The sequence below is a fragment of the Pezoporus flaviventris genome, unplaced genomic scaffold (genome assembly GCF_033815535.1).
Source record: "Pezoporus flaviventris isolate CSIRO_AGI_PZ_B2104156 unplaced genomic scaffold, CSIRO_AGI_Pfla_v1 ptg000055l, whole genome shotgun sequence".
Lineage (NCBI taxonomy): Eukaryota > Metazoa > Chordata > Aves > Psittaciformes > Psittacidae > Pezoporus > Pezoporus flaviventris.
Window position 1 is genome coordinate 2,401,391 of NW_026892603.1, and position 144,179 is coordinate 2,545,569.

General features: G+C 38.0%; 1 protein-coding gene across 10 annotated transcripts; it reads left to right on the forward strand.

Moving 5' to 3' along the window:
- The first annotated feature begins 1,826 nt into the window (after positions 1–1,826).
- Positions 1,827–68,160, forward strand: SNX13 (sorting nexin 13). 10 transcript variants are annotated; one of them, XR_009746196.1, is made up of 26 exons: positions 1,827–2,077; positions 23,029–23,141; positions 27,966–28,068; positions 31,679–31,768; positions 32,150–32,271; positions 34,576–34,697; positions 34,845–34,946; positions 35,650–35,738; positions 36,121–36,204; positions 38,622–38,760; positions 39,171–39,259; positions 40,454–40,553; positions 42,201–42,394; positions 43,886–43,990; positions 44,539–44,671; positions 45,391–45,428; positions 48,537–48,606; positions 51,128–51,300; positions 55,531–55,638; positions 56,482–56,592; positions 57,862–58,023; positions 59,219–59,290; positions 60,822–60,967; positions 62,709–62,777; positions 64,003–64,132; positions 64,616–64,743. XR_009746196.1 is itself a non-coding variant. In XM_061469210.1 (26 exons), the coding sequence occupies exons 1-26, from the start codon at positions 2,066–2,068 to the stop codon at positions 64,861–64,863; spliced, it is 2,907 nt and encodes a 968-aa protein (XP_061325194.1). In that variant the 5' UTR covers positions 1,828–2,065; the 3' UTR covers positions 64,864–68,160. The 10 variants fall into 10 exon arrangements, 6 of the variants coding, with proteins under 6 accessions (XP_061325197.1, XP_061325194.1, XP_061325196.1 ...); XM_061469210.1 differs by having other exon boundaries at positions 1,828–2,077; positions 64,020–64,132; positions 64,616–68,160; XM_061469212.1 differs by having other exon boundaries at positions 1,828–2,077; positions 51,161–51,300; positions 64,020–64,132; positions 64,616–68,160.
- The last annotated feature ends 76,019 nt before the right edge of the window (positions 68,161–144,179 follow it).

Here is a 144,179-nt window from a genome sequence, read left to right on the forward strand (position 1 = left end):
TGTTTACCCTTTACATTTTATAGACTGGGAGATTTTCTTCCAGCTCACGATACTGTGTCTGCCCCAGAGAATGGATTTATGACTAAGTGATATGGCAAACAGTTGGTGTTTTAAGTACTTTGATTCTATTTCCTACCTAGCTTCCGTTGATGACTAGATTTCTTACTTAGTAGGCGTAGATGTTTTTGCATAGTTACACAATGGGTGATTTGCTGATCATTCTGCTATAGTATACATCCCTTCAGGGTTTCCTTCCACAGACCTGAGCACAGGGCATTATTTGGCTGAATTGAAGTCTGATGAAAGCCATGAACCACAGCTGTGCAGATTACATATATATATATGTGACTGCCTTCCAAATAAGCATCTACAGCATGTTGTAAATAAATGTTAGGGGACCAAAGCAATACAATGGATTTGGTATTTCACACTCCCATTGCTCAATGTTTTTGAACAATTTCTAATTTATCAAGATGGTGAAAATCCATGTGCAAGACCACTGCATGGTTCTGTTATTGTTAAACCTATTGTCTGAAACAGAGTTTTTGTGTGTGCTGTGAGATTTGGATTTTTTCTGAGGGATCAGCTTGAAGGGAAGATTAATGTTACCATGAAACATTCAAAAACACAGACTCAGAAGTACCAAGCTTAAAAAAAAGTATTTTGGATTATTTAGAGACAGCAAATAAATGATTACGAATACTGAGGGTCTGCTTTTTTCGATTCATATGACTAACAGCTGGGTTTCCAACAGGGGAATAACAGTTGTATGAGTAAAACTGAAACTCACAGATAAAAGTAAGAAGTGAGCAACCTTGAAGTGCTAAGTATTTAACCAGCCCTGGGAAAATGAGGGAACTTCTGCAAAACTCACCAGCCTTAAGAGCTGCCTAACGCCCTTTGCACCTCTGCAAGGAAAGGGACTTTGCTTTTATTAGGGGAGAAAACCCCCTGTAACTGAAGAGCATTGGTTTTCATCACATCATAATAGTAATGCTGCTTTTCCTCCATCTTCACTGCTAATTATAATGACTGGTGTGCATCTTGTGTGAAAAAAAATCCCACCTTGCTTCTACTCTCCTAATGCACCCAAGGTTAACTTCGTAGCTTTGAAGTCTAGCGAAGAAGGAAGCAAGCAATCAAAACCCCACAGAAGAGTGTTTTAAAGGAAAAACAACAAGTTTCAACCAGGAAGCTTTCTGTGTATTCAAATGCAGAGCTGTGGGGTATGTCACCCCATGAGCAGGGAGTTGTTGCAGGCACAACTCTGCTTCTGAGATGTGTATCTAGAGCAGGGAAAGACATGCAGACCCGCATACACTACTGGTGGGCGAGAGGCTTGGTCAAAGATTTGACAAAGTATTTCAATTAGCGTCCTCCAAGCAGCTGCCTGGCACCGGAGAGCTCAGACAAGGCACACCACCATTTCACGGGAGCCGGGGCTAGAAAACCCAACAAACAGCAGAGCGGCTTTGACAGCAGCGTTTCAAGTTCTGCTGCCCTCAACTTCTCCCTTGCGGGCTGCGCAGACTTCAGGGCCGCTGCACCGCGGAACAGGCTCCGGCACCGACACCCCGAGCCGTACCCGAGCCTCGGATTCACCAGAAAAGAGGGTCCTCGGCGCCTTCCCGGCCCCCACACGGCCGGACCCTGTGCTGGTCATGGCTCCTCCGGCCCAGACAGAAAGGTAACACAGGCAGGAAAAGCTACGGGCACGGAAAGCTGCCGGTAGAGAGAACGGCAGCCTGAGCCGCGGCGAGGCGGGGCGTGAGGCGGTCCCGGTAGGGGCGGCTCCGCGTCCCGCAGCCCCAATGGGCGGTCGCAACGAGTGGGGAGTGCCGGTGGTGGTGCACGTAGCTCTCCCAAGATGGCGGCTTCTCCGGACCGAGCTGCGAGAGAGGCTGCGGGGCTGGGGGTGGCAGGCGGCCTCTGAGGGCGGCGGTTGGGGGCTGGCGGCGCTCGCCTCGGCTCCCCGCGGGGTGACGGGGAGCTTTCCGCGCTGCCGCAGGCTTCACCATGCTGCGGGGCTAGAGCCACCGAGGCGCCGCAGCGCAGCGTGGTAATAATGTTAGCAGAGGTAAGTGCCCTGCCGCGGCCGGCGGGGTGTGGGACGGCGGGGGAGCGGCTCTGTCCGCCCCATCGGGCAGCTGTGGGCCGCGGCCCGTGATGGGGAAGAGGCTCTGTCTTGCTCCGAGGCCTCTGACCTGCATAGGTACAGGCAGCCTCCCCTTTGGCTAGGGAGGGCGGCAGCGCCGGGGCCCTCTTATCACTTCTCCCTCCTCCCCGGACAGGCGCCGTTTCCCAGTGAGGGGCCGGCAGGGCCGGGCGGGACGGGGACGCTGCAGCGTGCGGCAGCCGGCCGGGGCGGGCTGGCGGGTCTGCCGGCGGTTGGGCTTTCCCGGCCGGTGAGGGGCCGATCCGCCGCGGTGGGCCCAGTTTTTGGGGGAGCGCACCTGGGAGGAGGGAGCCTATCTGAGCCGCAGGCCTCGCCGGAGGGATGTCCTTGCCCTGGCCCCGAGCGCCGGCTCCAGCTTCAGACCCTTTGGCCTCCTCCTCTGCGGTATGTTCTAAAAGGCCCTGTATTTCTTTTCTTCTTAAAACGAACATTTTTGTTGTTGCGGGAGTTTGTGGTTGTAGGTAATTGGTGGAAGTTAGCTGCCTGGGTTCGCCTCTCTGGCAGGGGATTTCTGTCCCAAAGTAGATGGGCAACTAAGCTGAGGCAAGCAGGTATTTGAGGATCAGCATGGGCTAGAAATGGCTGCTGTGTCTAAAGGTGCTCCCAACCTCATCAACGTCTGGTTGCTGGAAATGAGGCTTTCCTCCATACTCAGTTTTCTCTATAAAGACTGATTGATTTTCTTTTTTTAATATGTCAGTAAGATGTCTGGCACACGGATACCTCTCTAACATGACGACTGTATTACCTGTGGTTTATACTTTGTTGCTTTATCCTGCAGTGAATGTTATTTGTCCAAAACTGGATTGTCTTAAACGGTGAAGGGTGAGGGCTTAATTTCTGGCACCTGAAAAATTTAGCTTTGCTTTCCTGAGTGGTAGCTGAAAGAGTATCCTGAATCTTTCAGTTTACATCAGTTCCGAGTTTCATGGCATTATGAGCTCTGATTTCCTTGGGAGGGTAAGATTTGCTGAGTGAGTTAAACCTGTAAAAGTACATGACCTATTTTTGCATGAAGGATATTTAGTGAGTGGTCAGGATTAATAAACTTAGAAACATAGAATAGTTAGGGTTGGAAAGGACCTTAAGATCATCTAGTCCCAAACCCCCTGCCATGGGCAGGGACACCTCCCACTAAACCATGCCACCCAACTTTCATTATATGGTGTTGGTCAGTGTGATGCATAAGTATTAACCAGAGTAGTTTAGATTATTTTGAAGGTGGCATAGAATGTTCTGGGTCAGTGCCTCATACCAAACTGTTTGTTCTGTTTGATGGTGGCGGTATGTGCCTATCTGAGACACTTCATTGTCTTGGAATTGAATTATTTTAGTTTCTGGTGTAGCAGCATGGATGACATTTGCTCCATTGGGTTTTTGAGGTAAAACTTAGGCCTTATGCTTGTGATGACCACTTACGATACTTAGCCTTGGTCTCTGGAGGACTGGGTTCTGATGTCCTTTACTTGTAGTACCTGTATATAAAATATTTGTAGACAGGATGCTTCAGGGTAAAATATTGCAGGCTTGGTGTCAAGGAGGTGACTTTAAATTTCTTTTTTTGGGAGAGGCTTTGCTTGCCTGCCTGAAGAGCAGTTGTGGGGAGTTCTTCAAACAGCCAGACAACTCTTGGCTGTCAGAGGACGCACCTGACATGAACTGGAAGTCCTTTCCAGCTTGCTTTTTTGGGTGTTCCAGTGGTGACTTGGTATCTAAAACACCTTGTGAAAACTGTGCGGTCACACCCATGAACTGTTTCCACACTTTATAGGAAGATGCAGATTGCTTCAAGCCTACTGATACATGTATTCTATAAACACTTAAATGTCTACCCTCCCCTTTTTTTATTTTTATTTATATGTGAAAATTGAGATGGAGTGTGTGGCAGACATTAGAGTAGGGCAGTAGTAATAACTGTACGTATCTGTAGGTTGCCTAAATTTATCTTAATAACTTCAAGGAGGGGAACACTGGACAGCCAGCAAGTCCTCATGGTGGGTTTGTTTTTTTCTTCTCTTTCAAAGTAACTATTTTATTTAAGGACATACAGTGAAATGGGGTGAAAATTAATGGATATTTGCAGACTTGTGTAGTCTGCCACTGTTTAGAATGGCCAAAATCACTGTCATTTAGTGAGCCATTAAAAATTGTAATTTTTATATTATAAATGTAGACAATATTGTTCTTAAATCTATGTAAACGTGAAAGGCAGAATCTGGTTTGACATATATTGTTATCATGCAGTTAAAACATAACTTTCTCCTGATCGGTTTCCTGCATCCTTGATGCATCCATATATGCAGACCCCAGCAGCTTCAGTCCAGTTTTGTGTGGATGCAGTTAGGATTAGGACCTTGTTATCAGTAATTTCAGGGGAAGATTGCACTTCCTGTCAGGAAAAAAAAAAAATGGTGTTTTTTATTCGGCCTTCCCTGCAGGTCTTCCGATTTTGGTTGCATCAGAAATCATGTTGTTGGATGCCAAACACATATACTTATTTACTGAAGCAGCAACACCATTCCGCAGTTTTTATCACCTTGGCTGTTGGAACTTATTTCTGCAGTCATGTTGAACATATGCATTCTGAGTCCTGCTGCAGTGATCATTTCCCTGGGCTGTTGGGTTAGCCTTTCTATGCCTTTTCACTTGTTCCTCTTTTCTTGTTCATCAGCTGTCTCCTTTGCTTTTCAAGACCCAATGTGGCCTGTTTCCATGTGACTTACTGTTTCAGCACTTTCTCATCTCATGAGGCCGTGATGGACAGTTGCAGTGCTCTATGTTTTCAGACAACTGTCTTCACCGTTTTTTGCCTCTTCTGCAAGAGCAACTGTACTGTCCTGGCTACAGTGAGGCAGCAGATGTTTTACAACTCTGGCTCTAGCTGGTCAATATGTCTTAAGTTTTGATGGAAACAAACATTAAATAGGATTTTCATGGGACTTCATTTACAATAAATTTTAGAATGTCTTTCAAATTGATGGCCTGTGCTGTCTGCATCTGCAGCCTGTGTTGCCTTTAAAAAAGGCACTTTAGAAAAAGTGAGAACTAGATCTTTTTCCAGTTTCTTTTCCTCCAGTTGCTCATTAAACTTTTGAGATGCTTAGTGAGGATTTCACTCTGAATTTAACAGCTACGGCTATGTTTTCAACAACTTAATTCTAAGTTTAGCAAGAGTACTTTGTTGCAGCAGTAGTGATGGTTGCGAAGATTTTTAAAATTTTACAAAGTAGGAAAGATTTTTATTTTATTTTTTCCCCGTGTCCACAAATAAAAATAAGCTCACACAAAATGAGCTCTGTGTTGGTGTTTCTTGTTGCAACAAGTCAAGATAATTCCTTAACATGTAGTATTTCCTTTCTGTTAAACAATCTACTTTTGTTTTTAAAAGATTCTTAACAAACTTTTTGGATAAACTTTGATAGCCTCTAGCTGTTAGAAATAGTTTTTGAGCAAATGCAAGCAAATTAGCCTGATTTTTAAGAGTAAAGGTTGACTCAGAAGCTAGTTTTAACTTGCTTTAGAATAATAATGAATTAGCCGTACTGGAATGCCAAGTCCAGCTCTGAAAGATGCAGAATGCAGTTAACTGCTTGATAAACTACAGCATTGTTCATTTTTTCTGTTCCTTGATACATGGCTTGGGAAAGTTGCTCTGATGCTTCATGTGACTGAACTGTGTTTTGCCAGTAGAGACAGCTGCAAATGTGTAGAGAATTAGCAGGGCATGGAAAGAAATTAGTTTTCTGTCCTTTTGTGGAACTTTTATGAGAGAGCTTTGCCTGGGTGCTAGTGCTTTGCCAGGTAAGATTTAGCTGGAACTTCAGTTGCGAGCCCTCAGAGGGAAAAAGCCTCTATCTCTTCTTCAGTGTATTTTGTAAATGAAGTCTGCCTTTTTGCTGGTCTGCTTTGCGTTCCTAATTGTTGCTGTGACAGCTCTTTTAATAACTCCGTATTCTGTGGAGTTTCAGTTAAAATTACATGAGGAATGGTTGAATTAGGAAAATTAAACTTTTACAAAGAACGGATGTCATTTGTTAATAGTATTTATGTTTTTTTTATTTTGCTGGATATTAGTGAAAGATAGTGTCTGAACTCTCAGGACTATTCTTAGAGTTTACAGTTGGGCCTAAACTGCTGAGAGGTTGCAGAACTCTGCATTCAAACTCTAAAATGTCAGTGTGGACCATTCCCCAAAACAGCATCAAAGAAAAGTGTGAAGTTGCATAGTTCAGTAAAAATAGTAATAGCTTGTCTGGGTAAATAGCTGAAGGAGCTCCAAATGATCATTTCCTCTGTCTGGTTACACTCGAGGGAATTATCTCTGTTTTAAATATGTTTGTCCCTTTCTCCCCACCCTTGCAAAGATGACAAAGCATGTTTCCCTTTGAGCTAGCATTAGGAGAGTTGCTATTATTAGGAACAAGAAACCACTGGTGTCGTAAGTCATTGGCAACACTTGAAGAATTAATAATTTGAAGTCCCATTAGCACTTTTCACTGTAACTTGGCCGAGAGCAGCAAGGCTGGAACAGCAGAAAAATCAATTGTGATTGGCACTTGCAGTTACATGAGAGCGAAACTTCAAGAAGTACAAGGCATTGTGCTCTTGGGCAGAGATGCTTGTTTTCTCCCTCATACCCATAAGTAATGTCTGACTTCTGATTGGAAAAAACCAAGGCATTTTTTCGCAAGAGCACCCTAACCCTGCTTATGTAATTTCTATGGTGTTACACCTTAAAATGATGACTGTGCGATTGTGATTATAGGTATGAGGTGAAACAGGCATTTACTCTTAATGTGAGTAAGCATATATGATACGTATGTTCAGCTAGGGGACTCCTTTTATAACTACTGTTTATTTTGGAAAGTAAGTAAATTTCTACACTGTCAGAATTTGGGAATACCCGTTAAAGACTTTATTCTTTCTCCGGAGCAGAAGTAGCTGTAAAATCCTCAGAGGGGGAAGGTGAATTTTTGAAGAAATCAAATGGTGTTAACTGTTTTTCTGTTTTTTGCATGGAAGGAAATGTGATCTCTGTACTGCAGTTAAAACACCATGAGTCAAATTTATTCTTATAGTTTACTGTGGGTGTTTTACATTTAAAAAGCCCAGCAAAATTTAACTTGTTTTGTTTAAGTGAAATTATCTGAAAATCCAGGGATTTCCCATACAGCATACAGTTTGGCCATAGTGGTTAGTTCAGTAGTTTATTTTGAAGTTATTTCACCAGTGGCCCTTAAACTCATTCAGTCCTGCTGCTTTGCATATTTTCTTGGACAGTAAGCATAAGACCAGGTTGATTTGAACCTCAGCAGTTGGTCAGTCCACCAGCTGGTAGCAGGAGAAGGGGATAAACTCGTCTATGCTTGCTTGTATGTCCCTTCCTGCATCAGATGGCCTGTATGATGTCCTTTCTGTGCCTTGACTTGCTCGGAAGCAATTTTTGATAATCAGAAATATTAAATACCAAGAACTGTATGTATTTATTTATTTCCCAGGTAGAAATAGCACTGTATTTATTGAAGTGAGGGATAATATGGCCTAATTAAAACCTGTTGTCCAAAATGTCCATTAATGTCCAAAATTCTTGATTTGGTATCCCACTGCAGTTGGAGTTTCAGGTAGGAAGATGAGCTTTTTACATACTTTCTTTCCAAGGATAGTCCTAAATTTGAGGGCTTACTTTGAGGAGTATTGGCTGCTTAAATGGAGCTGTGCTCTGTTACAGGGTGGGTTTTATTTTTTATGTCTGTTCTTCTGCCTTTTTTCCCCTTAATCCCATGCTTCTGGGAGAGGAACAGAGTGATCCCAGTTCTATTTTAATCTGTTTGTGTCAGAATGCTATTATTTCGTAATTATTACTATTTTAAGATCATGTATTCCTGGTCTTCAATATATTTTTGCAATTCTAAGAAATAACTGTGCTCAATGCTTCTGCTGGTACCCTTGAGGCTACATCTTGTCATGTAAGGGAACAAACTTGAGCAGGAAGTTTGAATTGCTACATATCCTGTAGGATGCTCTGCATTTCCATGCTTCTAGTCAGTGCTGTCAGACAAGGTCAAGTAGAAAATACTCTTAAGTTCATAGCAAAATCCTTTCCACAGTTAACCAGCTGATTATGAAACACTGCCTTGGACTTAGGATCATTTCTCCTGTAGCTCTTAATTGGCCTGAAAGCACTGGGACAGATTGTGCCTGGTGTTCCCAATCATCCTCTATCCAGCATTTGGCATTCTGAACTGCAGGAATGAGTTAAAAATCTGGTGTTGTACATGCTTTAGGAAATAAGTGTCCAGCCGGTATAACTGTAGAAAGAACGACTGCTTTAAATTTTTGCTGACTATCAAAATGATCTTGGACAGTTTGACTTGGAGGCATAATGAAGTCGTCTTGGTTGCCATGCTGCTGTTCTAACAATTGCTGCTACAGGCTGAGGAGAGATGTCTGATGAGGCTTTCTTTGACGCCTGGCACTTCTTCGCTTAAACCTGTGCATTCTATATCCTTTAGGTTATTATAAAAAAATAAACTTTGTTTATTTTCTGTTTTACCAGGTATTGTACTATTTGATATAACGTTGTATAGTTTCACTTTTCTGAAGCATATGAAATGATTTCTGTGACATCTTGAAAGTAACAGCATCAGTAATAATAGGTATTCCTTATCCACTGAAGGAACTATTTGTGCTTGAAATTGCATCTTGTGTTTTGGTATGTGGTGTTTTGTTGTGCTGAATATTTGTTTGGTTTTTTTTCCCCCCCCAGTATATCATGGCCTATTTGTTACTGATAGATATAATAATTTTAAATGAAATTATGTTTGAGTAAGGTATCTACCCTCTCATAGCATACTTAGAAGATAAATTTTTTTTATGTTTTATATACCAACTTAGTATTTCTGATCACAATGCTAAAACCTTGAATTTTCATTTATTTAGTAAAGTAAAATCTCCTACTGTGGAAATCTTAAGTCTTGTGATGTTCTAATTACAGGTATAATCTATGTATACAATGAAATGGGGAATTACTTATTATAGTTCATTTACTGTTTATATATAATTTTAAAATTCTTGTGGAAAACAAATTCTTTTACGTGAATACAGAATCATAGAATAGTTAGGGTTGGAAAGGACTTTAAGATCACCTAGTTCTAACCCCCTTGCCGTGGGTAGGGACACCTCACACAGGCCATATTGCCCAAGGTTCTGTCCAACCTGGCCTTGAACACTGGCAGGGATGGAGCATTTCCCACTTCCTTGGGCAGCCTGTTCCAGTGCCTCACCACCCTCACAATAAAGAACTTCTTCCTTATATCTAACCTCAACTTCCACTGTTTAAATATAAAAATAATTTTCATTGTTTTGAGAAGAAGATACTTAATTACAATGCTAGGCTAGGAGAATAAAGTTGCATTTTAAATTCTCAATCTTACCACAGTTTTCCTTCTTACAGTCAACTTTTTTTTTTTTTGTAAATTGAGTCCTTTGTGGTAGTTGTGCTAAACATAATCTATTCTTCCTTTGTGTGCACAAGCATTTAGTACTAGCACCTTGGTTTCTAGTCTTGCAACTATATACTGCATTCTCCTTTTTGTGCTTCATGCTTGCATTAATTTGACTCACAAGTGTGACTAAAACTTAGAAATAGGTTTTATTTCTTCATGTTTGGTTTAAGCTGTGGACTTTAAGTAGTATTGGTCTTGCATCTTTCATTTGGCAGTTACCCTCCTATAGCTTCTTGAATTCTTAAGAAGCTTACAAGTTAGCAATAGTAAGACCAAAGGCAAACAATGTTTCTGTGAATGTTTTTAAGCTCTTCCATTACTTAATTGGGTATTTACTAAATGCTCCAACTAATGATGGTCTGCTGTTGCCCATTACTGTTTCTTTTAATTGTGCTTTATTTTACCAATACCCTCTTTTCTTTTGTTTTCTCTTTGAAATTAGTTTTAATAATCCTTGCGCTCTTAATTTTTCTCTGGATTTCTAGAGATTTGCCCATAACTGTTATTTCTCTTATTCTCTATTTTTTATGCATTATGCAAAACATTTTTCTGTTTTCTAATTATCAAAGTAACTACACTGCTGCTGTGTGGAATAGTATACCTTGGTTAGTCTATGAACACTTCCACCTTGCTGTCTGTATGGCTATTTGTTTATTGCTTGCTCTTGTGTGTGCCCTTTTACTTTATTTTTCTTCCATATATATTTCTCTTTTACTGCTGCTGTCACTGGGGTGGCCATATATTTTTCTTTTGATAACCTGAATGCATAAAAGAATTTAAGTCAGTAAGAGTGCCCTTTCCTGTTTGCCTTATTTGGACCTAGCTTGGGCTGTCACTGAAGAGATTTTCTTCCTTCCACCAGATAGAAGCTGGTGTGATGCTGCTGCTTGTTATCAGGCCTATCAACTGCACGAGGAATTGTTTTGTCTCGGTGAACCAGTCTTCTTGGGGAGGCATGAGGGTGGGAACTCTGGAGAAGCTGCCAAATCAACAGCTGCGTGGTCTGGTGTGAGGGAAGTGCATAGTGCTTTCCTGCATTTCCTTCTGTTTAGATCTAAAGTGAATCGATATCTAAAATAATTCCTGTCCTTTTGAAAATGGGGAATGCCATCATTCCTTCTGTGCGTTCTGAATGCATTTCTGCCTCCAGGAAAAGTTAGGAGTAAGGTTAGCTAACTCCACTTTGGTTAGGTTTACTTTTTGTTTTTGATGTTCTTGACTAGGTGGCAATGATTGAGGGTTTTAGATGTCTGCTGTAAACTTACCTAAAGAGCTGGATACTCAAATTACTTAATTAGCTTAATCTATAATTAGTTTCAGTCTGTAATCTTGAAGTATTAGTAGCAAGAGTTGATACACCATTTCTGTGACTACCTGTCGCTTGCCCCCCCCCCCAACAATTTAAATTTGTTGGAAATATTCCATGCCCTGATGTTTGGTAATGAAGTGTTCCACTGAGTTCATAGAATATTATTGGCAGATTTTTCCTCTTCAGTGTTGCAGTGGCTCCCAGTGTGTATACCTGGGAGATAACCTGGGGAGTAGTAGGCACAGTGACTTTGGGCTCAGATTTTTTGTGAGGAAGGAGAGAAAGACTACTGGAGGCTGAAAGATGCATCTGGGATACTCGACAGGCTCTTGGCTTCCATAGTGAGGCCAGATAGAGGTTATGGAGCAGAGTCTTGAAAGAAATTGTAAGAGGTTTCACTCTACTTACACTTATTTGGTTGCTTCTGAGCTAGGCACTGCAGTGCCTGTCAGCAGTGTTACGTAGCAAATCATTTGTGAAGTTTCTTAGGGGCTGCGGAGACAGCAGGCAGAATGGTTTTCTCAGTATTTGGGAAAAGGCAAAAGTGCACAGGGGACCATGAAAGAGATGCACAGAGCAGTCATGCTTTTCAGTCATCTCTTGGAAGTGTGTGGTTGAATGAGACAAGTAATAGGGACTGAAGAAAGGATTGGGAAAGGGGGTATTAAATGCTTGAAGGGAAAGATCTGAATTGTTTTCATTACATTTATCCCATTTGAAAAAAGTGTTTAAATATTGTTCCCTTTCCTCCCCCCCCTTAAGTATCTCAAAGTACCCTCAAAGTCCTCCTTTCTACCCATTCTACTGCCCATTCTGCCAAGAGTTCAGTATGAACTGCTCATTAAAGAAGTTGCACTCATTTTTGCATGTTGTGGACTACGGAATCATTTGGAGACACTAAACTAATCTCTTTCTCCATTTTATGCAACTGGATGATATTCTATCCAGAAAAACACTTGCAAGGAACTGGCAGCTTTGAGGCTTACTCTAACTTTGTAAATGTTTTCGTTGTTTTGTATAACATGTGTTTCCATAGTTATTTTGTCTTCATTCAGTAAGCATGCTTCATAGGAAACTTGGCTTTGTAGGAGTTCAGATGTACTCTGAGACTACTGGGAATCTGTAGTGAAACAGTGGTCATACCAGGTTCTGTGTTTTGTACTGGAGAAAACTTCTGGCACTTGAACTGCAGCAAGTTTAAACTTAAGAAAGATGCAGTGGACCAACTTAATCTTCAGAGGAAGGTGCTAGTAGTCTGTCAGTGGGTATAATTTTCTTGCAAATGTACTGTATTTGTAACTTGGGATCTACTTGTTATTTGGCTATTGAAAACTGCTTCTTTGTGGTGCATACTATCATCTTTGAGGTTCCTCTATTTTTTGCATCTGTTTCCTTTTGTAGTTTAATTGTGATGCTGATTAAAAAGCACCATATTTTTTTAAAGAGTGTTGGGGAAGTTTGACCTGAACATCACTCACCTCATCACAGAAAACGATTAGGTTGGTCAGACAGGATTTGCACTTGGTAAATCCATTTTGGTTGCTCGCAACACTCTTAGTGACTGAGACGAGGCTGACTAGTGTGTATTTTACTTCCTTTCTGGCCTGGACCTTTCTTCTTGCAGATTTTCTGCAGCTGCCAGTATAATCTGGGAAGTCATTTATGTTGGCTTTCTGCTGAATTTTGGCTTTCTGGATTCTATAATACTGGTGGAACTACTGTTTGTAGTCAAGATGCCATGTGACATTACAGCTGAAAAACTCAGTGTGGTTTTCCTTTCTGAGCTCTACATTATTAGGGTTTTTTTTAATCCCTTTTAATATTTTTTTTATTTTTTTCCCAGGGGTGGAGAGGGATGGGGATCTTTTAAGAACATTATTTCCACAAACGGATGTGACATGACTGACTCTAGTTAGAGACAACAACCTTGATCACTGGGGACAATGTAGAAATTAATTTTCAGTTGTGTTGAGCATGTTTGTTACTGGAGGACTTCTGCTTATGTTCTCTCATATTTGTAACCTGGCTTAATAAGGCAGTTAGAGTTTCTATATTTAGTCTAGTCTCAAAAATATTCTAAAATTATGCTGCTAACTTAATATTTTCAAACAATTTTTTCATTTAGATGAGGAGTGTTGCTTATTTGGGAACTTTCAGATTGTGGTACGTATTTCTAAAAGAATAAAAAACCCACAGTAAAATATTATACTGCATCCAAAGCGGTTTCATCTTAAAGTTGGTAGGATAATACTGTAGTTCAGAGGACTTTGAAAATTGTGTTTCAAACAGCAGAAACAATACTACTAATGGATTAAAGATTTAAACAAAACTCTTGGATGACTAATTTTGGAGCCTATGGAAGCTACGGTAGTAAATGGTCATATAGAAGGTGACGCCTCTATCTTTCTACAGTAGACTGAAGTGCTAGGGTTTTTTGTGTGTGTGTGTGTGTATATATGTGTATAAATATGAAATATATATAAGCACATAATAAGTTTAATTCTCAGTTAAAAAATCAGACATCCTGCAGCTATGCCGTTGAAACATATGCCTTATCAGTCTTTTTGGAAGAAATTACTGGTTTTAAGGAATGAGAGAATAATATTTTGTTTATAGATGCTTTCAAGCAAGTCATCAAGTGGTAGAAACAAAAAATTTATCCTTTTTCAGTGTAAAATTTTGAAGGTACTGTCTGCTGCTTCATGTGTGAGTTTTTTTGGGAAAAAGCAAAATAAAAAAAGCATAATTACTGCTGCAGTGTCTAGTTCCAAAATGTTCATAGTATTATGGAATTTATCTTATTTGGTACTTTCATGTCTTTGACAGTTCTGTATTTGCAAAAGCAGAGCACTTTCACTTCATGTCACTTTCTTTTTTGTATTATTGTTTGAAGTTTCTGAGACTTCCTAAAGTAGATACTGTATCATTGTGTACATACTTTTTTTTTCTTTTCCTTAATCTAATTCTATCAGTTTAAGATTACGGAAACTATTTTGTGCACAGCATCTGCTGTAGAGTTGTGTGGTATCTATGAGGAAGGAATAATGGTTTTGTAGTAAGAAATGTAATCACTGTTCATCAGACCTATTATGATCCATCTTTTTCCATGTTCTTAAGATCATGGAGAAGAATAGGTTGCCTTTGAACAGGAGGCTATGTCTCAAACCATTTATGCAAATAATCTTAGAATCATAGAATACTTAGGGTTGGAAAGGACCTTAAGATCATCTAGTTCTAACCCCCCTGCTATGGGCAAGGACACCTCACACTAAACCATCTCATCCAAGGCTTTGTCCAACCTGGCCTTGAACACTGGCAGGGATGGAACATTCACAGCCTCCCTGGGCAACCCGTTCCAGTGCCTCACCAGCCTAACAGGAAAGAATTTCCTCCTTATATCCAATCTAAACCTCCCCTGTTTAAGTCTGAACCCCTTACCCCTTGTCCTGTCACTGCAGTCCCTAACGAAGAGTCCCTCCCCAGCATCCTTATAGGCCCCCTTCAGATACTGGAAGGCTGCTATGAGGTCTCCGTGCAGCCTTCTCTTCCCCAGGCTGAACAGCCCCAACTTTCTCAGCCTGTCTTCATACTGGAGGTGCTCCAGTTGCCTGATTATCCTTCTCTGGACTTGTTCCAACAGTTCCGTGTCCTTTTTATGTTGAGGGCACCAGAACTGCACACAGTACTACAGGTAAGGTTTCACAAGAGCAGAGTAGAGGGGCAGGATCACCTCCTTCAACCTGCTGGTCATGCTCCTTTTGATGCAGCCCAGGATACGGTTGGCTTTCTGGGCTGCAAGCGCGCACTGGAGCCAGCTCATGTTCATTTTCTCATCAACCAACATCCCCAAGTCCTTCTCCGCAGGGCTGCTCTGAATCTCTTCTCTGCCCAACCTGTAGCTGTGCCTGGGATTGCTCTGACCCAGGTGTAGGACCTTGCACTTGGCATGGTTAAACTTTATGTGGTTGGCATCAGCCCACCTCACATGTGTGTCAGGGTCCCTCTGGATGGCATTCCTTCCCTCCAGCTTATCAACTGAGCCACACAGCTTGGTGTCATTGGTGAACTTGCTGAGAGCGCACTCAATCCCACTGTCCATGTCACTGACAAAGATGTTGAATGAGACCGGTTCCAACACTGATCCCTGAGGGACACCACTCGTTACTGGTCTCCAGCCGGACATTGAGCCATTGACCACAACTCTTTGCATGCGGCCATCCAGCCAGTTGTTTATCCACTGAGTGGTCCACCTATCAAATTGATGTCTCTCCAATTTAGAGATGAGGATGTCATGTGGGACAGTGTCAAACGCTTTGCACAAGTCCAGGTAGATGATAATTTTGATGTATGTTTTCTTAGGAAGTATGAACTGATACAGGTAATGGCACGAATTGGGCAGTATGGGGGAGATTTTGAGTTCAAGGAATAGGCAGCTGCTTATTGATTGGCAGGAAGGATGCTCGTGTGAATTTAACCACTACTATGGAACATGATCTTAAAATTGAAATTTCTCTTTTACTTTCAAAAAGCATGGCTGGTAGAGTATGAAGAAACCCGTTTAAAAATGTGTCCTGTGTGACACAGGACACAGTTGCAACTGTTTCTGCAGCAGCTCTCAGCTCTGGCCACAAGTTTTTAATTAGGTGGAACATAATGAGATGGCCTGCTAGATTTGACCCTTATGGAGATCGGCTGATTTAATTTATTTCTGTCTAGATAAATATTTGGAATCATAAGAAGCAGAAATTGTTCCAGAAAGGATGTTGATGATTGCTTAAATTTATTTAATGGGATCAGGTGACTTCATTATTTTTAGCCATTTAGGAGAACAGACTTTTTTTTTTTATCACTTGATAAAGATTTTGGGGGTTTCCCTACTCCCTTTGCCAATGTTTTGCACTAGCGAAACTTGAAATAGATGTAATCTGTTCATGTAGAGGCTGAACAGAGAACAGTCTAGATGATTTCATTGGCTTGAATTCAAACTAGAGTTAGAGGGATTATTTTTTCTCATTTTAGATCACCTTAGCTGATCCTGTCAAGGAATAAGCCTGGCTCCATTTCGATTGACTAAGGTGATGCAAAGTGCTTTCATTCTTTTTGTCTGTTACCTATCCATATAGCTAAACTAACTTAAATACAAGTTAGTATGGATTGTTACAAAGGAAAAAGTATCACTTTATTTGAATTGTATTAACAATGAATTTGAGTATCTCGCTTCTGCACTTAAGAAAGTGGGTGAAAATGGGCTTGCATCTCCTATTTCCCACTGTTATCTAAGATGCTCAAGTGTTTCTTTTAAACTTGACCCAGACTTCCTATCCTTTTAAACTAGATTATAATTCAGAGTAGGTTTTAATGCAAACACATTGTCTGAAAGCATGTGTATGTGTCTGTGAAGGTGGCCTCTTGTTTTACGTGATAAAATAAATTTTACTTTCAAAATAAGATTGTGTGAAATGAGGCTTTTTGTCCCTTGATGATAGTTCTGTATAATAAAATAGCTGTTAGCACTGAAAATAAAGGTTAGTAAAATGGAATTAGGAAGTGGACTTGTTTTTCATGTAGTGAAATCAGCAACGGTGTCAGAGCAGGTGTGAGAGAGGAGGAGGAAAAAAGAATAAATCTTCACTCTGGAATCCAGGCTGAATTTTACTTTTTTTTTTTTTTTTTTCCTTCCTCTTCTTTTTCTCCTCACCTGAAGAGAAAGCTTGTTGAAAATACCATTTCTGAAAAATTAGGAGTGTTAATCAAAAGACTGTTCTTTTTCTTCATGAGCTTTATTACACAAGCCAGTTATATCAAAATACAGAACATAAGTTGTTCATTTTTACTTTAATAGCAATATTCTGACTATAGCAAGTGGGCAGGTTTTAGTATTAGAATTTGTTGCTTTCTCAGTAAGTGCTGAAATTGAACTAATATGCACAATAGCTTTGAAACTTTTCAGTTACATGCTGTACTTTAGTCTTATGTATTTTAAGAAAATGTAGCAGACCTTTTCATTTAAAGGTTTGCACTTCTAAAAATGAGTTTGGTGAATAGTCGAAACAGTGCGGTAATTGTGATTCTAGAATTTAGATGGAAGGTTGTTCCCTGTTCGTAAGAGCTTTGTTACACCACCTTGTAAAAACTGTAGGGAAGGATAGGGGAAATAGATCCTCAAGGCTTTTCTGCCTCATACAATGTGAGGAGCAGCAGGAAAATGCAGACTAAATAGCTAGACGTGATTGCACTTGAATTAATCCAACTGCTAACCAGTTAAGGCAGTTGACATAGAAAGCGCATGTTGAGTGGAAGAGGAGGAGGTGAGGTAGAGAGGGGACAGATGTACTCTCGCATAGCATAGCAAAGGACTGTTCCCGGCCTCTGTAACCAGGAGGGATCAGCAGGAATACTGAATTTACAGCCAGAAGAAACTTAGTTGGCCTAAATTCTTAACTCTGAAATTGTGTAATGCTTTTCTTTATTTAGAAGATGATTACTGCATATATTTATACTTTAAGGTTACTTTGGGGGAAAAAAAATCAAAACTTGGAACAGTAAAACCAAGATAGACTCTGTAAAATTCCTGTTAAAAAATGCCAAGAGTTTTCATATGAGTGCTGCAGTAAATTGTTGTGTAGATTCACTACAATTGTTTTTGTGTACTGTGAAGTAGGAATGGACTTTAGGGTTTTGTTTTACCTTGCCTCTTTGGGCTAGGAAGGAAAGGGGAAAAGGATAAGGAAGAGGAGGTTAAAAAGAGACCTTTTAGTGATGTTAGGAAATGAGGATATGCAGAACTTTTCAAAAACCCCACTTGAACATGTCTTTCACTTGATTGCTGCAACTTTTGCAAATAGAATGTAACTACGAAGATGTTAATGGCTTATTTCACAATTGTTAAATATTTCTCTAGCAGTGTAATATAGCAGTTTCAATGCAAATGAAATTGGCATTCCGTTGCTACAACTTTCCAATTTTACTTGTCAGGCTAGTGAAGAGACACTAGTTTGAATCCTAAAATAATGTTTTTAATCATTTGACAAAAAGGACACTCACCTTAATTATAGAAATGTTTATATATGAACATGTTCCAGTTATACTCAAAATGGAAATCAAATTAAAAGATGTGTAGAATTAACGAAATTTAACTTGACACCTACTGTGTATGTAATCCTTGACAGTTTTTTTAAAATGTGAGCCCAGAGGTGACATTAAATACATTTGGCAAGACATCATATTAAAAGAAAAAATCCAGTTTAAACCACCCAAATGGCAAATGACGGTTTGCTTATCAATGTCTAGTTAGGGACATGTCAGCTGCTGTAGTTTTTTAATATGAATGGACAAATGAGCAAAGTAGTGTGGTTTTATTTTTCGGTTTTGCTATTCTTTCAATGTTCATATTATTCTGTTGCAGCTATTATATTTGAAAATAATCACAAACGGCAATCTCCAGAGGTGGTATGAGCCTGCTGGATGCTACTGGTGTAAGACCTATGCAGTATTCTGATAAAGCTTCAAGATTGACAAACTGATGATTCCAGAACCCAGTCACCTTGTACGGATGTTGTTTCTGCTCTTTCCCTATGTCCAAACTTTAAATCGTAACTACCCTGAACATGATAGGGAATTGGCAAGAGAGCTGAGTACCTGGAACAGGGGCTTCTGGCTGCAGTGGAAGGACCCTGGAACCCAGAGCCTCTTGAGAGGAAACGGATGTGATTGCTGTTTGAGGGCAGTGGGGAGGATAGAAAGAAGTGGAATACCTACTGGCTGGACTTCCGGAGTAGCAGTGGTTTTGCACTAAACTAGAAACATGTATCATATTATTAGCTACAAGCTGAAATTGACAGGACCAGTTTAAATCCAGACAACAAACCTATAGTTACACTGGTGAATCATTTTAGTGAAAGTGTATCAATATCAAGTGTATGGGCTTGATTTTTGCCTGTATCAAGCAAGGAGTTTGCTTTAAGATAGAGGCAAAGCTCTGAAAGCATGTCAGATGGATTAGGCAAACAAGAAACCTATTGAAGCTCCTGTGAAGTATAGTAAGACATAGTTGTTACTGGAGTAAATCGTTGTGGTTGATACATTAAATCTTTGTCATACTCCCATTGGTTTTTCTGCAAAATACTCAATTCAAAACTACTAAATTATGTATAACTGCATACTAAAATACAGTGGGATTTTTCTTTTCTTAAACTGTTGGTTGAAGACTGTATGGCCTAGGTTTCTAGGCAGTGAATTTTACAGATTTACATAAGCTCCTGTGTGAATGATCATGATAAGTCACATAGTCTTAGTTCAGCACTACCAGCATGCAACTGGAACCATCAAAAGGCTGCATTAATTAGGAAGCACAAGCCAAAGAACAGAAAATCGTGTATATAAGGAAAAGGTTGTTTTTTTTTTTGTGTAACACTTTTAGTAGTTGGCTGTATACTGTGGAAAAAATATTCTAGTCAAAAAAAACACCAGGTGTTGTTGAGAGGTGACAGTCTTGTTATCTGAAACATCTGGATTAAGCTCATGTGAATATTACCTTGGTGTGCCTTCTCTCACCCGATGAGCTCTTCAGTGTCTCTTTGGACTTACAGGCAGCCCTTTTCTTAAATGGCAGTTTATTTTGCTAACGCAATTCCATACTATGGGAAGAAAATTACTGTATGTAACTGATGCTATATTAGCTGTTTGCATATTTGACCTTACAAGTACACTGCAGAAGTCATTCTTTGTATTATCTCACATATGGAAGAGAAGAAGTGGTGATGGTGGGGCTGGTGTATGGCATCTGTTGTGATGGTAACCAAAAATGACTAAATGATGGAATGGTTGTGGATGTGGAATAAAGGTCCTTTATCTGTGTGCACATGTGTGGATGCACACAGTATATACCCATATATGCCTGCTACGGGATTAAGGCCTAAATTCTTCAATAGTTAGGTAACTATCCCTAGTTTCTTGAAGTTCAGTAAATAGTACTATGATAGTTCAGTTTGGATGTTAGCCCTCCCAGCATAGGCCATGTCAGCTTCTCTTAAAGAGTCTGCCAGCATTGTACCATCTCTTCAGAAGACTGGCTTGTTCTTTCTGTCAAGTAATATATGTTCACCCTGCACTTAAATAACTGCAGCAAGGCTAGACAGAGCTTCAGTAAATCTGTGAATCTTCTAAAGAATTGACATTATAAATGAAACTTATTTGGAGCTAAGTTATAAGTAGTGGGGTTTGAATTTAAATACCTGAGCTAGTTCCATACTGACCAGCTGCAGAGTCATACCTGTGTAATGTTTGGACTTTCTTTTGATAGTTCATTTTGATATTTTGAAGGGACTTTAAACAAAGTTTTAATATTTGACTGGGAGTTATACTGCTGAAGTCCTTTTAAGAACTGTGAAGCTAGGGGAAGTTTTGTTTATAGTCAGCCTAATGGGAACTATACTAATGATTTCTTTTTATTTTTTGAATGTCCCACAGTCTGTTAGGCTATAAACCACTTACCTAAATTATAAGAGAATTGGGACAGTATCTTTTGTACTTACTGCAGTCTACCGAGTTGTGCAAGTTTTAAGAAATCCTATTAAAATATCAAATGAGATTTGAATCTCTGTAGCCATAGGCTGAATTGCAAAGCTAGAGCATAGGACAAAAGGTCACTGTTTTATTTGTTAGACTTACAGAACTTTCTTTGTTAATTATGCATTCATCCAACTCTGAATATGTGTCCTGCTATCTAGTTTAATTAAGTTTTGTTAAGTCATTTAGAGTACTAACCCCATATTCAGAACTTTTTTGAATAATACCATTAAGCATACTGTTGTTTTTTTTTGACAAAAAAGAGCACAATTAAATGTTATCTTCTATGTGCATATCTTACTGTTGCTTGTAGTGCTCTGCAGAAGTTCTATATGTAGTTCTGAGGGCATGAATATGAGGGATCTTCTTTGTGTATTGAAATGTAGCTGTATAATGAGAGCTCATGTCTTTTTTAGTTAATTGTTGTATTTGCAATTTTTTTTAAATCAATGTCTTTCTGTTCCCCACCCTCTGTGCAGTTTATTTACTGCATTTGCTTATTATGAGCCAAATAAATCTTCTATTCAGTTGTGGCCAAAAATTGTTTTTAATTTACTATAGCACAGATATTCAGCCTTTTAGCTGTGTGGATTGTATTGTGAATATCATCTAATAATGCACTTTTTCACCTTAAAGAGAATTGAGTAACTTGCAGACCAGTTTTATAATTGCAACACTTTTAATTAAAGAGCATATAAGTATGTAGACAAGAGTAATTTTTTCCAGTCTCAAACACTAAGAGGAAAAAAAAAGTATAACTTCTGTCTCTTGCTAAGAAACCTTATGTAGAAAGAAAGCAGAATTTTTTTTAATATTGTTAAACTTATAATAAACTAGGAAGAATTAAATTGCTCCGATAATTACAATTTACATCTATGAAACCGTTTCTCCTTAGAGCTACAATTTTGCTTTTGGGCAACCCGATGTCTTGCTCTCAGGAAAGAATTGAAGATACTTTATGTAGGAGCCTTATTTTATATTCTTTTTCATTGTTTATAGGATTTTTGAAGCTTTTTTGTGAGGAAGTTAATTTTTCTGAATCCCATGCCTAAGATGGATTGATGTAATGTAAACAGTCACTTTAGAGGAATGAGAGAACTTTAGGCAAGCTTCTCTTGTCCTCTGTTTTAAAAGCTAAAACAGGGCTCTCCAAAAAATATGGTGTTCGATCTCTGCTTGTTTTCTAAATGTCAAACTGCAAGACTAGTTTATTTAAATGCATTCTTAGTGTTACTTGTTGACATAGCAGTTGTCTGAGTTCCCATCAGGGTGTCATTTGATCACTGGTAGGAAAGGCGTAAATTAGGCAACAAAAAAAGAAAAGTTGAGAACCTTAGAGCTAGAAGAGTTTTGATGGCCTATAAATACTTATCATCAGATTCATGCTTTTGGACTTGACTGTAACACGCTTTCCATATTGCACTAGAGACTAGATTGAATTAAATTCATATAATCTTTGTTGTCTGCATTGCAGCATTGTGAAGGTCCAAAACTATTGTAGCTTTGTTTTCCCTACCTTGCTTTTTAGATTTCCCTGCATATATGTGTATATATGAACATACAGACATATGTCTGTCTGTCCAGATAGATCAAGTGTGTATGTGTGTATATGTTTATGAATGCACGCATACTATAACCTACAGTGGCACAATAACCTGAATCTCACTGCTATTTCATACTCCTGGTGAATCCATCAGTGCAGGAAGTTTTGTCTGCTGTGTTATACAGGGTACCAGCCAAAGTCCCACCAGCCCCCCAGATGCATTTGTGGATGATTTTACGTGTACCAGGGGCTTCCCAAACAAGCCTTGTCCCCTGCTGCCAAAGTATCAGTCCTACCGGCTAAGCCAGGTCTCTTCTAGGAGCATGATGGTACCTGTGTGGAGAAAATGTATTTAAAAAATAAAACTTGAGCAGTAAACACCACCTGTTAGCCCTTTTGAGACTTGACTGGAGAAAGTGACGCTTTTTGGTCTTGCAACTGCTTTGATCTAGGGAAGAGGTGTAGTGTTCCTTGGTTGTGAAAAATGACATGTTTAGTTGTATAAAATGAGATTGTATTCATCTCCTCCTGTTTTGTTACAAAGCTTACATTTTTCTTGGAAATAGCGGAGAATTTCTCAGGGAGGAAGAAAAAAGGTATCTCAAGAAACAAAGTGCACAAAATAAGAATAGAGAAGAAAGAAATTGCACATTAAAGGGCAATAGGCAATAGTTGCATCTGAAGAGAAATGAGGAATAATATTTGATAGAAAAATGCTCTGATGTTGGCTTAACTAGACTACTAGCCTACAGCATAATTGGATAGCAATATGCTTTTAAAAAATAAAGGTAATTTTTATTCATCAAGCAAAATTTCTTTTGTATATAGTTAAAATGTCTCAAGCTTTTTAGACACAGCAAATACTGAAGACTTAAAGTTGCATGAATATCATATTAATTATTTCTTTTCCATGTGTTCTTGTTTACAGACCAGTCTTTCCATATGGGGATGGGGAAGTCTTGGCCTTGTGCTTTTTCTAGTAACTTTTGGACCCTTCGCTATATTTTACTTTGCATTTTATATCCTCTGCTTTGTGGGTGGGTAAGTATACTACTCAATGTTTTGTATGATTTACTATGAACATAAAATTTCAGTGTGTATATTAGAAAATAGTTTGCTCTGAAAATCTGAATTTATTTTTATGTAATTAATATTCCCGCAATTGAGTAGCTCTTTATGAGCAAAATTATTTTTATTAAAGTTTTCTATCAAAAGTAATTTTTTTTTTGCCATTGAATAGTGCTTGTACTACCTTTGTCCAGGAGAAAAAAAATCTGATTGAACAAATAAACAAAAAAGAGGATCTATTTCTACTGAGTGTTAGAGGACAAATGCTCATGTAAAATCAATGTTAACTTCAGTTCATAGTTTCTCTTGTCAGTTCTTTTCCCAGTACCTACGAAATTATGTCCCCTTTCATTGTAACAATCTCATTTTCCTACCTAAAATACTTGGTTCATGGGGAAGGTGAGTGGATATTTTCCTGGCTGTGTGGAAATGATGCTGTGTCTTGGAGCATCAGTTCAGCAGCCGTAGACATGTCATTTGACAGGGAGGGAGCAAGGGGGTGATGATATTACAGTCTTTAGCGCCATTATTACATCCTATTTCAGCCTTGTAACCATTAAAAATTTTATTTTTAATGCCAAGTCTAAATATGTTAGTGGGATATTCTTCCCTCGTCTCATTCATAAGATATATCTGCAGGATAGTAACATCTTTATGCTCTTTAAGACCTGCTTGACTTTTCATGGGATGTTCAGGGTATCTTTATTTTTTACCTTCCTTTGAAATGCTCTTTTAACCTTCTTATTGGATACAGCATAGTCCTGTATGTCTCCAAAAAAAAAATTAACAGAGTTTAGTGGCTAGAATTAGAGCTGTTATGCTTGGGTTTCAACTGTATTAAACTTGGAATTCCACCTCTGAGAAAGTAAAATAGTCTATTAAAGTGAGTTAAAGTAAAACTGACTTCTAAGTAAATGCTTTTGTCTTGTTAAGTCTTAATACATGTATGATTGAAGCATTTTGCTGACTGTTTTTCCAGACCAAAAGGCGAAGAGTTCATCCAAAGGGCAAGAGTTTGTCCATTTACGCTTGTTTCGTATTACCACTTCCTTAGTATCTGGAGTATGAAAAATCATGTGGGGTATCATAATTTCTTAAAAGCTTAGCCTTCCTTCTTGCTTAATTTCAGTTGCTTAGCTTTTCAGAGCTAACAGTCAAAGCAGTCCGTCACGGGATATGTCTGAAGTCAGCTACAGTTTGCCACCATGAGGCTGCCTGTAGTTCTTGAGCATGCACATTCTCAAGTCAGTTCTGATATCTCTTTGCGGTAATTCTTTTGCTGCCTTGATACATTTTTGTAGCCAGTGAACATTGATCTTCTTAGGGATGAGTTCCTCTTGTGGTAATGTATCCATTAAAGCAGAATTTGTATTCATCTCCCTAGTACGTGTTTACCTCTATACAGAGATACGAAGTCTCAGCCCTTCCCATAGAATGTCATTACTTCATTACTTCATACATGTCTCTTTGGCAAGGGCTGCAATCTGGCCTTTTTTTACACTGTTAATCTTTTTCAGTGACATGCCTACTTAAGTTTTAACATTCAGCATACAAATCCATGAGTGCTAACTAGGTCAGATAGTTTTATATCTAAATTATTCTTGCCTGCTTTTTTTTTTTTAAATTAATTCCCACGAAGTTATGCAAAATGGTTGGTCAAGTGTCTCGTAAAAACAAACCAAAATTCATGTTAAGAAGTAACTTGTTCTCTTATAGTTAGTAGATAACATAATTAATATAACTTTAGAAAATAAAAAATCTAATTTTGGTTCATGATTACGGCAGTGTCCTTAATATTTAGCATACCCTTATCTGAACTGTGGAGGAAAACAATAGTGATGCCATAGGTGTATCAACATATTCAATCTGTTTATACCGTTTCACTTCTGTTATGTGCTATTCAGTTATTTCTTCTTGATATACTCTGAATTGTGTGCTTGCACAGATAGCTTGTAGAAAGTGAACTATTGATTGCATGCGTGGAAGGGTACTGAAACCCTTTGTGTATATGGATAAAAGCTCTAAATTGGAAGTTCTTGTTTCATTTTGTGTTGTTTCAAGACTGATTTATAAAATGCTAGTTCTTTTGATTTTTAGGACACCTCTCTTTTATTCAGGATCTGAGGGATTTTAGGGAACTGAGTTCTTGCCACCAAAAGCAGGAGGCAAAAGACAAATGTTGTTTAACCTGTGTTGCCAAGGCTATTATAAAGTGTTAATATTCATGAAATATTTTTCACCTCTACTTCAAGTACTGGTTGAAACCCCTTATACTGAGTGTTGTGCCTGTTGTTTACCATCTGCCTTTTCTTTGTGCTGTGGATATTTCTTTATCTTCTTCCCTCTTTTCAGTCCTAAGGAAGTGAAAGAACAATGATGTGAATTGCAGCTCTGGCAACAGCTTTAGGCTTCTGGTGTGAGAAATGAAATTTCTTGGACCATCAACTGCTTTTCCATTTAAAGGAATTGGCTCTATCATCAAAAAGCATATTGATACTTAATCACATCTGTATATATGTGATTGGTTGCCTATATTGAAGTTTCTAATTGCTGACCAAATAGGTGGTGGTTCTGAGAGTGCTTTTTGCCTTTCAGAAAGCATTCAGCTGAGGCTGTTGCTTTTCAGACTTGTGGGGGGAGAAGTGGTAGATCTGTAGTATTCATTTTCCTGTCTTTCATCTTGTGATGTTAATCTGTCCCTGTGCAAAGCTGGTCATAAATTAGTATTGGGAAAAAGATAGTAATAAAAATATAAGTAAAATATAAATTTCTCCTTTTTCTGCTTTTCATTTAGAGAAAAGACTAAAATGATTTCTCATTTGCTGTGTTGAATATTCTCTTGATGAATTAGCCATTTACGGTAGAAGCTTCTGGTTAGCTAACAGAAACACTGAATGGTCAGGTTATGTATCCTTCTCTAATGCACACAAGGTTTTAATCTAGAGAATAAAATATATTACTTTCTGCGATAGAGGCAGAAGCTCCTAGCATTTCTAGTTTAGAAGTGAAAATACATAAAGGCATTGAAGAAGATGAGCATGTATTTAAACAATAGCATATTAGAATATTAGTATTTTTAAATGTCATTGGCTTTAAAAGGGTCAAAATATTCAAGAGACAACAGATGTGTTATCTATCTCTAGTTATTTCTAAGGCTTAAATCCTGTTGAATGAAAGAAGAGAAGCACCTTTCCTGTCCTTGCCTTCTCCATTACCTCCGAGTTACTGGCATGTATTTGAAGTTAAAACTATGAACTAAAAGGCTTAAAAAAAAAAATTAAAAAAATTAGGCTTAAAAATACATATATAAAAATGCATTTTGGTATACTGTTTTCTCTAAAAGAAAACTAAGGTTTCTAATAGAAAATAGATAACAAAAAGAAAACCCTAGCTTTTTAATAGTTAAAATCCCCCAACAAAACAACTCACCCCAAACCAAAACATTAGTTATCCTTTAAGCATAGTGAAAGTAATACTGAGATTTTTCTAAGCAGGTTTTTGCCCTTGAACTCAATTATGGTGCTACTAACATCATTGGTGTTAAGATTTTAAAGTTATCTATAAGTATCTGGAGCAGAAGAGCAGTTAGACCTGCTTTTATTTTTTGTTCTCATATGTAGAAAAACAGATAAAGCTGGATGTAAGGAAACCAGAGTATCAAGTGAAATTTTATTATCTATTACCAAGTTATAATTTTGTGTAGCTTTTTTTTATTGTTGTTGTTGCCTTGGAGTTGTTACCTACCTGCTTCTGAATTACTGAACCTCTGGAGTACATTGGCTGATTCCTGGCTTGGGAATCAAAACCTTCAAATCAAAACCTTCATATTTTTAGCTTGGTTGACAATTTTATTCTAATCATATAAATAAGAGTATTGTATATCAACAGCAATCTATGTTAAAAAAATGTATTACTTCCACACATTTCAAACCTGACATAACTTTGCGAGTTCTGTGGTAACAAATGTTGGTCAGCTCTCCTTTAAATTGAATGCTTTGAAATTTAGTAAAAATCTATGCATATTTAGTCTCCCAAGGCTAGTCTGAGCAGCAGTAACTTCATATTCCTTTTTGTTTTTTTTAAATGTTTGGCTTTTTAAAGGTTACATGTTTTGATTATACTATAATTGGCACAGCCTTTAGGTTTTTATCTATTTCTTAGTAAAACCAGTTCTGTGTTTATGTTTTAGTACCCTAGTATCATAACCCGTAAACAAATTACTGCTGTTGTAACAAGGTTGAACTTTTTGTAATGGTTGATTTTTCCTTTATGCTTTCATTATATCGTAAAGAAAACAATAATAAAATTAACTAATAATAAAAGTAACTAATAATGAAATTAACCTATTTAACTATAAGTCGTAATTTAAATATCAGTGTAGAATTGTGAGGGAAGAAGTCAGTGCATTTCTGATCTAACATTCTTTTAAAATAAATGGTCCAGGAGAGCATTTATTTAGATTTTTATATGCTGATTTAAAACCAAAACAAAAAAGGCACCAGAAAACTCTAGCACACCAAAAAATTCACAATCCCCCAAAAACCAGCAGCTTGGGTTTGACTTCAGTTTTCTTCTAGGTTTATACCTTGAGTGTGTTCTTCTGTTGTGATAATACAAGGCTGGGAAACTTTATACTTAATATTTTGTCAGTTGTTTTGAGCTTCATGTGACACTGTGAAGGAGCACTGTACTAGGAGAGTAAACAGTGAGAATTGTTATTTTATAACTTGTTGTGAAATATTTTCTAGAGGGGGTAAAAGTTTACTTGTTCTGCCTGGTATTTCTTTTTCATTTTAGGGGGTTTGTGGTTACTCTTTTATTTGGAAAAAGCAACTCAGAAAAATATCTTGAGCAGTGTGAACATTCATTTCTTCCTTGCACATCAGTTGGGATCCCTAAGGTAAGGAGAGCTTACTGTTTTTCAATTCTAGATCAGATTTTATAACTTTGAATATTAGAATGATGTTAGAATCAGTGTTACTCTAAGGACTGCACCCATTTTCCAGGATAAAAGAATCTGCTTTTATGTTTTGAGTCAGCTGCAGTGTGCAAGTAAAATGCAGGATTTTTCCTTTTGGAAATACAGGCTTTTTAAGCACTATGGGATGTTTGTTTCAAATATTGTTTCGGGCTTCATTGTGAGAAATGAATTAAGATGTGATTTGCTAATATTATCTAAGAGGGAATTATTAAACCATTCCTTTACAGACTCCCTGTGTGTGTTGGGTTTTTTTGGTGGGAGTGATAGCTCCTCCTTGCCTTTTCTTGTAAGATTGTCATGATTATTTAGGATTCTTCTGTCACTGGATCTGTAGTCGCTCCAGTTTTGATTCTTTCAGTTGTCTGTGTCAGAAAGTTGCTTGCCTAACTATGAAGTTTAAACTGTAATAAAGTCTAGATTTACAGTACTTCAGGGATGTAGAAGTTACCATCTTTGGCTGTCTTTAAGACAAGCAAAAGTCTTGCAAATTCATAGATAAATGTAGAGCAGCAGTGACATCCGCCTTTCAAATTTGTAATAGCCAAGAGGCAGAAACTCTAGGAATTCCTGGTTTATGAGCCAGTATATCTTGGCAACTTGGAAGTTTAGATATGTCTTGGCCTAATCCATTTGCAGTCATCAGAATAGAGAGAACACTTTAACCCAGAGTTTAAAGTGTTTATTCTCACAACTGTTTTTACTGAAATGTCCTGCCCTTTCTTAGCTGTCAGATCATTACAATTCATGTTGTCTGTAAAGGGTGTGTGTGTTTAACTTTATCTGTAGGACATAGAAATCTATTTTGTGATTCAGCAGTATGTTTTTTAATCACAGACCTTTTTTTGTCAATGGTTCATAGCTCAGTTGGTAGGTGACCTTTTCACATAAGATTCCAATCTGTTGAGATAAACCTGGAACTTACGTATAAAATAACCTATAAAGTAATATCACTGATCCAAATGAAAAATAATAGTTTGAGGCTGAAAAAGGGCAACCAGGTAACGATTCTATTCTGCTAATGAAACCTCATTTTAGGGGACTAAGGTTCTTGATGTTACATAGACATTAGTGCTTAAATGGATTGTGGAGTATTGCTTATGTCTCATGTTTTGAAAGCAGATTTACTAGGTTTTGCGTCTTTTAAATTTCGGCTACATCGCTGAAACTTTTTATTATGATATTGTTACTTTTTGAGCTTTGTATGTATGTATGCTCTGGTTAAATAAAAGAATCATATGTTGTGGTTTGGTTGTTTTTTTTAATTGTGTTTTGGTTTGTTTGTTTTGGTTTGTTTTTTTTTTTTGTTTTGGGCTTTTTATGGTTTTGTTGTTTTGTTGTTTTTTTTTTTTTTAATCCTTGCCAGTTTAGTAGTTTGACTTCTGATTTGAGTGTGGATTATTGACAAATCACTCTTCTCAAGTGACCTGTTTTGGCTAATCTCTGCATTTAAGTTCTGCGCTATGAAGGTACTTATTTTTAGTTGGCTCACCAAATAGTATTTGAAGTTGTTTTCAAAGTGAAATCTATCTTCTGCAATAGTGTTTCGTATTTCTTTTTTGCCACTGTATTAAAAGAACATTAGGTAGTGTAGCAGAGCTTTTCAGTAGCAGTGCAAGAAAAAAGCAGTCCTAGCCAAAACCAAATATATGGTTTGCTTGGAATCCCTTTTTTGCCATTTCTGTATTAAATGTCTGCTAAATTACCTTTATTGGAAAGTAATATTTTTTAATTTTTTTTTTCCATGTTTTAAAACCCTTGTGGCCCTAAGGGGTCTTGAACTGCAAATATTCTTTCAAGTGGCTAGTGTATATGTTATGCTTCTTCCATGATCCAAGTATGAACTGAATTTTCCTTACTATGAAATTATTTTGTGATACTGTTTTTTGAGAAGTAATTTGATAACGTAGGTTCTTTTTAAGAAGCTCTTTTCCCCAAAGTCAATCAGAGTTTTATTGATTGTAGAGGTTTTGGTTATTTGGGGATGAGAACCATGTTACAGATTGATACAGATGTTTTAAGTCCTCTGTGTCTTGCGCATTCAAGAAATCTGTGACTGCAAGTATGCAATTTGGGAAATAGTGTTAGAGTCCAAATGAGGCATTTTTCATATCTAAGAGTTACCAAGCATAGTTTCAAGAAAGGACTTTAAACATATCTGCTAGTGCTTTTTATTTTGCAGCTGGGTTTCCAAATGCGGCTTTATGTATGCAGTTCTCAAACTGCAAACAATATTTACAATTTAACAATTGTAAAATTTTACAATTTAGGCTCTTTTCACAATTTTTTGGCAATTTGAACTTTACTGTGCTTAGTAGAAATATTTAAACATGCCATTCTGTATTGTTTTGGTAATTTTAGCGCTGTCAAGACAAAATATTTTGCCAATTCATTAGTGTATAACTGGGAGTATTTGAATGACTCAACATTATTCATTTTAAAGTAGTGTTGAACTGTCCCCTTATCTTGAAAGTTTAAAAATATACAGATTTTTCCAACATAATACTATTTTTGCATTGGGATACAGAACTGGTTAAGTAGAAAGAAGAGGAATGTTTTCTGGCCTCAGGTATTTCACTGCCATTCACTTTTAACAGGTTTGAAGGAGAGCTACTTAGGAAAAGCCATGTAGATTAGAAATACTGGCTATATGGTTTATAATTTTTTCATTTATGGTTTTTGCCAGTTCTTCTGTGTTTCCAGTATAGTCATAACTTTCTCTCTATATCAAATAATAAAATAGCTTGATTTATTTTGAATAATAGTGCGACCTATTTAGTCATTATTTCTGTGAAAATAAAGGGATTTATTGCAGATTTCTTCTTAAGTTTATAGATTGACACTGCATTATTCCACTTAGAGAAGCACTGATAAAGGGTATTTTTCAGTGTGTCACTTGCAAAAAGTCTGCTCTGATGAAGTTGTTATTAGAGTTAACTGCTCTGAGTTGCATGTCCTGCTATAAGATATTTTACTCCACCATCAATTACATTTTAAAGACTCATCTGCCAAGTAGTGATGGTACGAAAGAGTAATTTTTCTTCTGGCATATTCAGTAAACTGAAATGGATGAAGAAATTGAGAGGCAAAAACCCCAAACAGCTGAACAATTGTATTATTTCCTTCTGATTTAGTATTTTAGCAAGCTTGCTCCTTTACAGTAAACAGGTAAGAAGTAGGTTTTCAGGTTAGTTCCTCACCATTATTTACTATATAGTGATATTGTTGCTCAGAGAGGTGGTAGATGTCCCATCCCTGGAAACATTCAAGATGGTATTGGACAGGACTCTCAGCAACCTGATCTAATTGATGATGTCCTTGCTCATTGCATTTGGTTGGACTAGATGATTTTTATCTCTTCCAACTCAAGCCATTCTATAATGCTATGATTATATCTTTATTACTCTCTACATTTCATGTTATCATAAAGTCATTACTGGAAGTGTGTACATATGTATATATCATGAACAGTAGAGCTGATTCTTAATTATAGATAAAACCTGTAGAGTTACATTTCCTAATCTCTTTCAAGTGCATAGAAGAAATGAAACGCGAAGCCAGACCAATTAAGATTGACAGAAGACTGACGGGTGCGAATATAATTGATGAGCCTTTGCAGCAGGTAAGTTTGGTTTGGTTTGTTTTTGTTTTGTTTTGTTGGGGTTTTTGTTGTTCTTTTGTTTGGTTGGGTTTTTTTTTGTTGTTTTTTTTTTTTTTATGGGGGGTGTTTGTTTTTTTGGTTTTGGTTGTGTTCCCCCCCTGCCCCCAGTAGTGACTGTGTGGTAGCCAAGTACTTGAGATACAAATACAAGTTGAGAAACTCTATTATATTTAAGAGTATTATGCAAGTTGCATTGTTTCACTCACAGTTTCGTAAGGGTAGGGGGTTGTATGGTTCACTATGTTTTAATATGGTTGCTGTTGTATTATCAGGCACAAGAAGCTATTTTTTGTTGTCGTGTGTTCATTAGTTCATCTTCATTTTTTTCCTTTCTGATTTCAGGTAATCCAGTTTTCTCTGAGAGACTATGTGCAGTATTGGTATTACACATTAAGTGATGATGAATCGTTCCTTCTGGAAATCAGGCAGGCTCTTCAGTATGCACTTGTTCAGTTTTCTGCCAGGTAAGATTATCTGTATTTATGTCAATACACTGCCTAAACAAGTGGACACATACCTCTGTGGGATGTATGGTAGTAGATAAATGATTGAGTTTATCTATTAGCTAGTTCAGAGCATTTTATAGAATATGTAAAATTTTAAGATCATAATCTAAGAACTACAGTCTTCTGCTCGTCCCTTAAAGAATGAATGGAGATGATCCTTGTAGTCATGGTCTTTTTCAAAATTTAGATGTCTGAAATTAGTGAATTTTTTTTTTTCCTGCAACTTAAGCATGGAGTTGCAGTAATCTGCACCTTTTTGTATGCAGGTTTGTTTCATAAACAGCAGGGCTATTCCAAAGGTAAATCAATAAGACAAATAAGCCTTTAATTCAAACATCTCTGTCAGCTCTGATAACTTTTTTAAAGTGGCATTACTCCTCAATATATAAGAACGATAAGTATTTTTAAAGGAATGGTAGTCTGGGGAACAAAATGATATGACATGTATGTAAATGATTTTTTTCAATCAGGGTTGATTCAGAAGAAATGGATAGTTTGTTAATTGTCCAATGTTTTTTCTGCTATTTAAGTAAGTAGTAGGAAGTCAGGAAATTCATCTGGGAAATTATTTATCATCTTTAGTATGACTTATTTCTCAGCCCAAGTACCACATGCCTTTTTATCTGTCTACACGTTTGTTAGGTTTGATTTCAGGTATTCATCCACTGTGCTGATCGTTGTCTGTTTTCTCTTCAGAAGTGTTTGTGGGTCACCTAAATGTAATAAACTTAGCAATTTTGATGAGTTGCTGTTCCTCCCTCTGTTACTTGAAAATATAAATCACTGTGCATTTCTGGCAAGGTCTGAAACAGAGAGCTAGGTTTAAGCTTGAAAAAAATTATTATAATAAAATCTTACTGATTGAGAAATAATGGAAAACCTTGGAAATAGCGAAAGCTAGGCTAAATAAAATGTACATTGCAGCAAGCAATCCAGTGCTTGCGTGAAATGGACCTGGCTTCAGTGTTTTTGTCTATTTGGCAGAGTTACTTCATTGAACAGGATCAAGCACTGGGTTTGTGTCAAAGCAGGTCAAGTTATAGCAAATTTGATTTTATTTTTTTTCCCCTACAGTACTATAGCTCTTCAAAAATAGCTACTTGTTCTGTGCAGTTGTATTGTTCTGTACAATGGGTTTCACAGGGCTGCAGCAGTTGCTGTTATTAAGAAAAAATGATGTAGTGCAATGACTGTGGTTGGATAGAGCTGTAGTAGTCTTAGTACCATCATCTGGGTATATTTCATATACCCAGTGAGCTTACGGAGAGAATGAATGCGGTGGGATATTGTGGGGGTTTTTTTTGATGTTTGTTTTCCTTGTTAGTTATGCCTTTGGGAGATTGATGTAATGCTGCCATCTAGTGCTGTTGTGTGTTTCATTGACTGTGTGGACGGTTTGGATTGACTGCCCTTTGGGACATCTCTGCTTCTTATTTCCCCATCTAGATTTTGCAGTAGGCTTCCCTCTCTTCCAGAGCTCCTTATCCTATTCTCTGTCTTTAAGGTGAGGGTGAGAACACAGAAAAGGAAGTGTTGTAGAAGGATTCTGCTATAACAAAGTGGAGAGAAGTCAGGTGGAATATTCAGTGGAATCCTTAATGCAGGGTAAAGCCATCAGTAACGTCAAGCTTTGTTAGCCTTTTCATTTTGTCTAGTAAGGCATGAACATCATCGGAATCTGTCTGTATCTTCTTCATACCACTGAGGAAATAGTTATATGAAGATGTAACTGTGACTATTCTCTGACAACTAACCTGTGTGCATTGTTGGAGATTAACAAAAATTACCCCTTACACAAGCTTGTGGAACCAGTTGTTGATAATACTAGGTCACTTGTAGTTTCAGGAGAAACATATGTTTTTTCACTCGTGTGTACTGCAAATTCAGAAGACAACTATTTTGTTTCAGTGCCTTCCAAAACAATAGGAAGTACAGTTGGAAAAGACCTGGGGAGTATTGTAGTTTTAGGTTGTAGACTGTTTACATCAAGATTTTTTGCAGATGAATCAGAACACTATTCCAGATACTAAAGTTGACCTTAAAAGTAATTCAAGCATAAATATTAATATGGTGCGAGAGTGGTATTTTACAATATTTGATTTGTTTTGAGTGGATAGGCAATTGGGAAGCAGATTTATTTATTTGCTTTTCCATGTTTACTATCTGTGTGCCTCTTGGCAGGGAGGAAGGGCAAGTAGAAATTTATTATTCTTTGTGTTCAGGATAAAGAAATTAATTTTCATGCATGTCCTTTTCCAATAGGTCAAAGGAAACAGACTGGCAGCCTTATTTCACTACACGACTTGTTGATGACTTTGGCACTCATCTTCGAGTTTTCAGAAAAGCTCAGCAAAGAATAGCAGAGAAAGGCGATCAGATGAAAGGTAACGTAATGATGTAAAGATATTTTTTATTTAAGTCTGAGTAGGCAGGTGTCTTACATATATGAAATACAGTTAGCTTTGTAATTCAGGTTTACTCTCAAGTTTCTAGTCTTTACAAAAAAGTATGTTTCTTTTTATTTTGTATAGATCAAGCTGAGGAACTTGTAGATACATTCTTTGAGGTTGAAGTGGAAATGGAAAAAGAAGTCTGTCGTGATCTAGTCTGCACTTCTCCCAAAGATGAAGAAGGTCTCTCAATATTACCTTCTGTACTTGCTTTTAGTATAGCAGACTAAATGAAAACACTTAACAGTTGTGTTCACAATATGAAATATGCTGAAATCTTAACATGTGACTTTCAAAGTGTGATTATCTACTTTACATGTATATTTTATATTTCCTAATTTATGTTTTCTAATTTGTACATATTAATGCTATAAATTATAAAGAGGTATGTATGTATGTAGCTACTCTTCATTGAGAAAATTTTAATATAGAAATATGTTAGGGATAAATATGATAGATAGAAATATGCCTGAGAGGCAGTGGATGGGTTTGTGTATTCTCACTGCCTTTTGTTAAATCGGCCTTCCTTATTGCTACTCTGTAATCTTCATTTAAAAAAATCAGTTGTCTTTATAAAGTGTGAAGGAGGGGAAGAATCATCTCCATATGTTAAATAAGAAAAATACATTGGAGTTAATTTTTGCTTTTTGGAGTTTGGTTTTCTTTTGCCTAGGTTTTGAGACTAAGACCTGTCTCAGATCAACATCAGTGCAATTTATATTCAGTCTGAAAGTTGTTAGTGTGATACTTGGACTTTAAGAATATATATGACTGTATATTTGAATTTAATATTAAGGATTTATCTGTTGGTTTTTATGATATCAGATAAGATGTGAAACAAAATAATATAACATTGTGCTGAGTGTTTCTTGTTCTCCCTCCCTAGGATTCCTAAGGGATCTGTGTGAGGTTTTACTGTATATATTGCTACCTCCTGGAGACTTCCAGAACAAGATCATGCGATACTTTGTCAGGGTAAGTGCGTTCCAATTCTTTGGTTTAGTGTCATGAAAAGAAATAAATTATATGAACTGCATTTCTTATTTTGTAAAATTGATCTAATAGGTTATTTTTAATGCAGTACAATCTTGATACACATTGAATATCAGGGAAGCGTTTGTGAAATGTTTTTGAAGTTCCTTTTACCTTTAGCAACATTAAAGAAGCTTAATAAGATGGATGTTGTTTTTCTTGAAGTATTAATGTTACCTATTATTACTTGGAACAGGGAGTGCTAGTGCCTACTGAATGTTTTAATGATTTTTTTTTGTTTAGTCTCTACACAGGCTACATTGTTGCAGTTATATTAGCTTTATGAATAAATGTATAAAATGAGTTGTTGTATTTTGTTTTTCAGGAAATCCTCTCCCGAGGAATTCTTCTTCCATTAATAAACCAGCTCAGTGATCCTGATTATATTAATCAGTATGTCATATGGATGGTAAGATTTATAATGTTTAAAATGAGAGATATTTCCAGACTATTTTCATATAGAGTTTTATTTGTGTTCCCTGTAATCATGGCAGATAGATATCTGGTAGAAAAGTTATCAGTGGATACATCAGCTGGGATGGTGAACTTAACAGCTGCTATGTTAAAATATATTTATATATTGTTATAAAAATATATATGTATGTATACACGCACATTCACACTATGTGTGTATTATCTGTATATGGTTGCGGTGGTTAGGCAGAAGTTGCCTGGCTGAGGACAGATAAATGACAGTGTAAAGCTGAGTCTCCTGTTGGGTTTACTTAGCTGTTCAGGAAGTGTGGCAGTAACTGTGGAAGTTTTTTTCCTTGACTATTTTTGCAATGTGTCCTTTAAAGCTTAAGAGGCTTCCAGGATGACAAGGAGTGAGATGGGTTTTTTTTGCTTCTGCTAAGGAATCTCAGAGTAATTGGTTTAGGGGTATTTGTGGAAAAGGTTAATAAATTAACTGAGTGGGAAGAAATTAAGTCTTTACTTTGATATCTCTCCAGTGCACCTGCAACCCCCTACTCCAACATTTAAAAGTAGTACTGTAAAGTAAAATTAACATAAATAGAATAGAACTTTTTAATTCATGTTACTGAATTTTTTGCAGAGCAAGTTAAAACTTACAGTTATATCTCCCCCACCCCCACCAGTTCTCTACTTTTATTTGTATATTTTAGTCTAATAGAGTGTGTTCAATTACTATGCTGAAAACCAAAGCATATGAAACTATGCTGAAATTTGGATTTCAGTGTAAAAGTTCTTATGCATGGAATGAACTGAGGTGTATGTGTATAATGTTCCTTTCATTCCAGCCAGTTCAATTTCAGGTAAAAGTTTGCATGCTGCTTTTCTGCAGCAACCTAGCTTTAATAAGAGCAAACACCGCTGCTCATATGGACTAAGCTTTTCAATTTTTTGTTTCCCCTTTCCTCCTACGCATGTTCTTTATTTGTAACTTAGCCTCATTCTTTATTTACTGAGCACTGCCCCCAGCTGCATCCAAAGATAGAATTCTGAGGTTTTTTTATAAAGCTTTCTGTTATGTTGGTGATGTCCCAAATACTAATTTTCATAATTGCTTTCTGAGACACAGAAGTAAATGTGCTGGGGGAAAGATAAGGAAGAATTAATGCTTTCAAAAATTTAATAGAAGTCTTACGAAGTAAAGATTGCAGCAGAAATTAAGGTCAGAAGTAGAGATGACTGAAATAAATTCTAGCTTCTTTTGGAACCTGTGACATAAAATCAGATTTGAATGAATATATTCAGTTTCTGAAAGTACGAAGTTTAATTTCATGTTTCTAGGCACACTACAGTTTGATACTAATTATCTTGCAGTAAAATTAAAAGTTAATCTAAACTTGTCTCCCTTCAGTGTGAAATTCAAGTTTCTACAAAATGTTTGAATTTCAAGTATTGCTTGTACTATTCAAAATCTAGTAAGATTTTCCATTAGATTAGATCAAAGGTATCTAGTCTTCATTCTTTGTGCTCTGTGCAACTTGTGTCAGTGCACTTCTGCAGTACAGGCCAAGAACTGCATTTTCATAGCAAAACAAGTGTTTATAAAAGATGTAGGTAATGTGACTTTTTGTGGCTTTGCATGATAAAGACAGCCCTAGAACTCAACCCTCTGCACCTGCATGCAGATACTATAAAGCTTCCAGCCTTTCCCTGATCTCTACATTGCATTCACAACACAGTTTCCAGTGACCGTGGTGGCACAGCAGGCTTTCTCAACTTGCACAAATTCCTTCTGAGTCTCTTGAGCAGGTTCCATCTATGCCAACAGTGGAAAAACAGTACATACTGAGATACCCTTTGTCAATACTATTAAGCTATCTGAATTAGGGTTTCAGAGAGGGTATTTATTAATTCAGTAATTTCCTTTTTTGTTTTCCTTTTTTTTTTCCCAGTAGGTTATGGTTACATTGTAGAATGTTTTCATTCTTTTTGTAATTCTGTATCTTAAGAAACCATTACACTGGGACATGTACACTTGCAGGGGACCTTGGCAAAGCTGGAACCTTTTTCAGTGGTCTCACCAGTTTCTGCCTGCTTAGCTAAGGAGGTGGGTAATAGCAGAAGATGTTTGATGGGGTTTTAGACAAGATCATCAAGTAGGCTGATGAATTTCCGTGTGTCTTTGTACTTCTTGAAAACAGAAAATTATGGCGTGAAATAGGTTTTGACTGCAAATGCTTCTTCTTCCTCAGTCTGTGTAAAAATTTATTACCAAAAGGAAGGTTTAGAAGTAGCAAAGTGTTTTCAAAATGATGCTTTGCAGTGCTGTATCAGAATAATTCACTTAATGAAAAATCATGTCCTGCTTTTAGTTGTATTACATTATTTATACTATAAAACTTTCTGTTTCAGATTCGTGATTCCAACTGTAATTATGAGGCCTTTATGAATATTATTAAATTAAGTGATAATATAGGAGAGTTGGAAGCAGTGAAAGATAAAGCAAGTGAAGAACTTCAGTATCTCCGATCTCTAGATACAGCAGGAGATGGTTAGTGCTATATTTTCAAAATATGAAATGGAGATGCCAACATGATTTTGTGCTTATTGGGTTGGGATTTTGGGTGTTTGTTTTTTTTTCTTTTTAATACATAGACTAACTGGTTAGGTATGTATACTTCCTATTGAATTGAAAGTTGCCTGACTGGTGGTTTTGAATTTCAGTAATACTTTAGTATTGGTAGTCAGTTAACATTTAATCCAAAAAAGGAAAAAGAAGAATATTTATTCTTGTTCACTTTTATCAGTAAGGTATTAAAACTGAAAAAAATCCTCTTCTCTTCAAAGCCAGTGTGTTTTATATGTGGTGTTTCACTTTTTGTATGGTATTTGTACAGCATTTCAGAAAAAGAGTTTATTTACTCATCTGCATTGCTTAATCCTCTTTGTTTTTGCTTTCAGATATCAACACTATAAAAAATCAAATAAACAGTTTATTATATGTTATTAAAGTATGTGATTCAAGAATTCAGAGGTTGCAGTCAGGAAAAGTAAGTGTTTATGAATTTTTTAGTTCCGAAAGAGTAAAGTTTCAAGTGACTTGCAACTTCAGTCTGGTTTTCAATTCTTGTGTTTTGAAACACAACTTGAAGCATGCAGTTATAGCCAATGTATTATAAAACTATATATATATATATATATATATATATATATATATATATACACACACACTATAGTTTGTGTGGTATTTGCAGTTTAAGTACTGAAAAAATTTCTAGAGGTTAAAAAATTCAGATGTTTTTTTGATTCTGGCTTAGGTAGTTTAAATATGTCAGTACATCTTAAACTGTTCTTACCCTCTCAATACAGGAGTTACACCAAAATGTTACGTAAGTGCAAAGCATCTTTGTATTTATACACCTAGATTCAATTCTTTTTTTGCTGCTCCAGTGCATTCCTTGTGGGCTTCAAGCTCATTACTTTTTGGCAAATCTCTCTCTTCCTCCTGATAAATGTACCTCTCACTGATTATTTCACAACAACTTGTAGGCTCAATGTATTGCCTTTAATTAGACATATTTACCTGTTTTTTTTCAATGAAAAGCCTAAGGCAGACTGGAGTTTAAGTTTGTGAACCTCATGTTATTTTGCTTTCTTATTTTATATATCGTTTCATATTTTAAGGTTGGCAAAGTCCGTATGTTTCACTTTTCTTGGTTTCTTGACTCTATTAATTGGACCTACATGTGGCTCCAAGATAATGTTAATCTGGTGTATATTGACTGTTAACATGATTAAGTTTTCTACAGCTGGACCCAGAATCATTACTGTACCATGATGTTACATTAATGGAAGAAAGTTGGACAGAGATTAAATTATGGTGACCTGTACTCCGTTAAATACCAAAATTAGTTCACCCTGTTAATTCATTTTCACACTACTGTTACTGTTGATGAAGGATTTGTAGTTAATTTGATCTATATAGTATTACATAAACAGCAGTGTTTAAAACCAGTTTCCCATTTAGCAGAAATAATCCATGTTGACAGCAAATAATTATGATAACATGACTTTACGGTCTTGATCTTCACTTACTAGTGATTGTGAAATTAACCATGGAGAGGCTGCTTTATTATCTATATTGTAAATTATTTTTTATTACCTCTGCCTTGTGGCAAGTAGAAGTTTTAAAAGCTAATTAAAAAAAAATAAAGCCTATGAACCCACTGAACTGTGTCTTACAGGAAATAGATACTGTGAAGCTGGCAGCAAACTTTGGAAAACTTTGCACAGTCCCTCTGGACCATATTCTGGTAGACAATGTTGCACTACAATTTTTTATGGGTAAGTGGTAATTTCTCAGATTTATTATATTTGTAAAGAATATGCTAACTCACAGGACTGTTCGCTCAAAGTCACTAAATACAGATGTCTGAGAGCTGAATGTGTTTAAGCCCCTTGCCAGAGAGAACTGAAACATTTTTTGCAAATCAATCTATAGTAACTGTTCAGAACACCACAAGAACTTGTATCAAACTTGTTTGAATACTGATCTCCCTGTAAGACTATTCTTGCAGTGTTTCGTGGTCTGTCACTTAAAGTTTTGTTCTGTTTAGGACAGAATCTTTGCAAGAATTGCTTATAAGTTTATAATTGAAATGACCAAAACTTACCACAGTCATTAACCTTTTGCTGGTCTCACTGAAGCTATTGGAACTAATGGTTATAGATGCTAGATTGAAGCTTAGAAGATTGTAAGGCTACTGAAGGTTGTCTATTTGAGAAGCTAAAATAGAGCATTAATTTATTTACTACTTAAGGTTTATCCTATAATCAAGAAATTGATAGATGGATTAAAGTTGTATAACTAATTTTTAATACTTTCTAATGTTTATCTTCTGTGCATTAATTGGGCTGCTAATGTCATTACCAAGAATATCTGTCAGTTTTGGTGGTGGTGATAATCCTTTTAATGCAATAGAGGAAAATAGAGCAGAGAGGAAGAAGTTCAGGAGGTTCCTGGAATGTGTGGAAGGTAACTTCTTGACACAGCTGTTGAGGGAGCCAATTAGGGAAGGGGCTCCCCACTGGACCTGTTGTTTGCAAACAGAGAAGGTCATATGATGCTTGGAAGCTGTCTTGGCCATAGCTATCATGAAATGATAGTTTTCAGTTCTTGGAGCAGTAAGGGTGGGGGAGTAGCAGAAGTACCATCTTGGCCTTCTGAAGGGCAGACTTTGGCCTGTTTAAGGGGCTGGTTGACAAGAGTCCATTGGGAGGCAGTCCTGGAGGGCAAAGAAGTCCAGGAAGGCTGGGCACTCTTCAAGGTGTCTTGAAGGCACCAGAACAGGCCGTTCGCATGTGCCAGCAGACAAGGTGGTGGGTGTTGGTCTCTTCTCTGAAGTAACAAGTAATAGAACAAGAGCAAATGGCCTCGAGTTGTGCCAAGGGAGGTTTAGATTGGATATTAGGAAAAACGTTTCACTGAAAGCATTGTCAGTTGTTGGAACAGCCCAGGGAAGTGGTTGAGTCTCCATCCCTGGAGTTATTTAAAAAAACATGTAAATGTGGCACCTAGTGACAAGTTTTAGTGGTGCAATTAGTGGTGTTGGACTCTGATTTTAAAGGTATCTTCCAGCCTAAGTGATTCTATGTTTCTGTGCGCATGACCTATTAGAATTTAAGTTTGAACTTCTTCTCATCTTCTGTCACACTGTAAAAGTCTGTTATAACCACACAGTAATGTTGGTTTTGCTTTTTACACATGCGTTTTAGGACTCTGTGCTTAATTCCTAGACTTTGCTCCCAACTTCGTTTACTGATTATCACCAGTATGTATGTAGTACATTTTATTTTTGACTCTAGATGAGAGTCAGATGTTCTGAATGCATAACCAGAACCTGAAGTTCAGTGTGTAGTTAACATCATAGAGAATTCTTATTTTAAGATGCACAAGAATAACTGTGATTGTGTGGTGGCTGTTTTTTGTAGATTACATGCAGCAGACTGGTGGCCAAGCACATCTGTTTTTCTGGATGACCGTGGAAGGATACAGGGTTACGGCCCAGCAACAGCTGGAGGTACTTCAAAGCCGGCAGAAAGATGGAAAACATCAGACTAATCAAACCAAGGGTCTATTAAGAGCAGCTGCATTTGGAGTTTATGAGCAATATTTATCAGAAAAGGTAGGAATAACTTCTGCATTGTTTGTAATTTATTCTTTATGCAGATGCTTCCTTGGTAATTAGGCTATGTTAATGTGAAATGGATGTGATGTAGCACAAGTTGCTTACAGGTTGGCATTTAAGCTATTACTTGTGTATCTTCTTCCTCCTTATGTTAAGCACATGTCCTGTTTTCCTCCCCCAGCCCCCTTTGATTTTAAAAAGGCTCAAACTAGCACTGACTGTCCTGTCAAATGCACTAAACGTGTTCCTCAGAAGCTGACTTTCTAGAGTGGAGAAAAATTAGACAAAATACAAAGACAGAATAAGAAATTCTGTCCCTCTGTGTATGCTGTCCTTTCCCTTCCTTTTGCTCTGCCCTCCACCCCTGCCTTTAAGAAGAATTGTTTTTTGAAACAACCCAACCCAGTATTTTTACAAACATGGATTAAGAATGGTTTTTCAAATAACTTCCTGTTCCTCTCTACAATTGTCTGTGTAAATTGCTCAAATACCACCACTAGGTATCTTTCAATAAGCTAAGCTTGAATGCTTCCAGTAGTCTTGTAGTAAGTGTCTACTATGAAATAAAACACTTGTCAACTTGTGCTAACAAAGCATCTTCGTTCTGAATTTGTGTGTGCATAAAAATCACCTCTCACTCAAAAGTTTCCCTCAACAACTCCCCCAAATATCTTGTAATGCATCATTTCTTTAACTTTGGTTTATCACCTCAATAGTCTTATCGACATGGTCGTCTGTGTAGAGGTTGCTGTGTTGGTTTTTTGAGCCAACTGAATGCTCACCAGTTTGAAGTCAGAAGCCACCTAACACTAGATCTATTCCAAAGCCAGTGAAGTCAGCCTCTCAGCTGTGCTGTCAAGTGAGCTGCTTTGGGTCTGATTCAGTGCTGGCTCCCTGTCTCCATTACAGAAGATGGGGAAAGTGTGTGAAATGGGGCTCATCTAAAGGAATGCTTAATGAGCAGTAATTTGAAATGTGTCACCGAGAAATGACTGGGAGTCTGATGGCTGAAACAGCATGCTGATAGCTGTAGTTGCATAAAAAGCCACCATGATTACAGCTACTGGTAAACTTTCCAGAAAGTGTCAGAGTTGACAAACCGTTAGCCTTTCCTCAGATGTTTGAGGAATTCGTACATCTGCTTTCTGGCTTGTTCTTGATTTCTGAATCTAGCTCTTTCTATTCATAAGTAAGTAAATAAATTCTGGTTTTAGGCCTGAGAAAATCTGGTTTAGACATTGCTTCAAAGTAATATGCATAAATTGGTTTTGAAGTGATTCTTAGTATTTGATCCTGAAATCTCTGAGTTTTAATACCAACTCTGAACTTAATTTTTGGTGGACAAGAGGGTTTACAGTGCTCTTGTGTGTCCTAGAGATACTAATCAAGGAATTCAGTTTACTTAGAAAATTGCAGCATTGTATGGTGTTTTATTTGTGAAAATAGAGGCTTTCTTATTTTTATGCTGCAAAAGTTGATTTTGTGCAGGCATCTCCGAGAGTTAATATTGATGACAACTTAGTAGCAAAACTGGCAGAAACACTGAACCATGAAGATCCAACACCTGAAATCTTTGATGATATTCAGAGAAAGGTATGCTTTATTTATCCTGAATTTCATAGGAACTCTTAACCCTTTTGTGGGGTAGGATTATACTGTATTGGCTGAACTGGAGATTTTCAGGAAAGTAGTATGCAGTGCCTTCCCTCTCTTCCTCTCCCTCTCCTCACCTTGTCCCTCTAAGTGTTTGCAGGTCTACATTTATAGTTTATCAACAAAGAAGGACTCGGAGAGAACCTATTCTGAAGTGGGTAAAGGCCAAATATGTTTACAGTGCAATTGGAAAGGTTAAGAAGAGAGGAAGGAAGCATTTAAAGTTCATGTACTGTTGCACTTCCTATCTGTGCATGTCTTACTAGTTAAATATTTTCAGAGACTGTTTTATACTTCTAGCACAGTTAGTTTTCATAACCTTTCGGTTACGTGTAAGCCTGAATTGAAATTTCACAGACTTGCATTAGAGTTTTAAAGGAAACCCCAGACACACAGAATGCATAGAAGTTGTTCAAGCAGAACTTAGGAAAGCTTGCCTGATAGAAATAAAAAAGCTGACCTTAGAAATACTTTTTACGTTTAATCAGGTGTATGAATTGATGCTGCGAGATGAAAGATTCTACCCTTCGTTCAAACAGAATGTGTTGTATGTGCGCATGTTAGCTGAGCTGGATATGCTGAAGGATCCTAGTTTCAGAGGGTCAGATGACGGTGAAGGAGGTAAGCTGTATATCTTTAAGAGGGATTTCATTGGACCATTTTTTTATGCTTTAAAATGAAAATCAGGAAGTTATCCACACTGCTTTTGAGAAGAAGTTCATGTAGTATCACATCTGATTTTTAAATTAATGTTTAAATTCATGTTTCCTTCTCGTGCTGCTTTTGTAAATATTTTTTTTTCTGTAGTAACTTTATTATTATCACATTATTTTTTTTTTAATCTTTGGTAGTAAGTATGGTGCTAAAGTAAATGTGCAACTCTTTTTTTTTTTTTTTTCAGAAATGTTTGAGGTTCTTTTAACATATTGGGTTGTTCTGATACATAACTATATTCATATTCTTCATCTGGAAATAGAAATTGAAAGTACTTAGGAGATGGGGCTTTTCAAAGCAATTAAAATAATTCTTCTGATTACCTGAAGTACAAATGTAATGGAAATTCTTTAAGTATTCAACTGATTCCTCAGTGAAGCAATTTCATGTGGTGCTATAAAGTTAAAAGGAATATTCTCCTTAGTATTTATTTCATATCTGTAGCTGTATAAACTTACATGCATTTCCTTTATGCGTCTTTACTGAAATCTTGACATTTTGTGCAAATTCAGTTGTCCACTATTTGCCATAATGTTTTTTGCATTTTTATTTCTTGTATGTGGCCCAACATTGGAGAAAATCTTCTAACCTCTTTTTTTTTCTTTCTACTTCCTCACTGCTCACAGAATCATTTAATGGGTCTCCTACTGGCAGCATAAATCTGGTAAGTGTTTGGATTTTTATGATTTTTTAATGATTAGCTTTTTTCACCCCCAATAGTAGGAAAATTATTATTAAAATAGCTTAAATTATGTATATTAGAGGTTTTACTTCACTGCAGCTTAATTTCTGAAAAAGTTCTTGAATTGAAACACATGTAAGGTATCAATCTGCAAGATAAAACTGTCCCTTTTGTACTTTCCTTTCTTAATGAACTTTTGTATTGTTTCTCACAGAAACAATGTGTAATAATCTATATTTAATTTATACAAAGCATATTTTCTTATTCCTGCCTTTTTTTAATAGACATAAATTTGAAGTCAGGTGAAAAAAAATTCTTTGAAATTGAGATCTTGATGGATAAAATTCAAATAAACTGTAAAATGAGGCATTTTCTAATCTGACCTTTTTGATGTTCAGTTCTTGGTTTGGTTGTTTTTTGGTTTGCTTTGTTTTTTTTTGATTTTTAGCAATTCTTGGCTGAGTCAGTTTGTCAGAATCTTTGTTACCTGAATGAACTTAAAATTTGAATATGCTTCTGCATTTACCACCGGTTGGATAAGTATAAAGAGAACTGTATAATTCTACCAGCTTTTTTCCAAATAACCTGTTCCACATAGATCTCACTAGATTCAAAATGTTTTAAACCAGAAATCAAACGACAGCTATTTAAAAAGGAAAAAAATCGTGAAAATTTTGATGTATTTCCTCCCTTTGGTTTTTCAGGTTACATGTAGCTGAGCTATAAGGTACAAAAATCTCAGCTGGGCATATGAGAGTATTTTTCCAAATCTTTCAGTTTTAGGAAGATTTGCAATCTGCATACAATTTCCTGGCTTATGTGATTCACAAGCGCTCCCAATTCATTTTTGGAAGATACTGTAGCTCTCTAGCAGTTCCAGTTGCATTGGTTAGGTCATGCTTGCATGCAGAGGAAGAGAGTTTATTTTGTAAAGGAACACATTTAACATAAATGTAAACGTGTTTCCCTGTGGGTTGTGGGGTTTGTTTATAATTTTTGTTTTTTGAAGCTGGGATTTTTTTCTGTTCTTTTCCTCTGTTTATATTTTGAAATACAAAGAAAAGGGGAGGTATTCAGCTGATACAATTTACATAAACTCCTGTTGAATACAGAATGCAGACATAATTTAGCCATATTTTTTATAAATTGGCATGCAACTCTGGTATTTCACGAGAGATTCTTTTAATTGACTTGGCTTTTAAAAAGATCTTTCAGATGTCTCAAGTACTTTTTCAAGAATGTTCTGACATGAAAGTCATGTTTTATGGATGGGGTTTGGTCATTGCAGTAGCTGCTTTAGCTGGTGGTTATCTGCCGCTGAGTTTCATATGGCCTTTCCAAACCAAGCTGTAAAGTCTTAAAACCTTTATCAAGCACTGTTGCAATGCAAATAGATAATTGCATGTTACAGTTTAAGGCCTTGATTTTCTTTTTTTTTTTTGTTTGTTTGGGGTTTTCTTTGTCATGAATGTATGTTTGCAGAATAGTACATTTATTATTTGCATTAAGAATGAAGAGCATTCTAGCAGAAATGCATAATCCTTTATTTATGCTGAAGAGCTTTTGCTTTCTGTAGGCCATATTGTCTATGGTTTTTAGTGCTTTTACAGGTGTTTGAATACGGGTAGATTAGTTTTTCCTGGCTGAATTCCATGTCAAGAACAAATTTCTATACACATAGTTTAGCTCCCTTGTGTTAGTTAGTTATATGAAGAAAAATAGACCTTGGAAAGGTGACTTCAAAGGTCAGGGAATTTCTGTACTTTTAGCTAATGACAGTGTGTTAAATAAGATGGAGTTGTGTGACAGTTTTGCTTTTTAATTAACTTGTGTTCCTGTGAGTATACCAAATGTCAAAGATATTAGGTCATATTAAATAGAAACTGTCTGTTGTGCTATCTGCTCAAGCTTCAACCATTTCATTTACCCATATTAACTGTTGCTGTATAATGCCTTGCCACGGGAGTAATGGTAGTGAGTTGTATCATGAGATACTTAGGAGACTTCTTACTGCAGAATATGTTAAAGCATAGTTAATGGTTTCAGCCCTTTTTAATGACACCATTTATTTAGTGTCTGAACTTTATAGCAGAAATATATTTTCTTTGCCTTCTATAGTGGATGTTTAGCAGAGACTGAGTGGTTGAGGCAGAGAAGAGCTGTTCCCTCCAGACAGCTTGAAAAGGAAGGAGCGGAGTATTATGTTGGGATGTCATGGGGATGATAAAGATTCAGATGAAGAATGAGCAAGAGCAGAGTCTTTATAAATAATTTGCTTTCAAGTCCAACCTATCATTTGATTGCAATTCTGTAAGATTTAAGGCAGCAGGAGTTTAGAAACTTGATTAATGCCTATTGAAGTTTTAATTTGACATAAGTTTTTCACCCAATAATCTTGCAGAGCTTTATCACGTTAAATCTTAGTAGTCAGATGTATTAGTTTGAAATAATAGCAAAGCTACTCTAAAAGACCCATTGAGCTTCTTTTGGTCCCAACAGTTACTGAACAGGGAGTCAGGGCATTAGCCAGCTGAAGATGTACCTGTTCATTTTTTATGAGGGAAAACGTTTGAGAAAAGCTGGATTTTTTTTTGCATGCAGAAGAGAAATCTGAATGGTTTTAGTGCACTGTAACTTTTGTGTAGTGCTGTCACTTAATTAAAAGAAAACAAAAGTGTATAAAGATAAACCCAAAAGATCTGTTATACAACATCTGTAACTGCAGTGGTCTGGGTTACATTGTTTGCTTTGGGGTTTTTCTCATACACGGTAAAAGACTATTTGAAGCTGTACTTCTATTAGAGTTGAGGTATCAAGTGAAAGTGGCAAATGTTAGAGTGGTCAGAAAATTGTGAAACTGGAAGGGGAAATGAAGGGCTCTACACTCTTAAGTAGAAGAAAGGCTTTAGTAACCAGGCAATACAAACACTTACATTGTTACAGTGCATTAAGCTATTCTATTAGTGTAGTGAACTGAAAACTTGAAAATTAAATGGACCTATCAAAAAGCCTCTCTCAAATGAGATGTATCTGTGATCTTACTCTGTCTTGCCTATTTCTTCCTTTTCCTCTCTGTCCCCCACCCCACAGTCCTTAGATGACCTTTCAAATGTCCCTTCTGATGAGACGGTTCAACTTCATGCATACATCTCAGATACTGGTAAGTGAATCTGTTATTCACTTATATAAAGAAACCTTACTTGGTTTCTGCCATTTGTTTTACGTTTTTTAATATTACAGGCCCTTGGAATCGTAATCCTTTAATTTTTTTAGCCTCATAAAACATTTGAATTAATATTTTCTATGAAGTCCGTGTAATAAAAATCCTTATAGAATTGGTGCTGTAGGTCATAGACTATATACCTGTACTTAAAATGTGATTAATTTTTTATGTTTATGGTAATATTATTTTTCCTATATGTGGAGAATCATTCATTAAACCTAATATTAAGTGGCATTTATTTTAACAATGATTTAAAGGATAAATTCTGAAAGCCATTTTTGTTTTTCTAGTTACACAATAATATTTCTTGACTGTTTACTTCTCTTACTAGAAGTAATCTTAATGGCAGTGTGTATTGATAACTGTTAGCTTGAATCTGTGAATCTGTAATATTCCGGTTGAACCAGGGGTATGTACAGGACATGTTCTTCCTCTTCACCTCATGTTTGAACAAGAAATATGAGTACCTGCTTTCCGAATGCTACAGGCAATAGGTGTATCTTGCACCTGTGTACAGGCTCCTTTCTTCTGCCATTCCTCTTCCCTTACTACCCTTTACTGTGCTTGTGGGGTGTATACAAAATCTTCACCATAATCTTTGAGGATTCATCTTGTGTTGCAAAATAAATGCTGATTAAGAGGTTGTGACACAAGGGGTGGTGGGGACAATTTCTTTCTCTGCCATTCTTGTCCCGAAGGTGCAACTTAGCAATGCCCCTGAGATGTGGTCTGGTGACTGCACAATAGAGCAGTCAGTGTGGGTTTTAGAGTATAGGGCTTGCTCAGCATATATGAGGCTGGGATTTTCTGGCTCCATTTCCTGGGCAGTCTTTTGGCAGCAGCCTGACTGCTTGCTCTTTTCTCTTGGGATTCAGCACTCAACCTTCTTCTAGAGGGTAGATGGCAAAGAAAAGCTGCTCCATGCCCACTGTGCACCTTGCTAGTGAGTAATTCTTGCCTTGTCAGCAGCTGCTTCTAAACTGGAGCTGCTCCTTGGCTGCCTAGACCTTGTCATTATACTTGAGAAAAGTCAAGGCTGGACGTTGGAGCTGATGATTTATCAGGAAGTGTATTTTATGGAGTGTGGGGGGCCTTGAAATATCCACAGAACTTGATTAAAATGTATTTCATCTAGCCACTGGAAAGTCATGGTTGCTGGGCATTGGCTCAGTACTTAGAGGTACAACATATTATCAATTTAAATGATGTGCAGAGTAAACAATATTGGTTCTAGGTTATTCTGTAGATTAAATGAAAGTTTTTGAAACAAATTCTATGCTGGAAGAATTCCATGATGGAGGAATGCCAATGAGAGTTTAAATATTCAATGGAGAAAAAAAGATGCTTGCTTCTCTTTAAGATAGCTGTGTTCTTTCCATTTATAAACTGACTTCTCAATAAAAATTTGTGCATGCATGTGCATGTACACACAGAGAATACATTATATATATATGTACACACACAGAGAAAGCATGCGTATGTGTGTGTATGTAGTTTCTGTTGACTTAAATGCAGGCGGAAGAGGATTTTTTTTATCTTGCAGTTGATAAACTTCTGCTGTTAATAAAGTCAGATGCTTACAGCTTGAAAGAGCTGTCTTGTATTTGTAGATTTAGTTTGGTTTTCTTTTGATGGGCAAACATTTGCAATATAATTAGAGTACTTTGCAAAGTGGAATTTCTTTTGATTTCACAGCTGTCTTTCTTCCGTATCTTGAATTCTTCAGGTTAAAATTATTTTTAAATGATATATTCACTATTCCTAAAAGTTAAAATCATAGAATCATAGAATAGTTAGGGTTGGAAAGGACCTTAAGATCATCAAGTTCAACCCCCCTGCCATGGGCAGGGACACCTCACACTAAGCCATCTCATCCAAGGCTTTGTCCAACCTAGCCTTGAACACTGCCAGGGATGGAGCATTCACGACCTCCCTGGGCAACCCATTCCAGTGCCTCACCACCCTAACAGGAAAGAATTTCCTCCTCATATCCAATCTAAACTTCCCCTGTTTAAGTTTTAACCCGTTACCCCTTGTCCTATCACTACAGTCCCTAATGAAGAGTCCCTCCCCAGCATTCCTATAGCCCCCCTTCAGATACTGGAAGGCTGCTATGAGGTCTCCACGCAGCCTTCTCTTCTCCAGGCTGAACAGCCCCAGCTTTCTCAGCCTATCTTCATATGGGAGGAGCTCCAGTCCTTTCTATTCTTTTGTTTTGCATGAGAGTGAAACTTGTATAAAGCTACTTAATCTCTCTATTTAAGTTTACATAATAAGTTTCTGGAAGGTATCTCTTATACGGTGTTTTGCATAAAGGGATGGCTTGCTCTTCTGCTTGCATGTCCATTTTTGTCTTTCAAGTCTGTCATTCCAGACATTCTTTCACTTCACATTTGTGTCCTTCCGTCTTCCTTCTTTCTGTTTGTTCCTTTTTTGTTTTTTGTTTTTAAACTACTAGTCTATGCTGACTCTGACCCATATGCTGTGGCAGGAGTGTGCAATGACCATGGCAAAACATACGCACTGTATGCTATCACAGTCCATCGGAGAAATCCAAACAGCGAAGAGACATGGAAGACATATCGACGCTACAGTGACTTCCATGACTTTCACATGAGGATCACTGAGCAGGTAGTTAATCTCATAAATTCTTTCAAGGTTTCTTTGAAAGGTACTTTTTCTGTGGGATGGCATGGCATGAGTATTGGCTTTCTCAAAGTGACTTAAGATGTGGAGTGAAAGCATTACATTTTTTTCCATTAAAGCTTACCTTTTTTACTGATTATATCATATATTATTTGTACTGAGCATTTTACAGGTGCATGTTTATATAGTTTAGTACCTGATGGCTATATAATTGCTTTAACAAAAGAAAATGGAACTTAAAATATCTTCCTTCCCTCAGCAGTTAGGTATTTCATTTGATATGTTTGTCACAGAGATTAAGAAATAAAAACTGAGCTTGGGAAATAGGTATTTAGGTTTTAAGTGAAATGCTAAGGATTGGTGGGGTCTCAAAAGGGACAGCTGTTGACAGCTCAGTGTACTGCTAGACATATCTGCCTTTTATTGCTGCAGTTGTATTCTTAGACTCTTTAACTCTCCTAAAATGAAAGAAGGAAAAAAATAGAGACTTGAAATGCACCAGCTGGTACAAAGTAAACCTGATGATATGAAAAAGTGTTAAAAAAAGCAGTGCTTTTGAAAGAGGAGGGTGAAATGCTTTTATACCCAGCCTTTGGAGAAGTCAGATTTGACTGCATAATCTTTGAACTAGTCAGAATTGTTGGATTATGTCCCTTTACTGTGTTATTCATAGAGAGGCATAGAGAACAAATTCTGTGCAGGTAAGCTAGCATTATGAAATCACAACAGAAGTAAAAATAGAAAAGACTTTATTGAAAAAAGCGTACATTCTGTTGAATATTTGTATTATAAGCGAAGTCTGCTTTGCATTTCTGATTATGTTAGTGTGCTATCACTAAATTCGAAATACCAGTTTTTGTACTCTTCATCAAATGGCCAATTATGCCTTCCTAGATCTTATAGTGAGTGAATGTTCTGCTGATGTGGGGCAGTTATTTAAAAATGGTCTACCAAGAAATTACTAGAAAATATGTCAGAAGCAAAATTTTTCAAAATATAAAAGCTCAGATTTTTTTTGTTGCTAAATCTGATTTCTTTGAATTTACAGAAAATTTAGATGCTATCCTAGAACACAAAAATTGAAAAAAGTAAAGAAATTCCTGTGCTACATTGTGACATCTTGGAAACTCCTAACAATTTTGCTCTGTTGCAAGAATAAAATAGACATTTCTGCTGAGTTTATAGGCACAGAAATGTCACTGATACACTGAACACCCTTTCTTGTGTGCGTGTCTGAGACATTATGGTGACATATTAAGGGTAAAGGTTTGGATTTTTTAATTTAAAATTAACAAGTAGGGCAGAGATTATTGTTTGTTTTTTTTTTCAGAGAAAATAGGTACTTGATCCAAAATGGAATTGAAGTTAGCTGTGTATAGTATCTGTATGAGCTTTTTGTTCCTTAAAGTACTGAAGACATTCACATCAATTTTTTTAAGTCAGTAATGTAATAAAAATCATTTGGAGTAGCAATCTCTATTTAAAAGAGATGCTTTTCTCTGCTTACATTGTTTCCGTTAAACTACAAGTATCCAAATAAAAACTAGACTGTTTTCTGTTCTGTTATTTCCCCACATGACCTATTTGTTTCTAAAGTTAGAAATTTATTCCTTGGTGCTTCCTACAGGCCATAAATGTTACAAGAGCTTTGTGAACTTCCAAAGTTTAATGCTGTTTTTGCACAAACACAGCTTGCAGGGACTGAATTAAATCGCTCCTTAAATTTGTAATTTTGTGGGCTTCCCTAGGGAGAAAAGGATAAGAACATTTTCCAGTTTTTTTTTCTTAAGGCCTGGATACTATACCTCTCTCTCTTTACCACCTTCAAATTATTATTTATTATTTACACAAAGACTTGATTCTTAATGACTTCTTTGCCTCAGTCTTCACTGTCAAATGCTGTGATCACACCACCCAAGTCTTGGAGGGCAGACACAGGGACTGTGAGAAAGACCTTAGACCCACTGTAGGAGAGGATCTGGTTTGAGACCATCTTAAAAACCTGAACTTACAGAAGTCCATGGGACCTGATGAAATCCATCCGTGGGTCCTGAAGGAGCTGGCGAATGAAGCTGCTAAGCTGCTGGCCATCATATTTGAGAAATCATGGCAGTCAGGTGAAGTTCCCGACACCTGGAAAAAGGGAAATATAACCCCCATTTTCAAGAAGGAGAAAATGGATGACCCGGGGAATTACAGAGCAGTCAGTCTCACCTCTGTGCCTGGCAAAATCTTGGAGCAGATTCTCCTGGAAGGCATGCTAAGGCACATGAAAATCAACAAGGTGCTTGGTGACAGCCAGCATGGTTTCACTAAGGGGAAACCCTACCTGACCAATTTGGTGGCCTTCTATGATGGGGCTATGGAACTGATGGACAGGGGTAGAGCAGTTGATGTCATCTACCTGGACTTGTGCAAAGCATTCGACACTGTCCCACACGTCTCTAAATTGGAGAGATATCAATTTCATAGGTGGACCACTTAGTGGATAAAGAACTGGCTGGATGGCTGCACACAAAGAGTTGTGATCAGTGGCTCAGTGTTCAGCTGGAGACCAGTAACGAGTGGTGTCCCGCAGAGATTGGTGTTGGGACCGGTCTTGTTCAACATCTTTGTCAGTGACATGGACAGTGGGATTGAGTGTGCCCTCAGCAAGTTTGCTGATGACACCAAGCTGTGTGGTTTGGTTGATACCCTTGAGGGAAGGAATGCCATCCAGAGGGACCTTGACACACTTGTGAGGTGGGCTGATGCCAACCTTATGAAGTTTAACCATGCCAAGTGCAAGGTGCTACACCTGGGTCAGGGCAATCTAGGCACAGTTACAGGTTGGGCAGAGAAGAGATTCAGAGCAGCCCTGTGGAGAGGGACTTGGGGGTGTTGGTTGATGAGAAAATGAACATGAGCCGGCTTCAGTGTGTGATTGCAGCCCAGAAAGCCAACTGTATCTTGGGCTACATTAACAGGAGCGTGACCAGCAGGTTGAAGGAGGTGATCCTGCCCCTCTACTCTGCTCTCGTGAGACCTCACTTGGAGTATTGTGTGCAGTTCTGGTGTCCTCAACATAAAAAGGACATGGAACTGTTGGAACAAGTGCAGAGGAGGGCCAGGAGGATGATCAGGGGACTGGAGCACCTCCTGTTTGAAGATAGGCTGAGAAAGTTGGGGCTGTTGAGCCTGGAGAAGAGAAGGCTGCGTGGAGACCTCATAGCAGCCTTCCAGTATCTGAAGGGGGCCTATAGGAATGCTGGGGAGGGACTCTTCATTAGGGACTGTAGTGACAGGACAAGGGGTAAGGGGTTCAAACTTAAACAGGGGAAGTTTAGATTGGATATGAGGAGGAAATTCTTTCCTGTTAGGGTGGTGAGGCACTGGAATGGGTTGCCCAGGGAGGTTGTGAATGCTCCATCCCTGGCAGTGTTCAAGACCAGGTTGGATGAGGCCTTGAGTGATATGGTTTAGTGTGAGGTGTCCCTGCCCATGGCAGGAAGGGTTGATCCTTTCCAGCCCTAACCTTTTTATGATTCTGTTTTGTGATTCTATATGTGAATAATCCTGATTCTTAAAGTTTTATTATTGTCACTTTTTTATTTTTGTGCACTGTAGCAAATACGTTCAACCTTCTTAAGTGCTAGGGCCTCTTGTTTCCTAGCTGCTTCTCTGGAACACAAATTCTATCTGTAAAACTGGAATACATTTCAACCAGTGCCAGTCACTTGTTACGCTGTCACCCGTGCCTTTTCCCCAGGTAACAAGCATGGTATGATAATGTATGCATAAACTGGGTGCTGTCATGAGTTCTAGGAATAAAAGCGTAATCATTTCCTTAGTAGGTATGATCAAGAGAGGAAGAGAAATGTTTTAGAAGGATTTACCGGTTCTCTTGATGTAGTCTCATAACCCTATTAACTTTAACAATGAATCTTGATACTAAACTTTTTGCACATTATGCTAGCCTGTATTTAAAAAATGAGTATCACATCTGTGTCCAGAAATTAAATTTTGCCCTTGACAGTCTCCTGAGAAGTTTTGTGCCTTTGTTCTTGATGGCTTGCTGCTCGTTTTGGCTTTTTCAAGGAGTCCGAATTCCGGGCTTGGTGCAGAAATTATTTGTCAGATGAGAAAAGGTCAATGTAGTGAACCCTGTAATTTCTGAGCCTATGTGGTGATATGAAACTTTTGAAAACAGAAAAAAAAAAAATCTTCTTTTTCTAGTTTGAAAACCTTGCAAATATACTGAAACTTCCCGGCAAAAAAACATTTAACAATATGGACAGAGAATTCTTGGAAAAGAGGAAAAAAGATTTAAATGCATATTTGCAGGTAAGCTATTAGGGGTCTTTGGTTTTCTTGGTTGGAATTCTTTTTTTCTGAGGTAGAAAATATGGTAGTGTGTTTTGTTTGTGTGGTGTGTTTTTGGTGATGGTGTTTTGGGTTTTTTTTGGTTTTTTTTTTTTTCTGTTTCAGGGTTTTTTTTCCTCTTTGTTATTCTCAGCCAGTTCTGTCACAACTCCTGAGCTGGTGAGATCCACCTGTGCTGGTTTTGAGGCCTATACAATTAACTTTCTTCCATTACACTTGTGTTTGTGGTTACTTTGCTTGTGCTGTTGCATAAGGATTGGTGTGGCACCCAATCCAGCAGCGTAGCAAACCACCCAGCTTCTCCATTCAGATAAGGCCTGCATTAGCAGAGCAAAAGCAATCCAGTTACCGGAAAGTCCTTATGAAGTCAGGTCATTTAGAACTAGAATATGTTGGCCAACTCGATGCACATGTTAACAGTAAATAATGAAGAAGAATAAAGCATTGTGAAATCTGATTGTTCTGTTTAGAGTGCATATATTTTTTCTTTTGAGATGTGCCCTATTTTTAATAGCAGGTTTTTTTCAAACTTTTTGTTTGCTTGTTTTAGAAGCAGTTTGAGTGGTCATAAATATGTGCATTTTTTTTTGTGAGATACTATAATTAGCATACTATCAAAATTATGGGAATTAGTAAGAAGCACTGTTTCCATCTTGATAACAGTGTGATGTTGTAATAAAATTTAGAGAATGAAAGAGAAAATGCATAGCAAGATGCAGTGTGTTTGTGCATGGTACTTTTACCAAGCTGAATGGTCTGGCCTTTTTCATTATTTATTAAAAAGCATTTTAATATTTTACTCAGCTCTTGTTAAATCCAGAAATGATGAAAGCTTCTCCAGCTTTAGCCCACTATGTGTATGACTTCCTGGAGAATAAAGCCTACAGCAAAGGGAAGGGGGATTTTGCAAGGAAGGTAAGACTAAACAGAATTTCAGAACATTCATTAGTGTGCAATGATTGATTTAAACAGAGATGAGAACTGGGATTGAACAACTGTATAGTGTTTTTCAAAACAACTTGCAAGTGAGTTGCTTTAATACCTTGAGTGGCAAAGTATCTGAGGACCTGTGGAACCAAATATTTGCCAGTTTTATAGCATGTAAATTTATTTGTATGACAAGGAAATAAATTTTTCAAATCGGACAGTGTATTGCACCAAAACTACTTTAAAAGTTACTTTGTCAGACATCTGTGTTGTGTTTTGTTTATTTTCCATAGTCTCGTTCTCTCTGATTTCTTTTTTCCAGTTCTTTACTCTGTATTTGCTGCTGTTACCATGCTCTCCACTCGTCAGCTCAAAAGATGAAATGCATTTCCCTTCAAAAGCACATTATGTATTTAGTTGTTGTAACCATTCAAAGTCATTGATTGAATTTGGAGCTCTGAGCTGTGCATCTTTTTTGTTAAGCCACTAGAACTCTCAGCAGACAAGTGATTCCTTGTTCAGTTGACCAGTTTGTGTGGGCATCTGCTTTGCAAAGATAGCTATTTCTAAACTTCTGGTGGTTTTGATACAAAAAGCATCTGCAATTCCGTTGTCACTTGAAGTTGTTCTACCTATATGCCTTAATTGCTTAAGCGTGAAACAGTTATTAAGGTTTATGTAATGACTGATTAGGATTTGATTTCCAGCGTATCAGGTTCTTCATAACTTTTTAAAGGCATCACACTAGTATTTGTGCCTCTGTTTGAACTGAATGTAGAGTATATACTGAAAAAAAAAAATTGTAACAGCTCCTATGAAACTACTTTGTTTTTAATTATACTTGCCATGATATTAAAGAATATTACTCCAGTGCTGTTTGAAAGAGGCATGTGTCAGAGATAAAGAGTTGAAAGCAGAAGTGAAACATCTGGAAGTAGGAAGCTTGGAAGGGAGAAATGGCATTGAATGGAGAAGAAAAGGAAAATAAGTTCAAGCTAAGAAGCTGAGGGATTGGAAATGGGACTCAGAGAATAGTAGTGTTGAAAGATGTAAATAGCTACAGTAGGGATATAAGGAGTGAGAAATATAAATGAAAGTGAAGCAAAAGGTTTATTCTACCTTCTGTAATGCAGTTATGCAGTTTGAGTTGTTCTTTATATTATCGTTCTCTGGAACAGTGTGATACTTCTCATAGTGTATTAATACACTGGTGTCCTCATAGATTATACAATTCTGGTTAAACATCTTCCTCTTCAGATGGACACATTTGTAAACCCACTGCGTAACTCTATGAGAAATGTATCAAATGCAGTCAAGTCTCTCCCTGACAGCCTGGCAGAGGGAATGACTAAAATGTCAGACAACATGGGTAAAATGTCAGAGAGATTGGGACAAGACATAAAGCAATCATTTTTCAAGGTAAGAAAATATTTGGTAGTTAATACATAGTAGTAAATTAATAGGAGATTAGCTACTGACTCACTGAAACTTACGTATACCATAATGAGTCAAGTCATTAGACAGAAGTTTGTTTTATACTTATACCCTTTCAATAAGGTTCAGCAGTTATACTACAAACACGGAGTTCTCATTGCTATTAAGTAACATATATTAAGATAGCATCTGCAGACTGTTAGAGCAATACTTTTTTACTTAATTCAGTGCAGCCTCTTGATGAAATTTTTTTTTTAGCAACCATTCTCATAAAGCTAGCTTGCTGCATCTGCTGCTTTCTTTAGAAAAAAAAACCCAACAACTATATTTTGAAACTTAAGGTAGCCTCTTTTCTGCTTGTTCCTTGCTGAATTCTGTTTTTTAATTAAATTTTCTTTCTGTCTTTCCTGCCATTTTTCTCTCATCTTCCTAAAATATAATACCTTACAGGTGGGGAATGGTAGCATGGCATCCTATTTATAAGTCCTATGAAAGTAATAATAATCCTAACATGTCCATCTTACCTTCCATTCCTTCACTTTCTATGTGTAGCTGTAAGGTTGGTGGTCAGGGATTGTTCTGTTTTGTGTTTCCAAAGCAGTTACATGTGGCAGATGTAGGACAGCAACCAAAATGAGAACCCTTAAACCATGAAAGGGAATAATTAATCCGTGGTGGTGTTGGGGAGGGTTTCTGGGTTTGGTTTTTTTGATTGTTTTTGTTTGGTTGGGGCAGGGGGAGAGGAGTTAGGGTTTTTCTTAATTGCTTGTACAATAAAAAATGAGTGGCTCTGGACTTTCTCTTTCCTGGTAACGTTTCTGGTGTGTGACTAACAATATATCTGCAATTATACTCACTGGGAAGTGTCTGGCTAGGCAGGACTTCAGATAAAGGGGAAATATGAGAAGAAATATCAGACACATATACGAATGTCTAGATATTTTCCAGTTGAAGCGTTAGGCATTTGAGAGAATGCAAGGGGATAGTCTTAAAGGTGTTGGTAACTTGGATAACTGTATGAGAATACCTACAGGCTTGATTTGCAGAGGATGAAAGGACTACTGTGTGGTTATCTGCAGTAGTATGCAACTGACTTTTGGCAGGTTGCAAAAAATTGGTCTGATTTATTGGTATTATGAAATATTATTTCCTTTATAAGCATTACATTTTTTCATTGTAGGTGCCTCCTTTGATCCAGAAAACCTATTCAGATCCTGACCATTGCCGTGTTGCAGCACCAATTGATGACAATGTGAGTCTGACATTCTTCCTTTCAGTTGACTCCTTTAAAACCAAAAAAATGTGTTCTTATTCTGTATTAAGCTACATATTTATTGTTTTCTGATAATATACTAGGCACTTACAAACAGTTCCAAACTGTTTAAAAAAAATGCTTCCTTCTAAAATTACCGTCTTTCTTAGTACTAAAATGGTTTGCACAGCAGTGAGAACTTAGATTGCTCATGCTACAACTTCTGTGTTTTGTGGGTGGGGTTTTGGTTTTGAATTTTTCTTTTTTCCACTCCTCTCTCCAATATCTGTATGTTCAAAGTTAGTATGGTACCAGATTTAGCATCATTTCAGTTGGTATTTTACAGATTCTGATTTCTGATGTGACCTATTACAAAGCATTTATTTAATTGATCAGGAGTAGTGTTTGATATGTTGTGGAAAACATCTTCGGAATGTTTTCCTAAATAATAAGCTTAGTATGTGGATACCTAAATTGTATAAAGTAGTAATATTAGAAACTTGAAAGTGAAGTTTAAGCTTTTGATGCTATCATAAGCTATGGTATTTTGCTATTGTTTTGATTGAAACATTGATCTTATATGTGAAAACAATTGGTAAAAACCTTTTATCTCTAAGGAGGACAGAAAGGCCCTGAGATTACCAGTGATTATATGCAATTTGCTATGGTCATAAATCTGCACCTGTTCTGCCCTTCACTTTTTGGGTTTTTGGTCACATCAAAGCATTCCAGTTTGTCTTCCTGTGCATAACTGCTATGGTGGCTTCTATAGTAAAAGCATTAATAACAACTAAGATGAAAATCTAATACTTTCATACTACAGAATTTAGTAAATTCTCCCTGAAATTTTAATATTTGAAAAAGAAAAAATATTGACAGTTTCTACAAATGTATGCCATCCATCGTTTAAAACTTCTACATAGCTACTGAATCCTCTGTTTTAGTATTTCCGTAGCTGTTTTTTGTAAGCTAATCTGTGTCACATCATCTATTAAATAGTAAAATGATGATGCTTTTCATCTAAAGCGTAAAATCACTTATATCCATGCAGAATTGAATGATATCTAAATAAAAGGCAGTTCATTGCAATGAATTGTCATTGTTCTTTGGAATTGTTCTGAATTTGGCACAGTGCATCCATAAGAAAAACATGCCAAAGAACACTCCTTCTAGACTTTCGTATTAGGCAATTAGAATAGCTAACAAAGGGAGAGTTCACGGACAAACTCTCCCTTTAGGACATGTTCACTCCTAACTCTGTTCAGCTTTGGTGAAATAACTATTTCTGTCTTACTTTAAAAAGTCAATGGCTTTAAGCCTAGTTCATCTTTAATTTTCAAGCTTTCTTTGCTGTTAGTGATGTTACAGGAGATTTAGGGAAGATTTCCTATTACAGTAAAATATAGAGCAAAGTGTTTCTGTCATTGTTCTGCTTATACTGAAGTGTTTGACCTGTGAAGTAACTACTAATACTGTAGCTGTCTTGAACTGAAATAAATGTTTACTAATTATACTTTTACTTGGTGGTTAGGTGGATGACAATATTCCACTGAGAGTGATGCTCCTCCTTATGGATGAAGTCTTCGATTTAAAGGAAAGAAATCAGTGGTTAAGAAGAAATATAAAAAACCTGCTTCAGCAACTTATTAGAGCAACATATGGTGACACAATTAATAGGTACTGCTTTTCTTATATAGAGTGATTATGTGCGTGAGACTGTGGACTGTGTCTATAAATCGTTTTTGATATTACTGAATTACTGTGGTTTAGATCTGCTTTCATTTGCCTTTGAAGAGGATCAATAAACCAAGTAGAAATGTAGTGTAAAACGGAGATAAGGTATTACTGAAAGACAGAGTGCAGTAACTGTTACATGCCAGAGAGCTTCCAAAGAGTTTTAATGTATCAGAAAGAGTGTGAATGTAACTTAATATTGATGGTGCCTGTGCTTCTTGCCTTGTGTTTTACACTATACTTTCATACTATTTATTAATTTCTGTGCTATTTCTGTTTACATCTCTTCAGTGACACAAATGATACACTGGCACTGTCAAATTATGTGAATTTTACTGAGTTGCTATGTTTTTTTCTCTCACAGTTTAAAAGATTGAGGGGAGGAAGGGAAAAGACTATTATGGGGTCTGTTCTTCCTTCCTTCTTCTCTCCCCCTGTGTTCTTTGTAATTCATATGTGCTTATTCATGCAAATGCAAAGCAAATTTGTGGTGCTAAATAAGTAATGTTTCTTACCCTCAGCTTAGAAATCTGTTTTCATGCTTTTCTTTCTAATAGGTTGCTTATGAAATGTAAAAAAAAAATATAAATAAAACCCAAATTTGTAGAAACAGAATTGTCACTAAATTGCCATTTTGGATTAGTGCCATGGATCAAAAGCTTAATTTCTGGCAGGTGGGAAGTAGTTTCTTACTGCATTTTCAGGACATTCCTCACCATACTTATTACCCCTCACAAGTATATTTGTAATGTTTTTATCACTCTTAAACATACAGACAGTTCTTCTGGTACCTGTAGTGATGCAACCATATAGTAATAGCAGCACTGGGTCTTTTTCAGGTAATTATTTTGAGACCTGTGCTTCAAAAAGTATGCTGGCTTTTTGAACAATAGTTGTTGCTGTTTTCAGGCCATAATATATAACAGGCTGCTGCTTACTCACTGCAGAAATATTCTGCTTCTACCTTTAGAGCTGTTCCAGATACTCATGACTTCTTCTGGTTCATCAGTTGTAGTCAGGTTCATCAGTCCTGTCAGGTTTTTGGGGTTTAAAAACAAATCGTGTTCTTTTTTTTTTGTTTGTTTGTTTTTCTTACTTTTTTGTATTATTGTCTTATTTCTTAGAAAACTAAATTTAAATTACGTTTAATTATTTCCCAGGAAATAATCCTAGGATAGTGGTGATAGACATGTATATAATTTTTGTAAATATCCTAGATTTGGATATTGATCTGTGTGTGTTGATGAATGAAGGTCAAAGTTTATGATCAGTCTGTATTTCCTGTTAAAGATTCTGAAGTAAGCGCATAGATAAGTATGTAATTTGAGATGAAGTTGTCTTTTTGCTTGCAAAAGCGGAACTTGAAGAGTGCTCCATGAAGAGGAGCCCTTTACAGGCAGAACAATTGTATAATGCTGATGGGAGATGCAGGATTGAATTTGCAGCCTGCTTAGTCATCATATATTTACTTAAAAAGGAAAATGTGTTAGCTTTAGGAGTGATCAGTGACCTCAGATTTTTATCTTTAGAATCAGCACTTGCCTTCCTAGTGTGTAGTTTATGAAACCTACTTAAGGAGTTGGAGAAAGCTGAAGTTGTACTTTGCCCTAGAGTGCTCTTTAAAATGCTGTACTTCTGTCCCTGTTCTAAAAATTAATGAGAGACTTGTTTGCTTTGATTTTAGAAAAATAGTTGATCATGTTGATTGGATGACATCTCCTGAGCAAGTAGCAGATGCGGTGAAACGCTTCAGGTATGTCTTTTGTCATAGCTGTTGCATATGAACTACTTGCCAGTTGGTGTCTAGTATCTCTGTATTCCTCCTGTTCTTTTTATGTGAGGAAATTGTTTGTGTACAGAATTCCAGCTGGAGCATACACTGCTTTTTACATGGATTAAGTCGGAGAAAGTAAATTTCACATGAAGAAGAATGTTTTTGAGTTCTGTCCTCTTTCTTCAGAAGTTCTTCGTTAACCAGTCGAAAAGAGCTGTATACTTACAAATTTCATCACATTACTGATCAAGTGTCTTGTTTGCCTTGGTGAAGGCAGTTGCATGACCTACCTTAAAAAGGCAAACAATTATTCCTAAGAAAATCCCCTAGCTCTAGGCCAATATGTTTCATATGTGGGCACATACTTTCAAATTCAGGCTTCAGTTCCCTTGTATCAAAGGCTTTGTTGTTCCTTTTCCTAGAAGTCTTAATGGCTTCTGCAGCACTGTTGAGCAAGAGCTGTCTCCCTTGCCTCTTCTTTTATTCGGGTTTTGGGGGGGGGGGGTGTTGGTTTTTTTTTGTTGTTTTTTTTTTTTGTTTGGTTTTTGTTTGGTTTTTTTGTTGTTTTATTTTGATGGAGTAAAGGAGATAACACAGGATAACATATTAGGTAAAATACAAATAAAGTAGGGTAACATTAGCCATTAGAATACATGCTTTATAGGTATTCTGTTATTCTTCAATAAAACCGACTAAGAATCTCTGCTTCTTATTAAGAAAGAGGATGTTATTCACTGAGGCAAATAGCTTTTCAGGCAGTCATGTCTTTTGCACTGGCCTTTAAGCTATACTGAAACATCTCAGCTTTAGCTTGTTCATAGGCTAAATACTGTCAGATCTAATGAAGCATTTAATAGGCCTACGCCTAGAGTCTGTTAGTGGTGATAGACACTGGTTGGTAGAAGCAAATCTGAAGTACGTTTTGTGTAACAACTATGTGGTATTTGAATGCTTTTTGGTGTGTAATGTTTTCTTACAATTTTCTGCATCAGATTATTGTGCTAAAAAAGTACAGGGTAGTTACTAATACACTGAGTGTATTGCACTTCTTGCCTTTGATTTCTTTTTTGCCTTTTTCCTTTTCTAATATTTGAAGTCTGTGTTAGGTGGTGTGCAAATTACTTTCTTGTATTTATTTCATGAGATAGCTTTGAGGGATTAAAAAGAGCCTTTCACTTGATAAAATTTTTATGTATTTTGACAGATTTGCTTTTGTTACAGAGATGCTTTCTGGCCCAATGGCATTTTAGCAGAGACAGTTCCGCGGAGGGACAAAGCTATTAGAATGAGAACAAGAGTGGCAGGGAAGACCAAATTACTGGAGGTAATGCCAGGTAAGTGAGTCTGGAATTGAAGGCTAATAATCTTTACCATATATTGTTGCTGGAATTAGTCAGTATTCTTACTGATAGTTAAAATGTTGACAGGAAATTTTGACATATGAACTGTATTTAAATAAAAAGGTTTTTTATTATTAAAGCACTGCATATTTTCACATGTATGATGACTTTGCAACTGTAATTCTCTTAGAACCACCTAGTATTTAGCTTCACTTAGTTTAGCAGATGAAATACCTGTGTTCCAATGCACCATGATTACATGTAAAATAACATGGTTACGCATATATAGTGTAAAAGTGAAGTAATTTTCAGAAATCCTTTCTGCTGTAAGAGAACTTTCAGTTTAGTTCTGTTGTGTATAATAGAGGCACTGTTACTACAGATTCCAGGCTACATAAGTTGAAAGACTTAGTATTCAGTTTATTAACACAGAAGCAGAATTTAGATTAAACTTGTGTGTAACCTTTGTTTTTGTAGATGAATTGAAGCATATCATCGGTGCCGAGACTACACGGAAAGGCATTCTTCGGGTCTTTGAAATGTTCCAGCACTCTCAGCTGAACAAGAGAATGGTGTACGTGTTTCTGGAGAGATTCCTAGAAACCTTATTTCCACAAAATAAGTTCCCTGAGCTCTTCAGTAAACTGCATTCACGGTCAAAGCAGATGCAGAGGTATAAGCAGAGACTACTTTCTACTCAAGCGCCTTCCTTACAGAAAAGGTGACACTTCAAACCTGCAAAGCTGGTGTATGTTTGTCCAGGATTAATTACTTGGGCAGATTCTCTGGGGCTTCAAACTCACATGCTGTTATTTCTGCACCAGTCTTCTAGTGTCACATATTAGATTATTAATGCATCTGTAAGACCTGTGGATCTTCTCATCTTCACTTGTAATTCAACCACTACCAGAAGGGTTTGTGTGTTTTAAATGATTTGGTGCGTCTTCATGCAACATTGAGAGGAATACTGGCCCAATATATAAGAACGCTGATTCCTTCCTTTCCTGAGTCGATGTTTTGCCAGCAATGAAAAGTGCCAGACTGCTCAAGTAAAGCACAACTATGGTGACACAATAGAAGGAAAGGATGTTTTGGCACTGGGAGATAGTGCAATGTGTGAGAATCGGGTGGAATTGTTCAACATAATTATGACTGTTGAGGCTCTGTAGGGCTCTCTTTTAACATTCCTGTAAAGGCTGAGCTAACAGGAAAAACAGTCTCCGGAATAGCAGGTTCGTAGGAGAGGGGAGAAATAGTTATAGCCCTATCATAAAAGTACATTTATTAAAGAAAAATAGAGGCAATGTGGCTTTTATGCCTCATTCATAACACCTTTCATGTTTTAAAGAATAACATCAGATCTAATGGGGGGTTTAGTAAAGGCAGAGGTGCAGTAGAAACAAACCTTTTGTTTTGATTATTCTGTAGCTTAAGGGCCATATTCTGCTCTTACAGCACCTGGCATAGGTATTGCATGTAACTTCAGTGGAGAAGTGGCATCATATTTATGTTTGGTTGACATATTTGAACATATGTCAAGTTAATAGTTGTAGAAGGAAGGGGGTACATGTTAAAAAGAGGATAGACATGTTAGAAGATGAGGAAATTGCACTAAGACACAGTTTACACACAACTCCCCACTAAATTCTGAAACTTTTTTTGGATGTGAAAGACTGTCCTACATAAGTGAAAGATTCCTTACCTTTTAGTGTGTAAGCCTCGAATGGAAAACGTTAAATTAGTTGGTTCCTCACAGGTAAAAGATTTCATTAGTCATATGCAAACACTTGGAAAATCCTGAATGCATCTCAGTGTATATATGAAAATAAAAATGAGATAAAACTGGAATATTTTTTTAAATATTTTTTTTATTTTTTTGATGTAAAATTTTAATAAAAATTTGACATCAAGGCCCCACATCCATCTGTTTAGTTTCAGTGAAGAATTTCTGTCCAATTAAAAATAAAGTAACAACCAAATAATCCTGTTTGGCCACAGCGTATCTCAGTTTGTGTTTTCCTTAGTCCCCTACTGTTTGAGCACGGCTATCTGGATATAAATAGGAAGTAATCCTACAGAGTCCAGTACTTTTCTGAACGCTAAGCACAGGGTAAGATACAGCAATTGATCAAGGATCCTTATAGCAATTTGTGTCGTTATGGGAACAAACGATCCTTTTACATGAGGGAGGAACATAGACCTTTTATGAAAGCGTTCTAAGAGTAGACAAGAAGGCTCTCAAAGGACCTAGTTAAATTGGCTGAAGCCTCTATATAGATCATTTTTTCTCATGGACTCTAATGCAATGTAGCCTTTTATCATACTACTTAACGATGATCATATTGTACTGTTAACATTCTCATACAGTATGCATGGACTCAAGTGCACTTCGTTGTTTTTTTTTCTTTATTGCAGAACTAAATACTGTAAATTAAATCCTTTTCTTTTATAGTCCCTAGGAAGACGAGTTGCTTAAATATGTAAGAACCCGTCCCCCTTCCTCTCTGCAGGTTCTGTAGAAGTGTGTTGAATTTAACAAGTTTATTGAGTTCTGTGTTAAGTAATCAGTGTAGCCAGCTCCTGTTGTTTACAAGCCTGTATCTTCCTCTAATGTCAGGGTGCTCAAGCATTCCTGATATCTGACTGATGAAACATCATTCAGCAATTGTTCTTGGCGATATAGCAAATACATCCTTGAGCCTACCAAATGTAATTTATGACTTTTAAATCACTGAATTTGTTATGCAGTATGAAAGCAGGAAATTCAAATACTGTTTTGTCAGATCTGTGGAACTTTTTATGTATCTGTAGGTACCATTAAAAAATTCAAGAGAATAGTGATAATGTGCGAATTTGGGATTTTTGTTTTATTATTATCTGGTACATTTCTATACAAAAATAAAATAATATCTCTAGGAATGTGAAGTGAACATAATACACCATGTTTATTAGTTTTACTTAATGAATTTATTACCTATATATACCTATACACACACTTGTATACCTATGTGTGCATATGTATATATGTATTGAAGTTTTGTCTTCTGTACTTAATTACAGAATGTGGCTTCCTAATTCAGTGGTGCCTGTTGGCTGACAAGAATAATCAGAAATGAACCTTTTTGTTAAAAAGAGTTTGTGTGTATCTCTAGTTAAATGTTTTTCCTGTTGACAGCTTGAAATACCTACCCTGTCAACCCAAGCAGCCTCTTATCCCAGAAAGTTTCCAAAACTGAATGTTAATATACAGCACCTAATTGTCTGGGTGTATCTTCTGGCCTTTGGGTGCTGTGACTGGCTGCTGAAAATTGTGCCATTGTCAACAAATGCACTTGTTTTAGCCTTAATTATTTTTAAGAGAAAACAAGCAATTGAATTTTCCATTTGGTTCATCCTCAAGCTTGTGCTGCTGGTGTTTGTTAGAACTATACAGTAAATTTTAAGTGCTACCAGAATGCGTACCAAAATAAAAATATATGAATTCTACAATCTAAATTTTAATTTTGTGCAATATTTTCATTTACTGCATGTGTATTTGAATAACTGTAAAATAAATGAATTTTTAATATTTTGAAGTCTAGGTTAAAAATATCTTCTCAGCTGAACAATTTTGCATTCTGTTGTTGCGTTAGTTTATTTAAGGACTTGTTTTAAAAGTCTTATTTGTTACTCCTTTGTTAATTTTACCCTTGTTCTCAGTGATCCTTGCTCATCTGAGCAAAGCTCATATATTACAAGGGAAAAATCTGAAGAGCACATCTCATGAATATAGCTGTTATGAATTACTTGTGCATATCATTGTACAGTAAGTGTCAGCTGTGTGCCTAATTGTTCTATTGATGCTTTTTCCCTCCCTTTCCCTTCCTCTTGTTTCTGTAACAAAGAATGAACATGAACCAGGCTGCCATGGTCACTTCTACTGAATAGCAAAAGACTCTGAATTTTTTTTTTTTTGAGTTTGCATTTATGTTCTGTCCAATAGAAAGCTAAAAAATTACACTAATAAAGTATTAACAGGATTATGACCAGTCTGTTTGTTTTTAAAATAACTTACTAACAGGTACGAATGTTCCTCAGGTCTGGAAAAAAATCACTGAAGAAGATAAAAATACTGCTTTTAAAGCAATCCGTCTGTGTTTGGAAGGTTTTGCTTTTAACCAGTTAATCTCTACATTCATCTTCAACCAGCTTTTTCAAAGAGTCCTGTATTTTAAAAGGATTTATCTAGAAGTGGTGGGATTGTTTGGTGTAGGAGGGGTTTTTTTATATTGCATTTTTTTACTCTATGGCTTTTTTCCCCCAGGTTTATTTTTGCAGCAGCTGGATCTACCATGGGAGCGCAATTGTTACCCTTGATATATTTATTTCAGCTGTTTCACATTCATCAAAAAGACGTCCTGAGCTATGGAGATGTTAGTTCTTTGACCCTGGGGTAAAGTGTGTACCACTTCCACTAACTTACTTTTGCTACAGGATATAGACCCATCTCAGAAATTTCACTAGCTGATTGCAAGGTCTTGGTGAAGCTAGGATAACTTCATGGCAAGAAATCCACACCATTATGAACTTCTTCTACAAGTCTTTATCTGCCATTTGCTTAGTGGGGGTAATATGTTTTCATGTATTGTTTAAATCTCCAGTCTATTTATCACATCCAGTTTATTTTGGTTTGCTGTCTGATGAATGTGTGAAGATTGCTGAAGTTTTTTTGTGAAGTTCATCGCAAAAAGATCAGTAGTCAGCATCACTCTGCATTGACTTATTTAACTAAAGATTTCATGATTCATCTTTTAGAAGGAAATTATATATTGAAAGCATATAATAAATTTTTATGTATTTGGAAATAAATTACCTTTGTTTTCACTGCCACTGCAGTTTCCCCCACATGCACAGAGAAATATGTTTGAATACTTTCATATTCAAATATCTGAAATAACTGTTTGCCATGCTATGTCTCTGAATTACTATGCCATGTTGGGGTTGGGATAATCTGCATGGGTCAGTTAAATTACTTGGTATCTGGTTGAGCAAAGGCCAACTAGAACTCTCAATTTGACATTTTAGAATTGAATAGTACATAAATGAATTCTGAGGTTGGGCTTTAATAAAGAATGCTGTATTGAATTTACTGGTAATCAACAGCTACTATTTTGGTGTAAGGAATGTAGCTTTTAAAAACAGACTTGCTCTTTCTTACTATAACAGCTTTAAAAGTAGTTGTTTCAGCCTTTGTGCTGAATTTTCTCATCATGAGGTAAAGAAACATGGTAATTCTGAATTGAGAGATACTGATGGAATTTTCAGTTAGCAACTTAATGGAGGTTTAGGCAAGAGATTCTCATAAAAATTTTAGAATTGGGAACACCATTCTTAATTTAGAATATGTGGGAGATGGTTTTGTGAGTTACCTGGTTATTCAATACACAGAATAGCCAGAACTTGAAAGAAACTTCTACTTGCCTATTCTTTTTCTTAAAATAGCTGGCTTGTACTATGGTACATACAAAACTTCATTTGCAGAAGACATTTCATGTGACCAAGTAACAGGTTTCTTACTTTTCATTGTGAAGGTTAAGTTAGAATTTGATCATCAAAGGCAATATTTGCCTTTTTCTTAACATTCCTTGTAGTCTGTTTAAATGGTGTCATGTTTTACCTGATCAATTTTATATTGCCTGTGTTGATTTAAATCCCTAGTTTCCCAGTAATCCCTAACATCGTTTTTGCAAACAAATGAGGCCTGCTTATACCCAGTGTAAAAACACAAAAGGTATTTCGGGGAGAAAAGAACTTTTTCCTTATATCCAATCTAAACTTCCCTTGCTTAAGTTTGAACCCATTATCCCTTGTCCTATCACTACCATCCCTAGCAAAGAGTCCCTCCCCAGCATCCTCATAGGTCCCCTTCAGATACTGGGAGGCTGCTATGAGGTCTCCACACAGCCTTCTCTTCTCCAGGCTGAACAGCCCCAACTTTCTCAGCCTATCTTCATACAGGAGGTGCTCCAGTCCCCTGATCATCCTTGTGGCCCTTTGCTGCACTTGTTCCAACAGCTCCATGTCCTTTTTATGTTGAAGACGCCAGAACTGCACATAATACTCCAAGTGAGGTCTCATGAGAGCGGAGTAGAGGGGCAGGATCACTGCAAATAAACTGCATAGTCTTTGCAAACTGCTTCTTTTTAACCACATCAGGAGTCAGTTAAATCTTCATTGCCTAGTCAGCTTAGCTAGAAAATATTTATCTTGCTGTTTAAAGGCAAAAAGGACGGAGTGTCACTACTAGGAATGGCCAGAGGTAATATATGCTTGTTCTCTGATTTTGTTTTTGGTTTTGTTTTTTTTTTTTTTACCAATTGGCAAATCCCATTTTCCTTCTTCCAAGGAAAGCTAAAACAAGGAAGTCTAAAATACACATATTCAGTATAAACATCCTTTTTTTTTTTTTTTTTTAACCATATATGCTTTTGCCTTTTACATGGTGGCAGTTCCTTAAGGTAACTGAGAAAAACACCCCATTAGGACTTCTATTTCTGGGCCTGTCTCTATGGGCTTGGAATAATTTTATTTAAATACATCTTCTCTTTACTATTAACAACAACAAATTGTATTGCTTAATAGTAATAGCTGCTGCATCTTCTGGGTCATTTCAGTTCACAAGACCCAGGAAGAAAATATTGCATGGATAACTACCTGCGATTTTCCACATATGCTTACTGTAACTTGTCAAGTTTAAAAAAAAAACAACAAAAACCTGCTTTTGTTTGGTTTTTTGTTGTTTTCCTTCTTTTTTAGTGTCTTTGAAGTAAACCAGATGTTTCTAGGCCTGTTTGTTCTTAGTGGGTTTGGATGCAGCAGCTATTGTTTACTCAGGGTTGGAGTATGTATGAGAGACTGGCTTTTGTTAAACTAACTCAACTTACAGAAAAAAAGATACTTCCAAATGCATTTAAACCAGATAAAACACTATTTAAAATGTGTTCTGTTTCAATTTTATGTCAATATTTAACCAGTTTTTATCCCTAAGACCAGTTTGCACAGCCAGGATGACATGCTTCTAAAAGCAAATTAATTTTGGAGGAATAGTGCACGTGTAGAGGGCTGAATGAGGGTAATCTTGGACTGGCATGAAGTTACTGGGAGCAGCGAGGAAGAAGTGGGGTAAAGGAGCTGAAACTCCAAATATAGCCACCCTTGAATTGTAGAGGTTAAAAAGGAGGTAAGGTGGTGAAGCAGCACTTGGATTTTCACCCATCTATCCATCCTTCCTGCTCCCTGCAGAGTGTTTTGGTTATGCTTCATGGCTTCAAGGAGCTGGTCTCTTGGCTTGATTTGCTGCTGACATTTCATAAGAACAGTTTGTTGTATGAGATGAAAACAAATACTTTGGAAATATGTACACATTTTGATCCCAAACTTCATGACAGCAAGTTCCAGACCTCTCATTTAATCTAACCCTGAAACACATTCCCAGCCTGCATTCCTCTCCCTTTACAAAGCGTTTCATGTGCTGTGTTTTTTATCAGTATGTGATGGGCCAATTGCACAAGATCTGCTTGGTATAAAGAAAGTGATTGTATATGTCAGTATGAACAGTGCATGCAGTAAGGAAGCTGCAAGGGGGAAAACTGACACACAGCAGGTGTGCAAGGAATAAGCAAAAAACATTTTACTATGATAATGATCATGAAACTGAAGGCCAGAGAATGCAAACTATTTGTAAGGCCCCTGATATTTTCATCAAGTGGTCTTACGGTACGCGCTTGCCATCATCTGTTCAGTTGTGGAGAGTTTTGAGGAAAAAATGTTAATTCAATGCTGCTGTGTTTAACAGTCCCAAAACTTCATGTCAGCACATGGAAGTCAGTGACCTTAAAAATGAGCAGAAGGTGTAGCTGGAGTATTTTCTCCCAAAGCACTTGGGATCTGCGCATTGTAGCATGTTTGGGGGGGTAGTTCATGCTTCGCAGGTTTGAGGGGGCAGGAGCAAGTGTGTTTTGGTACCCCACAGGATGGGGCTGAGTATTAGCTGCAGCCAAGCATGCTGCAGGGTGGGCATATCCATATGGAGCCATGGGTAAATACCACCAAAATCCTCTGTTCTGATGATTCTGATGCATTTGGGAAAGAGGGAGATGGCTGCTTGGAAAGTTTCTCTGTGGCCACAGACACTACATAACACCTAACAACCATTTTGTTTCAGGGGTGACACTTCTGAAATTGCCAGGGCTGGGGGTGTATGAGGAGGTTGTCCTGGATTTAGCAGGTAGACCTGGCACATATTCTACTTCATGTTACCACACTAGAAGATTCTTTTGAGTCGGGGACCTCCTTGGCATCTGAATCAGATTGAGAGAAATGACCAATGTGTTTGGAGGTCAATTTGTTGGCAATCTACAGTAGTTTCCCTGCTAGGAGAGAGGCTTGGAGTAGGACCTGGCTGTGCAGAGTGGGCACTAGTGGAAGAAGCCTTGAGAAACCTCCAGTGAGCCCTCAAGCCAAGAGTGGCTCCAAGAGGAGAGGCTGCCCAGGCAGTGGAAGAAGGGTAAATTTCCCACCATGTGGTTGTACCAGATATAGCTCCGACGGAGGAATGTTTAGGTGTAGTGGTATTGGGGTGATCTCCTGTGCCCTCACTTCTCTTTCAGGGAGCCCTGAATGGAACTAATACAAAGTCAGTCCTGCTTTCAGTGACACAGAAATATCACAAGGCTCTGTGGGGAACAACTGGGCCTGATGTGTCTCGCTTTGGTCCTCCCCAGCACTTCAAGATAGTGTCCACAGTCTTCTCTGAACAACAATTAAGACAGCCCTGATGACGCAGACAAAATGCATTAGTTTTCCACCCTGGTGTTGCTTTAATGCCCTGTGTTTAATGCTACTTGTTGGACTAATTTAAGAAAAGAAAAGTTAATCTGACTGATCACCCAACATATGTGTATTTTTGCCTGTGTATCAGTCTGGCCAACCCAGCTCCACAGTAGTTGGGACCTTTTACCCTCTTGGGAAAAACCCTCAAGCTACAGGTGTTTTTCTTTTTCCATAGAGGGGTTCTCAAAGGTCACAGAAGCATGAAATCTATCCTAACTCAGCTTAGCTGCTAATCACACCAAGAGAAAGGAAAGTGTGACTGAGCACTGGGTAAATGTCGGCTGGCACCTGTTTTCACAATCTCAATTTGTTTTTCTTCTCACACCACATTACACCTCTTAATTTAATTTGTGACCGGCCCTTTCTCCCCCAGCTGTCCAGGGCTGCAGCGCACACATTCCAGCTGCTGTAATCGGGGGCTCTGCTTGGCCCGAGGACTGAACTCAGCAAATTACCCACGTCCTGTGGCTGCTCTTGGTCTCAGCACTCTCTCGCTGCTTTAGCTCACTTACAGGCTGGTAACTTGATTCCCAGGACCTGAAACAGAGTATACATATTTCAAATACCTTTAAGAAGCCTTTCCCATCCTAACCATGTTGGTTTGGGATTAAAATGGGCTTCAGCTAACAGAGCAACCCATTCAACAGCTTTGCAGTAATTACGGTGCTAATGTTGATTTAAGTCTGTTTTTTTTTGAATGGGAAAGTTCCTAATGGTATTTGCAGAAGGGCAGGCTGGCAGATGCACTGTGAGGGTGTCACGTGTAAGGGCTGCATTCTCCTTCCCTCCTGTGTACAAGCACATAAAAAAGCAGCAAGGCTCGAGAAATCCAGCGTCCCACCCCTGTGCCCCAGAAAAGTTTAAGGCAGTCCCAAAGTGACGGTCAGAGAAGTAGCAAATTTAATTTCTTGGACCTCAGGTTATGATAGCTTAATCCTTCCTCTCTAGAACAGCTATCTTCAGAAATAAGATGCATGGCTGTCTGGCAAAATTAACTGAAAGATGATGACTTTGCAAGATACAGAAGCCAGTGTTATCTCCAGAGCTTCCCTTTGTGGAGGATCTCAGTGTTTCAGGTCAAGAAAGAAGAAAATTGCTCAGCCCTGTTCCCCCTGAACAAATGTTTCTTGTCTTCTGTCAGCTCTGTGAACTTGTAAAAATTACAGTGGTTGTATGCGGTGGTGTATATTAATAAATAGGCTATTAATTTGCTCTGCTAATCTAAGCTGCCAGCTCTGACAACCACTGAAGCCTCTCAGTTCAGGATACTTCTATCCTGATAAGCTCATTTTCTTACAAACCTCATTGTCACCATTACTATTTTGCTGCTATTGTTGCAAGAATGACTGCTGTTAGCAAGCTTTGCCATTTTAATTTGGGGAAAGCCCTGTGTAGTAGAACATTCCCTATGTTAAATGAAACTGCTGCTTTTCCTCCCTGTAAATTGTTCCAGAGAGTGACTATGTTAACAGTTGTCTTTGAATAATAAGTTAAATTGAAAACATATTTCTGAAATGGGTCCTGAGCTGAGGAGCTGCATTTTGGTTTTGGGGCTTCATGAGAAAGAACATTGAACCACACTGAATTTAGAAGCAGTTTTGGTCAGCACCATCTGTGGTTGCAGATGGTGTTGGCAGATGAGGCATCAGATACATGGTCTTCTAGTCCTGGATGGAAGCTGTGACTGCTACCACCCCTACCAGATCATAGAGACTGTGTGAAGAAGCTCTAGAAACTTACTCATATTTCCCCAAAACCCCAAATGATTACTTTGTTTATATTAAGGATTGTTTGGTATCACATTTAGCTTCAGCAGGTCATTCTCTGTTGCCTTTCTCTATCGGTTTCTTGCCTCCACGTGTCTGTAAAAGCTTCTGGTGGGCAAAGGAACTTACATCTTTTAAAATGTTACCCTCATTCTACATGGTTTCTCATGGATGTAAGATGGATATTTGAGAAGAAACCATCTTTCAGTCCCCAGGTTTTGATGTTTAGTAAGTATCTGCTTGCACAAGATGACTAAAGAGGAATTTTTAGAAAAGTCACTCTTGTCACAGCCGCTTACTGCTTGAAGCTTGAAACTTAAAATGCATGTAAAAGCTACCGTCAAATAGGTTATTGTAGCCTGCTTTTTCCCTTGGTCTTGACAAGTGCAATCTTACCTCTCCAGAGTGCTGACACAAAGACCATCCTTTTAACTTAGGCTCTTATAATTTTCTGCTGTCTATAGCTGTTTCAGAGTACATGGTCTTTCCAGTCCCAGAACCTGTAGAAGCAGTACTTGTAACAGGAAAAATTAAGCTGCAGGGAGATCTGACAACAACATCTGAAAAGCCCTCTGTCAGTTTTTGGCACATGGTATTTAAAAATACTCCACAAACTCAGGTTGATTTGCACTTGACCTTTTTTTCAAGAAACTCTCTCAGCTGTACTTCTCTATACTCCTCTTAGCCCCACTCCCTGTCCACAGCAAATGTTTCTTCAAGCAAATGTGGAGCAGAGTCTGCTGTCTCTCACTTCACTTGAAGTCCGGTGGCTGCTGCTGCAGCTGGTAGGAGACCTGGGTCTGCTCATGGCATCATCTTCCTATTCACCCTGGTGCAATGCATGAGATCCATCTACTCAGTGATGAAGGTTCATTTCACTGATATTCATTTTCCATGTCATTCCTGATGTTTGGCAAGACTATGACACCGAAACTGGACACTTCTCTGTTTTGAATTTCCACATATTCTTTTTCCTGTCTGCTAGTCTTGCAGATTTACCATAATAGAATTATCAGGTTGAGTACTTCTTGTTTGTTTGCCTATATTTCATTCTGAATGCCACTATTTTGAGTCAAAAATGTGTGGTTGGTAGCACCCTATTTTGACAGATTTCCAGCTGAACTCAAAGTGAAAGATTTATATAAAATGTTGAAAGAGATTTGACTCACTGGCAGTCTTCTCTCTCCCTTGCCCCACTTTGCCATGGGTATTTTAGCCCTTACATTGAACCCTGCCCTTTCCAAAGAGTTGTCACAGGGGTGATATGGCAAATAACTTGTGCTGATGTCAAAAATGCCAGGAAAAAAACTCCAGCATGAGCAGGTTAATCTCATGGGGACACTTCTGAATTTATTCTCCATTCTCTCTGACAAAGGATGCTAAGGTTGTCTCGCTGAGAGAGAAAACATGAAAGCGAAGCTTGGAAGGGAAGTAAAAGCTGGGGAAATACACTCTCCTAATTAGTACTGGTGAGAGCAGGCTAGAGTGAACTTCCTAAGATCCTTCTGTGTCCTGGCAAACTTTTATTTTTCTAAGTGCAGAGAAATTCCATGACTAAAAAAACAACCAAAGATGAAGGCATTTGGCTCAAAAGCAGGGCCACTTAAAAGCAAGTCTTATCCCTTTCCTGCAGTAAAAGCTGCTATCCTAAGTATTTCAGCCCCAGCACATCTTGAAAAGTCATGAGAAGTAACCTTCAAAATCTGTAAGGTGAAGTTGTGCATCCTTTTCCTGTGAGGCATGGGGAGGAAGAGAAATTTGGTGGAAGGCTTCTCTTGAGTGGAGCCATGTGTTCAAACAAGAGAAGCAAGAAGTCTTCATAGTTGGAAGTGCAGCAAGATTCTGTACAGGAGGAAACAGATTCCTTTTATCAGCTCCAAACAATTTACCCAAATCAGTAAAATGACACTTCTAAAAGAATTGCCTCTCTGTTCCAGATGGTCCCTACTGAGTAGATACTGCAATGCCCATATAATTCTTTTCTGCCTAAGATGAGCAACCCCTGCCCTGTGTTTCTCAAATTGCTCATACTCAACTTCACTGCCCACCCCAGCATGGCTGGGGAAGAACTCAGTAGCCCTTTTACTACGCAGCAAAAGAACAAAGCTGGTGCAGGGTCTAGAGCACAATCTTATGAGGAGCAGCTGAGAGAAATGGGGTTGTTTAGTATGGAGAAAAGGAGGCTGAGGGGAGACCTTATCACTCTTTAGAGCTGTTTGAAAGGAGGATGGAATGAGGTGGGGTTTAGTCTTGTCTCCCAAGTAATCAGTGATAGGACAAGAGGAAATGGCCTTAAGTTGTGCCAGGGGAAGTTTAGATTGGATATTATGAAACAATTGATTCACAGCATTGGAACAGGCTGCCCAGGGAAGTGGAGTCACAATCCCTGGGTGTATTTAAAAGACCTGTAGATGGGGCATTTAGGAACATGATTTAGTGGTGGCAGTGCTAGTTGGAATCAATGATCTTAAAGGCCTTTTCCAACCTACATGGTTCTATGTGTCTCCGAATATTATCTGAAGTCTCTGCTGCTTAAGGAGGTGGCCTGGTTCTTCCTGTCCTGCTATTTGTCTTAAAGACAATATGGAGGAATCCAGTCATGTAGTGCCTGCGCTATTTCACTATTGCCTATGCCCACTTGGCTCTTTCTGCATGGCTGGTAATTAAAATTGGTGTTTAAGGTCTTTTGCTGGCTGTACCCAATAACTGCTGTTTGTTCCAGCTAACTTTGTTAAACGTGGCCCCCCTGCCTCTTTACTGCTCAGGTTTTGTAAAGATGCATTTTTAGATTAGCCATGCTTCACTACCGAATCTACTTATTAAAGGAAACTTTGCTACCTCAAGTTTTTATTGCTGACTACCTTAACTTAAACAGAGATGCAGGTTTTGCTGAAAGAACCTCTTTTCCAGAACAATCGCGACTTTGCTTTTGGCTGCTGGCTCCTGCAACAGTATCATGACATATTACTAAGGTAAGAAATACATTACCTATCTTTTTGCTTGTCCTTGTTACTGGCAAACTCTCAGACAAATGAACTGTGCAAATAAGCATGTTTCTCCAAATATTCATTGTCAAACCAGAGTTCAAGTAACTGACAATAATTTGGCTGTCTTAAGACAGAAATCTGTTCCGTCCTTACTCAGCTTAAAGTGCTATTAATAACTGTAAGTACACTTTATTAATAAGTTAATATTTTTTGTAAAGAAGCTCTTTCGAAATTCTTGAACCAATGGATATCTAGCATTTACTGGAAGAGTTTTGAGGCTTTCCAGCTGCAGTATACCTACTCTAAGGGCACTGAAATATACTTTTCATGTTTGAAATGTGCAGATACTGAGTGTATCACAAACTGCAAGCTAGTAAATGCCTTAGTAATCATACATATCTTATTTTATGGATGAAATACTTCATTTTCCACAGATTTGCTTGGCTCTATAACTTGCTGTATTCAATCTCTTTCAAATTATAACATGCCTTTTCGTTTTGTGCCTCTCCATGCCTCAGAGTTGAGGGAACTGGGAAGAAAGTGATGGTTACACAAAATTTGGCAAGGAATGTATGCTGTCACCATGTATTCTAGATGATGCTGTTGTTCTTTCTTCTCACTTTTTCATAGGGCTCTGCTAGGGGTTGAGTGTGTTACTGGTGGTGCCCCAGCCAGTTGTGCCCTGGCAGGTCTCTGTTTCTCACATGTGCCCTAATCCCAAGGTGAGACAGAGCTGCTGGGGGTGATCCGGCTTTGGGGTGTCCCTTTGATTCCCCACATGATGGGCAGCACAGCTCAGAGCAGGGAGCACTCTGAAGCGGGAGTGGGCCAGTGGCTCGCTGAGCAAAAGTGAGGAAGAAACTGTTCTCAGGTCTCAAAATGTTTCTGTGGTCCTGAGGTTTCAAGCTCCTCTATAATTTGAGTTGTACCGTGCTCACTTCTGGAGACATAAAACACCAGCAGAAGTTTTTCTTCATCCCTTCCCTGTAGCCCACGATGCTCTTCTAACAGCGAGGAGAAAGCAAGCAAGCTTCTGTCACTGTTAGCCACATTCTCCTCTTTATATACCTCGTTGGTACTTCGTTAGTTGAATGCTTTTTAAAAAGTGCTGTTTTATTCAAGTTCTTATATGACATAATCTAAATTCAAGAGGAGAATTTTTACTGCTGTCTTTGGAAAGCTCAGCACAATGGTGGTTCCCCCCCAGCCTTTCTCCTCACAGCAGCATAGCTGAAGAGCTTTCTGGCTGTGCAGAAAGAAGCATGCTGCTACCTTTTTCTTTTCTTGTGTTTACCATGAAGGACAGGTGCTAGCAGCAACCATAACAAATTTCAGCAGAGGGCATTTCCCGGTGGGCTGATGACTGACTGGTTTAATGACCCTCAGCTTTTCTCTGAGTCATTAACTCTTCTAGGTAGTTATTAATGCCCAGGAAACATCCTGGGTCTCAATATTCAGTACTTAAAGACAAGACAGTCTCTTGCAGACATTTTTCCTACAAAACATCCAAAACACACATTCAGCTAAGTCTTTTTTTGTTTTCTTTCCAGATGTTCCAGTGTTTTTCAGTCTTCTGGAGAAATCTTATCTTCTCTTTGTGATTTATTTTGGCATCTACTTGAGTTGGGTGGTTGCTGCTGTTGCATGTCTCCAGATTGAATATATCCACACTCTTTGATCTTAGGGCCTTCGCTCTCATTTGATTACGCTAACTGCAAATGCCAGTGCACAACATAATGATTGTTGTGCTTTGGAATATATAGTTGTTGTTCTAATTCTCTCTTTCCATCCTTTAGAGTTACTGCACTTTACTGGTGCCCAGAACAACAGCTGCTTGCAGAGGATGGAGAGATCGCTGCTCTTGCAGACACTAGCACAAGCATGTCCTCTGCATATCAACAATTAATTCAGTATTTTTAGAGGCAGAAGATGAGGACTTCAGCCATTCAGCAGCCACAGCATGGCTTGAATGTAAAAAATGATGCCTCAAAGAACCAGAAATGCTTTTATTTTACTGTTGTGTGCTCTTATTTCCTTTAAAATACAACTGCTTACGGTGTTAGGGGGGATCATTGAAAGTATTTACATTATGACGAAAAAGCATCTGCCACAAGGCACAGCTGAGTATTGGAGAAAACAACCCATTTCAGCTGCCTTCAGAAGGAAATTAATGCACCAAAAGCCTTACTCAGAATGTGTCTGTGTGAATGACAGGAAATCCTGACAGCAGACACATTATGACATGCTCCTGAGAAACTTCAGCTTCTGGTGCTGTTTGTGCACAAACTCTTCCTTTAACACTAAATGTTTTGGAATATTTAAAATCAGAAATGTTTTTTTACTGCCAGATTAGACCTCTGTAGCAACTGATCTCTGGGTTTTACACACAGCTTGTGAGAAGGAGGTTTTTTCCAAGGCAGCCTCAGTCTGGAGAACATTTCTGGGGTGCAAAATACCAAATTATGTGTAGTATTGCGCATATTACAGCAATGCCTTCAGAGAGCACATGCACTGGGAGAAGCTATAACCAGGCTGTGACACCTGTAGAAGATCCCGGTAAAACTTTTTCCTGTTGCACTTTTGTTTTTGAGTTTGTCTCTGTCTGTATCCAGGACCTTGGAAAGGCAGAATGGCCAAACCATCCCAAGATGAACAGAAAAGCCATGAGAGAAGAATAGACCTGAGGAGTGAAAAATCACCCCAGACTTCTATTTCCTCCAGTTCAATGAAGATAGCAGGCTTTGCTGTGGAAAATCTCCCATTCCCTTCACTAAGGTGTTGCAGGTGGGATTAGGCTCTGTGCAAGAAGTAACCCCTTCCCCTTTATTTGTAGGAAGTTATTATCATTTCTCTGCAGACCAGGGCTCAATTGCTTTGGTTCATTTATTTCAAATACATATTTGAATAACTTTCTTGTGTGTTCAGGCACCTATTACTTTTTTATTACTTCAGGTTCTTCCAGGAAGCAAAGTTTGTGGTATTTTCCCTGTACAGAGCTCCTCTGTGCTTCTTTTGTGAGGTAAGCAAGTCACACCTTCAGTAAAGAAACAAAAGCTTTACACTGCAAGTACTTCCACTTAAAAAGTTCTCTCTATAAAAACAGGCTGATGAGCAGTTGCTCAGTCTTAAATGTAGCTATAAATAATAAAAGGACAGTAGCTGCCAAGAACAACTTTTTAAAATTATACAGTTTTCAGGCAAAATGCACAACTTTATAATATCTTTATCTCTAGAGACAAGTTGGGTCTTTCCTTTTCCTTTTCCTTTTCCTTTTCCTTTTCCTTTTCCTTTTCCTTTTCCTTTTCCTTTTCCTTTTCCTTTTCCTTTTCCTTTTCCTTTTCCTTTTCCTTTTCCTTTCCTTTCCTTTTGATTTTGTGCCCATGATAAGCCTGTAGCTGCCAGTTTAAAATCAAGTTATTTACTCTATTTTTTCCACACAGGCTGGAGTCGTGCTACCGGAGTCTGGCTGGAAATGGCACAAATATGAAGCAAGATTGCCACCTTCTGGAAAAGCTTTGGAACATGAGGTGAACCGGATGCGTTGGAATTTGGGATGTTTTTGTTTAAATGGGTTTAAGATGGTGGTAAGTATTAATGTCTACTTTTCTGGCTATGTGCTAGCTAACTGAATGTCTGGTCAAAGGCTGAGTTCCCTCATAATGAGCCTGTGATTCCCAGGGAGAAGGGTATCACACAGAGAATCTGCTGCAATGGCAGTGAGGGTGTTTAGCCAGCTTGGTGACTCCTTTAAGCCATAGAATACGGGGGGGGGAATACACACCAAACAATTTAAAGATATTAACTAATTATAGGTGTGGAAAGTGCAACCAGTTAGAGCCGTGTTTTCTGCCCTAAAAATGGATAAACAATTGAGAATTATTGTTCCTCAAATATTCCTATGGGGATAAGAAAGGGCAAATATTTTGGATCTGGTCTCTTTAAACTATCTCTTTGAAAAAACAGTGGTGTGCAATGTGCGAGTTTACCAGTAACACTTTGTTTTCAGAATTTCTTTTTAATTCCTCAATTCAAAGCCTGCAAATGAAGCTAGTGAATGTAGTTTTAAGCACTGTGATAATACCTCAGTATTCAGTGTGTGGCTGTGTGGGTAAACACTTGCAGCTCTATTCAGCTCCAAGCCAAAGGGGACATCTTTCAAAAGCAGAAAGTGCAATATCAGAACCGAATCATTTCACGGTCAGGTAAACTGACATTTTTCCAGTGGAGCAAACAATCGTAGAATCATAGAAAAAACAATGCCACATTTGTTTTCCTACTGCAGTTACTGTTTTAAAAGGCACGTATTTAACAGTTGGCATAAGTCAGTCTGACAAAAGTGAGCCTACAGACCTTTAAACACAGTATTTTATAAGCAAACTATAGCCCTAATAATTCTGAAGAGAGCATTTTTTCAGAGCTGCCTGGGACCACTATGGATGGAGAGCCTCTGCCTTGGTGGGTCCCTTTGCTTTGGCCATGGGCACTCGTGAGAGTGGCCATCCTCTCCCCAGTTGCCAAATTACATTTGTGCTGTTTCTCAGTTACTGATTCTTGCTGTGACTGATCTCTCCCCTGGGACACTAATAACAGAGATAAACAACATGTTTGACTCTTCACCGTTTGCATAAAAAGATTAATAAGCCTTCTTGACCTGTTGCCTTGAAGGCCACACTCACTGTCAGCTGTTTTCTGACATTCAAATTATACCTGAAATGGAGCTTTTGCTATACCATTCTATTACAAATTCAATTATGAAATCTGAAGCTGCTCCTCTGACCTCTTTTTCAACTGTAAGGGAAGAGCAAACAGCCTGTATGGAAGTTGTATAGACATACATCCAAACTACAGGGAAACCCACTTACTGAAAGTGTGTAAGAAGTGGCTAAATGCTGTATCGTTCAAACAAAACTAGGCAATCTCCATTTAACCTTAGCTGACCTCTGAATATGTTAGTGCCTGTGTTTTACTTTTACCTCATGCATTTATTTGGCATCAGTACAAATAAAGCTGCAGAAGAAAACCTATTCATGAAAATCTTTTTCAGCTTGTTCACGGAGTACAGAAAAGAGAGGTAGAAATAATGGTAAGGTGCTAATTATTTACTGCTTATTGATGAAACAGAGGAAAAATGAACAACCCAGCTTTTGGAAACTGACCCTTCCAGTGCTCAAAGGTGACTGGGTTTGTCTAATGCTGCTTCTGAAAGCTGAGGTAGCCTCCTGCAGTGTATGTAGTGTGGAAGGTGCGGGGTAATGGACTGTGTGAAAATACTCTGGGTGGAGGAGATCAAACATGGCACTCTGAAATGTGTTTAAGCTAGCTTATAAAATGTACAAAATAAGCAATTCTGAAATCATGCTTTGTAAAAGAATCAGGAGCTGATTTTTCACTTCAGATACTACTTTGAATTTAGAAAGAAATAAAGCATAAAAAAAATCCTCATGGTGAAGATGTATTTGGCTGAGGTGATGCAATGAGCCACTAACACAGCACAAAACAGAACAAAAAGTTGTCCAGGCTCCATGTTTCATGAACTGATGCCATGCTGGAGACTGTTAATGCTCTCAGGGGGGCTGTGTGACAGACACATCAGGCCCTGCTGTGACTGTGAGGTCACAGTTCTGGGTTGAACTTAATACTTGCTCTCAGGTATAGATGCTTGTCTGCAGCTAGAGCAGGATGAGGCTCACATAGAGTTTCCTTCCCGAGGCTGGGTCAAACAGCTGAAGGGTAGATATATCTACCATTATTTATCTGCTGGAAGTTGTGCTGAACTAACTGACTCAATTTAGCAGAGGTTATTTTGCAGCTGTTTCGTATCACTGAAAGGAAGACTTAAAACTTCCAAACATGAAGCACTTGTAAAGTAATGCATTAACTCCTATTAAACTCAGCGCTTGTTCTTCCTCTTACAGGATCTGCTTGGCGAAACAGCAAACTTGAAGTATATGCATGGAGACGGGCCTATAGCACTAAGCATTACTGCTGAAAATTTGAGGAGAGCTGCCAACTAATTAACACATCCAAGCAACTCCACATTCCTGCTGAGTTACAGCTGCAGAGGGACTATTCAGGGAGCTGGTTGTGAGCACAGTGGTTCTCTGTGCTTTTCCCCAAATTTCTGATATGTGAGCAAGTGACAAACTGGAAGAAGAAAAACATTCAAATAAATACTTTTAAAGGACCTCAGGAATTACTGAGAAGTTCCTGTTCCTGTGAACGTTAATATTTGATTAAAAGAAAAAGGCCCCGCATGGAAACACTGGAAATATGTTTCGTAGGGAAGGAATGGTTTAACATGGATTTTCATCTTTAGTATTTATGATTCTGAAACCTTCTAAGAGTCAGATTTATCCCATCTCTTATTTCATCACCTGAGGTCCAGATTTTCAGAAGCAGCCAAACTGGTAAGTGGCTTTGAAAATATAATCCTAAAGGCCTCTTGGTAATTCGGAAGCCTGGTGCATGATTTACTCTCTGAGCAAGGCTGGAGTGTGTCCTGTGGGAAGTCTGGGACACACATGTGAATGGACCTTTCTTTTCTGTGACGCACCGATTAGACGTGAATTGTGGCCTTCATACGCCCTTGCAAGAGCTTGTGTACCTCCTCCCTAAGTACTGGCTACCTGTCAGACCTGCCCTGGCACTCTGGCCTCTCCTCTTCAGGTTTCACCTGCGTTAGCCTCCAGCATTAACTCTATTTCATAGCCAGAACCCAGACCACATAAAACCTGTTCCTTGCGCATACAGGCCCTTTCTCTTGTAAAAGTGGAAAAGCGCTTTGTAACAGAACCTGTCTGTGACCTTAACAGCAAGGAGAAGACTTCCAAGTGGAGCAGGCACTATCCTTTCATGGGTAATCATCGGGTCTTCACTTGGACTGAGCAGTGCCACAGCTATTTCTTGTTTTGGCTTTCCTTTGCCTTTTCCTTCTGCATGGGGTGATGCTGAGGACTGACCATGCCAGATCCTGGCTGTACCTGACATGTCCACAGCCTGTGGACAAGCTGCAAGGTTTCCAGGAAAAGTTAATCCATTAAGGATGCTGGAGAAGCAGCACAGGCAAACAGTGACAGGGGCTGTCACTTTCCTTTGCCATCACTTCTTTCATCAGCTTCTTTCTGGCTTTCTCTTTCTACTCAGCCTTGCAAGTTGTTGGCTTACTGACCCAGCCAACATTAGAGATCATACAAGGTTTCAGAGCATTTTACTCGACCTTGCTGTATATTACTACAGCTCAAGCTCCATAATTGAACATTTAGAAATGGATAGACTTTTCTGCTGCTTCAGAATTTTATTATTTCTTTTTTTCCATTCTTCAGTAATTTCTTCACAGAAAACTTATGTAAAGCAAAACCACATTAGGTGAAGCTTCAGAAACACTTTAGTGTCTTCTCCCACAATGGGGATCTTCCATTTCATGTGGTTATATTACCATTTAGATCAACTCCTGGAGGGACGGAGAGGAGAAGGAGAAGAAGGGGGGGAGTGAGTGAATGAGCTGCCTGACCGGTTTTAAACCACGACATCAACATAAATATAAATCTATATATGAATGTGCTGCATTTGTGGCTTATATGTCTACAGTTTTTTTTGAAAAATTGCTCAAGATTACATGTCAAGTTAAAACCCAGAAGGGCTCTTAATGAAAGCTTAAAAACATAACATTGCTTTTCAGACAGATGGCTTCAACAGGACTAAACACTGATGAGCATAGGCTTGATGGACTAGTAGTGCCACCTACTGAATAAGAAGGAATTAACAAATTTATAGAACTCCCTACTAAATAAATTTACAGTTTCTACAATTATAACATAAAGTGTAAAAGAGTAGCTTTAAGAAGGAAATACATTCTTTTCCTTGGATTTCAAGCCTGAAACTGTTGGACCTCAAATAACAGACTGTATTCATGGTACTGTGATAAGGCTTGTCTAATTGCCACAAGGTGATATATATCACATCATGGAGTTTTTTGGGTTGGTTTTTTTTTTTTCAGATATGTATTTTCTAATAAAGCCAGTGTGATTTATTTTTCATGACCTCTTTGAGAAGTTTCCCATTCTGTATTAACTTGTTTTATGTTAAAGCATGCACACAGGGTAACATGCATCTAATGCTGTTCCTGAGTGACATTTTCACTGGCAGGGTTTAAGGATATGACAACAGGAAATCAAGTGCAGCTGGAGATTTTTCCTCTTTGTTTCTTTTTGTTTTGGGTTTGGTTTGTTTTGTTTTTTTTTTGTCTTGTTTGGTTTGGTTTGTTGTTGCTTTTAGTTTTTTAAGAAAAAGGAACTTTGAAATCTGATTTTGATTTGAAATACGAATTGGTATGTGATCGGGGGGGGGTGCTTTCTGTTCCTTGAGAGGCTGTGTTTAATATGATGAAATCCTGAGTGATTACATGCACTATCCTACTACTAATGACATGCTCAGCTGGTAGGGTAAACAGAAGCTAAGTTTCTCCATCATAGCCTGATAGTGCAACTTTGCAAAGAGATATGCACTGTAAAGCATCAGTTCTTATGCACATGCAGGAGCTATATACTGAGGATACTCAGTGTTTTGCCTTTCTTGTATATCACAACTTGGCTGAATGTAAACAGGTTTTTGAAAGTATTTGCTTTGAAATAAGCACACACAAAAAAAGGAGTGATTCAAGTAACATGCAGGGAAAAGCAAGAAAGAAAATATTGCCCCTCTGTATTTATCTGAAGTGGCTTTGTATGCTTTTTTCTTCTTTCTTCTATTTAAGCCATCTGAAACACACATTTGAGATCAAAATAGTTACTGGAAACAAGAACACTTACCATCAATAACCTTCTGCGTCACACTGCTTGCTCCCTGCTTTGATGTATTTGTCTTTTGCAACAAGAGAGATTCTTAAAGAAGAAATTTTTCTTTGTAGTTTTATTCCATTTTTTTTTAATTATTTAGGGGAAAGAAGTTTGTCTGTCTTGCATTTTTTGTTGATTTTCATAGTAATTGCTGTAACTCACCTTCTTATACCATTGTTCGAGCTCCTTGTCTGTAGTTGAATGCAAATAAAAGCTCCCTTGTCTGGCACATGCTGACTGGACCCCGTTGTGGGATGGCTCTGGTTTAGTTACATATTATTATTGTTCCTTTTTCTCCCCTCCCCTGCTCTGAATGGATCTCTCTGGTTAGTTTTACTGGGATGTGAAGGTCTGTGATTGCTCTGCTTGGCACGTCTTTCTCAACAAGAAATAATGGAGCAGATTCTGTCCTGAGTGACTCAAAAAGCACTTCCAGGCTGGATGAAACCCTTCTTGAATGAGGCCATGGCAAACTGTTACAGAGGGGAAATGCAATTAAGGAAACGTCAGCCAGAGTGCTTAGATGCGAGTCTTCAGGAAAACCAACCAACAACAGATGCACAGTCTATTGCTGACCTCCAAGGTCAAAAACTTGTACATTTAAGAGAAAAATGCTTTGGTGACTAATGGAGCCCTTTGAGTAACATCGTTTCCCAGCCCAGGAGAGTGGCCATTTCAGCTTCATCAGAAAACTGCCTCTGAACTGTATCGTAGCCCTGACAACTAACCCGTTCAAAGTAGAAACAAATTGTAAAGCCTTCAAAAGAGTCTCTGATCTTTTATCTTTATCCATACTGGGTTGTGAGTGGAAGAGCGTATGTACTCTGAGCATGCTAAGAATAGGGATGCAGTGTGCTCGTGATTATTTTTTTCTAAGACGCTGTTCTGTTTAATGCACTAAATCATACTCCTATAAGGTTAGATTACACATATAAATCCAAAAAGTGGGAACTTAGAGTTCGGGTGGCTTGTCATTACCTTAATAATACTCCCTTGGGAATAATGTGCATCTTCTTTGGTAGCAGGATATTTCATGACAAGATCATGTAACACTGACTAGTCTGACCTATATTTTATGGGTATGTTCATAATTTAATTTTCCCTCTTCAGTGTGTATGTGTTTAGGGTATAATGGGAAGACAGCAGGCTAGAAAGTCTTATGATTTATTCAGACTTTCAAAACAGTAGCATTTTTCTTTAATATTTTAACAATGTTTTACTAAATTCTGAGGTTCTTGTCCTCAGACAATGACAGAAAAAAGCAAAGTAGAAAATGATGAATATTCCAGGTTGGGGTAAGGTTTTGGCACCCACTGTTCGCAAGCATAGCACAGAAGAGGCAGCTCCAAGGGGGTGGAGATATATACCTTTCAAATCTGTTCTTTCTGAGACCCAGCTATGTGCAGGCTGTCTTTTTGGAAGGCAGAGGAAAAAGTCTCAATAAGCTTTCAAGGCCATTTGATTTTTGTCCTTTCCAGCTCAGATAGCTGATTTGGTTCTAAACAACTCTAGTCAGATAGCAGCTGGTGACTGTGAAAAATAAACTGAGGGTCATACATGTTCATCACTGGTTTCAGGATGCTGATAAGCAGCTTCTGTACAGTTCAGAGGGTCAAAATCAGAAGACTAAATTTCAAATACAATGCAGATGGATATAGATATCAACTATGCATAGCCACAAATACTTATGCTGATGCAACTTGCAAGGAAAATTCATCTTGCTCCCTTAACTTTGACTTGCATGCGAGCTACACCTCAGACTGTGTGCTTTTCTTGTTTGTATGCGGCCTATGTTTCTTTTCTGAGTGAAGGAACAGGATTAGGTGTTTTTCAATATTGCATTTACTGTTTGCTGTGCTGCAGATGGTATTAATGTTGGGAGCACTTATAGTTTAGACTGACTTTCCTGAGCTGCTCTTATCAAGCAGTGCTTATACTTTGGTGTCCAGTAAGTGCTTTCATAAACAGTATTCGTAATAGTTTTCAGTGACTCTTAGTAAGAGACTTTTAAGAGATGTTCCCACTGTACCAGGATTTGCAGAGAGAGGCCTAGCTGACTGGCTGATGCCATGTCCCTGCTGATTCCATGACTCTGCGTGGAATACACACCAACCTGATACTAATGATGGCTGAAAGATAACATCTTTTTCACTGCTAGATGGCATTGTGTCTTAAGGCAGGAAAAATGGGGTAACTGATCAGTTTTATAGGCACAAAATTTCATTATATTCTAGCAGCTGTTTTGTTTGTTTTTTTCTCACTGGAATTTATATTTCTTGCATTCTGATACAAAATACCTATTCAGTTAAAGGAGGTGTGTTATTATTGCATATCACAACATGGGGGAAACTCCCTCTCAGATGCCTTATTCATAATCACTGCTCTCTAAAGGTAACTTGCAGCCTTAGGCTTGAAGCTTGCCTAACTAATGATATGGGTAGAATGTACTTTTGGGAAGTTTTCATTCTGCTACAGAATGATTCAAAAAAGATGCCCGTTTGAGAAGTTTACCGAGTGGAAAAGACGGTTTGGGAACTACAACATGTACCTTCAAAGTGAAGTCACCCATTCACACATCTCATAAGCTCTTGCAGGCTAATATAAAAATGTGTCTAGTTCAAGTCTAACCTTGCTTCATTGGGGATTGGGTGTGGGGAGAGAAAGAAAAAAGTTACACAAGGAGAAAAGAAGAAAATTTATGCCTTCAGCTGACAGAAGCTTGGCACAGTAGGCTGACTTCAAAGTGTACTAATATTCTACAGAGATCAGTAAACATGATTAATATATAGTCTGAGGGATAATATTTTTTGTGTGTGTGAAGTTACATAAACTTCTAAAAACAAAACCAACTTTTATATTTAACATCTAATGCATTCCATCTGCTGAAGTGTATATCAATATGTTCCTATTAAGAGCCAGTTTGGGGACATAGCGCACAGGCTGAGTAGTAACTTAGCCTGCAAATAGTGCAATAGAGCTGTTCTAATAAGGAAATCATTAGTGTATGAGTTTAAATCTCCCCTATCAGTATGCTTAGAAAAGCAGTAACATGCTGCTCTGTGTTTTCTCTTCTGTGCCTTACTTATTTGCCTCCTTTAGCAGGGAGCCTGGGGAACCATGAAGCTCTGATACTAATTTTTGTTCTGTGGTGGGTCTGGTCTGTGTCAGACTATAAGGTCTGTCCTACTCATGCCAGTGTGGCTTTACTGGAAATTCTATCCCAGAAGCCACTCTTCCTTTGTGCATCTTAATTTAGCTTAATAGGTGATACATCTTATCAGTGGACGCTATGAGCCTAGAGCAGTGTACTGATGGGTCTTGTGTCTCATTTGGTAATCATGCTCTGATTCAGGTGTCCTGAGTAATCCTTTTGTATTCATTTGATTTCTTTAAATGTCAAAATTTCTGGGGTTTGTGCATTTGTGGTTTTTAGACTTTGAAGAGTCTCCTTTGGATATTTGTATGGCAGTTGAACTCCAGTTCTATTCCTCTCTAGCAAGTAATATAATCTGTGCTGTTCTGCTATCACTGATCTTTCAGCTAGTACAGCAACCTGGTATTTGTAAATGGCCATGTCATTTTCCTGCAGTTCTCTTATTTCCATTTATAATAGGAGAACAATATACATTTAATGTATTTTCTTCCTCCCTGCATTTCTGCCTGAAATTATCTGTACCAAAGCTATATGCTGTAAAATTGTAAAGTTTCCCTATTCCTCCTCATCTTCTCTGCAGCTGTTGAACAGTTGGCAACCAGCTGTAACTTAAAAGGGGAGGTTTGAGGGCATTTGGGATTTTCTACTGGCATCGCTGCCAGCTCTGCCTGCAGCCCCACTTAGGTTTGCCAGACTTCGTGCAAGGCGTCTGTGCTCTCTCTGTTCTCACTGCTGTCATTACCATGAGCCTGGAAGACACAGCCTTTTCCTGCTGTTGTACCAGCTACCTTGGCCAGCCTGCGTCAGCCTGTGCTTTCATCCACAGATATTACAGGGCATGGTCTGTGAGTGAATGCCAGGAAGGGTACCTTAATCTTCTTTCTTCAACTTATTACTCCTTTGGAAAGAGCTGTAATCAAATGTAAGACATAAACTTGTGAAAATCACACTTTGAAATACTGTTGATTTCAACCTGAAGTCCTACAAAAGGCCTGTATGCAGTGTATAATGAATTACCTGGTTGCATAGTATGGATTCTTCCTTGCATCTCAAAAAGCAAGGTAAATTTTCATCCTTCCTAATAGGAATGTGATGCAGCTGATGCCTGTGACAGCAAGGATACAAATACAAATGCACAGGATCACCTCCCATCTGGGACTATTATTTAAACCAAAATATTTTGAGGTGTAAACTTACTGCTCTGGCTGTGGGTGCCAAGAGAAGCAGAGCAGGTGTATTTTTTTATGATGGCTTCAGTCCATTCTTGACACTGCTTTGTTGGACCAGTTGGTTAGAGTGGGACAACTGGGATGTGGCCCTTTGTGGTGACATCCTGCCATTGCAGAAGAGAGATCACTCTCTGAGCTTCAGTTGTTCACTTTGAAATGGGCCATAGGCATCCTGGAGGTTGGAGCTCTGCCATTATGACTTATAAACATTACCAAGGGGAGGTATCCAGGGCTGAGTTTCTAGAGGAATAGTGGGATTGCTGTGGAATCTGGCTTTCTTGCAAGAAGATAAATTACTTTGTGTGTTTCTAATGCCATGGAGTTATCAGTCTTTGTGAGGATTTAACTGATGTTAGTGATGTATTATGTTGGGATTTTCATTTCTGATGCATGGCAAGAAGTTAGAATAACAAAAGCACTCGCAAGGATTTGCTACAGTTGATTTCATTTTGAGCTAATTGCCAAAATTTGTAACTACATTTTAAAAATGTATTTTTATTGTCCTGTAATTTGATCAGAATAATAAAACCTTGTTAGCACTGGAAACATGTTAGCACTGGAAATCTGTTTAAGATCCATTTAGTATGTTGAAATCTTATGAAAGGTGGATGCTTTGTCAATAACAACTGACAATTACTTCAGAAACTTACATATGCAACCTTTTCAATGTGGTTGCCTTGCCTGCACAAGCAATAGAATGCATCAGGCTTTGACTCAATATTCTGCGTGAGCAAGACGTGGAGAAAGTGAATATAGAGGTCTTCCAGGTTTCCAGTGAGGGTAGTGAGACCTAGGATGAAATAGTAATACTTTCCAAAGGCTGATACAATTTGTATTCCATGAAACCCAAAGAGATTAGGCATACAATATTTGTGTGATCAATAGCTTCTTGTTTAATGGAATTCTTTGACTGAGGATGAAACTAAAAGGCTCAGGACACTATCTGATGGGGAAAGAGCAGGCAGTGAAGATCTCCACAACTGTCACAAGTCTTTTAAGTTGAAATCCATTCCCCATTGCCATCTGCTATACTGATCTTAGTTTGAAATGCCTTAAATGGCCCCAGGTTGTAAAGAGTTAATTAAATATTAAGACATTTTCATTAAGGGTTTTCCCCCCTCTGGATTTCTCAGTACTCTATTAAAGAAAAAGACCACAGTGAACTTAATGTTTTGGAAGGTATTTCTCCTCTGGGAGGGAAACATTTACAGAAATTCTGCACATGAAAATGTCAAATGTTACTCATCCTCTCTGTGGGTTTTTTTTTTTCCTTTTTGAAGTAGGTTTGCTTCCACTTGGTAGCTGAGGGTGTCACTGCTTGTTATTTGATATGTGGAACTGGGGCACACAAAAGGATGACTAATCCCATTTACTGGAATTTTACAGTTTTCATCAAGGCCACAGTTTCCATTTCAAGCTTTATAGTAAAAGCAAAGCACCAACTGGCAAACTGACTTGTGTTATTGTTGTAGTAAATTAATATGGATTGCTGTTACAGTAAAAGGGTCCTTTTTGAAGATTGCTTCTTGAATTAAAAAGAAACTTACATGTAAATATCTTATGAGGATTTCTTTCAGTTTATCTAATGACTACTGCAGTGGTGTTTCTGGAGTCTCAGCAAGGACAGCTATTACAAGTCTTCAAAAAATGGTTTGAGGTTATTGTGACAAATCTGATTACTGGGTTTTATTTGTTTGGGGTTTTTTTTTAAAGAAAAGCAAATTCTTAGATAGCCATCTGCCTGCATTCCAGCTTCAAGCCCCTTTCATTTAAATCACCATGGTAGTTTCTCCTCACTAGTTTCAGATCATTCCTGTTGCTTTTTTTTCATCTTTTTGCCCCCATGAATTCCAGTGAGTGCATTATGTTTCCTTCCATCTTACACTCCCCATCATACATCTATTATAACCAACCTTGCAACCTCCTTTGAAGTGGGTTTGTACGTGACGGCACAGCTTTTGGAATAACATAGAGGCATAATGAGGTTAGATTTATATAGAGATGAAATCAGCATTGACTTCTCTTTGCTTTATTGCAAATCCTGCTGTACCTGGTATTTCTGAAACCCCCAGCTGCTGAGGGCTTGTCACCTGAGGAGCTTACCTTCTTGGGTGAGGCTGGAGAACCTAACAATCAATGCTAAGGGAAAACACAAGTCTGGAAATTTCATGAGGTTTAGACTAAATCTGTGATCAACCCTGATTATACGAGATCTTTCTTTTCATTGCTTCACAGACTTTGCTCCTTTTTTCTTCTGGATATGGTGCCTGCACAGCAAAGTCTCCCTGGCTCCTTTTTGTGATGCAAGTATAACCTGCGGACTGGTGAAGTCCTCTTTCAGATGGAATCAGAAAAAGAAACTACTAAAACACTAAAGAGAATGGAAACCTTTTGAAATAAATGAATAATTGGGCTAATTAGCATTGGGACGATCTCTGTTCTGAATTCAGCAGACTCCTGAAGACTGAAGTCCTCTCTGCTGTTAGTACCAGGATGAATTTCAGCTTCTGGAGACTGAAAGTAGGCTTTGGCCACATGCCGTTTCCACAGTGGGTCCAGATGAGCCAATTTTGCATCCTGAACTGCTCTGGCAATCAGAAACCTGGGATGTCCCCATATGAGGTGCAGGCAACAGATCAGTCCAGGGTTTGCCACGCTGTGCTGCCAGCCTGCCCCACCTTTCAGGGGTGAGGGCTTCGCAGTAGCAGCACTTACCATGTTGTGCTCTGGGCTGAGTTTGGTGCCAGCCAGCCTGGTGGGTTTGAGCACAGGGTTCGGGCCCCTAAGACTACAGCAGAGCTCACCTGATGAATGCTTTGTTTTGATAGTTGTAATGGTTCTTTCCCATGTAATACAATTTCCTCTCCCATGTGATCCTGTGTCCAAACTAAATGTCAGACCCTCATCTGGTTTAAATCATCATGGTTGTGCTCATCTCATGCTTACGTATACTAATTAATGAGCTGGAAATTTACAGCTAGCACTATTATACAAGTGGATGGAGACTTCCGCTTCTGGGGTCACCAGCGACAATGTGAGTAAGGATGTTGAGACATCTTGGAGTTCTTAGTTGTGCATTTATAGCTGAGAATTTGGAAAATTACCCCACCATCCTCTTTGTGGGGGCCTAACGGCTCTGCTTTCAGTTAGATTTCAGCATTGTATAATAAACTGCCTCTACTCCTACACCATTCCTGCACAAGCTGTTCTTTAGCTAAGGAACCGAACATGGCCATGCCCAGATCCCAGACCTTATTTGTAAAACTTGTATTTGCTTAAATGGAAACCTCATAGCCCTTTTTGTTTGTAAGTCTACTGAGACACAGCATGGCCACCCTTTGTGACAGTGTATTGCAAGCAGCCTCAGAAACTCCTGCTGATGCCGGCATAACTCCCATCTGAGTAAAACACTGAGGGAGCAGCAAATGAAACTGTGAGCCGTGCCACCGCCATGGATTGTCAGCAGCTGAACTGCTGTCTAGAAATGGAAAACTTATTTTCACATCTTCTGCTATTCTCCTTTAATGGATCTTGAGGTTTTTTTCCCCATTTTGCCTGCCTAACCAAGCTAGAAGTCTGTGTACTTTGGCTACTGTTCTCCCTTATTAAAGACTTCTAGTATTAACACAAGTATCCCTCTCAGCATATATAAATATCTTTAGACAGTATTTGAGAGAGAATAAATTTTGATCCTGAAAAATAATTTCTGCTGATTTTGTTTTTACTTCTGTGAGATGCTAAGAAGAATGTGATACTACTTCTACCCTGCACTTAAGTACTCTTTATGGAAGAAAACAAAGATAACCAGATTAATGTCTTACTGATAGATTCATTTTCTCAATGAGACCTGAAGCCATAAGATGGTATAACAACACTTCACAGGTATTTTAACACCAGAAGTCTGCCAGTAATGAATGCTCCAAAGTGATCAGTCCAGATTCACACCCATTCCACATGCACTCTGTTCCTCTATGAATCAGCTTTCCCTCTCCTAGATTTTCCAGAAGGTGTCACTGTAAGGCAGTGATGGTCAAAAAGTCTGTAGATTTAAAATAAATAAATAAATATGTGGAAAGGACTTCATGGCTCGTATTTTCTTGCAATGATTGTTTAACTCCTAATAAATCAACATCAACAGTTTGAAACATTAAAATAGGAAGAAGAAATGGGAGCATCAAAGTTTCTTTATAACTTGAATTTACAGTTTGTCTGAGAACATGTCATCCCAAAGAAAAGTCAGCTGCTCGGGCCATGAGTTGAATAGCTGAGAGTGTGAAATTACCAAAATGACTGAGCAGTTTTAAAGCCTGCTCTTTCAGTGCCCATATTTTGTGTGCACACATAAGGGTACATCTGAGAAGCACATGTGCACACCAGTAGATGTAACTTTGTTATGAAAAGCCACAAACAAAATGTTTGTTTTTGCAGGTATTCAGTGAGATGTGGTTTGTTTCCTGGCTTCAGCTTCCACCACACTGCGGGTCTCAGCACAGTGCACCAGAGGCCCTTAAGAAATGAGTGGGTGACACAGATTTGGGAAATGTTGCTGATGTGCTTAAGGCCTAGAACGTAGTGCTGCAAAGGTGGATGAGCATGACTGCTCCAGTCATCCAAATGGGATTACATATTAAAATGAAATGCAAAGGCTCACACTTAGGAGCAGAAAACCTGAAGTGCATCATTAGGCAGCAAGTGAGGAGAAGAAAGCTCGAGTTAATGGCAGTGACTCATAGGCCACTGATACAATCTGTCACTGAAAAATATAAGCATGGCCTAGAAACAAAGAGAAGAGTTGTTTCCAGTGAAGCCAGAAGAGCTTTAGCACCTCTGACCTGAGGCTGACTGAGCACTCATCTGGAAGGCTGCACCCAGCTCTGGTCCCTTGCGCTGGGAGGCGAGCGTGTTGCCTTGAGTGAGTGCAGGCTGGAAGAAGAAAGGCATTAGCATGCTTGGGGAAGCCAACTGTAACATGCCAGAAACATGATTTAGGGTGCAGGAGAGTGCCAGCATAGACCTAGTCACTGGATATTGGCTAGTTGAACTAGAGAGATGGAGTTTGGGGACAGAACTCCCACTATTTACTGTAAAAATAACAATAGTCTATAATTATCTCCTTAATTAGAACACAAGTTAACAGTTCAGGAGTGCCTGTGTCCTTCCTGTGTCTCCATGAGGTAATTGTATGTAAACACTGGATCATTCATCCCTTTTCTCACCTGCACTCCAGATGGGCTGAGTGCAGCCCCAGAAGCGATGTCCGAGTATAAGCCACTGGCCACTGTGTAGTGTTCCTGGGGAGGAGGGAGAGGAGACCAGTCTTTCCATTGCACACCCTGGGCAGGCATCAGTGTGATTTATCAGCGAGAAGGTATGGCCTCCAGGCTTCTGCCATTGCCCTTCATCTGGTGCTTATTTTGAAATTGAAGCCATCAGATAGGTCAGTCACTTTGCTCTGATCATGGTAGTCTTCCTGGAAGAGCCATGTCTTATGAAAAAACATGGTGTCAGAAGCAGTTTTGGGGAAGGGGTGGATGGGTGAGTTCCTGGGGCAATTTGAGTCCAGTGGGAAGGGGATCCGCAACAAGCCTGTATTTACTTTATGCAGAAGTGAAAAGTCAACCCGAAAGAGGGGCACAAATCTGTAACGTTACTGTGATTTCTCCTTCCATAGGACAGCCATCAGAGTGGAGAGAGGAAATGAGGCAAGGCGAGCATCTGAGTTATGTCCCTGAAGGACCCTATCGGGGCAGACTTTCAAGTACTCATTTTTACAGCACATTCTTTAGCAATGAATTTTCTATTTAACCGATGTGTTGACAAATCAATTCTGATCTGAATTTGTACACTGCTTTGATTCTTCAGGCAAGCCTTGGGTATCTAGCCAGATTCTTAATATAGAAGCAACTGGAAGTAGGTCATTTCCGCCCTCCAAATACCATTAAAAAACTCCACTCTGCTATGGAAGAAAGGGAAAAGTTTCTCCTGTCTTTTCATCTTTCTAGGTTTCTGCCGCATAAAGTGCTCTATGAAAATAAATTGGCATCAAATAAAAATTGTTATTTCCTTTTTCCTTCAATTCTACTCTTCATCAGGACACTTTTAATGAAATCCATCTATTTAGTTTGTGGGATTCTAGTAATGTACCTTCTCAATATACCATAAAAAATGGCAAAGTAAGAACCTTACGACTATTACTTTTAAATCAAAGTTATGGGTTTTCTAATGGATTCAATAATACAGATTTCAAAGTTTACAGTAGTTTAACCATAGACAAACATTGTATCTCTTCTCTCTAATTCATCTGCTCTTTATTTTTTCTGCAGCTTCATATGGTTTAAACATCTGGGCCTTCAGAGCTGTTCCATGCCTGCTCGCCTTATTAGAGGGTTTGGTAATGGAGCCTCCAGCCGAACGCCAGAGTCCTTCCTTTTGTGTTCCTCAGTGACGTACACAAGAACTTTGAGGTGGTGTAAGAACAGAGGGATTCATGGCTAATAAATACTTCATCTAAATGGGTGAGTGTTTGAGCTGGGCTGTTAGCTTAATTCTAACCATAAGGAGCTATAACCACAACATACTTTGGGTGGGAGAAGACATCAATCACTGTCACTTTTCAGCAGATGAAAACAAGGGGAGAGGGAAGAAGCTGGGGTAGATTTTAGCTCTTGGAAGCTAGGATGTAAGCTTTTCATCCAGGCTAATTCTCTTCTGGGTTGCTGGTGTTCCTAACACTTTGTTTCAGTGGTAACATTACTCCTGTTACTAGGTAAAATAAGATTATTAATATGCATATTCTGACCAAGATTGGTTACAGATATATTATTCAATTATGTTGGATCTTAGTAAGACCCTCACTAATAATGGGTGTATAGAGGGAGTTACACAATATCTCCCTTGACATGCCAGAAGCGACATACCTCTGTTGTGCTCTGAAGTTTATTTCAAATTATTCAGCCCAGGGAGAAGTCTTGTGATTCCTGTCAAAAATTAACATGCTGCTGTATGAAGCATTCCATAATTTCAGAAGCTTCTTTCTCTGGTCATTTTATGCTTCCTTTACATCACCATTAGGAGGCAATGAGAAGATTTGCTTTTAAATAATCATAGTAGGTTTAATGAGTGCAGTGATTCCTTGACAGAATTCTTTCTGATGTGGAAATGATTTTCTCCCTTTAGTAAGTTTTGCTTTCACTGTTTTACATGCTGAGGGTGAGCTCCTGGCCCTGCAGATGCCAGAAGTTCTGTCCTTGACTCCAGAATTTCAAGACATCACCTTCAGTCTTCAATTCAGTGTCTTCCTACAACCCTCCTTTCCCTGATGATCTCTGAAGGGTTCCTATGATTATTAAAAACCTCATTGACACTGTCACTTCCGATTTGGTTTTCAGACACTATGTGCACCCAGGGAAATCTCACTTTCATCAGCAGCATCACTGCTATCACTGGCATGGGGAGAGGGACAGCTGTGTCACTGCATCACTGTCTGTGCCTATTACCAGCAAAGGAAAGAGATCTCCTATATGTCTTATTCATTTAGAGGGGAGCTTTTTTAGTTGCAAAGCTTCAGTCTCTTAGCTATATTCACCATAGATGTTTTTTCTCGCAGACATATTCTGCCACTTTGAAGCAGCTGAGTTTTTGTAAATAAAATGCATTTTCCTCTTTATTCTAGGAAGCTGCTGCCATTCAGATGAGTTGCTACTTCTCTTAAATCTCTCCCACTGCCCGTCTGAGAGCCAGCTGAGTCATACAACCGTACATAAGTGAGAATGAAATGAGAAGGGCATTTGTTTTATATTTTCTCCTAATTGTTATTACTCTATCCATGTCAGCTTCAGATTTACCCCAGGTTAAATTTTGGATAGAAGGAAAGCTGACACAGTCCTTCAGGATCTCCTAATTAAACTCCTCCAAGCTGTTGCATTTCTTCCCCTCCTTTTGTAAGTTTTCAAGTTTTGATAGTCCAATCAGATTAGAAGCGCTCTGCTTGTATCTTTTGTAAAAGCAAGGATGACGTTTCTATACTGAAATGGTCATAAACACTTTTGCCATTCACTCTGGTGGAGCTAAGGATATTTTTCTGTATCAACAGAAAAACTGTAATATCTTTTGATAGTACTTTTTATTTAAAAAAGAAAAAAAACCAATTAAAAACAATTATAGCTTTTAAAGACATTACAAAAATATAGTTTCATATTGTAATATTTTTACCAAGAAAAGTATTTTCTGCACAGGACTTTTTAATAGAAAAAGTGGTGTTTTTTTTCACTTTGAATTTCAGCCTGACTCAAATATATGATTGATTGAAGGGTTTCTTGCACTCTGTTGCTCTTTTTTATATTTTCTATTATATTTCTTTGGATTTTGTATTTTCAGTTTGTTATGTCTTCTTACTGGCTTTCATTTTTATTTGCTTATGTGTATCTTTGTTTTGTTTTGGCATTTGTGTCTCTCCATCTTTGGAGGCCTCCATTCCCTTTTATCCTCTGTCATCTCTCCTGTCCTTAATCACACTGCTGTTCTATTACTGAGGAGATGACTGGAACCAAAAAAATATGCTTAGGAGTATCCTTTTACTCTTTTTTTTTGAAAAATTGAGGATTTTGGTACCACTGCCTAGCATGCAGATGCTAAGGAAGAAGGTAGTTTACCAGGCAGCTGCAGACTGACAGTAATACCTATCAAATGGAAATGGATAGTGTGAAGAACAACTCTTGGGCTGGTGTAAATAATGTAGGTGTTAGAGAAAGACTGTTGCAGGCTTCATTAGTGGAGAGACTTCAGCATAAGGTCAAGCTCCAGTGGAGCACACAGCTGGTGTGCGGAAATCCAGCAGAAGCCTGGGAGAATATTGAATGGTTTTACTGGGTCTTCCTCAAGACATCTGTGTGTGCAGAGCCAGCAATAACTTTGGTAACTTTGATAACTGCAAAGCTTTAAATAAATCCATGGTGGGCAAGACTTGCAATAGAAGCTAACCTGTAATTGTGGTACACAGTAGAGGATGGAGAGCTAGAAATCTGATCCAGCCCCTGGGAGCATATCTATCTGATGCAACAGCTCCTAGTGATGCCTGGCAAAAAGCCATTCTTGGTCACTTGAGATGATGACTGGGTGTGCACCAGAAGCTCATCTGGTTTGACTAAACTGTCAGTAGCCCGCCTTCTGCTTAGTGATGTTTGGGGTCAAGAAATTTGACTTCCCCTTGTCTTAGTTCTCCGAAAATTTTGTTTCCAGACATATGCTCTCTAAGATTTCTAATACATAATAATTATACAGGATTCATCTTGACACTGGTGGGTGGATGTTTTGAATAATAGTGAGAAATCAGAGAACATTTTCAGAAAGTAGGAGATTTAGTTCCTAAGCACTTCTTAACTCTAAAGGGGAAAATGTGCACAGCATTATACACAAAAAATGGATAACCTGCACTTGGAAGAGTGCTGTAGTGATCCTTCTCTAAAGTATCCTGATACAGGCTGCCCTCTTCTACCAGTGGTGTTTTTTTTAATGCAAATTATCTAAATCTTTTTTGAAGCTTAGAAAATAGAGAAAATACTTTCCAGCCCAATAATCAAATCCATTGTGTTGGGAGATGGGAAAGCAGATTTCCAATCTGTTACTAGAAATTTCCAATTATTACCTTGAGTTTTGATACAAACTAAGGAAATGCAATGGGAAATTGAAGGTACCCTTCCCAATACCATTTTACAGCTTGGCTTTTCTGACATTTATTAAAGAACTATATGATGTAGAGTAGAAAATTCTTAATAAACGGAGCCTAAGTCCCTATAGGTGTGGGCATTATTTTACTTGTTGAGCAACTAGGGGAAAGCATTAGTCAATCTCCTTAAACCTAGCTTTTGTTTCTGAGGCTTTTACTACAGACAGTTTGAGAAAAATACTCTCTAAATGGAACTTTCCTTTCAGTCTGTAACACCTTCTTCTAAAAAAGCTCATTTTTTTCAACCAAAACAGTATTTTCATTTTTAACCACTCTGTGACGTTTTGTTTCCTTCAAATCAGTAAGCAAACTGCAAAAAGTAATTATTTGAACTTTTCTGCTTACCTGTTTAAATCATTCATCTCTTGCCATGAGAAGTGAAATGAAGACTAACTCCTTTGAAAAATTTTGTGCTTTTCTTCTGGAACACAAAATGGAAGTGGCTGACCAGACTGAGTTTGTGCTTGTTCTTGAAATAAATCTCGACTGGGAACATTCAAAACAGTGGTTGATGTGTCAATGTGTTTCCAACTGAAGAGTAAACATCTCCATGCCTACACTGTAAAACACTGTCCCTCCCCCACCCACTCAGGTCCCCTCATCATCATTATTACTGACCAGGCACAGACAAAACTGATGAGAAACTGAACACAAGCCTTCAGTGTGTGCTCGCAGCCCAGAAAGCCAACCGTATCCTGGGCTGCATCAAAAGGAGCATGACCAGCAGGTTGAAGGAGGTGATCCTGCCCCTCTACTCTGCTCTTGTAAGACCTCACCTGGAGTATTGTGTGCAGTTCTGGTGACCTCAACATAAAAAGGATATGGAACTGTTGGAACAAGTCCAGAGGAGGGCCACAAGGATGATCAGGGGACTGGAGCACCTCCCATATGAAGACAGGCTGAGGAAGTTGGGGCTGCTCAGCCTGGAGAAGAGAAGGCTGCGTGGAGACCTCATAGCAGCCTTCCAGTATCTGAAGGGAGCCTATGAGGATGCTGGGGAGGGACTCTTCACTAGGGACTGCAGTAGTGATAGGACAAGGGGTAATGGGTAAAAACTTAAATAGGGGAAGTCCAGGTTAGATATAAAGAAGAAGTTCTTTACTGTGAGGGTGGTGAGGCACTGGAACAGGTTGCCTAAAGAAGTGGTAAATGCTCCATGCCTGGCAGTGTCCAAGGCCAGGTTGAACAGAGCCTTGGGCGATATGGTCTAATGTGAGGAGTCCCTGTCCATGGCAGGGAGATTGGATTTAGATGACCTTAAGGTCCTTTCCAACCCAAACCATTCTATGATTCTATGATTCTATGATAAAACATAGGGGGGGGGGGGGGCAGGGGGCAAGGTGGTGGTGGGGGGAGTGGGAGAGGGGCTGCGTGGTTCTGAGTTACTGCTGGGCTTAAACCACGACACAGATGTACTTGATTATGTGAAGAGGGGAACCCAAACTGTAAAAGTTGCCTGGAAACACTTGATGTGTCACTAAAACTGAAAGCTACTTCTTTTGGTGACCACCTCTCACCCCTTCCAACTAATTCATTAAAACTGTTTAGCAGTATAATCTTGACAGTCTTTCAATACAGTGTCATTAGCTTCAGAAGCACCAGCACCCTTACAATAATAAGGAAATTGATCTTGGCATCCAAATTACTTCTGCTTATTCCACACAGGGTATCTTCAAGTGACTACTTCAACTAATTCTCTTGTAATTCATGTGAGTTACTGTATATAGTTTAATCCTGTTAAGAAGAGAATAGTGATTATTTAGTTAAGGAGCTCATTGGAAAAATGATCTAAAGTGTGCGCTGAATCATTAAACAAAGCTCATAATTGAATTATGTAACACTTGGGAAAAATTTCTGTGCTTGTTCCAGCAGATCAGCAGTGAATATCAGTTTCAAATGTATTTGACTACAAGCACAGAGAAGGATGTTATTCTGACAGTGCTTCTTATTTTTCCTTATGTCACCATGGGATTAATTTAAAAATTTGGGATTGGGTGGATTCTAAAACCCAAAAAATTGCCACCCAGTTGCAATTCTTCTGGGCAAACAGAAACATCTGCCAACTCAGGTTGATGACTATTGATCTGTTTGGGTTTTTTTTTTTGCAATCCAGCACTCAATGCATTTGAAAAATCAAATTGTATTTTTCTTTCAAATATGTAAATTTCATTGCTTGAAAATATAGAAACTGATGCACTATTTCTCTCTCAGACCCCATTACCCCCGTTTCCCCGAAGAGATTAGTTCTTCAACTGAAAAGCCTGCCTGCTTTTTCACCAAGCATCCCTCAGCAGTCAAGATGCTTCAAGAATATTTCAGAGGAATGGTGGACACCTGAAGTGCAGTGGTGAGTGTGTTTTTTGAAAAGATCTGACCAGGCTTGCAGGAAGATTTATCTACTTATCTGGTAACAAATAACAGATAACAAAGGTAACAAATCAAAGCCTGTCTTTAATTTAGCTTTTCTTGTAAGAATTTGCAGCACCAAGTGACAGGACAGACCATGGTAACTGGTGCTTTAAATACCTATTTGCAGCATTATAAAAGTTGTAGGATTTTTTTTTTACCCATTTCTTAATTGTGAAAATGTTTCTTGAATGTTGAGTCCTCTACTGCACTCTACGTTGATAGGTAAAATGGAAATTCAGCCCTGCTATAGTTAATACTTAGTTATATTTCTTCAGCAATATTATATTAGAAAAGAAATTACATATGAAAGAAAAACTGTTCGAACTAGAAAAAAATGTAAAAAATAATTTCACACACCCCTTCTCTTAGTGCTTTGAAAGAGCAGTTTCATAAAGCTGAAAACAATTAAGAGCTAAATCACTTGGGAGAAAGCATTTAAACAGAAAAATGTGAATGATAATTGGGAGCTGCATTTTACAAAATGCTTCAAAAGCCACAATTGAGAGAGAAGGCCATATTGTTTTTTAAAAAACACCACCCAAACAAAACAAAACCCTGGCTCAAAGGGAAAGTGGAAACAGATATGAAACACACACACACACACACACACACATACAAAAACCCAAACAGGAAAAATGAAAACTTATATAAAAATGGAAGAAAGGCAAACTTGACAGTGGTAGAAGTCAAAAAGTAGGAAACACTCAACATTTGTTAAGGAAAAAATCCCAACACACAAAGAGAGAACTCCAGATAAGGTCTGGAGAGTAAGAAGGGATTTTAAAAATATACTAAGAAATTTTACAATTGTATTATTCCATTGCTAAAATAAAGCGTAGAATTGTCTCTAATGAGACAAAAAGGCAGAACTGCTCAGAGAGTAGTTGTGTCCTGAATACAGAGAAAAAGCCAAGAAATATATTTACACCAGTCATCCAGTATTCAAGGACATCAAACTGATTCCGTTCAAAGTGTGTATTTTAGAATCAGCCAGCTGAAAAACCTCTATCTAAATATTTCTTCTCATCTAGAGCTGATAAAAGTTATTCCCAGACAAATATTTTAAAAGATCAGGAGGGTGGCCCCAAAAGTTGGAGGAATTGTGGGAAGTTGCTGAAAAACTTTTACATGAAAAATGAAGAGATGGTCCTAGTGTCGGCATCAATTGACACAGGTTTAGAGAAAACAGCTTTTGATATCTTATTAAAAAAAGTGAAAAAAAGTTTGGTTGATAAAGACAGTGATACCAAAGTGCTTTGGCGTTTGGTGTTCTGGTCAAGACATGAAAGGGACAATCAGTAATACAGCATAGATTAAAACTTCAGCATGAAGTCTCAAATGGTAAACTGGCATTAACAAGAGGACAGGTGGTTCTTGGCCTTAACATTGAAAATATTTTCATCACTCTATTGCTGCAATTGAAGGCAAGCCTATTTGGGGAATTAATTCTTCCCAGAATTAATTCCCTGGCCTGTGAGAGGGTCAGGCTAGATAGCCCATTGCAGTCTATGGAGCTGTAAAGAAAGAAATGACCATCCAAACCAGGAAATCCACAGGGTGAGGGGAAGAGATCTACCCAGGTCTGAAAATATTGCTGCAGATGTCACAACTCACATAACATTTGGAGGGTTTTACGCTAATGTAATCCATCTCTGCAAAAATGACACATCTGTTTCCACTTTCTGTTCCTTATATTATCTTTGCAACATCACTATAAACTCCATCTGGAACTAAAATTCTCTTTAATTTTTTTAAAGCAGCGTTCCTGATAAAATCTGGCATTGTAATGATTTGAAGGCAAGGATAAGCTTGGAAAATGGAACATTTTCTGTTTCCTGCCCGTGTAACTATGGTCCTTCCCTCTCTGCAGGCACACATGGTAAAGATATATACAAATATGAATGCATTGACACTGCATGTGTGCTGTGAAATAAAAAAAACCCAATTAGACTTAAAAAAATAGATCCTTGCCTTGTATTAATAACATGCCTACTAATCCTAAAATTAAAAAACAATGTGCATTTGAGGAAGTATTTTAAATATTAATAGGCATCATTTCTAACTTTGTAACATTAATAATTGTTTTGCTGTTTCTTATTTTTATTACTTATGTTTTTGAAATCTCCCTTGGCTTTGTAGTGAATCCAGGCTGCTGGGGCTTGGTCTTGTCTTACTGCAGTTTAAAGGAATTTTACCATTGACTTAAGTAAGAGCCAGCTCTACTTTTACTTTTGGTTTACAGCCTCTTTTAATTTCCTTTACTGTATGCATTAGCAGAGGTAATACTCCCAATCCTGCTATAGAAAGATAGTTTTTAAATTTCAGCACTTACTTATTTCAGTGGAAGTGTGAACTAATGGGTGTTTTTTTTGTGTTTTGATGGTTCTTACTAAGGGGAATTATTGAACTATATCCTCAAGCTGTTTATATATGCATTTAACTGAGGGAAAATATGTTTTGAAATCTAAGAAGTTTCTTGGTTAATAATGAGCGAACTTTAGTCTTATTTCAATAAGAGGAATGAATAAATGCAATTACTGGAAAACCTGTTAAGTCTTATGTTTCCCCTAGAGGTCCCAGCACAAAGCCTACTGGAGTCAACAGAGGTTTGAAGTGCAAGAATTCTTCCAGTGCCTTTGGTTTAACAATAACAGTGACTTATTAATCTTCAGTTGCTAGACTAGGGTGGATATCTTTCCAGGAAAAAATGGACACTTATGTTTTGCTCAGGAAAAAGAAGGAAAATAAAAGCAATTCTATAAAAATTATATTTTTAACCAATAAATCTGCTGCATCCCCTTTAAAATGAGAAGGAGCTAATCGGAAGGTTTTCTAGTAACTTACTAGTCTCTGTGTGTCTTTTTCCTGGCTGGCTTGTCAGACACTTTAACCTTTTGCTGGTGGGAAAGGAAAGAAGAAATAATACCAATCATACAACAAAAGTCTGAACATGAAATAAAAGAGAGCAACTCCAAGGATGACTGCAGACCACTTCTTGCCCAGGTTCATAGCTTAGCTTAATTTAGGTCTTTTTATGGAGGAACAGAAAGGAAATATTTTGCAGTGTCACATGTGGTTATAATGGAACTATCTATCTCTGGACTTCTCTTTCTTCTTTTGTTCCCTTGTGCTCTTGTTTCCTGCCTCAGGTTTGGGAAGGAAATGCATTGCAGCTCCAAAACAATGACTGCTATAGTCCTTCACAATGTGTGGGAAAGGTCTGAGAACTTGTTAACATTGGTGGCCTGGTAATATCCTTTCTCTCGTTATAAGAGTTGGCAAGACATAACTCATCCTTATGACTTCACTCCTGCTTTTTCCCAGGGAGTTATCTGCGTGACAAGAACTTTCAATAGGCATTTTGTCTGGTGAAAGCCAAGTAGCATCTTGAAGACATGGCCATTCTTCAAGTTTTCCGTCAGAGAGGATTTTTAAGAGTTTTTCCTGTGCCTAAACTAAACAAATACTTAGCCAATAATAATGCTACCCATTCTGTCCATCTAGGACTGGTATTTTTACTTTCTCCCTGCCCCCATCCTAGATATCTGCTTGTCTAATCTGGATAGTTATCTATCGGTCTAACCTAGATAGATAACTAACAAAATGAAAGGACAAAGGGAGGGACTGTTTTACTGACTTTTAAAGCACCACAGAGAGCAGTCCATGCTACAGTTCATGGGGTTATTTACCCTTAAAAACTCTGTCTTTCAGGGATGATTAAGCATAGAAGATAAAGTTCTAAATCCTTTGCAAAACCAGAAAGAAATTAAGCAGCAATCCTTCAAAGAGTGGGAAGATTTCTGTTAACCTTCAAGGACAGTGTATCAACTCTCTGGGCACATTATGCAGTCTTGGCTGCCAAGTGATACTGGTATATAGTACAATAGCGTTGAAGATTGCTCAAGTGAACAAGGCAAAGTGGGTATATATGCTTACATGTAACATTGATCCTTTGTGTTAACACAATAATCAAGAATGTTGTGTGATTCCCTGGTAAACTGCTGGGTGTACACATTCTTCCTTTTAATTTTTGTTTTTTTAATTATAGTTGCTGTTATTACTAAAAGGGGCAGGGCCATCATAGTGAGCCTCCTGTAAACAGTCCATCAGTGTATGAAAATTGCATCTTTCCAGAACCTGTGTTTAAGCAAAAGAGAAAAAATCTTAAGGCTAGAGTTTAGTAATACTTATGGTCCTATGAAGATTTGAAAAAAAAATTGCATACCCAGCATTTCACTCTTTTGTTACCAATTCAAACCAGGCTTAGACTGACGAAGTGTGAAAGTTGACAACACGGGGTAAAAAACTGAGTCTATAGCAGTAAGCTAGTTGAAAAAATGGGCACATCACCAAACCTGTCCTACTAGATAACACAGTTTTCAGTTGAGGCATCTGCTTCTGTCCTTCATTTTCTCTACTGGAAACATGAGTGAGCTGTCTCAGAAAAGAGTTAGCTCAAGGACTGCCATTGCAACTCCCTTTTAGACAGATGTCAAGCATTAGGTAGCCTGTCAGAGCTGGACTTGCAGGCCAATAGGGTTTGGCTGAGTGCACTTAGCTTTATTTGCAACAAAACTTTCACTACTATATTAGAAAGGTTGTTGAAAGTATAAATAGCAATATAACTTACATTGATTCACAGTTTATATTCAGACCCCTTTGAACCTTCCTAGGAGGGAGATGGAAAATTAAAGTGAAGGTAAATATGAGAGAATTGAGTATACCTTACATTATTACTTTGTGCTGTTCAAGCAATGAAAAGTGTACTCACTGGAAGTGAGAATCTGTTGTCATTAATCAGGGTTCATGAGTATGAATTTTCTGTAAAGCTCCTTGTAATTTCCTTCATTTAAATGTGATAAATCTTGATGGAATTTATCTAATTTGCTAGATGACATTTCTGATCTGTGAAATGAAACAATCAGAAAATATTAATTGATTTTAAGGTTTAAGAAAAACTGACCCATGAAAAGAGAGTGCATCATTACTTTCATACAGTCAGGATGGTGTTGAACTGACTTGGGTACAATATTTAATTATTTGTTTGCCTTTATAATTTTCACCATAGGAATGGAACTGACAACTTGATGTAAGATTTTCCCATTTACAGAAAGGACAAAAATTATCCATAAAGTTTGGGTTTACTTTTGATTTATTCAACATTCTTTTATGTTAAAAGAAGCTAGCTTCAAAATGAAAATGCTTTCTGAGCAAAATGCCAAAAATGCTTTCCTGTTTGAAGTGTTTTGTCAGGCTAAACACGAATTTACAAAAGCCCTGGGTTTCCCAGAAACTGGATTCTTTTGCACAACTTCTGCAACTTGTCCACAAAAATTAAGTATTAATGTTAGTTTGCACTGATATGAATATGAGAGGATAGTTGGGCTACATGTTCCCATTTGCTCATTCTAAGCCCTTTTATGAAGTGTTCGGTTTCAGTACAATCATATCAGATTTGAGATATCCACAGATCTGCTCTGAGATCAGACAGCTAGGAGCATTCCAAAGGTGGTGATGTGTGTGAGCTTGTGTGCACATGCATCTTTGGAGGTCTTCTTTGAGGCTATGAATTGTGATTTCATCCAATTTTAAGTAAGCCATTCACTTTTAATGTAAGGTTTGATCATTGACAGAAGAAAAAAGCTTTCATTAATAAAATTAGACTGCAGAGGATGACTTAACAGGGAGGTGTATGCTAATGTTTGTATACACACTTCAGTCCTAGTGTGATGATTTTTATTGTGTTTTTTCCTCCCAACCAAAGAACACCATGTTCTGTTCAAAAAATTAAAGTTGATAAGACATTTCTTCCAATAGATATTGAACCCATAGGTTCACCATTTATGTTACTCTATCCTACTTTGGGTATTTTCAGAAGTCATCAGTTACAGAAATGATCAAAACCAAAAGCTGTAGCATTACAGAGAAAGATTTTTTGTTTGAAATGAATGAGAATGGTCACTCAAAGATTGCCTCAGTAACATCCAGCTCTGAAGGGCCAGGGAATCATAATGTAATTCCATAGACATTTCAAAAGGGATTATTACAAAAATAATATTAATAAGTAGCTCCCCTTAAAATAAGAATTTTTACGATCATGAAACTCATGCTGATTGAAACATATTAGACACAGAGTCAAATATCAAGATACTGGCAGAGCAAGATAGAAAAAAAGACTAAAAGAAAGACCTGGTTTCATTTCCTGTTCTGCTGTGGGACCACAGGAAATTCTCAGCTCCAGTAAAATCAGTGGGGTTTTGTACTGTACAAAAAATTCAGTTGATTCTGGGGTGTTTTGGTTTGTTTGTTTTGTTTTGTTTTTTTTTTGCTTTGGTGGGTTTTGTTTTTTTTTTTCATCCCCAATATATGATGCATGAAGAACTTAAGTCTGTGTCTTTACATTCATTCAGTAAAGAAATAATGACAGTAGCTACTCACTGATGTTGATTAGTCAGCTGATTATCTTTGTGGAAAAAAAATACACAAAAATAAAATAGAAACCACCAGTAAGTTTAGGAACTTGTTAAGTTAGGAAATGCAGATTTGGATAGATTTTGTATAATTAACTAGGACCACATATTCCTAAATATATAAAAATCCCATATATTTTAAAATGTAATGGGATATTTTAAATGGGATATTTTACTTTTTTTAAAAGAAGTCTTTTGAGTATTGCTATATGTGTTGAGGCTAGAGTTTCAGCTATAATTATTTCCTCTGCCTACATATGTACAAGCCAGAAAGCTAACGTTGGTTTTGTAATATTTCTAGGTGTGTGTTTTGTACAGCATATAGTCAAACAGCCAGGTTAAAGTGTAAGAAGTTCTGCCTCTTTTCCATATTATTTCTCATATGGCCTGTGCCATATGAGAACTCACTGTATGAGTTTTGCCAGGTTGCTTTTTCATGCTTCCTCCAAAAAGCACTGCTTCTCTTGTAGTATTCTGAAGATAAATGACTTGCATTTCCAAAGTTTTGAGCTTATTACTGTTTGACAGTGGGTGGAAGATACTATTGCATATGATCTTTTTCTTTGCAGTAATCTTTCTGAACTCTTGAAAGTGTTTTCCTTGGAAGCTGATAACTTGGAGGAAGCCAGGCTGCCAACCAAGAGCAGATCAGTATCTTCAACTTCCTTGTGCAACCAAGTGTAGTTGGCCGTGCTTATACTACTACGATGCACCACAGTAAGCTCTGGACCAGAAAAGGAACAGAAAGAGAGTATTTATTTTCACCAGTCTGAACATGATATTCTTGCCTGGTGAAAACATTTTTAGCCATCATTCTTAAGAACTTCAAAAAGCTTGTAAAGGTGATAGATTGGAGAGAATTTCTTTGGAGATGTATTGTGTGGTTAAACTATATACCCTCTCAAACAAGTGGTTTTGATTGTAATAGAGAGCTTGTGTCATGCTGTAGCTGCTTGGGTATTCTCAGCAGTAGATTCGCTGTGATCTTACAACTCCTGGCCAGAAGTCACACCTCTGATGTGACCCCAGGGGGAGTGATACAATCTATCCTTCCAAAGATCATCACTGATAATTCCTTTCCAATGTCAGCATACCTCCTTTCTGCCTCTTATCAAGATACTGATCTCACAACTCATTCACTAGTGAAGGAGTGGCTATAAGACCATCAGCATTATCATTTTAGTTTATATCAGGAGCCAATTTCTGAAATAAGTCTCCTTTTACACCCCCTTTTTGCAGTTTGTTTGCTCCAAGACCACATTATGAAGTGAAACAAACTGGAGAGCTTTCATATCAGAAGATGAGATCCAGCCAGGCTCCTCATGCGCTCACACTGTTTCTCACCCATTGGGCTAGAACTAACCTGCAGTAAAATCCTCCCTAGTGACAACAGTGGAGAACCTGGATCCTCAGGAACTTTTTCTCTCTAAAGATATGCTCCTATTACAATCCACAACTTTCTAATACAGATACAGACAGTATCTCAGTTTCTCATTGTGAACAGATGTATATTGGTGTTTGCTGGAAACTGGTGACTGAGCAGCTTTTTGCACAATGGTATCTTCTGCACACAACTTTCCTCCAGAGCTTGACCCTACTGTATCCACCATCTAAGCATGGATGTTTCCCTCCTTGGCTGTTTCTTTTGATTCAAAGCGAAGGCTACGGCTTCCTTCCTGAGTGACAGCAGACTGACCAGCTGCCACACCTCTTTGCTGATGGATTGAAGTGTTTTTAGGCCTGAGTTGCATTCCCTCTAGCTGCTACTGATGTACAACATTTTTACTAGGCAAGAATAAAGGGATTTAAGGGAAGAAAAAATAAAAGCGAATTGTCAAAGGAAATCCTGCTATTGGTTTCCACTATTTCCTTCTATTGTTGAATGTTGCAGATGCTGAAGTAAATTTCTACTGAGACAGGAATGCCATATTAACTATTGACATCCAAGTTTGGTCATGGCCAGAAGTTAAATCATTCTTCCTTCTTGTTTGAACAGCCAGAGCGTACAGTGGTATTTCAGACATTTTTCTGAGTAAGCATGCATAATATTTCCCACAGGTCACTGTCCCCCGAAATGGGTCAAAAGGATTGAAATAAAAATTATGAACCTTCCATAAACTCTCTGGCAGCTCTTAAGGAATTGCAAAGAACAAGACAGTTGCCAAAGCAAGCAACTTACATGAGTGCTATCATTCCCTGCCCTCTCCTCCTGTTTTTAGATTAATTTGTATGCAACATAATTGAATTCCTCCATGATAGTGCTGATTTTCTCCCTGATGAGTTGCCTAGGAAACTTCTGAGAATCCCTCCCAGTCCTGAAATACTTCTCAAATCACTATCCTTTGAAGGCATAAATTCAGTGTATGGTGCAATCCCTGTTTTTAAATGTGGTGCTTAAAAGAGGGTTTAAAAATCTCAGTTCGAATCAGTTCTAATGGCGCTATGTCTGTAAGAGAATCTGCTGTCCTCTTCCACTGACCAAACATGACATCCTTGCAGGCTTGATTGATTGTATTTTCTCTGCTTGAACATGAATGCCCTTTACTGTGTAAATGCAGGTCTCAAATGTTCACTTTGATCTGCAGTTTTTCTCACAAGAGACACAAAAATGATCCCAGTGAGAAATCACCCAAAGAAAGAATCCAAGTAATAGCGTTAGCCATTAATACTTGTTAATACACAGCAGATGCAATGAGTTGAAGAGTAGAAAGACAAGTGGCAACCCAACTTGTAAAGTGATACAACAGCCAGTGTCTAATATTTTTTTTGCTTAAGAGAGGGAAAGAATCTAAAACTGTCTGAACATGGCCTGTAGAGTTTCCCTTCAGAGGATGGTCTCCTGGCTGTGGCAAATCTGCCAGTCCTCGGCCTCGCACCGCTCCCTCCCCTACTGCAATTGGCAGCACAAGGACAAGCACGGAGGACAGCTGTGACAGGGCATACTGAGAGCAGCTACAAGTTCCACCTATGCCAATCTTAACTCTGTGGCTGGAATTACTCAAAATGTTGGCATTGCTGGAAAAGCTGGCCTCAGAAGTTTCCAGTCATCCCCCTCTTCCCACCCTGGCGCCTTGTATCCCTCATGCTAGTGTTTACCATACCCTCAGGTTGTACTTCTGTGACAAATTAAACCAATCTGAGTCAGCACAGCCATGGTCTCATCTTAATGCTTTGCTCTGGCTCCCCCACCGTCTCTCTTGTACTACTCCTGGCACTCTCAGTGCCAGGAAACCCTACAGAAATCCCTAATAGGTTTCTGTTAAGTCCTTTGAACCAGCTCTGAGTCATTGAGAACCATCAGCATGAGCGTAAGAGGGGTGGAGATCGCAAGAGAAAGGGAGGGAGGATGGTGGCAAAGCCGGTTTAGATTGGTTTAAGATGTTGAGAAACCTCATCCTCATTGCACAAGAACAGCAGCATGTGGGGCTACTCAGTGAGCTGAATTACTGAAATGATGTACATTAAAAAAATCCCCAACAACTCTTATAAAGATTTGCACTGGTGTAGCTGAAGGGGCAGCAGACTACCGCAAAGTATTTGTTCCTGTGTGGGTCACTATGGCTCTCAGTACATCCCATAAATTCCACCTCATAAATTTTCTCCAGAGCTAAGTAGTGAATGGAAAATGCAAGATCAGAAAGAAAGAAAGTTAAAAGGCCTTTTTTAAACTGAAAGTGGTAGATTATGGTTTGAGTCGGACATGCTTAATTAGAATACTCAATTTAAATAGCCTGTTTAAAGTTATTGAATGTGTATGGAGATACTCTGCACCTCAGTTCAGTCAACGAAACCTGTTGTGCCTTTCAGGAAAGATAATTAACTGTTTTAGATGTGTTCACCAGGAATTATTGGAAGATAAATCATCCTAACAGAGTGGGTTGAACAAATTAAAACCACTCAGTTAAGAGAGACAGCATGCATACTTAACTTGAGATAAAGCAATGGGCTCTTTGATGTCACTCTTATTGAACTAGCTTCCCCAAATTATTTTCTACATTTCATTTTAATGTCTTCATTTATGTTTTTGTGTCTCATTGAAATAAAATCACATTTCTTTTCTAGTTTTAGATGAAGCACCACCTGCCTTGAAACATTTTTATATAAAGTATTTATCATTTTGACAGAATTTTAGGCACCAGATCGTGGTGGTTATTTATTTATGTGAAGGATGGCAGAGCTTTCTTCCTTATCAAGCATACAGATAATCTGAGTGGTTGAACAAATGTTTCCTTCGTCTTTCTTTTTGGACGTCTCTATGTGAGGATAATGTCTTATGTAAAAATGCTGTGTTTGTAGTTAAATGGATCTTTTGACATTGTACACTTCCTAGGACAGAGAACATAGCAGGATTGTTTTTAGTGAGGTGCTGCATATTGTACTTTGACTGCTTAATGCATATTGTACTTTGACTGCTTAATAAAGACATTAGGACATACCTATTGGCACCATCTAAAATAAACAGAAGAGTGGTGTGACTGGTTCACATGCTTTGTGAGGATGCCTTCAGAGCTCTAGAAAAAAATGAGTCACAGCACGGGGCACAGCTATGTCCCAGATCACTTCCCTCATCTGCCCAGATGACTTCAAAGAAATCAATGAAATGCATAAGTCAGACTTGTGGCACAATGAACTGGAACTGATGCCTTCTCCTGGGATTTATAGTTATATATGGAAAAAAATAAGCTTTTCTGCTCTCTGTCCTAAAAGAAGCAACAGCTACCCTTATAGACAGACATATAAAGGGCTGTAGGTTCTGGCTCCAGAATTATTCTTTTTTGGGTGGGGGAAAAAAGAAAGAAGAAACCCTTAGAGGAGGTGATGGAGAATGTGAGCATTTGGGCATTTTGTATTGCATATTTCTGTTTCTTGTCAAACTCTCTTCATTCCTGTTCTATTCATAGAATACTTTACAGGAAAACAAGCTGTAATAGTTAGCATCTGAGGAACCTATAGGCAAAACAGACTTTAAAGAATATCTTGAGCCAAACCCCAAACGTGCTATTTGTTATGCTAATTTGAATTAATGCACTTTGACAACAAGATTCAGAGTTGCAACAGTTTAAATGTTTAAATAAGAGTCTTGTTTTCAGAGTTTGTGAACTTCTGCTGTTCCCAAAGAATTCTAGAAGAAAACAGAGCACTGGAAGAGGATTTTTTCCCAACACTCATCCTCAGTTCTTACTTGGGAGCAAAAAATCCCCCATAGATAACTCACAGTCTGTGCTTCAAACTTTAAAAATATTGCATAGAAGTCACACTGGACAAGCTAAACTGCCAAAGCTTCAGGATAAGAACAGAACAGGCCATTGGAGAGATCTCAACCAAGGAATATTTCTTGCAGGTGTCAGTGGCTCTTAGCTATGCTCTCACCCATTCTAATGAGACAATTTGTTGGATGACAAAGTATGCGCTCTTCTGGAGAATTTTCAAAGACAGTGCCTGTCCTGAGGAGAGTCACTGATTTACTTTATCTTCCTTTATTATTGCACAATTAAACAGGATCTTCCTTATCTTTTTAATGTGTATTTTCTCTGGCTGAGTATGGCAGGTCTAGAGCTAATGCAGAGGTGCCAGTTAGTAGTCCTCAAGTGCATATACTTCCTGGGAATTATCCTTATCATATTTGATGTAAATTTGTCATTCTTAATCTTCATTCCTAATCTTTGTATTATAATTATGAATTATTAATATTGTAACATATTTTCAAAGTTGCTGCTGCCCTGAAACATAAAGGAATATTAAAAAATTACTGACAGAAAGTTGTCTTTAGGCACAATAACTCATACTTCATTTCCTTTTATACTGTTATATTTTGCTTTTAAATCTTACTTGCTGGCAGTTCTTGAGATTTATTCTGGGAATTTTTTGATTAGAAGCAACCAAGACAAGACAGTAGCACTCAGTCTCACACTGCAGAGCCAAAACAGTGCCTGCCACATCTGCATGAAATTTTCCAAACTGAATTTTTAAAGTGATTGGGAACAGGCAGAGGAGAATGTAGTCTCTGAAGTTCCACAAGACAGGCAGTTGCCTGAACCAAAATTATGCTGATTGTGAAATCAGAGGTTAAAGTGCTGTTCTCTAATTTGCCCAAAGTGGCAGTAAGGGTTTTTGTTTCTTAAGTTAACTATCTTTGATCTGACTGAACTGAAATCTGAAAAAAATGATAATAAAGTGTTCCCAATGAAAGGAAATCTGCAGCAGAACCTTTTGAGACTGCATTATGTCAGTGTATAAGGGCATGTAGCTGTGTACGAGCATATGCCTGCATGCACTATGAAATGGGGAAGTGTTTGGAAACAATCTTCACATGTAGCACTTTTTATGATGCTTAAATATTTATGTAAAGTGAAGCTGACTGTGTTTTCTACCTGCAGATATAACCCAGCCTGGTTACAAAGGAAAAAAATATACAAGCAGTGTGTTGTCCACGGTGCTTTGACCCAGGGATGCTCTGTTGCCTGCTGCAGTTTCACTGATGCAGACTAAAGATCATTGTTAATTCTGATGGGTTAACTTGATTAAAGGGGTTAAAATCTGACCCCTAAAGACTAGCAGGTAAAACTCCTAGGTTGAACTGTTCATTTTCCTTTATTAAACTTGAGCTGCAATGGTACTTCTCTAAAAACCTTTGCCAGAGTATGCATATATGAAAATGTATGCATACATATTTCACATCCCGAATTTTGCTCTCCAAAGTATTGCATGCTCCAAAGGAGGATGAAAGCAGCTGGTGATATTTGCATGTTTAGAAGATTAGCTGTCAAACTCTGCTTTTAGTTAAACCACTAATACAGGAATTCTTTATAGATTTTCCATGCAAGTGCTTCGGAGTGGGTGCCCAGAAGGTACAGTGATGTCTTTTTTTTCCTCTGAAAAATAAACAATCTTCCTTCCTTGAAAGCCTGACAGATCTTTAAAATATTCAGTTCCTGCAACACCACTGTGTCCCAAAGCTGTCTATATTCTATGGTTCCTATGGTTCATATCGGTAACAGAAGTAATATGAACAGTTCTTGATGAGTGATTTTTGCCAGAAAAAAAAAAAAGTAAAGCAGAGCTGGTTAATATTCCTAAACAGCTGTTATTCAAACATAATATAAACCAACACTTAACATTCAGTGAAATACTCTTAGTACTAAAAAAACCTCTTAACATTAGTACATATATGAAAGATTCAGGCAGAAGTGATAGCCCACATATTAAAAAACAACCGGTACTCAAAAAACAGGTACGTGCACTTTATGAATGCCCCTCTTGAAATTAGAAAGAAAACCCCAACCCAAGCATTAATACGTGTTGTTGAGAAGTTTTATTTTTAACTATAAATTCTAATTGGTTTGGTGTCTAAGTCCTGAATATAGTGCCTATCTTTTCAACTAGGCTTTTTTTCACATTTTATTGGGCAATTTTCTACTTTTTTACACATGGCCTAATACTGTATCCCTTGTTTCAGGGAGTGGTATCTAGCCATATAAATAGCTAGGATTAACTGCATGCCTAAATACTGAAGTGGAACTACTTGCATAAGGAGCTACCGCTCAGTGGGAATAAAACAGAATTGGGTGTAGAATTATTTGTTTATTACTCATCAGGCAGAATTACTTGACCACCCAAATGAAGTCCCTGAGGCAGTATCTGAAAGCCAGCAGTAAAACCCCCAGATTACACTCTTACACAAGGTCTGTACAGTGGATTTTGTCTTTATTTTTGTTCTGGACAGTTTTTTTTTTTTCAGTTTATTAATGTCAGGGTTAAGAAGTGAGCATCTGAACTTAATTAGTGATGTGAGATAATACCTATAATTACTGTATGAAGAGAAGATAAAATATCTTGGTACGTACAAGTGGCTGTCTTATTACTGCAGTAATTAACCCACACATAAAAGGACCTTTCAGACAAAACTCTTGAAGCTAGTGGCAAATTTGGATAGCTTTCTTAAACTATAAGAACCTTACTGGAGCCATCCAGCTTCCTCTGAAGTTAATGGAAATTTTGCCCGCAACTTCAGTGGAAATAAACAATGAGACAGTTTGGAAAACAAAATTAAATTGTTGCCATTAGTGAGTCAAAAAATCTTGAATCAAACTCCAAGGGAGTCTTCACATCCTTCAGTCTCCATGTAAGTGTACAAAGCAGAACTTTTTTTACTTCTTCCTTGTCTAGAAGAATGCTGACATAAGGAGCAGTGTTATAATACATCCCCACGTGTGAACCATTAGCAAATGTCCATGCTGTTGTACCTACAGTGCTGATTCTGCATTCCAGCCTTTTTGAGCCTGATAATCTCATTTATGGCCAGAGATGTAGGCATTCAAAACCTAGAATGATACACAGGTCTGGTAAAAGTAATTTATGGCTTCCTAAACTGTACTTCCCTTCTATTAAAGAGCTAGGGGAAAAAAAATTGCAGTTTTTACACCGTAAATGTCTTCCCAAGATGTTTTTCACTGTCCTGAGCAAAGAAGTACTATGGTTCATAAAATTTTGAGAGTATTCCTTGGAATAAGCATAGACATAGAACGTGGGATTACAGAAATTAATGACAGCGTAATCTTTCAGAGTGAGACATCCTCTCTTTGCAAGGTATAATGAGAAAACATTTTCTCACACAATATCCCTTGTTACTTAAAGGGTGAAAAATGTTTATATCAGGATAGAAGACAGGAGAAAACATGACTGGTGTGGAGTTAAATCCCCTGTGAAAGTACTATGGGAAAAACCACTTCAATAGGTGCACAATTGTGCAAATAACAATTTCATCCGCTAATCTGCCATGGTTTTTCAGAATACAACAGCAGTTCAGTTTGAATATATTTTGCATATATCTGAGTGCTGCATACTAGCTGTCAATGCTCTCTCTTCAGACAAAGCCTTATTGTTTATTAAAATGTTTCGTAAGTCCTTGTTGTGGGAGCAACAAACCTCTCCTCTCCCCCAAAGCCAGATCCCATTCAAAGCACAATTTGGAATGCTTTTCCTTGTTAATTTAAAGTACAGAATAGCTTCTCTGTGGTCTTTAGTAAAAATCCATCTGAACGTAATGTCTTTCCCCTAAGCTTAAATGGGTTGTGGTGTTTTGTGTCAAAATAAAAGCATTGCACTGACCCTGACCCTCTGCTCTGGCCAAGCCATTTTCTGTACACAACTGGAGGAGAGTAACAAAAGAAAGAATATTAAGTCTGCTTCTAAGTAAGTGTTCTCTTTTCTTCGCCCGTTGTAAAGGTAAGAGCAACAGTTTACAGGGCTTTGCTAAATTTTGCTTAGCTGTGTCTTCTCCAGAAGTTATTGAAGCAGAGAAATACCTCTCACACTTTGTATCTACTGTAAGCCTGTTCATTGCAGGCCTTCTCCACTGGGGCTGCAAAGCAGACAACAACAGAGATACTTTGCTCCTTCTGGTTTGTTTGGGATTTTGTTCCTTTGTACTAACAGAAATGCTAGAGAAGCTGTACTAAAGCAGGTTTAACTCTCACATTTTCTAAATTCTAATGTTTTAAGATTCAGTTTCATGTAGGGTTGTTATTTAGTCATGCATTTCCTGTAATTACTTAGCAATAACTATTTGTAACATGCTGATTGCCTGAAATCCATGTTTCTACTTACAGGAATCAGATATATTAAATCCTGAATATTAGACTTTAAAGCTTGTATCCATTGGTAAATGAAAGCTATTCATGTGTAAACTTATTTTGCAGGGAAACAGAAGCTGTAGAGTGGCTAAGATGTCTTTTATTTATTGTTGCTAAACAAGACCACAAGTCTGCATCAAATCACCACCGTTGACTCCGTTACTACTTACCACGAGAACTATAATTACCACTCCAACCTATGGGTTAAACAGGTCCCTTACTGGTGAGAAATGGCATGTAAAATAATTTAATCTTTGTACTAAAAAATTTTTATTTTTGATTTCACTGTTTTCTAAAGTCTTCTGATCCAAAACTATTCTGTGGCTGGCTGGGGCTATATCATGATACAGCACCGCAGGATAAAAATCTGAAAATACAACAGCAAGTGCATCTTGGATAAATATACAGAACAAATGATTCTGCCCTTTCTTCTAAAAAGGATGCTTTAAACATAAATATAAACCAGGGTTTTTCTTCTGAAAAACCACAAACCCCAATGCAAGCACATTCCAAAATAACCCCTGGAGTGAACAGCTCACATAAACAGCAGTTTTTGGACAAAAAGCATTTTTGGACCACTGATGACATTTCCATTTTTCTTCAAACTGACATCTCAGGAGAGCTTCCAAGTGCATGGGTATGTATCAGTTGAAGCAGGAATGGTGTCATGTATCCTATCAAAATGAGAACATAGTAACCTAAGCTCCCTATAGTCACTCATGGGGCTATATGGAAAAATGTCTGTCACTGTGAGCTTGCCACATCTCAGCAGTCTTATGTGACCTTCCAGTACAGAGAATGTGTGAGGGACTGCTTGCTAGTGTGGGAAAGCAGCATGCCATACTCCCTGGTGAATTGCCACAAGGCAGAAGGGAAGATTACCTACACGTTGTTCTTTGGGTTTTTTTCTGTTTAATTTCCCATATCTCAAATGGAGGATCATTGTCTGCTCTTTGGTTTTATGCCAAGAATTACATGGGCTTTGATTGAAACTAATAGTTTTCACCAAAACCTTTTGCCTATGCCTTGCAGAAGGCCATTCACCTCACCCATTTTACTTCGAAGGTTTAATAATCTGAGTGTTGAGCATCTGACACTTTGTTGAATGGGGATTTGTTTGGCTCTTTGTTTTTTTCATCCTTCTTTTCGTAATATTCCAGGACAGAGATGAGTGTACATGTGTATAAGGAAGTACCTGGGCAAACTGGGTGTGGGGAGGACACAGTCTCCGGTCTCCATGGCGAAATGGTGCCTTTGGTTTTAGTAGCTTTCCACTGAGTGCCTTTTCTGCTCAGTGAAATAAGCTGGACAGCCCTTTTCCTTACCCCATTAGAGTGGAGGTTGCTAAGGAGGCATATCTGAGGGGGATTTGACTTTTTGGGGGGGCTTTTGAGACAAACCATAGCATTTCTGCCTTTGGGGATCCAGCCACTACTGCCAGAGTTCCTTCTTTCACCATGCGCCTGTTTTCCTCCTGACCTTTGTCTGTCCAGAGAAAGAGAGACCTGTATACCCAGAAAACATTTAATAAATCACCACAGCTTTGTTTTCTGCATTATGTCCACACAAACAGCCATTTAAAACACAACACCACAGGAATCTCCTGCTCCTGTACAGTGTATACAGATAAACATAGGGGCCTCTTTAAATTGTGTTTCTTTACTTAAAGGAAAATTAAGGCTCCATAAGCAGACTGTTTCACAACCATTTAACATCTTCCCCTGGGAAAAAAAAAAGTCATACACAATATGTTTTTTTTTTGTCAAACTTATTTGATGAACAAAGGAAGCCTTTGTGCAAATGTGATTTTAAATATTTTTTGTAACCATTTTCAAGCAAATTCCTTGTATTTGGGAAGGCCTATGAAAACACAATAAGAAATCAATATTTACTGATAAATTTATTAAAAGAAATGCATTCAGTGAAATTTCAGTCCAAAAGGAACTTGAGGTCATAAAGGTGCAATCTCATACTGCAATCTGAGCATACCTTTAACTGATGCACTGAAAGAGTCATGTACATGTTCAAAACACATGGCATAAAAAGCTTTCATGCTGCCTTTTCTCTTTCCCATTTACTGATTCATTCCTGATGACTGCCACAATTGCAACATCCCTTCTTTGCCCTGCAGGGTACCAGTCATTCCCTCTTCATACTGGTGACCATGCCCGTTCAAAGGTAAGGAGGACCTGGAGGATGTGCTGGTCTACAGCTCATTAAGCCTTTGACTGTTAAGCCTTTTGGCTTATTTACTTAGGACATTTTTATTTCCACCTACATATCTATCATCAGAGGCATGAGTCATGCTCACATGCATATCTATAACATTGCTTAGGTAAGCTGCCTCATTAAAGAAGTTTTCAGACTATGGATGTGGGATTGCAATTACTCTACGAATATCCTTTTCAACATCTATCTAGGGTTTAAACCACGACACTCTGTGTTTTGTACTGGAGTGAGACTCCTGTATTATCTGGGGCTTTCAGGTGATACTACAAATATCACCAGACAGTAAAGAGCATGGATATCTCTTGGCCTGTCAAAATAAAAAAGAGAACAGCTCCCTGCTCTACCAGCTCAGAGCCAATCTTATATTTCTGGGAAGTGAAAATGAATAAATATGTACCTGGCAAGGCCACATATTCCTAACACGTTGCTTGTCCATCTAGCAGCCAAAAAAACATGTCTGTATTTGACTCTAGGAGGTGCTGAGTAGTTTCTTCAAGGTCTGAAGCAATTCTATGAAATGTTGAGAATAACAGCATTACCTGGTCTCAAGACAATACAGTATCAGGTAATGACAGCTGGACTCTTCTTCCTTTAAAGTCAATGGGAAAGCGTACTGTCATTCAGGTAACAGAGAAGTAAGCTTCAAATTTGCCATCTCTCTCTGTAACAGAGAACTTCACCCTGGTGACACTATGTTGCGTACACATGAAATTTAACTTACCTCAATGACAGTGGTTTTGTATCCTAGTTTGAAACTTGAGGTTGCTATGGTTTTGTCTGTTGTGGGAACAGACAGAACTGTGGGAAAGGAGTTGAAGAACATTGCAAATATTTACTGTAGGCTTTACTAGCAATTAAACTTTATATTAGATCCTCTTTGGCTAGCATCACATGACAAAGGGCCTAGAGGTCTGTTCTTCCACTGTGAGAGATACAGAGGACGGGTATTTCAGTCCCATCTGTGTTATGCAGAGACATGCTATGACTTTACAGAGAGATGGTGAGACCAGAGAGAGGGAATCCCTTTTTTACCAGGAACGTCACCCTGCATTGCAATGCCTGCCTTACAGAGAGCCTTTCTGCCTCCTATTAGAGACATAAGAGCATAAAGCAAACTCCTCTGCATGGAATGGCTTTCTTGAAGTCTGGCATCCATAACTACAAGCAGTGCAGCATTTCTTCAAGGACTGGAATCATGCACATACACCAGAAGAAGGAAACATTGTGAAATTTGTACTATGATTAGTAATACCATTGCATCATACTAACATTAAGAGAATAGTGTTCAAGACTTTTTTCTTTATAGTTTTATACCTTAAATTTAATAAGTGGATTTATTCTTAATCAGAAGCTATCTGGGCTCCAGAGGTGTTATGGGGAAAGTGAACGTTTTCTTGAATGCAATGACATTTATGTTCATCATCTCTGAGAACACAACAGAAAATCTCCATTATGGCGGCTGATTAGTATGAGGAAGGGAATAAAACCTGGAAGAAATAAAACTATTTCTAGACTTTTTGAGCAGGGACATGGAATGGAAATGGAAAGGCAAAGGCAAAGGCAAAGGCAAGGGCATTCTTTTTGTTGGCCCATCACTCCAATGCAGTCCTGGCTCCCCTCCTGTGAGATCAGAGGCCTGGGGAATTTAAGTAAGCTGTGATCACAATAACACAGACTGTAACACAGTGTAGCTGCAGAGGAAAACCTGCTGCCCTTTGCTCCCCACAGCTCTGGCACAATGCAATGCCTAAATGTCTGCACCTTGCAAGTAGAGGCGGTCACCATCCTACCTATTCACTTGCCACCTAACCCACAAAGTTTTACTCCAAGGGATATTGTTACAGAAGATGCAGTGTCGCTATTGACAATGTTCAGAACCTTTCAGCTAAGAGTAAGCAGGGTAGCAGAGGTTTTTACCCTAGCCAAAAAGAATCAGTGTATTTTTCATGTAATCTGTCAGTTTAATTCTGCCCTCTTCACAACACAAACACATTTATGAAAGGACAACTTGTCCATTTACTTTCTTTGGAATTGTTCTCAGCTATCAGTGACAGCAAACCCATTTTTTTTTCTAATGAAATTACAGCTACTGCATTAATATATAGATGGCTTGACTGTTCAGAAGTGAAGTCCACATCAGCTTCTGAGAGATCTTTTTATATATATTTAGAACAAATTATCTTTAAAAAAGGCCATGTAACAGAGGAGTATTATGTGCAATTTCTACCATAGTTTCTTTCCTTGGAATCAGACTTGGTAGAGTCTTGTTTTATGATAATGTACATAAACTTCCAGTGATACCTGCAATAGGACGAAAAGAAAATCTTTTAGGACTCACTCAGCACTGGTACCTTCTTTTTTCAGGTCCACCAAGCACCTTTATTTTATTCTGCTTTGCATACTTGTGTAGGGACCCCAAAGAAGGAACTTTACGCTGGGAGCTAAGATATGTTCATTGGACAAGTAGATGAAGAAGAGAAGATTGTACAGTAGCATTAACACAATTTGGTCATAGTGGCTGTGCACAGTTCTTCCCCTAATACAGTGTCAGGGCTGATGTTTTCCATGCTATATGCTACATAGCTCTTTCTCTTCTGCTTTTCAAAACCTTTATCTTCTTGAACTCATTACCGGCATACTGAAATATAACATTTATTTCTGTGGGGCTGGATCCTAATATTAGAGGCTAAGACTTCAATACTTTCAATGGCACATCACATATTTACATTTTGCATGATTTGAAAATCAGCGTCATTGAAATAGGAATGTTTCTGACCTTGTCTTGAGATTCCAAAGAACACTCTCTCCATATCTAATAACAGAAGTTTTTTCCACCTACCTGGTCCTGTCCTCTTCCTATTGCTCCAACATCTGTTTCTCCTCACAAAATCTGTCACTTATTTTTACATTTTCTAATATATCCAATTATAATAATATAAACACATAACATAATAACAACCAGTTACAGTGCTGCATCAACTAGAAGGTTTTTTTGTGAGAGGTTCAGCTCAGTAGACAAATGAAAAACAAAATCTTACTTCAGAGAAAGTAGCTATTTTTCTTTGCCAGCTATGGATATCTGCAAGTACATACAACAACTTATTTCTTAATTTTAATAGTCTGGCATTAGAATGACCTGTTTAGCAAGCAAACAATTGCTCCCAAAGTTACACTAAATTTGTTCAAAGAACACTGGACACCCTAGTACTCAATAGAAAAGTTGAGAGTACTTAGGAGAAGACACATGATAGCTGAAAAATAATAATTTGAATAATTATCTATTTGCTGCTTAAGTTCTCTTTGGCTCTGGATAAAAACTTTGTGCTATTATGCTCACAGAGAGAATCATACAGGTTTGGTAAACTCAAAAGGAAAGATTTAAAAATAATTGGTAAAAAAAGTTTAATTTCAACAGACTTTTTTGGTGAATGAGAAGTTTCAGTCTAAATTTAACATTTGATTCAGAAGCATCCTCCTTTTCTACAAACAACTGAGACTGTGTACACACAGGGTTTCCTGAATGTGATGTTTATTTGCAGATGCCAAGACGTCCTTCAGACAAATATCTAACTGAATATTGTAGAGAGTGAATGCAAAACTAACTCCTGCTGTCAAGGACAGCCAGCTGGCCCCCATGTGTCGAAGCCAGAGAGAGATTCAAGCTTGACAGAAGCTGACGGGAGGTCCATCCTTCCCAAATTGCAAAGGCTGCGAACATCTTCAAAATTCCTCAAAGAGTGGTTTTGTTTAGGAACTAAAGAATTTAAGATTTGTGCTTTTGTTTGGGTTTTAATATGTCCATGAGGTAACTGAGCCCTGACTGTCAACAACACAGAGTTGAGGCACTCTGTGAAAACCCAGTTACGTTTTAAATGGCTTTAAACATGAAAGCAAGAAGCCATTTCTTGAGTGGTGACAAGCAGTGAAGGAAATCAGGACACAGAAAGCTGAGATAAGGTTTTGATTTGGAGTACTCTCCATTCAAGGCATAAAAATAGATCTGGTTTTGGGAGAGGCTGAGCACCCAGAACTCCAGCTCCAGAAAACAGCCAGAAGCCCTCGAGGAGATCAAGCCTGTAAAATACCTCAAGCTGTGTTGCTGTGTTTTGCTCCAACAGCAACAGAAATCTAAAAATATCTATGTCTGTATTTTTCTTTTGGTGTTGCCATTGAAGCATTCTGAAAACACAATTTCTTAAGTCTCCATGTCTCACAAATGCAAAAGAGTACATCAATTTTTTAAAAGGCAGATAACCTGAGATTGGTTGGAAATGTTAAAATATATGTCAGAGAGCATTTTTTTTCAGAGCTTGTTGGTAGAAGTGTTATCTGAGAAAATGTAATGGTAGTAGAGATAATCAGACCTTGGAATTAATTTGTTTCTGCTTTTTGAAAACTTTCTTGCCTGTTTTAGATCTCTAAAAGAGAGATGACATGCAACAAGACACAAGTTGCCGTTTCAAAAATCAGTTATCTTTCTTCAATCTCTTCTCAGTATCACAGAATTCTGTAGTGATTTTTTTATCTTGCTGTCAGACAAGTATGGACATTCTGCTCAACTCTGCAACACAGTCTAAAACACAGTGGCTTAAATGTACCTCTTGTTCTATGTTACTTTATTTCCTTGGCCCAGATTTACTGAATTGAACAGTTCTTTCTTCATAGCAGGGTGCTTTAAGTGATAACTCCAAAATCACTTGAAAATGGCAATGACATTGAATAGAAGTCACTGAAAAAATGAAAAGGTTATGGATTTAACTTATCTGGATGACATTGCACAGCCCGGCTGCAAAAACTTCTGTCACTGGTGGCAGTGCAGGGGAAGGAATGTCTGTCATGTTAATATTTTTAATTCAGCCACTTTTAAGCTGCAAAGAGAACCTTGGAGAGCAGCTCCCTCCCCCGTGTCTTGGATTAGGATGTCAGAAATAAACTGACCAGAATCTCATCCAATGAATAGAAAAATTTCTTGCTGATTATCTCCTAAAAGAGCTCTTTAGAGTATTTGAACCTGTTGCTAAAGACTCTAGAAAAATGAACCAGTTCTGTTGACAAATACCTATTAAAACATAGAAATGTAATGTTTTCACCTTTCTGCTGTTATTTTTGATTTTATAACTGTTACTCTGAGTCTTCATAGATCACTCAAAAAAACCACAAAAAGGCAGAATGCAAGAATGCAGATGTAGAAAGATATTTCTTCTGTGTCAAAGCAGCTATTTTAATTTTTTACCAAAATTTTCCTTGCATTTTATGCTCCCAGTGTTTATTGTAACATTGCACCTTATAGTCTTAATAGTCATTATTATAGTAATAATTTTAACTTTTTTACTTTTTGCAAGTTCACATGTTTTTAAACTTTCTGTGGCTTTAAAAAAATAAATGGTGGAAACACCTCCCCCAGTGGGAACTGTCTTCTGTTACATTGGCAATAATAAATTTTAATTTTCTATACACTACATTGCATTTGAGACCTTACATACAGTAAGCTGAAGCAGACTTGTTCCTTTCTGTCACAACTAATCATTTTGAGACTTCACCTTTTCTCTGTCCTTTTCACAAATCTCTCACTACTCCCTTTAAAACTGCATCTTTTACACACACCTATTGCAAGGATAGGTGTGGCGGTTTGGGTCTGTTGGCTTACTCCTTACACAACCTTCAAAGCAAAGGGAACTTGCTACTCTTGCTTCTCCATCAACTTTAGCCAGCTCCGTGCTTTCTGGGATCAGTCTCTTTGCTATATCTGATGTTTAGCTATTCTCTCCATATCCAACATTTGCCCTACATTCCTGCTTTATGTAGTTTTCCTTGGGCTGCTGCATGCCATTCTAGTTTTCTGCTACATGCCATCCACTCACTTTCTTCCTGGCTGCAAAGCCAGGTTTAGTGAGCTTTGTGAGATCTGTTTAATTACTAAACCCCTACACAGTCCAGCAGCAAATGTAATATGCATTCCAGAAGACCTACAAACAAGTTTTACTTGGCACTCACAGCAATGAGGTAAGAGAATAAAACAAGTTTGTGGTCACATAACCGGACCACCAGCAGAGAGTTATGAGAAAGCTAAACCCACTTAATTAGGAAAAATCTAAAAAGCTTACATGAGAGCCATCATTCTGGTCTTCTGTGAACCACAAGCTGTAATTATGTAAACTATAACTATGTATTTTCTTAGCTTTATTCTTGGATTTTAATCTCACTTTGTGAAACAAAATGTTGAGTTTGCTTGAGATGGCTTGAAGTGTGCCTTTATTAAAGAAACATTCTTCCCCTCAGAACTGCAGGAGATTGGATTTAATAATCAGCATGGTCTCCTTTAACTTAAAAAATTGGTCCATGCCCTTCTATCAATCTGTGCATTATGGTTTTAAGGCTGATTTCTAAGTAGAACTGTATGGCTTAAAAATTGAGCCCTCTGACTTCTGTAAGTGAGGAATTTCGATCTTCATCACTTCTGTGAAGCAGTTGTGTCCTGAAGAGTGATGTCATGTTTGATTTTTACAATCACCTTATGCTGGGATGGGTTGTTGCTTATGCTGATTGAATGTGATTCGTTATGATGTGGGAGCCAAATGTAATTTTTCAGGCAGGTAGTGTGCTATTACCTGTTATGGAATCAAACTTTTGCTTTGGGAACTTGCTCAAAAGATGTTGAATTTCATAAGAGTCTCAAATGCCACAGTCTCTGGTATTTGATTAAACCAGGAAGGTTATGGCTAGACTAAAATAATTCAGCGTCATGTTAGAAAGCTAAAACTACCACCAAAGGAGTTCATATGTTTATGTGGCATAAACTATACCTTGCTCAATTAATAGTAACCAGCTTGGGGTTCAGTACAAATGTAGCTGAATAAACATGATGTGATGCCTGAAGTAATTAGCCTCAAGATTGTCTGGCAGTGGTGGATCTGTGTTAGCTTTCTTTGAAGGTGCAACTTTTTGACCACCTGCTATTTAATAAAAGCATGGATCTAAGTTTTCTAAAAGATGTGTGATCTCTTCTCAAGCTACATCTACACTGTAGTCTATAGGAAAATATTACAAGAAAAGCTGAAAAACATTTGCTAGGGTAGATTAAGCACTTGAAGTAGTAGAACTGTGGGACATGCAGTAAACTTGGAATGGAAAACTTAACTTGTCTAAACAGGAGAAAACTCCCACAAAGGTAGATGCTTAATATGGGGTGAGGGGATTGTCTTGTTTTGCTTGGGGCTCACTATTGGATAAGGCTTTCATTTTTACGTGTTTCCTATGTTGTGGCCGTAGTGGTACTTACACTGCCCATCTTTAATTCAGTAATTCAGTGATTTGGACACTCATAGAAATGTGACATAACCAAATTTATTTCCTTCTACTGTTTGCTGAATTTCAAGTCTTTGCCATCTTCCAAGAAATGCAAGAAGCTTGACCATAATTCTATCAGTGCATATAACTGCAAAGGAAGGGACAAACAACTGGAAGGAATATCTCCTCTCATTGAGGTTTTTTTTATTTTAATTAAATATTTATTGTCTCATGAAAGTGACTGCTATAATGATGCTTAATGATACACAAGTTAAAGAAAGTGGAAATATAGATTTCATTTCTGTCAAAAATAATGTAGGTAATTTTACGAGGTGGCACAGGTTCAAGAACAGGGACTGAGAAAAGCGTGTAAGGAATACTTCTATTCAGGGTACTACAATGATTGCTCAGAAGGTATGCCTTTCCAGCAGAGCAGGGAGACCAGTGGTGTAGGTGAGTAATTTAGCCCTTCAGTTGAAGAATCAAAGACTGATATTATCAAATCCAGCTTTAGATGAATGCTGGGCAACCTGGGACCTCAGAAGCATGGGTAGTGGCAGTATAGGTTTTTACCTGTAAGTGTAAGGGTATGTCCTGTGCTTCAGGAGCTTGTTGGATTCTCTGCACTGGTGTGGTAGATATATGGTGGAAATGCCAGCTATGCAACACGTGTAGGGTAAATCAGGATTTAATTCATATATCTAACACTTCCTGGAAGGGTGCAGACCTACTATGCAAGCACCTGCTATCCTGCAACGTGGTGGGAGGACTTGCTAAAGATGCCCCCACCATAGCACGGCCTCCTCTTCTTTTCAGAGCACGTGTCCAGGATGAAAGGATCAAGCCTAGTGGGGAGGGCAGATATAGTCATACAGATATGAACAGGCCAAGAAAAAGCACATGTCTTGGGAGCTGTGTGAGCAGGAATACAGGTATGTGTGGACTCTTGGTGCCTCTCAGAGAAGTCTCTACTGAGGGACTTTTGAGGTTCTGAATTTTGGAAATAGGCATGCCCCAGGCCTAGATACAAGAAATACGGTTGAAATATGGTAGTAACAATTTAACAAAGTTCAATGCAAACCCTGATAAGAGGAGAAGATGATTTAATTTAAAATTAAAACTGAAGTAAAATCAATTTTACTAATTTATACTCACAGCATCACTCCAACAACAAGGTGTCTGTATACAGGCAGTCTTTTCAACATACAGGCAACAAGACACTTACATCCAAGCAATCTGTTTAGGATTCTTTGAGATAACATGAGATAAAGGATGTCAGCTGCTGCATCCCATCCCATTCTATCTCATCTCTGTCATTAGGGCTTGGTGCTCTGAACTGGGTGTCCTGAAAAGCTGTGAGTTCAAGGCTCCAGGTGACCTACTTAGCCAGGTGACATCAGCCCATGCTATTCATATAACATTTCATATAACATTTCTCCTGTGTCTTTTCCCTGTGGTGTTTTCACACCAGATATTGGATATATTAGAGTAACTTGGGATGTTCATCGGTGTGACTGGGAGCTTAATGAAGCCCCAGCTTCACAAAAGAAAACACCAGCATTTTTCTGAATTACATTTCAAAGTAAGATTTCTTTCGTCTGACACATGTAAATTCATTGCTGTACACAATCCAGATAAACTGATTAAAGATGAGGCACTTGTTTAAACTGCTTTTCCTGAAGAAACCATAGAAAAATGCATTCCAAAACAAAGGTCAAAAAAGTGGAAATCTAAACCATTGCTGTTTTAGAATTGTACCCTTGTCATGATTAATAATTCATTTCAATGATTTATCGGGCAGAAATTCCTAGTAATGCTGAAAAATTGTGGTAATCCAATGGCTGCCTCTTTCTTTAATGTTTTTCTGTGCTTCAGGCCAACGAACTAACATTTATTTTGAAAATAGACCTTGCTTCCTGGAGTTGTCCTTGGAAGACAGTCCCTGAAAGAATTAATGTTTTACATACTTAAAGTGTTTCTTTAATCTTTAATTGTTTCCTTACACTTCTGTCCCCATATGTGGTCTGTGATTTTACCTCTCTTATTTACATTAGCCAGAGAACAGATTTTGTTTTCTGAGTTCATTCATTTATGTAGCTTTGGGCAAATTTAACTGTATGGTTCTGCAGACTGACCCTAGGAAACATCATGGAAATTATTAATCTAAAGCATACTAGTCCTGATCTGTTCATTTAAAGATTACTGAGTAATCCCATCAAAGTCCAAAAGCTAGATGCTGTTGTAAGCATTACTTGTAGGAGTAACATTTGCTTTTTCTTTATCTTAATTTCTGAAGGTGGCAAGGTGACATTTCCTTCTCTCTCCTCCTCCCTCCCCCCCCCCCACCTCTTTTTTCTTCTCCTTCTTGATATTAGAGCTCTGTCCTCAGCTAGTGTAAACTGAAATCCTTCTATAAAGTCAGAGTGATTTAGACCAGCTGAATCACTCAACCTCCCTTTATGTACATTACGCTCTCTCTCTGTGCTTCCAGCTGCGCACTCCTTTGTCGATGGCCTCCAACAGCTCACAAAAAACTATTTCAGTTTAACTTTTGTTGCTTTCCTCAAATAAAAATCTTTGTGGAGGAACTTCATTAATATAATTTAGAAAAATATGATACATCCTGTCTAAAAGAAACAGCCTTGCATCACATTTCAAGCAGAGCAGTGTATATCAAACTTTGTTTTTGTCTTAAAAACACAGGGTCTGCTAGTGATCTTTGTTTCTACCAGACTGCGGTTCTATGGTCAGTAAGACTAAGTTTTACTTTTCTGGATTGCTTAGTAGTACAAATTTGATAAAGACATGTCAGACAAAGTCCACACTCTACTTGCCATCCTTATATATTGGGGGATGCTCCCTCCGTCATTCCATGGGGTCATTCTGGGATGGCTTACCTAAGGCTTAACTTTACCATTCAAACTTGAGCCACTTCCCTGCATGAAGTCCAGAATAAGTCCGTGACTTTTACCCCATAATTGGCAGGTTGATATGGTATCTGCTTACCAAAATAATGCTAGTGGGATTTTTTTTTTTTTTTTACTTTTAAGGTGTACTCGGGGATGGGAAATAAGAGCATCCCTCACTATGAAACACATATAGAAGATAAGATATGATTGCATACATGCATTGCAGGGTGGTCCCCTGGTAGGTACATTCTGGCTTCCTTTCAGCCTGGCACATAAACTTCCAAGAAGGGGATGGTGCAAGACATGCAAAGAAGGTTTTCAGGACGGGAAAGAAGAATTTTCTGGAAATCTGTCCAAAACTCCATGAAGCGAGCAACCTACTCAATTTCAATTGAGAAGGCAGTATCTGAGACTGAAAAAACAAACTTACAATAATCTTTTGATCTTCACTTTGGAATTAGAACTTTAGCCAGAAAGGTATTTGAAGAATAATATTATTATTCTTTGACATAATTATTTGACATTATTATTGTTATTTATGAATATTATTATAATTTGTAAAAATAAGGTTTGTTGACTGCTTATAAGTTCAAGATATCAAAGATGATCCAGAAATATTTTAATAAATACAAGCAATTACTATATTGTATTTGATTTTCATGATATTTTAGTTCCATATTTTTTAATTGTTTATAATGAATTGGGTGGCTGTTAATTTACTAAAAACACCATGAAGACTGAAAGTTTAGTGAATGTTAATAACAATTCATTAAGGTTTTATGGTGCACTGATAATTTCCTAGTTCTGTTGCTCTAAGAGTTATTGCTGTTCTTCAGTTCCATTAAATCTTCCAGCCAGACCTTTTTAGTTCATGGTACACACAACACTGGATTTTCAAATGGTTGCTCCTTTCCTCTAAAACCACTTCTGTAGAACAAGTCCAGAAAAAAAGAGTTTCCCAAAGAACTCTGAGACTAAATTTCATAATAAGTTATTTTGAAAATACTTAACAAAAATGCCCAAAAACTACATACGGGGAACTCTAACTGGTTAGATTGGTCAGCTAACAATTAATAGTCTGAAGTAGTATCAAATTGTGTTGGGTACATTATTCATGGTTTTGAATATAAAATGGAAAACGCTGGCTTGTGGTAATGTAACCATAGTCAGCTGCCTTGGCTTGTCAAAAATGTCTCTAATCTATTTTCTTAAAGTCTATCTTTTTCCACTAAAAAATGAGGCTTGAGAAATGGCTGAACTTTAAAATACTTTACAGGAAAAAACTTTTGATCATTAACAATAATCATATTTCTTTTAAGGAAGGTCAAAACTTTTAGAATTGAAATATATCTTGTCCTTTTTGGAGACGAAATACCTTGAGCCTTTTACTATGTAATTTTTGCTCTTATCAGTTTGAAAGAGTACAACCATAGTGGAGATGATTGTATGTGTCAAACTAAATTATATGACTCTTCCTTGTACATAGACTAGCTCTGAATCTTTTAACTTGAAGTGATAGTTTCCTCTGTGGGAAACAATAAGCCAGCTTGTTTGTTAGAAACTAGAAATCAAATTGCCTTGCTCTAGCCAGATTTCAGAATCACTTAGCTGCTTTTCAAAATTGTAGCCTTAGTCCTTTTCCCAGATTTATCAAAATCCCAGCCCTTAATATTAGTACTAATCCATTCTCTGCTGTAAGGCTGAGTAGGCACAGTGAAGTCACATGCCCTGTTACACCGTTTAATGTCTGCTGACATGAGGCCTAATATAAAATAAGACAGAGAGGCATTTCATGCCATTCAACTGTATTGACATATTTAAATGAGGGGATTTGTTTGATGTCACTTTGGATGTCTGCAAGTTACATAGATAACCTGAGCCATAGGTCTAGGTGTCCTGCCTTGGTATTCCCTGGAGGAAACTGGCAGATGACATTTCTTCTGGAACTAGTGACTTATAGCTCGTAGGTTGAGATGAAATGAATCTTTTAGGGGTAAGGTATCCATTAATTAGGACAGTGACTTTAGCTAAAAGCTAGTTTTTAAATAGTGAATGTTTCATGAGATAGATAAATCATAATTTCCATGGCAAGCTTTGAAGGCAGAAGCTGTGCAAGAATTATTTTCTATTAAGAAAATGTTGAGAGGGCTGTGATCACAGAGCACCATAGTTTAATTTGGAGCATAGCTCTCATGGAACATTTGCATTTTTTGTCACTGACTACGGCATTGACTTTGTTCATTTTTTTTGATTTTAACATCTGCTTTCTGAAATGAGAACACCATCTGTAAAAATAGCTTATGATAATTTCATTTACTGTACTATTCAAGTAATTTTATACTGCTTTGTGACCTTTCAGGAGATAGGGACGCAGAAGTAAATAAGGTTGCATAGCACCTTTACATAGAATTTTAAAATACCAAGGAGGAAAAACAGAACTATTATAAACATTTATTTCAAACTCTTGAAAGTTTAGTTATAACATTTTGATGGGCTATTCCATGATCGTACTTGAGGGCTGGCTTCTTCCTATTGTTTGTTTTTTTTTTTTGCCAGTGATGCACAGTTCCCTGTCTTCTGTGCTGAGGACAAGCTATGCAGACAGGCATAGCAAGTCTACTGCACTTTTGACCTGCTGGTTGCCTTTGTTTCCTGTCTACTTGCATTAATATTGGTTCATTTGCACAAGTCATCATGTACAATAAAATAAATTCAATCTCACAGCATAGCTTCTCCCTGTGATTAAATGGAATAATTAAAAAACATTTCTCCTTCATTCCTCTATATAGCTTTTGCATGCAGGAGAAGTTGAATAGATAGAAAAAGAAGAACAGCACCACAGGTCTCTCTGTTGTAGGTCATCTGGCTTTCAGTTTCTGAAGTTGGCCTCTCTTGGGAAAGTCTGATGTCTTCCAGTGGAAGGCAGGAGGCAATGAAAACAACCTTGTGGAAAGAGAAAAGAGGAATACAACCCTGTGGAAAAAAGAAAAGAGGAATATTTTTCCTTCCTTGCAGGACTATATTCCCTTAGGGCTCAGCAGAAGTCTGTACTGCATACTGAATATGCAGTAGAGGGTTCTGCTATTGCTAATTCCGTGGTAATGACCCAGCAAGATAAAAAAGCTAATAGGCTTCCCATGGGTTTAAAATAATCTTCTAAAAACGCATTTTAAAAACAAATGTATTGCAGAAGATGGACTGGAAAGAGACATTTTTTTATATTCTAATTGGAAAAAACTCTTGTACATTAAAATTGATGTGAGTTTCTCTACTGAATTCAGTTCGAGTAGACTTTTAAGAAGTAGTTCTTGGGATCTGCGCAGGAAGCGTCTAGCACCAATGCAGAAGCAGGTCTGTGGCAAATCCAGATACCTGTGGAGTATTTCTTTTTTCATACGTGTGACAGATCCTAATGAATAGCTACTGAATAATGAATGCTCACATAATTGTATTTGTCAGCTCCATTACATATTAATGCTAGTATTTCTACCTAAAACCTTGATATTGATAGATCTTTTGCTGAAAGTCATCTCAAGAAATAGCAGCAGTACCATCTTTTTCAGCAGTTTCTGCCTACTTTTGTTATATCAGCTGTTACAGCTTCTTCACCAGCTTTGCATTCCTTCTGTGTGTTGTTTTCACTACAAAGCCATATGTTTCTTGTAAATGCTTCTGTTAACTTTTTCTTGATGCCTCCTTCCTATGGTTTCCATGTGGCAGCACACAGGCTATTGCCTCTTCTTTTTCACCTTTCAGTACCTTTCCTTATATCTACAGTCTTCTGCCTGCACTCTCTGAAGTTGTTTTCTGTTCCTTTTTCCTCTGTAGACCTCACTCTCCATGAGCTTTTATTGTGCAAGGCATTGTGTACAATAAAAGTGCTAATTATGGTTGGCTAAATACAATCCATTGCATGTGGAATTTCTGTAGAAAAGATAGATAGGCTAAGCAATGGCTGACTTTAAAGCATAAAAAATCATATATTTAATAGTTAAATGAATGGCACTGAAATGCTTTGTCTGGATATGCGTGCAGACATGGTTTTCTTAGAAAGTATTTGAGACTTACAAACATAAAAAAAGTGGCAATTCTCTCCAAACTTTTATTCTGTAGTTAAAGGTTCAGCGTTCTCCAGTGCAATACCAAAATTAATCTGTGAAGACTGTAAGCACATTTGTCCATCAATTATGGACAAAATAAATGAGAACAAAAAGAGTAGCCAAAATTGAAGATTTTTTCTTTTCCACAATTTAGCCCACAGTTTTGTCAGGGTGGCTTTATAAATGCACAAGTGCAAGGTAATACTTTGTAATGTATCAGAGCCAATTTAGACTGTTCTTAAGTGATCAGAAAAACATTGGCCCAAAGGAGCAAGTGAGAGGATTTTATATTTATTTATTTTTTATATCTTCAGAAGGCTTCATCTGCCTTCACTCAAGATCTCTCAAGAAAAATCTCAAATTACCTGATTTTTCTAGTTTTATTGGTCACATTCATACAATATTTTGATTTTGAACTGAACTACCAGGTGCAACAGGAGGTGAAACACTTTAAAGGCATCTTATAAGTTACTACATAGAAAGCTAAAAATCAGGTATGATGTCAAAAAGGAGAACTTCATACTTCGTGATCTGCACATGTAAATTCTTCTTGTGCATTCTGAATGTCAGATGAGGTATTTCTTTTCACAAGGGGACCTGGACATATAGGCAAATAATCCTTTCACATTTAAGCAACAAAACTTTCAGATAATATTATTATGTTCAATTTATCCTAACGTTTAAGTGTCTGTTCCTGAAAACTAGAAGATTATTAGTAATGGATATATTTAGAATGAATCTTTACAAATACACCTATGTTTCATAAATTCATTTGCTATGTCATTAATCTGTGTTATTTACAATCACAAAGCTGGATTGCTCATTGTCTTCCCAGTTAAACAAATGAATATAATTTATTTTTAATTTGAACCATTCTAATATTTTGTTTTAAATAACAGCTTTTTGATCTCTGAATACATTCATAGCATGCTAACAAAAAGAAAACTGTTACTTTATAAAAATGAAATGTGGTTAGGTTTTCTCATACGGATGTAATAAAGAACACTTCTGGTGGCTTGACATTGCACAGCTGAATAGTTTTGACAGGAAAAATGACTATAGTTTAGTCTGAGCTTTGGCAGAACTACAAGTTATTAAGTACTTGAAGTAATCCAGTAAGTGAAACTTTATTATAGGCAGGTTGCTTCAAAGTATATTATCTCCATAGTTACAGACATTTTCATTATATTAGCCTTTTTTCTATTTGGATGTATTGCTTAATTCTTTATTTTTATGATGTTTCTGGGACTGATCGTGGCCTTTTGGAAGTTTTCTGTTTTTCCTATTTCTCCTCTCGTTCCTTACAAGTAGGTTGAACCTCTTCTGAAAAATAAAACAGACTGTTTGGGTAAAAATAAAAATTTCAGAGATGCTGTTCAAATCAACTATACTTAAAATCACTTTTTTCTCAATATTTTTTATCTAGCTCTTTCATTTCCTTATTCTGCAAAAATAATACTGCATCACTGTGCATATGTAATTTTGGCTATCCTTTGGGCTTCCACTTCCATGAGAGTTTATCAGTCTTAATGCACTTCTCTTCTGCTGCCTCTAAGTGCAGATGAAATCAGGACACCTGTGTGGGAGCACATGGCACACAGTGCAGGCACACTGGAATGCCCAAGGGAGTTAGAAACAGGAGAGCTCTAACACCACCACAGGAAAGACTCCAGCACTGCACATCAGCACAGCTGTACTGCTTCCAGGATCTCGGGTAACATCTCTGCTGAGAGTCCTGTGGTGTACTGCATCTGTATGCTGTGGTCCAACCTGCTGGCCCAGCTCTGATGGGATATCAGCTCCACACTTGCAAACTCCACTTCCTCATTGAGGAGATTGCCTCTGCTGCATTCCTTCTGACTTACAAACTCCCCGAGCTAAAAGTCACTGGAGCACATTGGAAAGGAACCCATTGGTTTTGAGCAGATTTAATTCAGGCCTGGTGCAGAGATCTGACTCAGTAAATCTGCTCTAGAGGAGGTCTCAATTGGGTGAGCGCTACTGGTGCTCCAGGGTCACATTCTTGGGATTTGCAACAAATGCCTTCACACTTTGTAGAGGGAAAAGTGAAAACCCAAAAAGAGGAAAGGATTCACAGATGGGAATACCCAGCCAAAGGAGGAGAAATCTATGAGTGAAGGTGAGAGAATTGTAGCTGACGTACATAGGTGATAAGTGTAATGAAGCATATTAAATTTGAAATGTCTCAATCATGGTACCAATATGTTCTACAAAGTCCTTCCAGACATGTCTGTGCTTCCTTAAATAAAGTTATTGTAATTAATGTCTCTTTCTAGTGATGATCAATCGGTGAACTTGGTATTGAAGTTATGAATTTATTCAATGGACATTTTTTCATCCGCTAATTGCAGTTATTATATTTCTGTCATGCAGAAATGTGATTTGAGGTGACATTGAAGGTAAAACAAGGAAAAGGTGAGGAATGATCATCTTAGAATTCCAGCAGTGTTAGGTGAAAAGTGGGAAACTGACTGGAGGGTGACGGAATAATTTTCCAGAATATGATTATTTTTCAGGAAAAAAAAAAGTTACACCACTCAGTATTTTGTTCATGTTTCATAGAATCTGCTTTGGTTTATATCGCATATAAATACCATCTGCAAAACTAGTAATGGAATAAATTTTTAATGAGAGTGTAAGCACTGAAATAACCAGTGCTGAAACTCTTCCTGAAAGCAAATGAATTATCATGAGTCATGTTATAAATGACAAGGTTTACATAAGGTCATTCTATATCACATTACAAAATAATGTACAAGTGAAGTCATTCTGGCAGTCACTTATGATGAGAGATTTGTTTCTTTAGCTTTATTAGTTTTTAGCATTACCCACATTACCAGGGATGCAGCACAGGCACTTTTCAAATATTTCTATGGGACAGATAATTTTAACCCTTTATTCATTGGAACAACAAGATATCTTTTGTAGACTGTTCTGTATAAGCTTAACATAAGAATTCTGTGTCAGAGACCACGCAGTTTTATACAAACAATATTTGGGGACTTACAAATAGTTCTTTTCTTCTAATTTACTTATTTTATATTATCATGGACATAATATAAAGTTATTGTTTTTTCCTTTATATTCAAAATGGAACAACATTAAGTGTCCAGAGCTGAGCCAAAAGTATCTTTATTAGGTTGTAATTGTAATCATTTTGAAAAAATCACGTAGATACCAAGTAAAGGTGCAGACTTTTTCAAATACATCTACAGGGAGGAGGAAAAAAAAAAAGGACTGCTACTGCTGAACCCAGGACAATATCCTTCATTAATTTAATGAGGAAGCTAAGCATTACTCACAGTACCACAAATATAAGGCTTGACTATTACAAAGGAAGGCATCACTTTATGTAGCTCTTCTGTTGGGTACAGGGTAGGTGATAAACTGTGGGACTGGTTAGAAGCTAACAGAGCTGAGATTTATAGCAGTCATAATCAGAGCTGAGGTTTATAGCAGTCATGATCAGAGTTGAGGGATGCTGATCTCAGTCACGCAGAGGATGGTGCAGGAAGGGAAGGTGAGCCTTTGTACTGAGCTGTGAGACTGGTGCCAGGTTACAAGGGTCAAATATTCAGTAGCAGTCTTTCCTTTTACAGCTGTGTTCCGTGTATGAAGGCTGTCTAGGAATTCAGCGTAGACAGGGGAAAGGTAGAAATGCATATTTTGCTGTGCTTTGATTTTAGATCTGTTTTATGTTTCTTCACCATAATGCTGGAGCCTCAAGGAGTGCTGTATTCCCAACTCAATAACTTAACAGAGCTGTGACCTAAGCATCCATACTGCAGTGTGCCACCTTGCGAAAAAAAGAGGAGAAATCAATTCCAGTGATCACAGTTGCTCTGAATTCCCTGGTGGTCTCAGACCCATTTCTCTATTCTGATTAAAAAAATTTGCCAAATTCTGCAGGAATTTCAGTATTCTGTAGGAACTCTTCCATTCACTGAGTTAATTTCTGCTTATAAAAATACAACTCTTTAGAAAATATTATTCAATTTATGTCAATAAATTGGATCTCGCTGAGGTGGAATTAATTTCCCCCATAACAACCCTCATAACCCTGTGTTACCATAGCTGGTAGCAAGAAAGGTGTTGATACCACATCAGTGTTTCTGCTGCTCCTCAGCAGTGCTCCTACAGCATCAAGGCTGTCGCTCCACCATTCCCTCCTCACCAGCAGGCTGAGGGTGGGCAAGAGCCTGGGAGAGGACACAGCCAGGAGGGCTGACACAAATTGACCAAAGGGGTATTCCATACCAGATGATGTCTGCTCACAACAAAAGCTAAGAGAAAGGAGGAGGAAGGGGGACATTTGTTATTTACATTTGTCTTCTGGGACAACTGCTACACATACTGAAGCCCTACTTCCCAGGAAGTAGCCAGACATCACGTGCTGAAGGGAAGCAGAGGATAAAACCCTTTCCCCCTTGCATCTGTATTAAACTGCCTTTATCTTGATCCACAAGAGGGTTTTTTTCCACCTTGTTTTCTCCTCACCCTGTCTTGCTGAAAAGAGGAGGGATAGAACAGCTCGGTGGGCACCTTGCTTTCAGCCAAGGTCAACTCACACATCAGGAGTCTAAAATGTGTTTAACATGTTTAAAAGCTCCTTCCCGTTTTCTCCCCAGCTGAGACAAAGCTCACTTAGTAGGAGGTACATCAGGCCTAGAGAAAAGAAATTAATATTTAAATCCTCAACTTCCAGGTGCTAAAAATAGCGTTGTCACAGGTGGTATTTTTCTGAAGAACAGCCGATAGGTAGGAATGTATAAATGCAGAATGGAGCAGACAAACGCTGCAAAGAAGTCCTATCTTCCTTTAAATTTGTAGCAAAACCCCACTAGTTCCAGCAGCGTCTAAATTTCTTTTTGAGGCTCCTTGACAGAAGATCTGTCACCACACAGAAAATGGGTGTGTACCTGGAAATCTGTATGGTCTTGCTAAGGAAACAAGAGAGGATGCGCAGGCTTTTGTTCTGCATCATCCTGTAGGAGACCTTATGTCCACTGACAGCACAGGGATTCTTGTGGGACTAGCAGCTGGCTTTGAGACTTCTATTCATTGTTGGAAATGGAAGTACCATAAAAACCCCACACGCAGCATGCACCCTCCATTCTCCTGATGGGGTTACAATGGTCCCATCGTATAAAGATAAATCACATGTTCATATGGACCAGGACTAACAATTCCTTTTAACTTAGCTCAGTGAGGCTCTATGATTGCTGATTGGTTTTCACATTACTGAAATATAAATATTTTGTCGCAAGTAAAATAATTCTAGTGTCTTATAATGTTTAATTGCATGTGCATTTGTGTTAGTTTCTTTAAAAATGGCACCATACAATCTGTAACATGGGTCGCAACTCTAAGCAGCACGACGCAGCTTTGTGAAAATATTCAGCACTTGCGCAGGTGGAAACCAGCAAAATTGTGAATCTTTATGCAATATGAATGTTATTAACCCGTATTTCCAATTAATTTAGATTTTATCCCACCAAGTTCATCAACGCATTCTATAAACAGAGTTGGTGTTCTACACTGACCTAACCTGTGACAATACTTCTACTCAGACAAACTAATCCTTGCCCAACCTTACTGTTGAGCAATCTGTGGATAAAGCAGGGAGAAGAGAGGAAAGTGCATCTGTCTTGGTGGCTCGGGATTCCATTCGCTGTTATTGGGGCTGATGCCATTTACTGTTATATGCTAAAAGTTCTTTGACCTGCAGACCAGATCATGATTGCTAGTAAAACATCACAAAACACATTTGAAAGACTAAAAAAATAAGTGAACAGAAAATGCCCCCACTGGGGACAATGAAACTTTTTCTTTTTTTTTTTTTTTGATAAAACTGGACTGCTGCAGAAAAGCTGATACTGAGTAGTATATTCATGTGAAAGAACTGCATATTTTAAGGAAAATGTGTGTTCACTGACTTAATTTCAATGTCTTAAAGCTTTCTGGATTTAAACTTTCTCAGGGGTCTACAGAACCAAGTAATTTATGTTTATGTAAAGAGGAAGGGATTCTTTGCACAAGTACAGCAGTAATAGCTCTGGTATGTACTTTTAGGTCTGCAAAATTGCTTTTTCTGGGGAAAGCAGTTATGAAGTTTCCACAGCTAAGGCCAATTTGCACAATCCAAGTAAATGTTCTGAGGTATTCTCTGAGGGCTAAAGTGCTGAATACACTCACCATACTTCCTTGACTGGCAGTGGTCACGGGGGCCCTGGGTCATAGGCACCCTCTCTTACATGTCCTCTGAAGTCATTTAACTTCTGAACCCATCTTTATGTCCCATTATCACAGAATTATAATTAGCAGTAGTACTAGTTAATGAGATTTTATTGTTCAGTAACTCAAAGGCAAAATGCAGACTTATTTCCAGGGAATGAAAGGAAAATTTGCATTATCTTTAGGGTGGTGGTGAGATTTTACACAGTGGGTGTGGACCTTTTCTGCAGGATTTTGCATTACGTTCCTCACATTCAGTACACATGGGGAAAGGAGGGGACGTATACAACTTCTCTCCCCACCATATAACATTAAAACACAAAGAATATACCTCCTTTGGTTTTTGTGGTTTTGCATTAAGCGTGCAGCTTTGGCCCTCCATATTGTCCAACAATCTGCTAAAACTTTCCAGCAGCTACAGTTTTCAGTGAAGCCAAGTACAGTACGAGGTTTTCCAAAAGGTGAATGAAACAATCCATTGAAAATGTCAGTCAGAAGCCAGAACATAATTTTATTTATTTTTTTGATCCTTGTTCAGAATTCATATGATTAGCATGTGGCAAGCTGTAAAACGAAGTGGAACAAAAGTGCCTGAAATAAATTTCACCTTGACCTGATTTCCACTTGACTGAATTTGTTGTAGTAAACTGGTGACACATAGTGGATAAACAGTAACACATGTCTGCATTTGAAAAGGGAGAACAGATGGTAAACACACTGATATAAGGGCTGTTACACAAGAGCTCTGTGTATAATTCAGAAAGGTCAAGTCGCCTGAAAGCCGAAAGAAGTTTGATAAGGGAAAGTGATTCATTGACAAGAAGGAGCCAAGTGGGCACAATTAAAGCAGATGAGGCTTCCCACTCCTCAGTGGGTTTTGCTCATAAAAGGCATCTGGCCACATCTGTCTCCTTTTGTAAAACTAGTCAGAGGTGTTAGTCACAGGGATACTTGTTCTGAAAGGCGCTACCTCAGAGGATACCACTCCTAGTCCACTCGTTGAATTTATGCCACTCCTCTAAAAACTCCTGTTGTACAACAGTGAAATTCATAGTTTTTATGGTTTGGAAAATATTTTTACCTTCCAAAGATTGATTTACTGGCTCTTGGCTTCTGCAATGTGGATTACCTTCTCCAGCTGGTGACTTTAGCTGACCATGAGCACCACAATAGGTAAAGGGGTCAAAGCCAAGTTTGGGAAGGCAGCTGTCTTTGAATCTTTACTGTCTGTATATTCCGTTGGTGAGCAAGAAGTATTACTGTCCTTATTTCACATATTGGGACTAAGTAACTCATCCAGTGGCCATGTGGGGTAGAGTAATGAGCAGAATAGAGACCTCACGAGTCCTAAGTATATCCCTGCACACTGAACTGCTTTTTGTCAGAAGCACAGTGGAAAGATTTGGTCAAGATGGACTTCATAAAGAAAGGAGCTACTCAGCCTCACAGGTGGTTGAAGTATTCATGGCCAGTAAAAAAAAAGAGCAAGAAAAAAGGAAGATGAAAATCCAAATAACAGTTCATTAGCCACTGGTGTCAGTAGTGGTGGTGATAAGCTCCTAGCCTGAGCTCCAGCAGTAACTCAAGAAATCTAAGTTAAAAAAAGCTATGTATATGAAAATATGATTAACTTTGCAAGGACCTATGTTTTGTCTTGTAGTATAATTCTAGAATCTTAATTTTTGCTGGTAAGAAATGCACAAAAATAAATCCAATAAGAGTGTTGGATTTTTAGTAATTTAGCAGAAAATAACTTCTGCAGCTTATGAAGATTTTAGTTTTGAAAATTATTCAAAACTATTTAAATGCAATTCATGGCATAATAGTTATTTTTCTTTAAAGTTAGTTTCTACTGTTGTAAGTGTTATTTGTAAACCATATTTTTCCAATCAGTTCCTGGCAGTAGACTATAAATTTAAAATTGAAGTTGCTCTGTTTAAGGACTCGCAGAAAACAGAGATGGAGTGAAAAATTAGGTGCTGAAGTCAGGCATGTTGAATGTTCAGCTTGTATCTGTTTTCAAGAACTAACAATGCCAAAGCCATTTCACTTGTGACTTATTTAGCAGCTGTCTGCAACTGGAGATCCAAATTTAGTTTCCTATCGTATCTTTTACTCAAGGGGCTACTTATCCCCTTAAACCAAAAGCAAACCAAACCAATAATTTTTCCCATAATACAAGATT

Coding starts and splice junctions, on each gene's coding strand:
- SNX13 (XM_061469209.1), top strand. CDS start 23,011: ATGTGTTCTTGTTTACAGACCAGTCTTTCCATATGGGGATGGGGAAGT. Junction 40,554..42,200: donor TGCACTACAATTTTTTATGG/GTAAGTGGTAAT, acceptor TGTTTTTTGTAG/ATTACATGCAGCAGACTGGT. Junction 42,395..43,885: donor AGCAATATTTATCAGAAAAG/GTAGGAATAACT, acceptor GATTTTGTGCAG/GCATCTCCGAGAGTTAATAT.